This window comes from Rhyacophila brunnea, unplaced genomic scaffold, assembly GCF_057557595.1.
Source record: "Rhyacophila brunnea isolate RB1 unplaced genomic scaffold, BYU_Rbru_1.0 scaffold_13, whole genome shotgun sequence".
In the NCBI taxonomy this organism is placed as follows: domain Eukaryota; kingdom Metazoa; phylum Arthropoda; class Insecta; order Trichoptera; family Rhyacophilidae; genus Rhyacophila; species Rhyacophila brunnea.
In genome coordinates, this window is record NW_028232785.1 from 490 (window position 1) to 144,668 (window position 144,179).

Consider the following 144,179-nt stretch of genomic DNA (forward strand, 5'->3'; position numbering starts at 1 on the left):
GTCCTGGGAGAAGATGCCCAAGACTTAGATTGCTACGCTCAAAGTGAGCTCTGACTGAGTTTACTCTAATGCAAAGTGCCAGGGAGAGAAAAAGCACATGGAAATTACTAAAAAGAAAATGAACCTACTTGTTTATTAAATTAAAGAACGAAGCTAATCATACAGGCAGCAAAATTTATGTGAAGAGATCTTCACGCCCGTAGTAAGACGCCGCAAATTTTTTGAAAGCAAGATAATTGGCCTTAGTAGCAACCAGGTCGGACGGGCCGATGGGTCCAACAGCTGGTTGGACCGACCTGAGCATTTCCTCCCGTTCGGAGCACATACTCAGACACTCCCATAGGATGTGGTTGGCATCCTGTATTTCCCCTCCGCATGGACATTTATTTGACAGCTAAAAATCTGCAAACTACTTGATGAATATTTATAATTTATGCGCCTATTTATCGTCGTAATTACAGAATTTTATGTCTCTACCGCCGGTTTTTAAACATCAAATCGGGAAAATCATAAAAAGTCGGGAATTTTTTCATCTGACAGCTAAAAATCTGTAAACCACCCTATAAAATTCTATAATTCATGCGCTTATTTATCATCGTAAATACAGAATTTTATGTTTCACCGTTGACTTTTAAACATCAAATCTGTAAAATCATAAAAAGTGGTGAATATTTTCATCTGACAGCTAAAATTATATAACACAGCATAAATTTAATAATTTCACAATAATATTTAATATTCATAATAATTAAGTAGGGATTGAATCTTCCGATTTCCCGATCGACGGCCGATGTAAAGCCGCCTAAAGTCAGCTCTGCAGTAAACTTTTTTATTACCCGATTTTGAAATGATTATCGTGATTCGAGGGGGCTTACAAAATATGCGGTCGCAACGCAGACACGTTTTAGACCATTATTACTTGCATATTCCGAAGTTTTCACGCTACTCATTTGTAACGAGAATTTTTAAGTTTGAAAAGTGATACTACACAAGGACGGTATGGTGTACAAGACCCTACCCCGGTATTGACGGACTATTGCAAAAACTCAAATAAATTTCGAAACAATGTGAAATGGGCACTTTTAAAATGATAAATGACACGCTAATTGATTATAATATATAGGCCGTAACGTCAATATAAAGTCGGAAAAGTCAATATTCCAGGCAATTAATTGAAAATCAGAGATATATTGATTTGAAAAATTTCGCGCTCAATAAAATTGTATGTACGTCCACGAACTTCCGTAGTCTGTCTAGGTAATAATAAGATGCTCAAATAAAGCAATTAAAACTTATACCACGTACGCGAATGCCATTTCATAAATTTTTAAAACCTCACAAACACACGTAGTCCGATTAGATAATAAATAGGTGCTTAAATAAAGCAGAAAAATACCAGATGGACTTGGTGATTCTTATGTATCAAGATATTAATACATATTATTCAGATAATATAATACATGTTTATTATGGTAATTGAATTTTTATAACATGTTTATTACAATAATATAATATTTATATATTATAAAATAATTAACATATAATGTAACCAACTAATTTAACATAACAATTTTCACGTATCTACAGCCCAACCTAACCTAAGTTATAGTTGAAATTGCATATAAAAAATCCAAGGTTTGTGAAGTCAGGAGGTACCTACTAGCGTTCATTACAATAAACAACTTCTTTTGTAGTTTATGAATGCCATGCTTGTTTCAGGGAAAAATACTAATTGTGTATTTTTGTTTGAATTGTGACTTTTTGTGTTGTGACCGCTCATTTAAAAATACCTATTCTCTGATATAAGGAGCAAATTCAGTCGGTCCCATCTTCCTTGCAATAACCAAGTTCAACTGTATGTACCAAAGTTGACGACTGCCCGTATTTACATATTTGGAAAATCAGTAATCATTGTGAATTTACATAATTATGTACTGACATTTTGAAGTTTTCGACATTATCTCCCGTTGTTTGTTCCGAGCCTCAGAGTGTCAATTCAAATAATAAAAACAACATTGTAAGTTTCAATAGTTTTTTTATTAATTTACTTTAAACCTAAGTATAACATAATTATCTATATAGGAGGTACATACCTACATCATAATATACATATTTCCATTACATAATCAATATATTAGCTTAAAATTATTTAAAAAAAAAATGAGAATTATAAAATTCAATACTTTGGATATTATGCGATAACCCAAATAAAAAATTGACTTGCCGTTTATTCATCTACTTCTTTTGAATACAATGATGCGTGAAAAAGTTGGAAGATATAAATGTGCAAAATGTGATCGCGCTCGAAATCCAGCCCCCGCTACCGGACAGAATACAACACGGACAACGTTCTCAGAGTGAGAGCGAAACGTTTCACTATTTTTCAGTCAATCGGTAGCGAGCGCAAAAAATGCTCTTATCGTTATGAAATCAGCAATAAATCCTCGCACATGGACGATTGATCAGCCGCAAGCCATTTCCCATTGTAGGTTATATCTTAAAAGCCTGAATAAGTTTTCATACTTTTCATTTTGTTTTTTAGTGTTTTTCTTTCAACAATACAGTACACTCTCAGTAATCCGCCGCTCGATTATCCGACAACTAATATAATCCGCCGTTATTTTTACTAGTTGAAAGCACAAAATCAAGCTCTATAATTCGCCGGTATCCGATTATCAAATTCAGTAGTACAACGCAGATGAGACGGGTTTATTTTGGAAACTTCTCCTTCGTAAAACATACGTTCATCGTGAAGAAAGTAATGTACCAGGGAGGAAAGTGCCCATGGACCGCATCATAATTATGCCATGCTCCAATGCAACCGGGACACACAAACTGAAGCTTTTGGTCATAGGGAAAGCCAGGAATCCTAAGCCATTCAAGAATATCTGCCTCACTGAACAAATGGTTGTGTCAAGTGATTTACTGTTTAACATTTAGTTAATAAATATGTATAATTTAGTAAATACTTGATTTTGATTATAAATAAAACTAATTTGGTAGTAACTTACAAATTTCTCAAAACAACTATTTTTATGAAATACCTGTTTTAATTTTATGTATGCACTATAATCCGCCGCTTTCACTAATTGGACACTTGTCTGGTTTTTGGGGTGGAGGAATACTGAGAGAAGACTGTACTAGATAATATCGCTGATATTATCCAATATTTCCCCGGAGCAAGGCTTCAAGCGCGATGATTAATCCAATATTTCATTATATTACGTTATGCCGAATTCATATATTACTCAGCGCTGCGAAACCCTCGAACAAGAATCTCGAACCGGAACCCTGACATTTTTGAAGGTTCCATTGTTTTAAAAAAAATGATCTGAATTAATTAATAATATATTACCGAGGATAAAGATATCTTGAAAAAAGTCCATAATACATATTCATAATACCTATAACTATAGTGCGAAAATATCTTCTTGGCTACGTGAAAACTGTGAACTAACAAGCTCCTCCCATTTGGTAAACAACAGCGCCCAGAAGCGTAGCCAAGAAGATGTTTTCGCACAGTAGGCATATTATTTTTTTGAAAGAACCAGAAATCGAGCCCTACAGCTGGGGTTCTGATTTTTGATTTGATGAAACCGAATTGGACCCCATTCGATCTTTTCAGCGGAACAGCACCTTTAAAAAAATTGCGCGTTCCGACAGCTCAGATATTCATCGCATAACTTGTGATATTCTAACATTCAATACGATAATATAACAAACTAACACTCCAGTGTTACCAATTCGGAATAAAATATATATTTTAAATCTATAAAAGTTTTGGCAAATAACGTACAGTACACAGTTGTATAAATACTCAACAGTTTATACAAGTAATAATATAACATTATAAAAATTTGATTCATAAAAAATTGCATTTTGTGTGCGTAACAGTGAATAAAACTCTATACATTAATATACAGACACGCATGTGTATTCACATTACACCTGCGTTAAATATCAATAAAACAGTTTACATAGAATCAACGTCGGTTATAGCAGTGGCGAGGGGTGGAGGTAAGCTATTCAAATTCGGCATAAATAGTGCACACTAATCTTTGTCAGTCATACTTATTTATTTTCGTTGAATTAAAAATACATAATATTACACAATAAATGATAATGGTTAGTAAAAATTTTAAATTCATTAAGCCCTGACTAACCAAACTGCAATCGATAAAAAGATATTCTTCTATCTATAATTATACGTGGCATAATTTGAATGATAGATGAATATTTTGAACTATTATCTATTATGGCTTGGATAGGCAGGGTTTAATTGAATTTTAAAAACTATCAAACACTATCTACACATTGCAGTCTTATTTTAATGAAAACAAATACGTTTGAATGACTAAGTTTAGTGTGCACTACTTCTGTCGGATCCTAACAGCCTACCTCCACCATTCACCGCGGGTACGGTTGTACTAAAAAATTGATTCAGGTATCTGATCGCTACATACTATTGTGAATTGGCGGAGTACATAAAAGATTTTAAATGGTGTCGATAGCCATTTTGGGCTACGAACCCATCATCAAAGCGGTAAAACTATCTTAATGATATAATTATAATATGATTTACGATTGGCAAGAATGTGACGTTATGTGAACCTATAAATATAAAAGTATAAAATCAAGATTATAAAGTCTGGCAGCGCAAGACAAATGATGATTCAGAGACAAGCGCCAGGATTGAAATTCAATAATACGTACCGGTACAATCTGACCCGCCGGTTCCCGTCAGTTTATCCCATATTTCTCTATGGGATAAACTTAAGCAGAGTTTGTTATTTTCAATAGCTACATCTGCATTGAAGTTTGTCACGTAAACAAAATGCACATTGAATATTGGTAATATTTGAAGACACTCCGGCTTCAAAGCCTCAGTCCACGGCATTGGGCTTTTATATATCTATTTTCTTAATCTGTTCCGTGTCCAAAACGAATTCCCATTCAGTCAAGAAATTAGATTTTTATAATTATTCACAAATCACTTGACCCTACCGTAAACCTTTAAAACAAACTCATGCGTCTGAAGATGCCGCTGTGGCGTATGCGGTTCGTAATGGTCAGTTAATATAAGACGTCACGTCGGCGGGAGCGGTAGATAAAGTGACAATTGGGTAAAGAAAATACACCAATAAAATAACATTTCCAAAAATAATTTAGAAACATCTCCGAAGCATCTATAATTCTTTGAGTAATATCTCTGTATAATCACATTCTACCTATGCGATGTTTGGAACACCTCCGACGACACAAATATTAGATTTAATTTGCACGAGTCGTGAGTGTACCGATAGCTCATAGAATAACAACACTCACCCGGGGACAGTGAAAGATAAATAAGATATGAGACTCAATTTTTCTGATAAATTTGTTTTCTAAGGTTTTTCAAAATCATGCATTTTAAATAAAATTGTTAAAATTTGAACACAGTTACACTCCACAATACCGAATGTTGCTACTTTTGGTGGAAGAGTAATAGTCAGTGCATTTGCACATGTTTTCGGTCGGCGGAGAATACAAAAATCATGGTCACTTTTTATACGACACAGTTTTTCTACATTGTTCATTTGTTTGCGGGCAGACGTGTGTGGGTCTGCACTAGGCTATATTTGTTAAATTTCAGATGCGGCACTCGTGATAAAGAAAACGGCGCTATCTGGCGTTGCAGACGGAGCACAGTTCGCGCAGATTGGAGCGGACGATGTCGTACGATGCGAAACTCATTCCGACCGCCACGGGCCCCTTCACCCAGTTCATACTGAGCCCCTTGAAGAAGCCCCCTTTCACTCCCTCTTCCCTGCGGACAAAAAGACAACAGACCATTTATTTTAAGCACAAAACTTATGGTAACGTATGGTCAAAATCTAACAAAAAGTGTACATCTTATAATATATCAAAACTCGACGACGGCAAGATGTCAATGTTTTATAACTATCGTCTGATGATGATAAATATTAATTTGAAGTAAAATGTGATGTATTACAACTGGTAGCCTATTAGATACCAAAAGATGTAAATTCCTGCGTGTAGTTTGGGGTAGTTTCTCTTTACCGTCACGCAGTAGACTCATGGGACAAATGGGACATTGAGTTTCTCTTTGGAAAGATGAAACACATTTTATTGTTGTCGTTTAACTTGTAAGAACACAGCCAGATCGCATATCTAAACTCGTCTCGACTACGACACGTCGAATATGTCGATATGATTTTGTCGGTATTTACAAAAGACACATAACCTAATGGACCTCCATCTCCGCACGCTGCCGGAATGCGACATTTTAGTTTAAAAAAAAACAGCTAGTGACAAATTTCCGCGACTTTCGTGCGTCACTCGCTAGGCCGCTACGTGAGAGGATGCGAGATACAACATGGACTTGATTCAATACGGTGTCACAGATGAGACTGGGCTCAGTGTCAAGTCATTTTTAGTATTGGGAGTAGAAAACGGTCTACTTGAAGATGGACACGGTTAATGTATGAATTCCAAAACACCAAAAGTATGATGAAAAACATTTTAAAATATAATAACCTACAGAAACTGATCAATTAAAATGATTCAAAGAAAATGCTTGAATTCATTTCAATAATGACATACCTACATAAATACAATTTACAGGGCGTATTGAAAGAACATTGCAAAAGGGAAAAGAATGTATCGTTACAAACCTATATATCTTTTTGAGTGTCCCTATAATAGTTGTATATGGATATCTCCCGTCTTTGTCTTTCCTTGCGGTCTGCATGCGTCTCCTGAAACGGAAAATGCAAAAAATATATTCATACATTATTGTTCAGTGCATACATCACCGTGCTGCTGTTAGGCTCTAAGGGCCATATTCTAAATCAACACTAAATGCGCAAGATTTAAGGGTAGGAAAGCCATGTCAGAGACGGTAATTAAGAGTTGTGCGACGGATCTGAACTTGAAAGATATCTGTGTCATTACGGTACCCTATCTTTTCGCATTAAAAAAATACATGCCAGCGCGCCACAGATGATAATAACACCTTTATCATTAACGGTGATGCTTTTGAAACTGCGCTTGTGGTTGTGGCAGGGCTTAATGAATTTAAAAATATAAATCACACCACCTGTAAATTGTAGTCTTAGTTCAATGAAAACAAATACGTATATCTGACAAAGTTTAGTGTGCACTATTTATGTCAGATCGGCTGGTAGGCTGTTAAGATCTGCCATAAATAGTGCACACTAAACTTTGTCAGTCATACGTATTTCTTTTCATTTAAATAATACTACAATTTACAGATGGTGTTGGTTAGTTTTTTAAATTCAATTAAACCCTAAACCAAACCATAATAGATAATAGTCAAAAAATATTCGTCTATCTATAAAATATCTAAAATTATGCAATTAAATCATAACATAATGTTGGATATTTTATAGATAGAATTATATTTTTAATCTATGTATTATAGTTTGGTTTATGCAGGGCTTAATGAATTTAAAAAAAATAACCAACAACATGTTTAATATGTATTGTTGTTTTTATTTAATAAAACGCAATTTTTTAGTACTTATTCCACTTTAATTAATATATTAGGACCGGTTTCATCCGCCTCAGTGGGACATTAATATGTATTTCTAATTCAACGGAAACAAATAAGTACTTATTGATAAAAAGGTGTGCACAATTTTGTGGGATCGCCAAAATGTACCAAAACTATTATGATTTGGTTTAGGCAGGGTTTGATTGATTTTTAAAAACTAGCCAATACCATCTGTAAATTATAGTCTTGGTTCAATGAAAACAAATACGTATAACTAACAAAGTTTAGTGTGCACTATTTATGTCAGATCTTAAAAGCCTATCTCCACTCTTCGCCACTGTATATTATAGATAATCAATGAAAGTGTGTCGTCACTGACCTGACAATGTCAAGGGGGTAACTGGACGATTGGCCGAGCATTCCGGCGATGCCTCCGAACAGAAGGTTCACAACGGCCGGCTGCTTTTCACCGTAGTGATCTGAAAAGTGTTTTGAAATCACAATTTTTATAAGGAGAGAAGTCTATATGATAGACACCGATGATGACATGATAAACTGCTCGGTTGACCTGATATCCGACGAGTGGGGCGACAAGTGTCTACAGACAATGATTATGTTTGCTCAATAATAAGAGACGGCCCTCGTAGTCCATTTCGTCCGGTACATGGATTTTAAAAAGAGCCAAAGAAAAGAACTCCCAATAAACATTATTAATAAAAGGAATTTTTGAACTACCTTCAAATTTTAATAAATAAAAATGAAAAAGTGTACACTAAAGAGCGAAATATATTATGGTGCATGTCGCGAACTATCACGTGACGTCAAGTTAGCTGCCGCTACGGGACAAAACTGTGTAATGTCATTTTTCTAGGTGTTTAAAATGTTATCAGACTGACGCTCCCATTCCGTAGCACATTTTGAACCTTTAACCCATCGCGCCACATTATGAAAATCAAAAATCATATTTTGATTTTTTTAAAAGTAGAAATTACTTAATAATATATGTAGCTATCATTTTATGATGTTAGTTATATACAGTCCAATATATTTTTTTAGAAATATTTGATTTATAAAATCTATTTTTATTTAAATTTGTCAAAATAATGATCAGTTCGCTAGGTATAAGGTGTTTGAGACAGTAAAAAACATAAAATGGCCATCCATCTTCTAAATATCTCGAAGAGTATTATATTTAGCTCCGTCATTTTGTATAAAAAAAGGCTAAAAAAACCCTGTTTTTTGTTTCAAACGAATGTTTTTTTCATTCCACTTATACACAAAGTTTACTTAAAATGTAAACACTTAATAGTTACCTATAAATATTTAAAAGATTTATATGAATTGAATGAATAATACATGAGTTATATCAATTTTAGTAATCAGTGTGCCTTTTTAAGTGATCCTGAAAAATTAATTCTATCTGGAATGGGTTAAACAAACATTTTCAGTTGGGAAAATCTACCGAAATCACTAAAACAACAATGAGGACAGCTAACTGCACTGCATTGACACCTGCATGACGTTTTGAACGTTTTTATCATATTCCACATGCCTGCACTTTTCGAATGTCATGTCAAAATCACAATTTTTTGTTTTTAGCGGTTGGCACTATGTATTTTCGATGTCTATTATCTATGGTCTGCAGGTTGGGTTCAGTTAAAAATATTATCTATGGATGTCATACCGCAAGTATTTTAACGTACCTACGCACACGTAGAAACTGTTAAAATTAATTGAAATTAGCATGAATAATTAATAATAATTCAAATTACTAATACATTATAGTTGGCAGTCTTCATCAGTGTCATTCTTCAGTAAATTTACAGAGATGGTGATCGTTCAAAATATTCTTCAAAATGAAGAAACCATAGACTAAATTTGTCGCTGCGACATGCACCTCAATTTGATCACAACTTTACAGGCCTGTCCGTATCACAAACGGACAAACACCAAAGTTTTTATCAAAAGCGGACATAAGTATTTTTGAACCTATTTACAAAATTGATATCTGAGATTTAACTTATTTTATGACATATCATTGTGATTCTTTTTTAAACATTATTCATGTTTTTTTCATGTATATCTGAAATGAAGAATAACCTCTCATGTCCCACTCTGATACTCATGTATAGTCACATTTTTTACGTAGGATGCTGTGAGATGAAAAAGTAATTAATATCTCATGAAACGTTGGCCATGCAGTCACTTTTATTTTATCCATCCATGTTTTTAATTTAACTATATTGTACATCTTTATCGTTTTACGCATATGTCTCTCTCATGTGCCTACGATCCCTCCTATACGATGGGCACCCGAGAGCCTGAGGTATCGCCGATACCGTGTTCAGAATCACGAAAGATGTTCACCAATATTAACAGAATATGAGATAACTTTGGAGGCATAGTTGTTAGTATATTTCAGCATGATTAGTAATAAACAGGGAGGTTAATCGGTAATTCACATTGTACAGAACGGAAATAGATGCCTTTTATACCTACTAATTTTAAAATGTTCATATTGTTTGCGTGGACAATGAAATGATTTAAAAATTTGTCATTGAGCTAACCTCTGTAGGCATGTTTCAGCGAATCGTACGTGAAGAATGACACTCCGGCATATGGTATGACGCCCAGGATCGTCGGCAGGTATCCCCTGTACAGGGCGGATGGACCCTCGCATGACCAGATCTTTGTAAACACCTGCCACAGGCCTCTGAAAAAATAGAACATAATAATTGCAACATGTACATTCTGTTTTTTCACCCTGTCTCATGCTGACATCCCGTAGACCTGATGGTATTCACATAGACACCGAAATCTGGTTGGCTTGTAGAAAAAGCAGACAACATTGCAACTTTCTTGAGACATCCGTGGCACATGTCCAACGGCGTCGCATCTTCAGCTTAGTGGATGGAGATAGGCTGTTAAGATCTGACATAAATAGTGCACACTAAACTTTGTCAGTCAAACGTATTTGTTTTAATTGAACTAAGACTACGATATGTAAATAAATATTTTTTATCTGATATGGTTTAGTTTAGGCAGGGCTTACTGAATTTTAAAAAAACTAACCAACACCGTCTGTAATAATATGTATTCTTAATTCAACGAAAACAAATAAGTATGACTGAAGAGTGTGTAATATTTTTGTTGGATTGCCCATAGCATACATAAACTATTATGGTTTGATTTAGGCAGGGTTTAATTGAATTTTAACAACAAATCAGCACCGTCTGCAGATTGTATTCGCTTCATTGGGAACAAATAAGTATGACTGAAAAGATTACTGTGAACTACTTAAGTCGAATCTTAACAGCTTGCCACTGCCGCACACCACCACCATCATGCATTATATCATCAAGCATTTGTTGATAACCGAGTATAGCCGTAAATTAAAGACATTCTGCTGTTGAATGTTGCTCCAACACTCCCGTTCCGATAGAAAGCTTTCTTTGTGAAATGCCATCTCACGTAATGGTCACCGTCAGGTATTTAAAGCAGTCCACTCTCTCGATGTCTTACCTGCCGTTAATCAGGGGAAAATCTGGATTGGGACAGATACTATTGCACAATACAATGTTGGCTTTTTTCTGTCATATGTATACAAAAAAATTTCAAACTGATTTCAATAGTTTGTATAATGTAATAAGCTACATCTGTTATCCTGTTAGTCTTTCGTGTTTGTGTAGATAATCGGTAATCAATACAATTTTGCTTTGTCAGAAACGAGTACTATATTTACTCTATTTTTTCATAATAAACGTACAGTCGAACTTGGTTATTACGATCACGGAAATAGTGAGATGTCGGATGTAATGAGGAAACATTCATTGACATTTCACTTTTACAACGAGCTACTTCTCGGGTATACCGAGCAAAACTGTTAATGTGTCGATCGTTTAAAAACAACATTTTCGACCCGAAGCAACAAAATCGGACCGGGCAGTTAACTAGACCGATGCCGCCGGGATCGGATTACGTTTAAGTTTACGTCTAAGTACCGAATTGGTGTTTTTGCAGACAACATTGAAAAAAGTATCCACGCATACGGTTGCAACTGCATGTCAAAAATCCAAGCCTTCTGAAGCCAGTAGGTATCTACCAGCGCCAGCGGCTCAATACTTCATTACAATAAACAACTTCTTTTGTAGTTTATGAATGCCATGCTTGTTTTGGGAATTTTTACGATGGTTTACAGATTTTTTATGTTCTATGCTTAAAAAGAATGCGGCGCAAAAAATGTTATATGACGATATAACTAGTAATGCTTATAACGAGAAAATTCAGTCGGTCCCATCTTCCTCGTAATAACCAAGTTCGACTGTAATTATTTTAGCAGCTGCAATAATGTTTCTAAATTCCCCTCCACTATGTTCGGGGCATCACTCGTTTCGCGGTCGATAATCAGCTACATAACACTAAGTATGCGTCCCTTATTCTAGTATAAACAGGCACTGCATATGACTCACTTGTATTCCAGAGACGAAGTGACGGCCAACCTGGCCCTGGCGAGGTCCAAAGGGTAGGTGAGCGACTGAGAAGTGACGCCGGCGAGAGAGCCCGACAGGAAGAGCAGTCCTGGAGATCTGAAGACAGACACAAAAATAGTTACGAACCTACATGGCCTAAGAACTTGTCGATGTAGCCGGAGTGACGTATTGTGGCAGTGGTAGCCATCATTGGCTCTCGGCTAAGTAGCATCTGAAAGGTTAATCCTTGGGTCAGTAGCATAATAGCCCATCTGTGAAGCGATAGACACATGGTAGAATCCCACTCATGTCGAAGATATAGTATTCAGTTGTGAATAAAAACAAATCGATACTATTAAGTGTTCAGTCAGGGAATTCTGAAATAATGGGAACTGAAATACCTAACGGGTAAGGAGCAGCAGGTAACCGATCTCGAGTAAGGAAGAATACGGGATAAACATGTGTCAAGAATACGTCATACTTCGAATACTGACAACTGCTCTTGGTTTATGCATTGACGCACATTTTATATTGGTTTATTACACACACTATTGTACGTGCATAATGCGCATTTCATTTTCGTAGGACACTTCAAAACCCTGCATCAAAATATAGCGTATTGAATATAGCCTATCGGAATTCTATTTCTTGTCTGTTCAGTATTGAATACTAAATATTAGTGAAATATTAGACCCGAGGAGCTGCCGTATTTGCTTTATACCGCAAAGCCAAAAGAAGGCAGAGGGACGACAACGCAGGGCGTGCGGGTTGCACAGTTTGCACGGCTACAGGTGCGGATAAGTTAAGATATTCCGAATGCCACTGGCCTTTTTTGCTATCGGTTGCGTCGATCTGAAAGTTTCATCGACTGATTATCGTAAAACAAACATGACGCACCGACTGGTACTGGCATCGCAGACGCCGAAGACCTGTTTCCATTGCTCGTAGCGCCGTGAACTGAATGGCCGCGTACGGCACGATCCTGGCCATAGTCGCCGAGTTTCCTCGCCACAGGGCTGCCACTCCGTCAGCCTTCACCGTGCCGACTATGAAATTCAGCGCGGCCCTTGCGGAGTATGGAGATTTGCTGGAATGAGAATTCATAAAGGATTTAATTTGGCAGAATTGTCTCTAGATGGAGTTATATTTGACAAATTTGCTCCGAAACCCAACCGATGCCTGGGATGGTGTAAAGTAGATTGGATAATACCTAATTAGAGACAGGTTGACGTGTAAGGCAAGAGAGAATAGAAGGGGAGAGTCGCAAATACGGTTTCCTCTTCATCTTCATTAACAGGAATAAGACCAATTTAATGAATATTATTTTTTTTCGACCATGTACGATCCCAAGAAGATCATAATATTGGCCTCCACAGAGTGGGGTTTGTATTAGCAGACTTTGAGTTTACGAGAAATGGATGTTAACCACTTGCTCAATCTATTAGGTCCATACTCTGACTCCAAACACAAATTGAAAAACAATATGAGTACTTGCCAGATCCAGGATCCGAACCTGGGACCCATGATGCTTAAGCCGCGCGGCCATCATGGGTTAATGACTATACGTAATCTGAAAACACCTACTAGAAAAAATCTTTTTTTTTTTTTTAAATACGACGCCTGACGGGACTTGAATCTGTAATCGCTGGATTCGCGCCAATGTGCATATTAGCTATGGGAAATGCGTCACTTAATGAGGACTCCGACCGAATAGGTTAATTACGGATAGTGATTTGTTCGGACAGATTCGGTCAATTGTGTCTTTTGTAGCTGTAATAAAATGTATAGTACTAGCGCGTACGAATTACGGAATCTCGTCGCCACCCCACACGTTTCTTCCAATACTGCGCGCGCACTCTAGTTCAACGGAACGAAATATTCAGTTCGCCTGGCAGCGTGTCCTTCGCACCCACGTTTCTTCCTATACTGCGCGCGCACTCTCGCGAATCTCGTTCGCACCCGAACGACATAATCCGTTCGCCGGGCAGCGTATCCTTCGCACCCACGTTTCTTCCTATACTGCGCGCGCACTCTCGCGAATCTCGTTCGCACCCGAACGACATAATCCGTTCGCCGGGCAGCGTATCCTTCGCACCCACGTTTCTTCCTATACTGCGCGCACACTCTCGCGAATCTCGTTCGCCCCGAACGACATAATCCGTTCGCCGGGCAGCGTATCCTTCGCACCCACGTTTCTTCTTATACTGCGCGCGCACTCTCGCGAATCTCGTTCGCCCCGAACGACATATTCCGTTCGCCGGGCAGCGTATCCTTCGCACCCACGTTTCTTCCTATACTGCGCGCGCACTCTCGCGAATCTCGTTCGCTCCCGAACGACATAATCCGTTCGCCGGGCAGCGTATCCTTCGCACCCACGTTTCTTCCTATACTGCGCGCGCACTCTCGCGATTCTCGTTCGCCCCGAACGACATATTCCGTTCGCCGGGCAGTGTATCCTTCGCACCCACGTTTCTTCCTATACTGCGCGCGCACTCTCGCGAATCTCGTTCGCCTCGAACGACAAAAGCGCCAGGTGACACGGGACCGATTTGTTCGCTGGCTAAAGATTAGTTTTAAAAGATTCGTTCGTTCGAGAACGACGCATGTCTAGTGCATATGTATATTCAATATATGGAATGTTACATTCTGAAATCTTGAGAACCATTCGTTGAATAAAAGACATGGTTTACTGAGTTAATAGTTATCGATCGATCTAAATTCAATTGCCACGAAAATGGTGGATTTGCGGTCAAGCTCTACATGTCCATGTGGCGGAGAATTACAAAATGCAAGCCACATTCTCTGGGAATGTGCTCCGAGAGGGAAAAAATGCTCTTGCAGGTCCAACCGGCTGTCCGTGCCTTTCTCTCACATGGCACATTGTTAAAGCTCACTTGAGAGCGCGACAGCCTCTGTCAGAGACATTGCCGGGCGTAAACTACTGCTGATGCTTCACACCGAGTCCAAAAATATTGGAAAATAAAAACAACGTCCGCGGCGTTACCTGGTCTGAAAATTGATCTTGGTCCTGTCGAGGGGCGCGATGGTCGTCTTCGCGATGGCTCCCGCCGTGGCCCCCGCTGCCAGACTGGTCATCACCACCTGCGTCTTACTGAGACTTTCGGTTCCGTCGACTCCTGGCGATCGACAAAACAAAAAATTCAACACAAATTAATGACCCTGATGACTTCACACATATTTTAAGTTTAATAGTGGATTTACTGGCGGCAATAGTGCCTATTTTAAACTATCATGACAATAACTGTTTACATGTAAACTGTCTATTTACTGTCTCTCTAATTCATTCTTTAAGGGCGGACGTGCTCAGCGTGGGTCAAAATGGAGCTTTTTTTCTGTTTTCAAAGCATGATCCTGGACCTTAAACGTTGTAGATAATCTATTTATATAATTTTGAAGCCTTATTATCCTTTATATTTATTTTAAACATTTGATGACTGCATAAAGTATTTTTATTACATAAAATAGTATTCTTTTAAACCTCTCGCTCTAATGTTTTAGAATATAGTCATATTTCAGTACATAAATGTGCAGTGGTGTTAAGATTTTTTACATTTATTAATTTTTAAACGCAATTATAAAACCATCAGTATAATTTATGTCGACATTATTATAGTGAAATATTTACGATAAAAAATTATATTGATAATCTCTGTGATCCCAAATTTGACAAGAATTAGGCATTTTATTATTCAAAAAATGGGCAAGATTAACACATTTGAAGATAATTCTAAAGATACTAATTATAAGCTATATCTTTGACCATTCAAGTGTGCTAAACATCCTACGAATAATGATTGCTTTATAATAATTATTGACCTAAGAATAAGGAAGTGTTTTTTTGAAATACACCATTTCTTTTGGCATTCCCCAGTAGTTAAGCTACAACATACGGCCGTAGCCATAAATTGACAAACTATAATTGAAGCAGGGAGTAAAATGATGTTAACGTGCGTGTTTGAACATGTACCTAACCGACTACTAAAACTTATAATTAGTATCTTTAGAATTATCTTCAAATGTGTTAATCTTGCCCATTTTTTGAATAATAAAATGCCTAATTCTTGTCAAATTTGGGATCACAGAGATTATCAATATAATTTTTTATCGTAAATATTTCACTATAATAATGTCGACATAAATTATACTGATGGTTTTATAAATGCGTTTAAAAATTAATAAATGTAAAAAATCTTAACACCACTGCACATTTATGTACTGAAATATGACTATATTCTAAAACATTAGAGCGAGAGGTTTAAAAGAATACTATTTTATGTAATAAAAATACTTTATGCAGTCATCAAATGTTTAAAATAAATATAAAGGATAATAAGGCTTCAAAATTATATAAATAGATTATCTACAACGTTTAAGGAATGTCCAGGATCATGCTTTGAAAATAGAACAAAAGCTGCATTTTGACCTACGCTGAGCATATACCCCCTTAAGAGTGAGCGAGACGCGATGTTGTCATTTTATGGTACTATTTCGTACTATTTGACGCTAGTGAAAATAGGTCAACCTGAAAATTCAATTTTTTGCAGGCTCAGTACGAAAAGATCTTACTGTCACATGAAAATTCAGAAGCTTCCAAATTTTCTTGATTCATGCATGTAATCTTGCCAACTGCAGGATAATACATGTTTACCCATACATTTTCTAACTGCCGACAGTAAATCCATGCACGTAGGTATAAACGGAGTATAAAGCCAAATCCCCAGTGCTGTTAAATATGTCAGGCTCACGTTTCTTGTCGGCTTTATCTATGGCTTCCGTGACGTCTGCGGATTCTCTATGCCTCGCCGATGCGGTCATGACCAGACCTGCGGGGAATCTGGCCTCCGCGTTGGCCGCCATCTTCAACGCTGTCTCACTCGACACTTCGGAACGCTATTTCCAGTGGGGAACTGGAAAAAAAAACAAAGAAAACTTAGATTAAGAGGGTAATATCAGTGGCGAAGGATGGAGGTAGGCTGTTAATAAGTGACACAAATAGTACATAGTACACACAAAATTTTTCAGTCACGTTTATTTGTTTTCATTGAAGTAAGACTACAATGTTTAGATAGTGTTTGTTAGTTTTTAAAATTCAATCAAACCCTGCCTAATCCAAGCCATAGTATCTACATAATAGTCAAAAAATATAAAAAAATATGCAATTAAATCATACATAACTTTGGATATTTTATACATAGAATAATATTTTTATCGATTATAGTTTGGTTTAGGCAGGGCTTAATGAATTTAAAAAAATGAACCAACAGTGTGTGTAGGTACTATCTATTTTTAATCCAACAAAAACAAAAAAGTATGAATGAATAAGTTTGCACAATGAACTTCACTGAGGTGAGTAAGACGGAAGAGCTAGACAAAATTGTAAAGTTATTTAACATAATAGGAGTGAGGACCTGATCGACGGATCCCCTTCTAGAGAGAAAAGGCGATATGACAGCGAGTCGCAGTCAAAGCCTCGGTAAAATCACAAAAAAAAAAAAAAACAACACCATCTATAAATTGTAGTCTTAGTTCAATAAAAACAAAATACGACTGATTGACAAAGTTTTATGTGTACTATTTATGTCGGATCTTAACAGCCTACCTCCACCCTTCCCCTCTGGGTAATATGGACCCTTAATGAAGGTAATCTTATGGGGGGATGTTGTATTGATGTCGTCTTAATGCTTGTTGCACCAGGCGCCCGGTGCAGCGCGTACCCCCGCCAAACTCTTCCCGTACCCCAGGGGGTACGCGTACCACACTTTGGGAAACACTGTGTAGATAAACAGATCTATATGCTCCGTCTGGATCCGATCTTACAGCGTCCGCTAAATTCGCAGACAAAAATACCGGCATCGTCATAAATTGAAAAATTTATCGATCGACATAAATAAACGAGTGGATATTTCGGGTTTGTTTCATTTTTCACCTCGGAATCAAATCCCATTTTTTATGTTTTATATGTTGATCGCATGCCAAGACTTGAACGGATTTTTTCCTAATAATATTTATAAGTTTTTTGCGAAATTCAAGGTTCACATTTTCGAAATAGTCTCGTATTTTCGGTGTCCCATATCCCTCGATGGGTCCATAACTGGCCCAAGACGAAGGCGACATTGTAATCTCCAAATTGTGTTATCATTTCGACTATACTGTGTATGCTGGAGAGAGGCTGTTAAGATCCGCCATAATTAGTGCACATTAAACTTTGTTAGTCACACATTTATTGAACTAAGACTACAATTTACAGATGTTGGTTAGTTTTTTTAAATCAATTAAACCCTGCCTAAGCCAAACCATAATAGTGTTGGTATATTTAGGGCGATACGACAAAATTGTGCACACCTCTTAATTCATACTTATTTGTTTTCGTTGGATTAAGAATACATATTAGGTGCACATATTCTTGGTTATTTTTTTTAAGTTCATTAAGCCCTGCCTAAAACAAACCGCAATTGACAAAAAATATTCTTATATCTATAAAATATCTAAAATGATGCATGTTTTACTGGTATCATTTTAAACTATTATCAAGTGTGGCTTATGGGGATGCTTTCATCCGGCAGTGGATCGATCCAGGCTGACGGTGATTCAAAAAATAGACGGCGCATGTCGGTAACGTCCCCAACCAAAGTGCTGCCCTTAGAAAGCCATCCCTTTTCATTTTTAGAGTCAAATCGTGGCAACAGAATTCTTGAAATATAATCTACTGAGGGTTAGAGCATTTCTACGAAAACCGCGATGTTTACAGGTACACGCAGGTCTGTGACACTGATATTTATGGAGGCCCCCTTATGTTTTTTTTAAACAAAGATATTGGTACTTTCCAACGAAGCAACGAACACTGTAATGATGGCATTCGTTACTTCATTTGCCGCCCCTAAGCAAAACATGGCCTGCCTACCCCGACAGGACGTCACTGGATCATGCTATGATACATAATTCACTTATCTTATTTATATGTGTCACTCGGATAAATGCTCGTAATTATATCTTCAATTCAATTTTTTTAACATATTGTGGACATTACAAATTATAAGTTTAAACCGTTCACAACATGACATGAAACATTATTATAAAGAAGAAAAGTAATAAAAGCGTTAAAAATGAAAATATAAAAAGAGAACATAATATAAACATATAAAAGCAGAGAAAATACAATTATACATCTATAGAAGTTCAAAGAAGTACGCCAAGTTTGCTAAGGAGACCCTATTTTAAGAATTTATAAAATAGCGTCCAGCTAAACTTACCTCACGCAAGTGGAATATATCAACACCCATAGCAATTTAGTTGGACATAGTTATTGCCCTCCCAATTGGCATTACCAGCGGCGGCAGGTTGGTTCTGCACCCTGGGGGAATACACAACTGATGCTCCCTATTTTTAGATACATCTATCTTTCAGGCAAACGGTAAATATAATCTTTCATTAACTATTTTTTTATTCAACGAATAATTCACAAGATTTAAGAATGTAACATTCTAATTATTGAACATACATAATTTTGAACACACTCCTGTGAAAATATATTAAAACCAATAGAAATAATCTTTCTGAAAAAAGTAAGACACCACGCAGGAATCGAACCTGCATCTCTCGGGTATCGCGCCCACACACATAGACCACCATGCTAAAGGAGACATATTGTAACTGGCTATTAATACTCTCTGAAGCGTTTTCCAAATTGAGCTACTATTGGCGATCAGCTACTGTATTTTAAATCAAAGTAGGTATTACTAATCGACGCCACGGATCACTCCAAGATTTTTTTGTAGTAACACTTGAACTATCAAAAAGATACTACTTTTGGGGCATTTGGTAGAGAGTGAAATTGTGAGCTGCGCGCGCACACCGTTACGAAAGTGCGCGACAGTATGAAGTTAGCTGCGAATCAGTCAGCTGTATACAAACGCAAGTTTGATAGTAAAATTGTTCCGTTGCCTAGGCAACGATTTTATTATTATCGGTCGTTTGCAATTCCTTACAAACGATTAAACGTCGGAGTGACAGTAAAATTTTATACAGAATTTCGAATACAGAATACATAGCACGTCACCAAAAATGTCTACGTCTTTGGGGAGCGCACTGACTAGTCAGTATTGGACGTCTCGCTAATGGTGCCTGATAGGCTTGACACGAGGAAAGATTTTTTTTCACAAGGTAGAGGTCTAGTTCAATGGTATATATTATCAGATCAGGCATGTTTATCTTGAAACTTGAAGCAAGCCGCGATCTTCGGTCGGGGCGACATTCGACTCGATGCGGAACGTCTGGGATTCAAACCCGAGTACCGAATATTCGACGCTCGCATTCTTACCGTAGTGCAGCGATTTCCAAACTGGGAGACGCGCCTCCCTAGGGAGCCGCAGACTAGGGCAAAAGGCACGATCAAGATAATGAATTTGGATTGATTAGTACCTACTATTGAAAAGTAAAACAAAATGATAGAATTATCATACGATACTTCACTGAAACAAAAAATTCGGAGTGAAACCATTGTTCAATTTTAGTGGAATCGAAGTGAAGAATAATATAATACTTTATCAAGCAAAGCAATGCAGGTAATGTTGCCATTCGTAACATCGTAATAATATGTTTGCGAAACGGGATTTGCTGAATTATCTGCAATTTGATAAACTTTGTGCTAATAAAAGAAACAAGCACATCAATCGCATTCAAAATGTATATATTATTCTGTCAATTACGATTTTTTTTTAATAAATAATACATTTTTTATCAATTAAAAATGTGTGTGTGTGTTATTGTAATGCATGAGATAAGAGGGGAGGCGCCAAGATGTGTTTTTTTTAAGTGGCGCGTAGTACCTTAAAGTTTGGAAACCACTGCCGTAGTGACTCACGCACAGAACAGATCAATAAATTGAATTCCGATAGGCTACATCCCAATACACTACATTTTGACGCAGGGTTTTGAATGTGTGAGTGTCCTACGAAAATGAACCACACATTATAGACGTGCAATAGTGTGTGTTGCAACCTTCAAATACACGTCAGTGCATCTACCGAGATCAGTTGTCAGAACGAAATACAAGCGTATTCTTGACACGTGTTCAAGTTTATCACATTTCTTCCACACTCGAGATCGGTTGCCCGTTACTCCACACCCGTCAGGTATTTCAGTTCCCATTAATTCTGTGTTCCCCGGTTGTAAATGTACCATAAGGTGCAGCAAGGGGGCTGACAGGGGTCTAGTCTGAGGGCCCGGGTTTAGGGTGGGCCCGGCGTTGCAGGTCGAGCAGTTAATTAAGATAAACACACACCACAAATCCGTGCTAATAGTAAAAAAGTCGGCGCTATTTTGCTTGCAAATTATTAACATTTAAAAATAGGTTGCTAAGCGATGCAACTTGATGTGTAATAATTACTAATTATTGATATTCACGTTTAGAATTGTATAATATAATTGTTGTTAATGTGTTTCCTGACTAATAAAAATAGCTATTTATCCAATATGATTCAGACCGTGATTTGACAATGATTCCCTGGTCTCGAAGAAATGGAACTGGACAATGTGTGGTTTCACACAGTGTGGCACTGCCCACACCGCCAGGATTTCAATGGATTTTATAAAACAAGCCTTCAACGGGCGGGTGATCTCCCTGAGAGGGGATTTCAACTGGCCCCCATGCGATTATTTCCTGTGGTTCAAATCCTTGGTTTTATAACGACCCTGGAAGACCTGCAGAACAACATCCGAGCTGAAATGGCCAATGTACCGGTCGGCATGCTTGAAATAGTGAACCGAAACTGCCGAATTCAGATAGTGGAGGGCGATATTTTCAAGATATTATTTTTAAAATGGTGTAAAACCAATTAATCTCCTGTGTCATGTGACAGGCTGAAAAATAATAATAAAAACAATTAAACGTGTACAGTTTTTTTAATTTCATTTTCAAAAAAGGAAGTTCCCACGCCCCACCCTGTATAATATTATATATTATTATTTTTATAGGAAACGTACTTGACCCTGTAAATGTAAATCTAATCTATTTTCGTGCGAATTCGGCTTACAAAAACGAAAGATACGCGTATATAAGTATCTACCTACATATCTATTTTAATTTTGATTACGGAGAGTTAAAATTAATATTATATCAAGATGCGGTAGATATTACCAATATCTATATAATATGTAGGAACCAGTGGAAAAGATTTTTTACTAAACGATTATATTTACATACATAATTTTGAAAACACTTCTGAGAAAATATATTATAATTTATAACCAATAGAAAAAAATCGGTGTGTCTACTTATGTAGGTACACGCGTTAGAAGTTATACTTCTTTGGCGTAACAAAACAAAAACAAAACTTGTGATAACCTAGATTCTTCGACTAGCTCTTAATTATCTTGTAAAATTACACACTCAAGGAAATGGGCCGCTTATTGGAGCGCCGTTGGTTTATTTCTATACACTTTAACTTACGTATTATATTATTAAATTACATAATTATTTCTCGTTGTTTTTATTTTTAAAGTAACAATGTTTTATTATTATTATTATATACTAGCTGAAGTACCCGGCTTCGCACAGGGTCGCTTCGTGATTATATTTATCTTAGATATTTGAAAAATAATAATAGGTAATTATTTTTTTAATATTAAAATATCTTTGTAATACAATATGGCAATATGAAAATAATTCTAATAGGAGTAAAGGTCAAACATAAGAACACTAAATTAAAATCGAATCCAAAATATGAAAACGTTATTAATGTTATTAATATGTAGTAAAAAAGAATCAAAATTGGATGGAACAAACAAACAACAAACTTTGTATTTTATATAATACTAATTTAGAAACCTTCGCAGGTGTGCGCACAACAACTGACAAAAGTTTCATCGCAATCGGATGAATGGTATAGGAACGCATACGAATAGTAGAAGAAGATGATTTTCTAAATCAGAAATCTTCGTGGGCACGCGCATGACAACTCACCAAAGTTTCATTGAATTCGGATTAATGGTATAGAAACGCATACAAATAGAAGAAGAAGAAGATGGTTGTACTAATTCAAAAACCTTCGCGGGCGTGCGCACAACAACTGGTCAAAATTTCATCACAATCGGATGAATGGCATAAGAACGCATACAAATAGAAGAAGAAAAAGATGATTGTACTAATTCAGAAACCTTTACGGGCAAGGGCACAACACTTGATCAAAATGTCATTGCAATCGGATGAATGGTAAAGGAACGCATACGAATAGAAGTAGAAGATGATTTTCTAATTCAGAAATCTTCGTGAGCATGCGCACGACAACTCACCAAAGTTTCATTGCAATCGGATGAATGGTTTAGGTAGGCATTCGAATAGAAGAAGAAGATGATGGTTGTACTAATTCAGAAACCTTTGCAGGCGTGCGCACGACAACTCACCAAAGTTTCATCGCAATCGGATGAATGGTATAGGAACACATACGAATAGAAAAAGAAGAAGGGAGTTGTACTAATTCAAAAACCTTTGCGGGCTTGCGCACAACAACTGGTCAAAATTTAATCGCAATTAGATGAATGGTATAAGAACGCATACGAATAGAAGAAGATAGAATAGAAGAAAAAGAAGAAGAAAATGGTTGTATCAATTCAGAAACCTTTGCTGGCGTGAACACAACACTTAATCAAATTTTCATTGCAATCGGATGAATGGTATAGGAACCATACGAATAAAAGAAAATATAATGAAGAAGAAGAAGAAGATGATGATTTTTCTAATTCAGAAACCTTCATGGGTGTGCATGCAACCACTTACCAAAATTTCATTGCAATCGGATGAATGGTATAGGAACGCATACGGGACAGACACACAGACAGACAGACAGACAGACATTCATTTTTATATATTAGTATAGCCTATACTCTTCCCGCAAGTGCAAGCAATAAGTTTACAAAGTTTTATTGCAATCGGATGAACGGTATGGCTGCGCATTAAATACGAACAAACAAACACACAAACACACAAATATTAATTTTTATATATTAGATTACTTATATTATTCTCTTCTCTCTTGTGACGGTAATATTATTGTTATAATGTAAATCTCATGTTGTGAACGTCTTGAATTTAGATTTATTATGTCCAAAATGTTTTGTTTTCTTAAATAAATAATTACAAGATAAAATGAACTTTTTATACTTATACGTTTTTAAATTTTCTGTTGAATTATTATGCTCAAACTTGTACTTGATATGAAGTAAATAAAAAACAAACAAACAAACAAATATAGAATACTGAAATGTCATTTTGACGTTTCATTTTGATTTCCATAATAACGCACGTATATATTAATAATTTAGTTGCTAGGACCACCCCCTTATCAACCAATAATAGTGGATTGGATTACGGATTTCTTCCGAAAGAACTTTTCATACAAAACAGAATTAACTGAAATTGAATTCAATTCTGCTTAAAGATGGCTAAAAGTATTAAAAGAATGCATTGGCATCGTGTTCTGATATATTCTAAAAGTTTCAAATGTCTAGCTAGTCGGGAAGTTAGTAAAAATCGATTGCAAGATTTGTACTGGACAAACAACCAGCGGACAAACAAGAATACGAGCCAAGAAAAACGTTGTACTTAATAAATAAATACATCAACCTGCACCTTATTGTACATTTACAACTGACACAGATTTGAGCTGCCTGCTAATGAGGTATAATTATCTTAAAACGAGTTTTTCAATGTAAATATTTTTCAATATTAGTATTGACATACATAATATTATTTTCAATAGTGATGTTTACAACATAGATAACAGCTGTTTAAGTTTAAACCCAGGACCTTCCGTACATTAGTACAACGTTTACTTTCATTATCTACAAAGATTTTTTTAAATACTGTATATTATCATGGTCACTAACCATAATAATATGTAACAGGGGCGAGGGGTGGAGGTAGGCTGTTAAAATTCGACATAAATAGTGCACACTAAACATTATCAGTCAACAATATTTGTTTTCGTTGAACTGAGAATACAATTTTCATATCGAGCTGGTTAGTTTTTAATATTCAACTAAACCCTGCCCAGTGACGTCCCGTGGGGGTAGGCAGATTGAGTGTCGCTTGGGGGCGGCAGTTACTCGAAGGGCGGCAAATCGAGGAGAATCGTTTATAGTAATATAATATAGCTATATATACTTAATAACGAAAATATTTTTCAATCAGCTCACTTGTTGGAAACAAAATGTATTAATTAACCTAAAAGGTTTAATAGGACTGTATTTTTTTTCGGGTTCGCGATGTCTAGTTCACTTCCGTTGCCCTTTGACGCTCTTGGAGACCAGAAAAGACACGAACACGGATGATGAAAAATATTGTATACAAAAATGGGTCGGCATTATGGGGCTGCCCAGTGGCACAGCATTTTGTCTAGGGATGTCACTGACCATGCCCAAACCAAACCATAATAGTTAATGTATGATAGTGGGCGTTCCAGCTTTCGTGGTGGGCGGTAGGGGTTTTAAAAACATTTTCATTATGTTTTCATCAAATTCCCTGTGGCAATTTAAATTTCATACAATATACTATTTGTATCGCTCTGGCATACCTAAGTTTAGTTCATGTTACGTAAGTGTTGCCTGTCTTATATCCAAACATGTGGAAAATGATATTCAGTTTATTGATTATCACTATTATCAGGCTTTAGTGCTGTTAATCATATTATGACCAAAGAAAGAAACCGCCTGAATATTTCCGAAAGATGAGACCTTCGCTTGTTCCTCACAAAAATTGAGCCAGATATCCAGTATTTAGTTTCGCAGCATCAGCCTCAGGAATCTCATTAATAATTTAATTAATTAAATGTGGACACGTGTTCCGAATGCCGCCAAAGAGTGAGACACTTCGCACCCTTGTGGCACAGTCTCAAGGGTTCCGTCGCCGTGGCCGACCCTCCCTCACCCTGCAGCGGTGCCACAAAAGCGACCTACGTGCTGCAGGTCTGACAAGGCGGTAGGCGCAAGAGTCGGTGATGGACCGAGGGAAATGGCGCGAACTTGTGATTGCCCTGTGGCCCAATGCTGGGTCGTGACAGGGTGGAAGAAGAAAAAGATATGTAATGTCATCCGACTTCATGCTTCTATGTATGCAAAGCATAAATAAAAAGATAGATTTAACTACATTAAGTTGTTTTATAAAGATTTTTATTCTACCAAGCTTAGCGAAAGTCTGACAATGCTTTAACTTGCTGTAAGTCTGCTTTATAATCACAATTACTGTGGAACCGGTGAGGCAGTTAGAAAATTTTACTACAAAAACAGAGATACAAAAGTGGGCGGTAGGTATAAAAAGGTTGACTACCGCTGCAGTATAGCATATTGACAAAGGAAATTATTGATAGGAATTATCAATTATTTAGCATGATTTGCTGAAGTCAATATTATGTTGTATAAACAAATTTTATTGTGATTCCTACTAACACACTTATCACGACTGGGTCAGACAGGGGCAACGGTTTCAAACATTTTTTACTGTAGTCCCTCTTATTTCACCAGTTGAAATTAAGCAAAACCGAAAAATATAAAAATACACTATAGTCCTGAAATACCTATATCTAAATTATTTTAAAATTTAGGGTACATCACGCACCCTCTCGCCTCAGCCGATTAAACTGAGAATCTAAATTAATTATTTTTCATCAAATTAAACCAATCTGTTCGCAAACATATTATACAATGGTTTGTAAACTATTGCCGCCACACAAATTTCTATTTAGTCATTTAACTCAACGCACGTCCAACGTGTCCGGAAACTTGTACGTATGCAGTTCGACATATCACACTTCACCGTGAAATGTTGTAAAGGAAATATTTATGACCGTATATTAAAGACGTCCAGCCTCTTTGCGTCGTATAGTACTGACATAAAATTCATGTCTAAATAAAACACGGTTCTTGTCAGTTTACACTTTACAGTTGACAGGAAGCCAGCAGCAAACAAATTTTGAAAATAGCTGATATACTGGATTATTTGTTAGGTTAGGTTAGGTTAGGAATTCTTGAATTCTTGAATTGAAAATTGAATTAATGTTCATATTGAATCTACTAAAATTGGAGACCGTATAGTACATATACTGTCATCTCTTTCCGATAAGAAAACTCACGGCGAACTGTGCCACGGTGAAATGTTTTACGTACAATTTACATGACATAACCCACGTCCACACCTGCGTATTGTTATGAAATCAAAATAAATGTAGTTTGGCAACTTCTTATCGTACAAATTTACGCGCTTTAATAAAAACAACATTCCACGATTCCACGCAGCACTACTTCCGATGAAACAGTAAACTCTTCCCACAAAATATGTACATACTCGCATTTGCACTCACATGTTTTCCATCAACGGAATATAAAAAAAAACATGATAAGTAATTTCTACAAAAATATTTCAAACGTTTTTATACAGCTCTCAAACAGTTTTTTATACAATGTTGATTTACATAAGGACACAGGCACGCGCACAAGGGACCGAACCCCCCTCCCCCCAAAAACTGAAAAAATACAAATTATTTAGGTAAATGGCATACTACTTAGTTGTTCTTCATCTTCGTCAAGACCTCATGATCGTGACCTGGATGATTTGACTGTCAAACGGCCTTCTCAATGAGTTGACCCCCCCCCTCTAGGTATTCTACGACGCGCGAGGCCTCGAAGACCCTGGCACTCATAAATTGGCGCAACTATCCGGGGCATCCAATGTTTACCTACTTTAATATTCCGATGCGGCATGTCTAAAAGACAAGACAACGCGGATGACACAAATGGACACTACGATCTTAACAGTTATGACTGTTAAGTCATGCGCGTTCGGTAACCACTTGTGGATGCGACAACTCGCAATAACACGTAGGTGAACACCCTTAGCTGTTAAGTATACCTGCAGGCCAGGTTTAGACTCAAGCTGTGGAGTGTCGAGGTATGAATAATATACCTCAGTGGCGAAGGGTGGCGATAGGCTATTAAGATTCGCCATAAATAGTGCACATCAAACTTTGTTAGTCATACGTATTTGTTTTAATTGAACTATGACTACAATTTACAGATGTTATTGGTTAGTTTTTAAAAATCAATTAAATCCTGCCAAAACCAAACCATAATAGTTTTGGTATATTATTTAGTGCGATGCAACAAAATTATGCACACTTTTTTATTCATACTTATTTGTTTTCGTTGAATTAATAATAGGTACATAATAGATAAAAAATATTATTTTCTATCTATAAAATATTCAAAGTTATTATCCATTATGTCTTGGTTTTCGCAGGGTTTAATTGAACTTTAAAAACTATCCAACACATTCTATAAATTATTGCAGACATGTTTCAATGAAAACAAATAATACGTATGACTGACAAAGTTTAGTGTGCACTATTTATGGCGGATCTTAACAGCCTACCTCCACCCTTCGCCACTGACATACCTACCTACCTACCTGGAAAACCACCTGCTAGATTTTGTTAACCCTACCTCTCCCGCCGGCTCAAAAATCAATACAAAATAAATGGACTACCCCCCCCCCCCATGTATTCGATTCGGACTAGACATGACCGCTCTGTGGAATTGTTAGAGGACGTGTGTTGGTCCACTACTTCTCAAAGTTTGAGAACCCGTGGACCTGTCAGTATTAAACAAATGTCATTAACATATTATATCGATAATTATATTAGAGGTCAAAAACTCTTCCTAATTATAAAGTCAACATAACTATTTATAGGCAGTTACTGTTGTGGGTACTTATTGTTGATATACCTATGAAGTACTGTAATAGTGAAGTAGCAGATTTAAAAATAAATATCTCAAAGACAAAAGTAATGATATACTGTTTTTCTCATCAATGGCACTCAACAACTACGTCTATCTTAGACAACAAAATGTCAATTGACGGTAGTGTGTATGACGAAATCGCTTGCAGAACCAAACTGGCATGGAGTGCATTCGGGCGCCTGAACAGTATCTTCAAAAGTGACCTCCCATTGTGTCTTAAGCGTAAAGTGTTCAACCAATGTGTGCTACCAAAGCTCACGTATACATGTGAAACATGGACTCTTAGCCAGCTCTCACATCTAAAATCGCCTCGTCTGCACGTAATCTTCGAAACGTAAAGCTATTTGGATGCGGCGATCGGCGAGTCGGTATAGGAATGACCAATTCGTAGGTGTTCGTACAGGTCTACGACTCGCAGTCCGAGAAGTATGCAACTTCGTCGATTGCAACAGCAGATGTTTTTTTCAAACTGAACAGTCGCATTCGACCAATCTGCGGAGCTCCATTTGGCAACGTGTGTTTTGTGAATAACGATGACGTCACATCAACGTATTCGACACGTTGCGGCGGACGAGTTTTGATGTGAGAGCCGGCTTAGTCTAAGACAAATCCAAAAATTACGAATAGCGCAACGTGGCATGGGTAGGTGCATGTTGAGCATAACACGGAAAGATCACAAAAGAAACCAATGCCTGAAGAAGCAGACAAGAGTACACGATGTGATAGAGGTCACTCACAGGATATAGGTACGAACTCATAAAATTCGCTGGATGTACGTGGCAGCGAAGAACTAGGGACCGAGAATAGTGGAGGGAGCCAGGGGAGACCTTCATCCAGCAGTGGGATGATAGTGAAACAATTTATTTAACCATGATAATACTCAGACGCGATTACTTTTCGTGCGCAGGTAATTAGTTATAGGCAAGGCAAATACGATTATTGCTACGGTTACTGTTGTTGACTGTACACAGTAGTCGTAGTTTCTAGTAGAGAGAAAGAATAAAGAATTTCGTCAGTGTCAGCTTTTCCCACCAAAATAAATCAACCTAGAAATTGCGGAACCTGTCCATCAACAATTACCTCACAATGTTACAATCGGTGATGCCCCATGTGGGCAGGCAGGCCATGCGTTGCTTAGGGACGGAAAATTGAGGAAGATGTGTGAATATTATAATTTTTGGGTGAGATTCTGCGAAGGACAGATTTTTTCCAGCGATACTGACAGTCATGGTCCCCACATTCTGAAGCGGGCCCTCGTGCTAGGATCTTAGGCAGGCCCCTTATCTATCGCTAATGTTAATGGCAGCGTTTCCCAAATGGTAATCCGTGGATGCCAAGGGTTCTGCGAGGTAAAATTACGGGTATTCCGTGTATTTTCATCCTTTTATTTGTATTTTTAAATAAATCCACTTAAATTATTTAGCGATAGTCTGCATCATAATATTATTTCAATTCATTTTTTAACATATTGTGGATATTACAGATTATAAGTTTAAGACGTTCACAACATGACATGAAACATTAGGTATTATAAAATAAAAAAAAAATAAAAAGAGAACATAATACCTACCTATAAACATACAAAAGCAGTGAAAATACAATTTACATCTATGGAAGTTCAAAGAAGTACACCGAGTTTGCTAGGGAGACCCTATTTTAAGAATTTACAAAATAGCTTCCGCCTAAACTCACCTCACGCAAGTGGAATATATCATTTTGAAGCACTGATCGCGATACCTCGCCATATTAAATGAATAGCTATTTTTATTAATGAAGAAACACTAAAACTGGTGAATAAATATTTTTCCAAATGGATCCTATCTCCAAAAACATTTTCCTGTGTGCGCGCATGTATATTATGACGAACTGAATACATCTTGTAACTATGACCCTGTCCTTTGAACAAGTAAACAACATTTTCAGGAATTATTGACACGAAATATACCTACCTAAATAACATGAGTACAATAAATTAATTATTTTTCTTACCTAACAAATACGTATGCCAAGAAAAATAGACAGTACTTTGCACATTGACCCATGACACTTGCATTAATATTTTGTATAAATAGTAGGCTAAAATCAAAATGTCATTGGCTAGAATGTTAGTCTCCCGTTCCACGAGTCGCAGGTTCGAATCTCACACTGGATTTACATGTCATATAACCATCAAGATGTGGGTACTAAATCTAATTGAAATACCATCTCTAATTAAATGGTCAATATTGCGAGTCCATGGTTTCAGATTCTACATTAAAAACTACTACACCTGACAACTTTCAAAACTCGTGAGTGACTGGCAAAAATGTAGGTAAGCATGTACTAACCTATAATTCAAATATAATTCGCAAATCTACACGTGTCATTGCTGGTCATCAAGGACGTGACGTCCAAGGACAACGGAAGTAAACTAGACATCGCAAACCCGGTAAAAAATAGTCTTTTTAACCTTTTTAAGTTAATTAAAACGATTTGTTTCCAACCGGTGAGCTGATTTTTTTAATGGAAAGATATTTCCGCCATTACAAAGTTTATGTACCTATTTCTACATATATCCAATGACATTGCATATACCCAATAATTCTACTCGATTTGATGCCCTTCGAATAACTCACTGGTGCTAGAGTTGAATAAATAGCTAACGACCGATCCTCGTTAATCTATACATTAGGTCGTCAATTGATTATAAATGGTACCTACCTATGTAATTTTCTTACAAAAAAAAAATGTATGGAGTTGTTTTTAATTATTCATATTGCAAATATGCTTCTTGAATATTAATTCAACAGTTTAATTTTTTATAGCGACTAGCCATATAAAATGAAATTAAAAAAATATATTTTTTTTAAATCCAAAAAAAGTATTGTAGACTGTTCAGGGAGCAGACGTCATTATTATTCTGTTACCTAATAAAAAAAAACTTAATTTAGGAAGTCATAATTTAAAAAAAGGCAAGGCCACATAATAACTACTAATACATTAACATGTCGTAATCACATCAATTATTATATAAATATACAGTTAAAAACAACGGAGACCTCGCATTCAAATGTCGCAATATAGTTTCAATTATTATTTCATACATAAAACAGAGAAAAATATCATTTTAATGTGTCTTTCGCGTTGATAGATATGACGGCGAGTTGTTTTTCAATCGCTCAATTGAATAATTCTATAAATACGTGCGTAAATTACGTAAACACTCACTCATGATAATAATAATACGCGTATGTATTATAATTATATCCTTGACAGCTATGTATGGAGATTCTAACCTAAAAATTGTACACTGTTTTTCTTTCACCGAAACACTGCCATTTTCGGCACAACACGAGCGGAATTACATCACGACTTTGATGGTCGATCACTTGAGCGCGGTTTGCGATTGTTTTTTGCACGTATCAATTGTTCAAAGCGACATTTGTAAAATATAAATAAACAATCATACGCAAAACCACTACCTAATAACATACCAGTCAAAACAAATGTTTATCGCACACTGATTTAATTTGTGCGTGTGTCAGTGAGCAGAGTTGCCTGCGTATAAAATAATATACCAATTGAATATTATCAATATATAAAATTTAATTTTCATTTTGATAAATCGGCTGTCTTTATTTATGAGTTATAATGCCAAATATTAGCGTAACCCACGTTTCAAAAATACTATTGCGCATAGTCTTGGGTATATTTTTGTGTCGTTTCGTGCTTTTTGATAAAACGCGTCCGTCGGAGGCCAATTTTATTGATATATAAGATCATACAAATAATCAGAAACATCTAACTAGCTACGTAAAAACATATTTTTCAATTGAGAATAACAAATAAAAATTCAATTTATATAACAATTCAGGTAATAAAAATCTGTTTAATAATAATAATTACCGACAAAATGTACTCGATTTTCCTAATATTATGATGATTAGTAATATTATATCCGTATTTTGGGGTAATATTATTTATCTGGCAACATTTTTATTAGAATTCGCACTTTGCGAACCTGGCGGCAAATTTAAAAAACAGATGTTTATTTTTGTCCAACTTTATGGCTACCTAACGATAATTTTATGAATTTTGCCGTTCCGGAAATGGGGGTAAACATTTGCAGCTCTCTTGGATTTATTCTACAATAATAATGGACAATGAATAATAATACCACTAGAAAATAAGCGGAGACATTACAATATTGTTTGTGGCTCACTTCATCTGCATCGATAAAACTTTTATAACAAAAAGGTTTTATAAATATTTCGGAATATTAATATGATTATTATTTTTTCAAACACACGTACCATGGCAACTCCATAAAAATAAATATGTCACATATTATGACGTTTCACCAACAATACTAGCGTTGATACAAAAAATGGAAAGAAACTATAATTAAAACGGCAAAATGTCAGTATGTCTAGATAATTTAATATGCCAAAAGATTTGCAGAACATGCCTGGTCACATTGGATGACATGACATCCACCCTGGAGACCAAATCATTTCACAACTTGTCTTTTAAACACATCATTATGAGCATTGCAAACGTACAGGTTAGTTATTGTGTTTTGTACGTTTATTTGACCATCTATTGAAGCTTTCAGTCTTTATATGCGCTAATTTTGGTGTACCCTTAAATATTTCACCCTGTCGTACGCCGTCCTACCGAATTCCTTGACATTTTAACATAAATTCCGCTTAAGTTTGAGGGATACTATACGTGTTTTTTTATGGTTCTCTATAAATTCAAACGCCGTCCGGTACTATATTGTCACAAAGTATTTTTGCCCCTTGTCTAAATATTATCTGATACAGTGTCGAGTCTTGTATGTCACCACATTCGTTTCAGGAATTAAAACCCAACCATCGCATTTACTTTCTCCGCTACTACATTCCCTGCACCAATAATACCCGTTTACAGGTGCAGGGATTTACTGCTCTCGTTATGTATTATCGTGCAAGTTGTAAGCTTGCATGCATGTATCAAAAATGTTCAGCGGCTCTGAATTTTCTGGAACTTGCATGGCGTACGCCAGTATACTTAACGATAGTGTCCAACCTGCGGAAATAATACGAACTATACACTGCGGAGCATTTTTGACGTTTACCAATTTTCACAACCTGTCAAATAGCTGCTTACAATGACAAGGAGGAGGCGCGATTTATAAAATTTCGAAGAAAATTTCTACCATTGATGAAACAAATTTACGAGAAAAAATTGTTTTTTCATGGAATGTGTTAAGTACAAAGAATTATATTTTTGTAGAAACATTATACAGTCAAACTTAGTTATTACGAGGAAGATGGAACCATCTGAATTTGCTCGTTATAAGCATTACTCGTTATATCATTATATAACATTTTTCGCACCACGTTCTATTTAAGCATAGAACATTAAAAAAATCTGAAATCCATCATAAAAATCCTCGAAACAAGCATGGCATTCATAAACTACAAAATAAGTTGTTTATTGTAATGAACGCTGGTAGGTACCCACAGACTTCAGCTTGGATTTTTTACATGAAATTTCAATGTTATCAGCGAAAATACACTTAACTAGTGTCATAAACGTAATCCGATCCCGGCAGCATCCTGCCCGGTCGGATTTTATTGCTTAGGATCGAAAATGTTGTTTTTAAACGATCGACACATTAACAGTTTTAAGAAAAATTTTGACAATATTTTTGCTTAGTATACTTACGATAGGTAGCTTGTTATAAAAGTGAATAAATATATGGGGAAAATCATAAACTAAAATGTCAACGAATGTTTCCTTATTACATCCGAGATCTCGCTATTTGACCCGTACCATCGAGACTTTGAAAAAATACATTTTTGTATTATTGCATACAGCTGTGATGCGTTAGTCATAGATTGGAGATTTTGAAGTCCGTAATATGTTAGTAATATTTGTATAATTCGCCCTGTGGCAGTTACCGCCCTTCGAGTCAGTAATTAACATACTGAGGTACTTCATATAAATTACATCATAATATTCAATTTAAATAAATATTTTTGAATTTTTACCACCCCCTGAATCCTGCCGCCCTCGTTTTTTGCTCCCCTAACACCTCCGCTCCGTCAAGTCCATATAACTAAATCTTCCCGGTAAAAGATCAATTATGTGATTTCAGATATCGGAGAAGGACGGTCTGACCGGATTTGTATGCGGTAAATGCACGATGGACGCTGAAAGCGCCTATGACTTCAAGATACGATGTGAAACTTCTGATGCTCTTCTGCGGACCAAAGCTGAGGTGAAATTGTACCATGTTTGTAAATTAAGCTACATATATTATCCAATAAGGGTCTGCTTAAATTGGCCAAGCTTACCCGTCGGCTTATAATATCAAGGATCCCAGGTTCAAATCCTAGGTCTAACAAAGACAAATATTGTTTTTCAATTTGTGTTTGGAGTCAGAGTATGGAACTAGGTTAACACATTCACGGACACATGTTAGTGATAATATGATACATATTAAAATTTTCAATCTAGATATACATATTATAGAAATGAGTTAAGTCTTAAGATACGGCACTATCTAATGGAAATAAGTTCGCACCATGACACAAGTAACAGAGACCATATTGTTTTAATCCAAAATACGACTTCTATAAATGTCGTGTCATATTCCGCTCCACAGTACAGGATGTCAATGGACGTCTTGTCATATTACATCTCACAAAATATGACGTTTATAGACGTCTTGTCCGCGAATGTGGAAAGTGGATAACATCCATTTCTCGTAAAAACAAAAATCTGTTAATACAAACCTCCACTCTGTGAAGGCTCGTATGATCTTAAAAAAAAATGCATACTTTAGATGGGGGACTTTACATTGCATACCCGTGTTCGATCCTAAGAGGATCATATGAGTCTCCGCAGAGTGGTGGTTGTATAAACAGCCACATATGTGATCTGATACTTTGGTGTTAATTGAAGATTAAGTATGTGTTTTAACAAAATAGTTTTACGGTTTTCAGAACATGGGGCTCGCGGTGTCTTGGCCGATAGCCAAATTGGAGAAAGAAGAGGAAATTAAGTACTCTGTCGTGAAGGAGGAGATGCTGGACATCAAATACGACCCGTCTACGAGTGCCGTGTTCAAAAATGATCCTTCCAGTGATGGTGCTAATGATTATGACCCAATAGACGATTTATGTCTCGATGAGAGATTAGAAGATGAAGAAGAACAATATTTAAATAAGTCGGCATCTGATAAATCCAAAAGATTAACATCTAAAAAATTAAATAGATCAACATGTAATAAATCCAATAAGGACGAAGATGTCCAACCTCAGTCGACCGCAGATTTTTCAAAATGTGTCAGTAAATACCGGACCGAAAATAAAAAAATGTCAGTATGATTATTTATAGGTTAGGTTACCGCGTTTACTTACAGTGAAACCCCGATTTTATGGTTTTGAAGACTCGCAAAATTTTAATTTTTTAATTGCTTTGGAGCATATTAGGTGTGCAGTGGCAAAGGGTGGAGGTAGGTGTTAAGATCGGCCATAAATAGTGCACACTAAACTTTATCAGTTCTACGTATTTGTTTTCGTTGGGTTAAGAATATATAGCACACATATTCTTGGTGCATTTCTTAAAATTAATCAAGCCCTGCCTAAACCAAATAAATAAAAAATATTATTCTATCTATAACATATCCAAAGTTATGTATGATTTAATTCCATAATTTTAGATATTTTATAGATAAACAAATATTTTTTGACTATGGCTAGAATTAGGCAGGGTTTAATTGAATTTTAAAAACTAACCAACACCATCTATGAATATTAGTCTTATTTGAATGAAAACAAATACGTATGACTCACAAAGTTTAATGTGCACTATTTATGGCGGATCTTAACAGCCTACTGAGATCCCCGGGGTTCCAGCGGCTAGCTCAGGTGTCCATCGAACCCCGGATTCACAAAAAAAAAGATGTTCAAACGGTTGGAGTATAAATAAAACTCGGTCTTTCGTGCTCGTAACGTGGTCTTCTTATATTTTCTTAATTTTTAGTTTTACAAATTATATTTGGAATTTTTACAGTTGTAGTCGTCAGGTCCGTACCTATCGGAAAGGGGACGCTTACTAACATCTTTTCTCTTTTTCTCAAACTTCGCGTACCCACGCCATTCCAGCAAAAAGGACTCTCGTGATTGGCCAAATTTTATCGCGTGATCTTTGATTCGGCGAATCACGAGGACCACCCTGGCGCAGGCGCGTCGAAATTTGGACGTTGCCGACAAGCGCGGCAAAATTTATTATTTTGAATCCTTATATTTAGTCTTAAAATTATCTCTTTCATCCATCATCATTTTTACTTTTTAAATTAAAAAAAAAATACTTACGTGGTTGAGCAAGGAATCAGATTAGATGTTTTATGAAGCCGTTTCTAGAGGTCAGGGTTACGTTTCGACTTGAGCTACTAAATGATTATTTTACACCGGGAGAAGCCCGCCTGTAACAGGGGTGTATCATTCGCCCCATCTGGATTAAAGTCGAAAGGTACGCCCTGATCTCATCGGCCACCCATCCAATTCCTTGTTCATCCGTTAAGTACATGGCATGATAAACAGTTTATAAAAGAATTCAACTACAATCTAACTATTCTAACATAAAACTCTATACTTTAGCTCTATTTTTATTATTTTCTATATTTATTTTGGATTATTATTTTCAGCTCAAAGCAATGCTTTCGCGATACTTTTGAATAGGTCAGAGTTTGATTTAATTTCAGTGTAGTACATTTATTTTGTGTTACTTTGTTTTAATTAGGTTTTCTTGTTATTTTATTCGTTTTTATTAGTCAGCGGAGGGGTCGCGAAGCTGCAGTCTTTGACTCTCGCGCTTTCCAATCTTTCTTTTGTATTCCTAGGGGCTACATTTGTAGACGTTTGGCCCTCGTTCGGAATTATAGTTTCGTGTTATGTTTTTCTTCTTCTGGTGCAATAGGAGCGTACCTCGTTTGGCGTCGTCTGCCTTTGCAACCAGGGCGTGGTAGTGGCGTTACTATTGAGCCAGGCTCGTTCCGAGCAGCGGATATCTTCCTGTGGAAAGTTTTTCCACTGATCTGCTGGTCTCTGGAGTATCACCTCATAGATGGACAGGTACTGTGTCTCCATCTGTTCCTATTACTGCGGGCAAGGCATCGTATAGCGGTACAACGGCCAGGCTCGTTGACGGCGGCACGGCTCTCCCACAGGTAATAGGATGGATGTTTACAATAAGTATCCTTTTCCCTTTCTTTTTTTTTTTATAGATGGTTACACTTCGGAAGTACCTCTTGTTGTTTCACGATATCTTTCAGGCGTCACGTCCCTAGTCTCTCCATGAACCTGCGCGAGAAAGGAGAGTGCGCACTCTCCACACCATCAAGCTTTGGTATCATGAATTTTCGGCTACGCTGCCTTTGGATGCGCTTACTTCGAGAGGTGGCTCCCTTTGTGCTTCCAAATTGTCTTCATCTGTATTTATTCTTTCTCTTTCTTTAGTAATTTATTCGTTCATTAGACTTCCTGTACTTTAAATTTATTCGAGTTTACTTTATTAATTACTCCTACCCCATACATTAAATAGCTACTAATTTTATATAAAATCTTCCCATTGTACTTATGGTACTTACTATCACTTTTAATATTTTACCCTAATACCCATAATTATTTTGCAACATTGTATTGACTGTATAAATCACATTGATATTAAAAATTGAAATATTCCACCCTCTCATTATATTTATTTCTGAATCAGTACACTTAAAACTGTGTAATTAACTTTATTTTTAGTGAAACTTATTTTATTTAAAAAAAATTGTTTCGTTTTACGAGCCCGACATCCTATTCCAAAGGCGCGCCGCGCCGATTTGCGGTGCCTCTCATGTTTTGTTATTATTATTGAAACCCCGTTGAGAAATTTACGGCTTATTGACTCATCTTTTTTTTTTTTTTATCACAGGCATACAATCTCTACTTTCATCCTCTTATACCTAATTTTAACTTATTAAAATTTAACATAACAACTTTCGTCGAGTGATGCCTTATTATTCCCGTTCCGTTTTCGCTGTGTTAAATTTACGATTGGTAATTTGTAAAGAAATAATAGTGACGGTCGTATACTATTTTCTTCGTTTCTCTTTGGATTCAAATTATTAACACGGCGTAACTTTGAAACAGGTTTCGCGCTACTGTAGAATATCCTCTTTCCCGTTTATAAAATTGTTTGCGATTTTCAATGTTAATGTTTTCGAATTCATTCATATTTACTTTATTTGAACGGAAAGAATTGGCGTCACTTTGCGAAGCGTTATTTTTAGAACTAGAATGTACATTTTTCTTACTAACGAACTTAAGATTACAGGGCTCAGAAAGTAGGTCCTTAATTAACTTTTTATCCGTAATTAGAAGAATTTCCGGATATTTACGATTATTATCTTCACTTTTAACTACACTGTTTACACTGAAACTTCCAACAGCAACTCGGCGTTCACCCTTGACTAGAGGGTTGGCGACTGGTCCTGCTTCATCTCCTCGTGGTCGAGCCTGCGCCCGTACAGCTTCTTCGATTCATCTCAGCTTGCGCGCCTTCTCAGCCCTCTTGTGAGGCTCCCTAGCCTCGCGTTTCCTTTTTCTCTCCTCACCGAACATCCCGTGGTCGACTAGGGTACACGACATGTTAGTGATACCCTAGGAAAATCGGCATTTTGCTCGCCGTTTTTCGTCGTGAGTGGGCCGTGGCCTCTACGAGCCCTCCTCGCTGGATACCGTCGATGATGCGTCTGGTCTCCATAGGTGGGATTTGTGCAGCCATTCGTCGTACTGGAGACGCGCTGGTGCTACGGTCTCCAGCACGACGCTAGGCGCGGTCAGCTCCGTATGTGGACTGTCTTCGAACACCAGAGGGCCCTCCCGGTTTGATGTTGGAGACAGCACTTCTTCTTCGATAAGGGTTACGTCGGAGTCCGCTTTTTAGTTAACCATTTCTTGGTTGTTCCGGCTCCTGGATCGTAAACTTTTATTTAGCGTTCGCGGGCGTAAATTTTATTTCGCGGGTTCGGAAGAATCCATGCGATTCTTCGAGCCCCACGTTGGGCGCCATTGAGATCCCCGGGGTTCCAGCGGCTAGCTCAGGTGTCCATCGAACCCCGGATTCACAAAAAAAAAGATGTTCAAACGGTTGGAGTATAAATAAAACTCGGTCTTTCGTGCTCGTAACGTGGTCTTCTTATATTTTCTTAATTTTTAGTTTTACAAATTATATTTGGAATTTTTACAGTTGTAGTCGTCAGGTCCGTACCTATCGGAAAGGGGACGCTTACTAACATCTTTTCTCTTTTTCTCAAACTTCGCGTACCCACGCCATTCCAGCAAAAAGGACTCTCGTGATTGGCCAAATTTTATCGCGTGATCTTTGATTCGGCGAATCACGAGGACCACCCTGGCGCAGGCGCGTCGAAATTTGGACGTTGCCGACAAGCGCGGCAAAATTTATTATTTTGAATCCTTATATTTAGTCTTAAAATTATCTCTTTCATCCATCATCATTTTTACTTTTTAAATTAAAAAAAAAATACTTACGTGGTTGAGCAAGGAATCAGATTAGATGTTTTATGAAGCCGTTTCTAGAGGTCAGGGTTACGTTTCGACTTGAGCTACTAAATGATTATTTTACACCGGGAGAAGCCCGCCTGTAACAGGGGTGTATCACTACCTCCACCCTTCGCCACTGCTATATAGAGAATATAGACACTCTGCAAGGCCTAATCCTCGCGCGAAATAGATATATCCAACCGGTGCGTATCCCCGGCATATGTCGCAGATATCTGCAAGTTCTAGGACGATGAGACTACAGTCCGCTCATGGTCATTATCATTTCAGCTTGTTCAGGGCCATCTTTGAACCGGTCATACCTTACTTAATTTGTGTGATGCCCACGGCAGTGTCACCGTATGTCTTCTGAATTTTCCCAACAGTTCCAAGCATCGACAAGCTTGATGCTACATCACCTCTCAAATCATTCCTTCATTTCAAGTTAAAATCCTACGGCTGACTGCCATTTGACTCTCTTTGCGATTAGAAAAAAATTCACGCATGCGCATGAAGGTACCCCCAACCTTTCCAACAGAGAATACCTCCTCTGCTTCATTTGTTTCTCGCAATTTGACACACGCAGTGGCTGCTATTGTTTATGTTCATTGTGACTATTCACTTAACTGGAGTTATAAACGATTTTGCACACATTTTACAGAATTTTTCAACTAGATATCGCCAAAGTGTTTATCTACTCATTGTGACGGATTGTCTTTACACCCTCAAATTGGCATATAAAGCAGTGGTGTGAAGCTCTCTGTAAATAAACCTGCAATACGAAGTCATTTGTAGCTAACTTAATCAGTATACAAGCGGTGTTTTATGATTCAATTTCATACATGAAGCACCTAGTATCAAAAGCCCCTAAAACGATCTTAGGTATTTCTGAGAAAAATGATAAAAACCTCTTTTCTATTAAATCTGTGAACTTTATGTATTTATTTTTTAATTCGTTACATTTCATAGAGTATTTTGGCTTTCCATTTTAGGGGAATTTGAAAAGCACACCCAACCATTTTAGTAGGTTTTGAAATTTACCCTAATTTTTGATCATACGTATTGACGGTTTTTGGCGTTTTTCAAAGTTCAATCTTTGGCCATTATATTGGTAATTTTAGGGGGATTTGAAACTAGGCGCTTCACATCTAGGCTCCATCGTTTGTTTTTAGTACCGAGTAATTTCCCCAAAGTAAATCATTCATGCCTATTCACAGAACGTATACATGCCACCTCTGCAAAGCGATATTCTGCAGTGCGCATATACACCGGAAACACATGAAGAAAATCCACGAGATAGTATTTGTACCATCGACGGCTGACCCGCTACCGGCTGACAGTGCACAAGACGCGAAATCAGACGACGGCTCTGAATACAAATGCTCGGAATGTGAGTTCGGCACTGAGACATTCACTTTGCTCAAAAGCCATATGATTATTCACACTGGAGATAAACCTATATTCTGCGACGAGTGTGACTACAGGTCAGTTTGTATTTTAGGTTAAAATACTTGTCTTGTGTTTGGTGGGTTGAGTGTTTAAATTACAGTAAGCCGGCTCGCACATTAAAACTCGTCTCGTCTGCAACTTGTCGAATACGTCGATGTGACGTAATCGTTATTGACAAAGCACATGTTATCTTTGGACCTTCGCAAACTGCTGGAATAAAACATTTGGTACAAGTCGGTTATGTGGAATACAGCGGTAAACACATTTTGAAAATAGCCGATATACTGAATTATTTGTTAGGTTAACCTAACCAAACCTAACCTAACCTAAACTAACCCAAACTAACAAATAATCCAGTATATCGGGTATTTTCAAAATGTGTTTGCTGCTGTATTCCACATAACCGACTTGTACCAAACATTTTAGTTTGAAAAAAACATCTGGGGTTACATGCAACTATTTTCACCCGACATGCAGCGCAGGTATAATCGTGAAATGTTGCAGTTGGTCATTCATTTTGGCTTGCCATGTGACGTCATTGTCCTCGCACGGCCTTGTCTATACACAGATAAGAATGTTGCATGTTGCGCTCAGTGTTGATTTATGACTATTATCTCAGTCGAGACGATTTTCAATGTGCGACTTAAAGTTTATTGTTTGGGTAACTTAAAGTCTATGTCTGAGCTAGTCGAAATGCATTGAATCGTCTATTGCATTGGACCAGCGCCTAAGATTCACATTATAAAGACTGATGGTTTTTTCTACGTATCCATGCCCTTATGCGTATACTGCAGTGGCGAAGGGTGGAGATAAGCTGTTAGGATCCAACATAAATAGTGCACACTAAACTGTCAGTCAAACGTATTTGTTTTCATTGAACTAAGAATACAATTTGCAGATAGTGTCGGCTATTTTTTAAAATTCATGCCTATTCCAAGCCATAATAGATAATAGTCAAAAAATATTCGTTTAACTACAAAATATCTAAATTTATGTCATTAAACGATTAAACCGTACATAATTTAAATATTTCATAGATAGAATAACATTTTTTATCGATAATGGTTCAGTTTAGACAAAAAGAACTAACCATCTGTAATATTATGTATTCTTAATTCAATGAAAACAAATAAGGATCGCCCATAGAATACCTAAACTATAAGGCGTCGGCCACATAGGCAGGTGCTTCGCTAGTCCTGAGCTAGATGCTATGCTTGTCTACTAAAAACACTACTGCCACATTGCAGGCTACGTGCTTAGGTACAAATTGATTTGACATTTGGGAACGCTCAAGTCAACAACGATACGTCACTCTCAAAACTAACCAGAAAGCTACTTCTCGCAGAGAATTTATGTTTAAAATTTCGAAAGTCTCAAATTCGAACTTGTTGCATGCGTCATTATTCATAACCTCAAAATATAGTGTTTCACGTTTGACTTCAGTTTGAATCAGTGTTTGACGTTTGTCATACTGAAGAAACATCCGCCATCTTGCAAAATCCATAGACAATGGCTAAATCACAAGGTGACACAATAATAATAACCAACACGTTTGTTCGCCGGGAGACTCATAATCACATAGCGAGGCATGAAGCGTGCAGTGTGGCCATTGCGATAGAATAGTGTGCGTTCGTTCACTAGGATATGTCACCTAGCACGTAGCCAACAAGCAAGCCACCTGTCTATGTGGCAGAAGCCTTATAGTTTGGGTTAGGTAGAGTTTAATTGAATTTTATAACTAACCAGCACCATATGCAAATTGTAGTGTTGATTCAATGAACTAATGAAGTATGACTGCCAAAGTTTAGTGTGCACTATTTATGTTGAATCTTAACAGCCTACCTCCACCCCTCGCCACCGGTATACTGTGACGATGTGATGATAACTGACTAAGGGATTATCTAATAATAGTATGTATAATTTTTTGTCACCTCAGAAACATATTATTATTAGACCATGTCCGATTCTAAAATAAATGGGCCTCCACAGGGTGTAGGTTTGCATTAACAGATTTTTGTTTTTACGAGGAGCCTTGGACTCATGACATTATAAGCCGATGCATAAGCTGCTCGGTTATCATGCTATATACTATTAGATCATAAGGTGTATGCTATCGCAGCCTACAGAGGTCGGGGAAAAAATTCTCAAGAAAAATTTCCGATTTGAAGATGGTTCAAATAAAGATATCAATTGTCGCGGATACAATCATTTAATCATGATGAACTTCCGCTGCATAAATGCATAATGCAATTTGATCTTTTGTAGGTGCGTTGACGTCCGTTCTCTGGTTGAGCATAAACGCAAGCATACCGGGGAGAAGCCGTACGCTTGCCCGAAGTGCACGTACCGATCGGCGTCACGTTCCTCCCTTCGGCTGCACAACGCGACGCATAGCACGGAGAGGCCTTACCCCTGTCAACAGTGTCCGTTCGCCGCCAAGCTGATTACCAGGTGAGGAAGCCATTTTAATTAACGATTAATCCAAAGGAAACGATCTAATATTCAGATAGAGCCGAAATAAATTAACTGCTATAAAAATGTGCGTGCTTGTGACACTCCCTATATAACCTCCATTCTTCGGTTTCCATATACACAAATAAATGCTTTGTTCTCCTTATCTACTGAAGGTTGGCGACCAATCTGTAGTACACTTTTCCTATCCTGGTCCAGTTATATCAGATGCCCAACTCCTTGGACATTAAACCACTTATGGAGGATGCGTAGCCAAAAGAATCTACGCTCCTGCTGCCCTCCACCTTTCCTTACATTATTTCTTGGAGTATATAAATTATAGAGAAGGTTTTTTTCCAACATCTTTGGTTGCAAGTCATTATTTTGCACTCTGATTTATGACCTTACTGGGAGTTGAATCAGCTTTTTCTAATGCGTTGTCTTTGTTAATTTACAGTCTACACCGGCACGTGGCACGACGCCATAAAAAAGAAAAGAACCACGTGTGTCCCATATGCGACAAGCGTTTCTTTAGCATTACCTACTTTAAGGTGCACATGCGTATCCACTCCGGAGAGAAACCTCACATCTGTGACGTCTGCGGGCTTGCTTTCGCGCAGGTTGGTAGCCATTCAAAGTGACAATATCTCTTAGGCCGGCACAAAGATTTAATCTTCTTTTGGTAGCTCATTGTAACAACTCATTGTCAAACTATTCCTCTACTTTGCAAAGAGCCTCCTGCGCAACGGCAATGGGAAATTACACATTTGTTTAAAGCGCATTGAGGTCTTTCACCATCGCAAATAAGAATTAGTCGGCGATAAACAGCCTCGTTAAAGAGTTTATAGAACTTATGAAGGTAGTAACGTTGCCAGATGCCATCCTCGCAGATGAGATCAATTGCAAGAAATCTTTAGTTTCCGGGAATCACTGACAGTTAATGTAAGTTAAGTACTATAGTAATAATTCTACTAGTGGTTTCGAGCAATAGAATATGAAGCATGCAAATATACATTTTACGGTTAATTTACATAGAATATTGCTAATCACAGACACTTGAAAGTAGCGTACAACAGTAACGGATAACTTGCTAATGTGTCAGTTGTCAAATTTAACCAAAAAAGAAATAAACAGTTTTTAATGATGACGTTTACTTGTGTCCGATAAAAGAAAGATTATTTTGACTACTGATTATATGCTTAAACACGAAAGGCTAGCAGTATTAGATACGTTTTATTATATTATTTATGCTGTTGACATCTATTATGTAAACAGACGCCATCTTAATATTATACGGATTTTATTGCCATGTCAATTAAAATAATCTACGAGAAAAAAAACCGTAAGTATCCTGTATTAGCGATGTGTAATTATTCTATTAACCAATGCTAAATAAAACAGTGCAGGGTCGCTGTTTTAACCCTAATCAATGCACCACACTCCATCTTCATTCTTGGCTCCAAATATCTCTCCCGGGATCTTCCATTCGACAATCAGATGACTGTCTTCGTTCTTGAAAATAAAAATGTGTTGAAATCTTGAAATCCTTTTTATTCATATTGAGAATGTTTTTTTCCTCAGAAATCTAACCTGAGATTGCACGCGGACCGAGCGCACGCCCCTGACACGGCGGTTGCGCGCAAGTATGCATGCGACATCTGCCCTTATCGGGCGGCCGCCCTGGACACGCTGCGCAAACACAAACTCAAGCACACGGGACAGAAGCCGGCCGTTTGCAATTTGTGCGACTTCAGGTGTACCACTTCGAGTGCCATGCGGCTACACAAGTGAGTTGCCATACCTGATGTAAACATGTTGCCGTCACGTTCAACTAACTAAAACTTATTACAGTGGAACTTGGTTATTACGAGGAAGATGGGACCGACTGAATTTGCTCGTTATATGAGAGAATAGGTATTTTTAAATGAGCGGTCACATAACACAAAAAGTCGCATTTCAAACAAAAATACACAATTAGAATTTTTCCCCGAAACATGCATGGCATTCATAGCTACAAAAGAAGTTGTTTATTGTAATGAAAGCTGGTAGGTACCTACTTACTTCACAAACCTTGAATTTTTTTCGAACCATATGGGTGGATACTTTTTCAATCTTGTCGGCGAAAACACCAATTAGGTAAGTACGTAATCCGAACCTGGCACATCCTATCCAGTCGGATTTTATTGCTTAGGGTCGAAATGTTTTTAAACCACCATATTTCCATTTATTCACCATATTTTAGCTCGGTATATCTGATAAGGAGCTCGTTATAAAAGTGAATAAATGTATGGAGAAAATCATAAACTAAAATGTCAACGAATGTTTCCTCGTTACATCCGAGATCTCGCTATATCCGTGATCGTAATAACCGAGCTCGACTGTATAATATAAGTATGTACATAAAAAATATTTATTGAGGACGCTCCCAACATGACATTTAGAATGAAAAGAACAGGTAAACCAAGTTAGAAGAATAGGCGAGCCAGATTGAGGTTCTCTTCTGGCATCCAACGTCGCCTCTTCACTCTCAGCGTGCAAGATGCGGCTCGGTTCATTCTTTTGTCTCCTTGTACTCCTGAAGTCATACCACCATACAGCCAGTATCTGCTGCAAACATCACCTGCTACCATAATGCAGCATTGTCACAATGAAAGCGTCGAATAGGCGGCATTTGATTTTAACCAAAATTACAGTTGTGAGTCCCAGACACTCATTTGTATGCTCCGTCTAAGTGGTTCTCATGGTCGTAGAAGAAGAATTGAAGACCTCCTCGTATATCATGCCGCCCTGATAAAATGTAATGATATTTCAGGACGAATTTTGGTCTGACGTCCTTTCCCTTAATTTCAGCTTGATTTTCTCTCTTTGCAGACAGAGGCACATAGGCGACGCACGGTTTGCGTGCGACACCTGCCCGTACAAATGTTACACCAACGACCGACTTCGGGTCCATAAAAGACGGCACACCGGCGAGAGGCCCTTCCCTTGTACTAAATGCGACTTCAGGTGAATACCATCATGGATTATCAGACTACTCTTGTAGTCTATATGTATTGACTTACTTTACTTTGTTACAAATTTTTTGTGACTTGTATGCGGTGTAAATGGAAACTCTGCCACTCTCAGTAGTTATATCAAAATAGGGATCACGCACACTCAAGTGCAGTGTTCTTCAACCTTTTAACACCCGCGACAGGAATATCCAAAATTGAGGCAATGATTACATTTTATGTCTGGACACCAGAGTTACATCAGAAGATCGATCAGCTTTTCTTTCTCACGAGGATCAAGTCTGCATGACTTAATATCTTCCAAAAAGGGATTATTAATCCAGAGAGGTCCATTTTAACGCGGATCTTAATTTTCAGGGAAATGTTTATTAAAGTTTTCAGCTAACGCTTTTAAATGTTGAATATGACTTTCTGGTTAATATCAGCAGCATTCAAAAATTCTCCCAACATTTCATCTAGTGCTAATTCCCTGAATCGTGTAGCGATATAGTCGGTTGATAGCATGGTAAAAGCTTTCGCGGACCGGTAATAAATTCTTGTGGACCACCGGTTGCACTGCTCTAGTGCACGCCAATCAAGGTCTTGGAAAGTTGTTCCTGGACACTTCCCGCACAACTTTGAAGGGCAACTAACGTTCACTACGCCACGGTATACGTCTGCATAAGGGGGACGTGGCGGGTGGTGGAGGGAAAAGCAAGTATCGATTTATCCTTATTCAATTGGGACGGCAATAACTGTTTTCAATCCACAGAACGATAAATAAGATAGAAATGCGAAGCCCGGTCGCCATAGATCAAGACTCAGATCCAAATGAAGCCAGATTTGTTTTATGACTAAAGGCCACTTAATATTCTGAAATATTAGCAATATCGAATGCGACTTATGTTTACGTGACAAACTTTAAAGTATTATGATACAGGTATAAAATAACATAATAGAGTTTAACCAATATTTCTCCACATTCGAGAGTTGTAACTTCTTACAGCCACACTCGGAAGGTAACCCTAATTACTTTATATATATCTGTCTTGATTAACACATGAGAGAAAATATATGTAAATGTGTAGGGGAGAGTGAGTCGGGGAGAAGACGTGTTAATTAATAGGGTAAAGTGAAAGAAAAGATATTTATATACATAAACGTAAATTCTAAATTTGAAAAATAAACACGGGAATAAAGGAATCATTTATTTTAATAGGGTCGTGAAAAAACAAACAAATGATACGATACTCTCATATTACTATTTTGACAGATGACTAAGAATGTTGACTGGTGGCACTGTCACCTGGTAATTTTTTCTAGTTATTATATCATCATCATCAGCCTGAATCTATCCACTGCTGGATGAAGGTCTCTTCAAGCTGCTTCCACTTCTCTCGGTCCTGTGCGTTGCGTTGCCACGTACTTTCGCAGAACTTTGTCATTTCATCGATCCGGCGGCCTCTAGGTCTACCTTGCGGACATTTTGTACTTCTTGGATACCACTGGATGACTAGATTTGTCCAACGATTGTCTCTTCTTTGAGCTATGTGTCCAACCCATCTCCGTTGGCTTTAAATGGAATTATTATATAATATTATGTAATATTTATGTTGACCGGTGTTTCGGGGTATAAACCCATCAACAGAAAAATGCTATGATAATTAATATAATAAACTGAACACTCACAACTCACAAAAGTCAAATCAGAGAGAGTGGATTATGCTAAATAAATCTGCTCCATGCCTTGTGCGCAACTGTGGCATAGTTCCATTTTGTTTTTTTTTTAATCTATTTTTATGAAAGTTGTCAATGATTTGTTCTGTTTGCCGATCTAGATTTTCTACAAAAGCAGGTTTATGCAAACACATGGTGTCGCATGACAACGAGCAGGCGTTCGCTTGCCCAAACTGCCCGTACACTTCCAACTACAAGAGGAACCTCGTCAAGCACCAGAAGAGTCGGTGCGAGAAGACGAGGAAATATGGGTAAGCCCTTTTTGTTCTATTTCGAAGTGTACCTCTTTTCATAATATACTTTGAATCACTTTTGAGGACGTGATCCCTGTACTCAGGCGTCGTCTTGAGCGATCCTGCAATTCTTCAGTCATTGTTAATTCAGTCGTTATGGGTATGCTGTGGAATTCTGACATAAATAGTACACACTAAACTTTGTCAGTCATAATATCTGTGTCAACTAAGTATAAATGCAGATAGTTTTTAAAATTTGATGAACCCTGCCTAAACCAAACCATAATAGATTAAAAAATATTCTTCTCTCTGTAAAATATCTAAAATTATGTATGGTTTAATGGCATAATTTTCCAATTGAATTTTAAAAACTAACCAATACCGTCTGCAATTTGTATTCTTAGTTCAATGAAAACAATTAAAAGTTTCATGTGCACTATTCATGTCGGATCTCCACAGCCTACCTCCACCCTTCGCCGCTGATGTCTCTCGATGCAGTGATCCCTATTTTCTCCAGGCTGACCGGACCTAATATACCCTCACCATTGGCGAAAGGTGCCTGTTGATGCTAGGTAAGTTGCTGTAGGTAACTGAAATTAAGTCCTAGGGCAGCAATATTTTCAGAATATTATATTTCACCTTTATATAAATTTTACTGTCTCAATTGTTGTGCTTTTTAACCGAGAGACCATTGGCATCAAATCTGGCGCGTGTTTAATTGTGCAATTAATGTATGTACACAAAAATTACATTGCTGTAAAAAAAATCTAATTTCACAAAGTTAAAACCGTACACGTCAGATCAACATATTATAATTTCATACATTTCCTTTCACACACATAGTTAACACGTTAGGTTAAAATACCTACAGCCTCATTTCGAATGCATCAATTATTGCCCTCCGCTCTCCCACCGTCAGAATCCATGACACTAATGTTTGTCATGGCAATTGAAATTCTTCAATCCTTACATATAGTGGTAAGCCGTGTCATTGCATTTTTTGCAATCAATGTGCGCCTTCGTATTTCTGCTTCGCATCCGCCTTTTTCACTAATGATCGAGCCCAGATATATAAACTCGTCCACTGTTTCTAGATTTTGGAGTATACTTGTGTATACCGCTGGTGGAAGGTCCGCTGATCGATAACCGACCCCGACATGAGAATAATATATTTTCTGATCAATATCGTATTTTTTACAGTGGTACGAAGATGAAAGCAGGCAGAAAGAGCACCACCACAGTCAAAATGTCCGAGAATCCGACAGACAACAAAGACCGCACGGTGGACAGCATCTCGGAAGATAATTGATTAGTTTACAGTATTCTGTTGTAAAAATATTTCTTTTTGTTGTCGTGGCAGTTGGTATACAGTGTTACCATTCAATTGAAACTCGATAAATAAGGTGACGGTTAACAATTAGTGTTTAGTGACTAGTGATATTATACACAGCTTCAAATACCTGCGGGTACTCATCATGGGAGATGGCATTTTGCGAAGAGAGCTGGCTATCCGAATCGGAAATGCTGAAGGGACATTCAACTTGATGCGGAGTGTCTGGGACTGACAAGTGCACTCAGTTAAAACCAAATGCCGTACATTCGACGTTTGCATTATGACGTTGCTGCATTATGGTAGTGAGTCATGTCACCTTACGAAGGCTCTGAGTAACCGTATACTGAGCATCGAGAGCAGATGTTTGCGGCGGATACTGGGTATTCGACGGTATGACTTTAGGGGTAACGAGGATTTTAGAGAATGGACCGAGCAGTCTCTCATCACACTGAGAGTGAAGAGATGATATTGGGCCCCCGGCTTGGCTGCGGATACAAAATTGTGCAATTTACATAAAAATAATTACTTCCTTGCTATAAACAGGCTAGATTAGCGTGAGGTTCGATTGATTTGGCAAAAAACTAGACGTACGAAAGTGCGAGAAAGCGATGTCGTAACCGAATTGAATTCGTACATTCAAATGGCAGTGATCATTGCACTGAACTCCATTAAAAAATGCATGTATCTAGCTGCATGCAATAATCACAATATGCTGCCCTGCCTGCACCGGAAAACACCGCATCTGTGCATCTTTAAGGATAAATTGTTCCACTATATGTGTTCGAGGTTCGAATCGTCGGTCTGGCAAATACACATATTGTTTGTCATCTATGTTTGGAATCAAAGTATGGACTTCGTAGATTGAGCAAATGGCTAACATCCATTTCTCATAAAAACCAAAATCTGTTAATATAAACCTCCGATCTATGATCTTCTTCGATCGGACATGATTAAAAAATAAATAAAAATAGGTTAGATCAGGGTACTTTCTTTCGAGGCAGTTATTCAATTTGACAAGTTCATTTATCTAACCAAAAAAGAATAGTTTTTTTGTACAAAATTTACTGCTCACATGACTTTATGATCTGCACACACCAGTAGCGAAGGGTGGAGGTAGGCTCTTAAGATCTGACATAAATAGTGCACACTAAACTTTGTCAGTCATACGTATTAAGTAATTTTCATTGAACTAAGAATACAAATTGCAGGTGGCTTGGTTAGTTTTTAAAATTCAATTAATAGATAATAGTCTACAATTATTTGTCTATCTATAAAATATCTATTATGGTTTGGTTTAGGCAGGGCTTGATGAATCTTAAAAAACTAATCATCACCATCTGTAATAATATTATGTATTCTTAATTCAACGAAAACAAATAAGTATGACTGAAAAGGTGTGCACTATTTTTGTCATATCCCCCAAAATATACTAAAACTATTATGGTTTCATTTTTAAAAACTAACCAGCACCATCTGCAATAAAATTTGTATTCTTAGTTAAATGAAAACAAATCAGAATGACTGACAAAGTTTAGTATGCAATATTTATGTCAGATCTTAACAGCCTACCTCCACCCCTCGCCACTGGCACACAGAATAGAAAGATTAGAGGGAACATTGGTTATCGGTTTATGAAATAGTTTCCTTATGTTTTGAATTTTATTATTTATATATATTATTTTTTTTTTTTTTTTAATAAAGTAACAATATACTGGTGTTGTATTCTGTTTGTTTTCAATACTATATGTCTACCCTTTGAATAGCATCGATGAAGGCTGTCTGTTGGAGGGAGATACACGATTCACACCTCGAAAATAACAGTATTGTGCACCAGTCTTTGAGTCGACGAGTAGATCGCTGTGTTAAAATTTTTTTGATAGTTGTCTGTTCTTTTCTATGCCTCGCCTCGCGCTCTACCTACGGCAGTATTTGACAGGCCGTAGATTTTTCACTACACGTTGAATGTTGAATGTTGAACGAAGCTCTTACCACAATCACTGTAATACCGATAATTACCGACTGTAACAGATGTCACTGTGTTTCATTTTTTAGATTATGCAAATCAATCGACAGTGGCTAGAGATGTTTGTCGATCACAGCCTCATAGAGTGAGATAACTCGTTGAAGGTATAGAACCGGTTCAGTAAAACTGAATCAAAAATAAATAAAAAGGTATTTTCAGACAATTTGAAATAACGGGGACGACATTCTAAATCTGATTAAGGGCGACACTACTTTATGTAGATACAAAATGTATCTAATATGTTCTGGAAAATTGTACAATACGATACACTATCTCTGACGTATAGAAATGCTTGTAACTTTTCATGTTAAAGCTATTACATGTATAAATCCCTTTTTACGCTATGCGCTATAGGAAGCGGTATAACTTCTAACATAATATGGTAAATTAAAATCAGTCATAAAATGTCTTTTCAAATTCTCTATAATTCTCTACGGTAATAGGTTCTATTCATTACGAATACACACTCGGACAGTACTCACATCTTAGATAACCAGTGATATACATCTATCATACAATATACAGACCCCTCGAGGGCGGTGAAAGGTTTTGCAACTTGTGAATGAAGCATCACACAATCGATAATAAGACATGACGTTCCAAGGTCAGATTTTGTCCCTTAATTAACACAAGAACAAGAAAATGCACTTGTAAACATGTATTATCGTGCGAGTTGCAAAAAGCTCAGCAGCTACTGAATTTCCGGTTCTAAAATAATTATGAAATTCTCAGGGTTCGGTTCCAATTTAATTACCAGGTCTGGTTGCTAACGATAGTACCAACAATGAACAAATGCCTACGTGCCTAGATGTTTCGGGTTAGGTTAGGTCAGGTCGGTTGTGCTCACCTACCCTGCCACCATTTTAATACATTAAGCTTATAATAGAAAAAATTCATCAAATATTTAGGTAAGTAAATCAATTATTATTGGATCTAAAACATTGATATTTTTAATGTATTTTCCTTTCAACATTTGAATAAAAGCTTTACTGAACAGAAAGTCAACTGATTTCAATGTCTTCGTGAAAAGTGGATACGGTGAAAACAATAAAAACATAGAAGTTAAATATTAACAAAAAGAATATAGGTAGGTAGGTAGGTACATAATTTGAGAATACCTCAGATATAATTATAGCTGCTAGAAAAATCTTTTTTGAAAAAAATACGACAGCAGACGGGACTTGAACCTGTAACCACTGGATTCGCACCAATGTGCTTTACCAATTAATCTACGGGCATCCTACTTTCGGTAATTGTGCCGCAGAGGTGGCCATGAGATTTTACAAGTTTCTTTTTACCGAAACAATTTATTCCATGTAGACAATTATAATAAATACCTTTTTCTAGCGCTATCGGCTTTTCGATCCAATAATCGTTAATTGAAAATTTCAAATTTTCATACATTTTGAAGCACAAAATAAGATTATATGAGGTAATATTAGGTTGGGTTTGGTTTAGCGCAGCTAACCGTTCTGCCAATTTTGGCAACTGACGTTAAACTGACAAGACTTGTCATACAGTCAGTTAAAGACAATATACCCCATCTTTTCCATGCGCACGGTGTGAATCTGTACCTAGATCCGATACCTCCGTCTGTACCTAGATCATGGCCCCCACATCCCGAAGCGAGTCCCTAGGTTAGGATCTTTGGCGGGCCCCCTACTTATAGGTAAGGTTAAAGGCAATGTGACGATCTACAGTTGCATATTCCAAATGGTGTTCGAGGTAAAATTAAGGGTATTTTTAGCGATTTTTTTGTATTTTTAATACACCCACTTTTATGTTGATATGCACAATTATGGACATGTCAAATATCGACAATAATCAAAAATTGTAAGTATGGCAAAACCACATATTATTTAATGTGAACAGGCTTGAAGTGAAACAACGCCGCAGGTGACATTTTTTTACTATTATTGCATGTTTGTGATGTGTGTTTATCTCACTTGGCTGGCCGATCTCTCAGGCCCCCAGGCTAGAGGCCTGTCAGCCTCCCTCTTGTGGAAGCCATGACCTATCTAGATACGTCTTGACATCATAAACATCAGTGGAGATTGATCATCACTTGCCTTTCAATATGAAGTAGATTCTTTAATAATTATTTTAGTTTTACTTATTTTACTTCTACTTAGTAGAAGATCGTTAAATGTGTTGCAGTGTATAAAACCTTGCCAAATGGTCGCGGAACACCTATCCAGGTTCCGCGGAACATAGTTCGGGAAACCCTGCTTTAAATTGTTATGGCTTATTAATAAAAAGGTTTCTGTGAAAAAGTAGGGAAAAGTTTGATTATTCTTTTTTTTACACATACGTTTATGGCAACACCGAGTAAATAAACAAGATCTGAAGATGTCACATATTATTCTGACGTTTCGTCAACAATTCTCGAATTAGTGCAAACAATGGAAAGAAATTTTCAATAAAACGACAAAATGTCCGCATATTTTAATAAAATAACATCACACAAGACGTGTAGAACATGTCTGTTCATGTCGGATGATATTATATCGACACTGGAAACCAAATCGTACCATAATTTGCCCTTTAAAGATGTCATCATGAGCATTACAAATATACAGGTCCGTTGTCATTGATTTGTTTTATGTTTTTTACGTTTAGTTTAATTGTTTCTGCAATTTTATTGTATCTTAAGCCTTAGGTTAGGTTTTTGCGTCTATTTAAACGTGAGAACCCTTTGAAAACGACCTTGAAATATACAACAAATAAGCCGACACTCTGTTGCGCCTCGGAATCCTGGACGTTAACACTGGAAACGAGCGGTCTGTCTTCGATAGTGTTTCTCACAGATATAGTATTCATTGGAAGACATAATGCTAAACTCAACGATTGTACGTTTTATGTAAGACACTTGAAACGCCTTGGAGTAACCACAGAGAACCACATTATGTCTAAACTGAATAACAATCAAATTAGACGGTGATTATAGAAAATCGATATTTTTCTCCGCCATTTTGGGATTTAGGAGCTCTTGGGTAAATTTTGTGACAGATTGTGATCTTAAAAATTACCCTTAGTGTATGGCCTGAGTGGACAGCGTTCGGCGAGGCGTCGAGCGGCATGCACAATTCAACCGTATAACCGTGTGTGAAAATGTTCGTAGACAATGTCTTTTTTTGGTTATACGTTTGAGTTGCGCATGCCGCTCCACGCCCCACCGAACGCTGTACACTAAGAATTTGCCTACTCATCAAACCAAACTTCACACTTTTATACAAAAGTTCACGAATATAGTCAATCAATGCTTTTAATGGGTAATCCGTTTTGAAGTCTAGTAGCTATCCAACCATTATCTATGTCAGTGGTCGGCAACCCAAATGTTTTGGCGTGCCTCAAAACAGGTAATTCAAAATACTGGACACTCAGCGTGCCACTGAAATAAAACTAGTAAATCTATTGTAAGACAATTTTATTTGACTATAATAATACACGCTACATAAAAATGTCTAAGAGATAATCGTTCCTTATGTTTTGTATCGTAACATAACACTTGAAGTACGTGCTACAATTGTTTCTAAACACAAACAACACGTTACTCTTTCTCCTTGTCTAACGAAACCATTAATTTATTTTATAATCCTCTTGAAATAGTCGAATTTGTTTTGGGTTTTAAATTTTTACAGATTCCAACCAGACATATATTTTTACTTATTCACACAATTTTGGTTGCCGCCGAACACACTCATACAGTCCAATGGTGGTATGTACTGTACATACACACAAAAATATGCACCAGTTGCAAGTGACTGGCAGTGACTGCAGCACCGCTTGGCTGGAATGAGCTGAGAAATTTTGCTATATTCCCATCTCTTTCTTTCTTGTCGCCCATCTCACTCGCGCCGCGATCTGAGCCGCGCACTAGGTAGCCGGCTGCAGCAACCACAATAAACCAATGATATTTGGCTGCCTAGTGCGTTCGCTTGAATACATTTTAATACAAATACGAAGATCACGTTGGCTGCCGCAATCATCAGCTCGTGAAACGTCGACCAGTGTATCATCACATAATATTACGGTACAGTTTTTAAAGTACCGAAAATTTTAATAAATCATCATTTTCGAGGCGTGCCACCTAGCGGTACCCGTGGCATAGGTTGCCAGGCGCTGATCTATGTGATGATGTATTTACCAGACTCTTTTCACTGTTGCAGATATCAGAAAAAGACGGTCTGACCGCATTCGTGTGTGATAAGTGCGTCGTGGATGCGGAAGGGGCCTATGACTTCAAGATACGCTGCGAGGCTTCTGACACTGCGCTCCGGACGAAGGCCGAGGTGAAATTAGCAGAAGATTTTAATTTATTTTTCAAAACCAATGCCGGGGTGAGATTGTACCGGTTCATGATTTTTTTTTTGTAGGTCAAATAAACATAAATCATACCTGTCGAATAACATTACTGCCAGTGGTATATTTGAGAAAATAAGCATTGTCAAAAATCCTTCATTATCGCTACGTAAGAATTCAGCCCAAATATGTAATATCTCACATTATTATTAAATTAATTGTTTTATTTTCTTTTTACCACTACAACAGACCATGAGGCCCAATGAAAATAGTGTAGAGTAGAAGTGGTAGTAGTATCACACTGAAACAATCACAGAAACACCCAGGTTTTGAGAAGGTTAGATAGTTAAGTGTATTGTGATTATTTCAACCTGCAGCGATTGTTCCAAGTCGTGATTGCATCCATGATAAATGAAATGGTGGCGCTTTTAGCAGCGGACTGTAATTTGAGGATGTTGGTTGATGGATTACAGATCTAGGGGGGGGGAGTTTAACCAGGATGCCAGACACTGACCTTTTTGTAAAACAAACGGTTCGGAATGTCATTCGGATTGGGATGTATGATGATGACAAGTTCAGGATGGATGATAAACGCGACGTTCGCTCAAACCGTATCAGATTTAGCGCAATGAAGGTCGAACGTATGGATTTTGAGTCACTCTGCAGTTAACGACGGCTAAGCTATTACAAGCCCACACACGACCGCTTTCTTGATGTCACTCAAGCTAACTGAATGGTATTCGCAATCACGGTCGTCTCATGACCAGTAATTGCTGGTTGCATGGTCTTGTAACAATAATAAATAAGAATGTGAGGTAGGTGGGGAAATAAGGAATGACGGCCACCATATTTGACCCAATTATGATATATTCCATCCATCTTCAAATTGCAGAAGTTTCTCGCGAATGATTTCGTAGGCGGGTTAACTTCATTCTTGCCGTCACGGACACAGAAAATTTAACAGTTTTTTGAGGATAGCATTTATTCGTATACATGTTACCGTCAAATAGTATAATATAGAAACTGTATTAATTACATTGTGATTACAATGAAACATAAATGAAATATATCAACGTGTTCTTTCACCTTTTCGACAATGTTGCTTTTCTTTTAAACTGACAATATTTTGATTGGGCGTAAAAAATAAATAAATGTAATAATTGCGTATGACATCACCTCGATCAGTCATGACGTCAATAAGTAGAACATACGCATGTGCATCCATCTGGAATTCATTTCAACGATGACACATGTTGAATTAATGGTGTTCAAATAGATTTGATTTTTAATTTTTAATTTTGATACGTTATTTCAATTTAATTTTGAATATTTCAGATGTAAATTGCAGGAAATAATAATGTAAAACTGGTAATTAAATGTATTGAAATGAAAAGGGTCTGCTGTACATTTCACCATCATCAGCCTGAATCTATCATTGCTGGATGAAAGCCTCTCCAAGCTGATTCCACTTTCCCTCGGTCCTGTGCGTTGCATTGTCACGTACTTCCGCAGAACTTTATTATTTAATCGATCCAGTGGCCTCTAGGTCTACCTTGCGGAGGTTTTGCACCTCTTGGATACCACTGGATGACTAAATTTGTCCAACTATTGTCCCTTCTTCGAGCTATGTGTCCAGCCCATTTCTATTTGAGGTTTTTTGCGAACTCTATTACATCCCAAGCCCTTGTCTGTCTCCTTATCCACTCATTCCTCTTTTTGTCCTTTCGCATTATACCCAGCATGCACCTCTCCATACCATGTTGTGCTACTCTAAGTTTCTGGATCTCTTTTTTACTTAGGGTCCATGTTTCTCACGCATAAATCATTATGGAAAGCACACACTGGTTGAACAGTGCGCTTTAGGCACAGTGGGAGGTGACTTTTGAAGACATTATTCAAGCTTCTTATGATTCCATACAATTTTTTTAATAAAGGTCTTTTTAGGTGGGGTACTTTTTGTTCATCTTAATTTCAAGATGGAGCATATTTTTTTGTTCGTTATCTCGTATGATGATTGATTGAGACCGCTATGATAATATTTGCTTCAACAGAAATTATGTGCTTTTTCCAGACCATCACATTGGATGTTCCCATCGTAGCGAGGGAAGAAGAAGAAGAAAAAAAAGAAGGGTACGGAAACAAAGAGTGCGACGTTAAGCAAGAGATGCCGGACATTAAAATTGATCCCTACATGAGTGATGAGTATCAAAATAACACCAGCGACGACGATGATGATGCAGACTATACCCCATTAGACGAGCTTAAACCGGAAGACGAAGAAGATGAACTGCTTGATATTAAACCTGATAGAAGTTTGTCATCCAGAAGGTCTATCAGTTCGGCATCGAAAAGGTCTATCGGCTTAGCGTCCAGAAGGTCTATCGGTTTGGTATCTAAAAGATCTATCAGCTTGGCATCCAAAAGGTCCATCGGTTCAGCATCTAAAAGGTCCATTGGTTTGGCATCCAGAAAGACCATCAGTTCGGTATCTAAAAATACTATCATATGTGAAACTGTGAAAGATGAAAAAGTCGCGGTGGAATCGAGTACAGATTTGACAAAGAGCCGGAAAAAAATGTGAGTATTTTTTGGTTATATTACTTATATTAATTTTACCACTGTCACTCTCGATGTAAATGTGTGCTACTAGTGCTCATGTGTGCAAGCAAAATATGGACTCATAATTCATATGTGAAAAATACGAGTTCATGAGATCACTCGTGTGAAAAAAATGTGTATACTTGCAGAAAATAAAAAAATGTTCTATCACGCACGTATCAGGTTGGTCGTGTGGCATGATACGTGTGAGGCAGTGGCGAAGGGTGGAGGTAGGCTGTTAAGATCTGACATAAATAATGTATACTAAACTTTGACAGTCAAACCTATTTGTCTTCATTAAACTATGACTGCAATATGTAGATTTGAAAAAATATTCGTTTAACTATATAAAATATCTAATATAATGCCATTAAATCATATTCATATCGATAATGGTTTGGTTGGCAGGGCTTAATGAATTTAAAAAAAAAATTCAGAAACAGGCACTCAAAGATTTTGTGTGACAAAAGAAAATAACATTTTTTTATTGTACTTTTTTGTTTTTAAAGATATAAGGGTGAAACTTTCAACATAAAATATACTTTGTGATATTATCTTTTTATTATTTTGTACAAATAACTAAAAAAAATAGTATCTTAGAAGTCATGTGTGTTATATCTCTTGTAGTCAAAAGAGTTTTGTGGCTTAAATCCATTGACCACTGCATCTTTGATGATTTTAAAATGCTTTTGTGTACTCATTTTCGCCAAGTTTGTGGCTTGGCTCCCTTGACATCTACGGCGACGATATGTATTCTTAATTCAACGAAAACAAATAAGTATGACTAATTAAGTTTAGTGTTCACTATTCATGTTGTATCTTAACAGCCTACCTTCACCTTTCGCCACTGGTGTGAACCACTGTTTTAATCTAATCATCTGTGTTAATGTGGTTCTGACACATTTTGGCACGCTATTCGTTTTTGGCTCAAAATGAGCTACATTTGTCTGTTAACATTTTAAATACCGAGTAAAACAACTGCAACCATTCTGCCCGTTACGCAGCTTACCATGAGCTCATGTGATGTGATGGTATCTATTTCTAGCATATCTGATTGGGTAACTTCCATGCCATCTGTCCAATCAACCTTTACCCTATATTAAGTAATTTTTAAATATTCACAGAGCACACGTTTGCCAATTCTGCAACGCAATATTCCGCAGCGGGCTGGTCCACCGCAAGCACGTTAAACGGGTGCACGGAATGGAGTATGTCTTGCCAAAGGCTGGCGCGCCACCGGCCGACGGCATGCAAGACACAGACGGAGACATCGAGGGAGAGACTTTCAGCGGTTACAAATGCGGGGAGTGCGAATTCACTACCGAGACGTTTGGCGTATTCAAGAAACACGCCTTGCTTCACACGGGAAACAAACCCATATCCTGCGATGAATGTAACTACAGGTGAAATAATTTTAAGGTTATGTTGCAATGTATCTCTTTATTAAACCATTCAAATGGGACACCTTAGTAACGTATGTATTAAAAAAATATTATTGCCAGTCGGGACATGAACCTGGCTTCATCAGATTCCGGCCAGTGTGCTTTACCAGCGCAGTCATCTGCACCATACCTAATCGCAATGAAATTAACCAATAACTATGCCTCTGAGGTTGTCATTGATACCAGTAGTAAAAAATGCTAAGTTCAAAAATAGTTACGTATAAACCCAACATTTGAAGTGAGGTTGTATTATATTTCGACAATTGTTTCAAAAATAGTGTACATATAAATATTTATTATTTTATTCCAATGTTGATGGTCCGCAAAACATTTTTTGATTTTTTTGTGGTCTGCGAATGTAAAAAGGTTAAGAAACATTGATCTAGAATACAAAAGATGATCGCCAATGTTAATCAATTTTGATGAGACCTCAGACAAATAGTGCAGCTGGCTAAATTGGTAAAGCACATTGGCCGGAATCCAATGAATGTGAGTTTAACTGTCACTCGCAGTTTGATGAAAACATAAGTATGATTGACGAAGTTTAATGTGCACTATTTATGACAGATCTCCACAGCCTACCTCCACGCTTCGTCACTGGAGGAGATTGAGGTGTTTCTTACAAATTAGACCGCAACACTTGCCTTTCACAATCACTAAGAAATACGATATTTCCGAAGTTTTGGTCTCTTTTGGCTGTTCACTACACTTATCGTTACTGTACCACGGTAAGTGGTGGTACTATGTCTCGGTTTAAACCGTAGGCATTCACATCTTCTCTTTCTTTCACTCCTGCGGCAGGCCATGAGTGTACGAATACGAAAACTGTGATACGACGAGGTTACGTGGGCTCCCTCATGGTTAATTTGAAAAAAACTTTCACATAACCCGGCTAAGGAAATAAAACTTGGAATGGTTAATGCTGCCTCTACAAAATCTCATTCAAATACATCCCAGATTGACGTGCTGGATGTGTTTGATATAATATCATTATCACAAATGGCCCAACAACCCAGGGCGAGTCCTAGCCTCCTCCAAGGATTTCCTCCATCCTAGACGAGTGTCCTCCAGGTGTCTATGCCGGCCACTCTAGCATCTCCGTCACACTATCCAACCACCGGAGTCTGAACTGCCAACCCTCTGACTCTGACTCTTCTTCGTCCATATATCCTATGTAGCACCTTCCTATTGAGTTCAAGCTCATCGGCCTCGGTGAGAGTCCAATACGCCATGCAGTAGGTCAGTGTTGGTCGGATCAGCGTCTTGTATATCTTTTTTTTGTTCGACGGGATGTGACATTTTAGCTGATTTTGAAGATCAAAGTAGCACCCGTTGTAAACAAAATTATCGAGTCGTTGATTCGGAGATCTGGGGAGTATTTACTCGGTTGATCAGAATGGGCTTATACTTTGTTTTTGTCTCGTTGATTTACAAGCCCATGTTTTTGCAAAAGCTTCCAGAGCAGTGAAAACTGATATAATATAAATGTGGTAAGTTTTTCTTCAAGATCTTATTTATACTAATGCAATACCGCTTGCTTATAGGTGCGTGGACATCGGCTATCTCGTGAAACACAAAAAGAAACACACCGGAGAGAGGCCGTACGCATGCGAAAAGTGCAGCTACCGAGCGGCCAAGCCCTACTCCTTAAAGACACACATGGCGACGCATAGTGAAGAAAAGCCGTACGCATGCCAGCAGTGCCCCTTCACCTGCAAAGTGTCCAGCGGGTGAGAATGCGGTTATTCAATTTTAAAGTAACACTGCCCCAAAGAATTTGAACAAGGACAACTATACGCCATTTGTATTCATTTACTAAATAAATAAAGCATGGTTATGTTGGTAAAATGCATAGCTATATTAACATCTCAATGTTGGTATTTCCTATTTCTTAACTTAAGCAATGGCTGTCACTTTTTGATATTCATTGTTGGCCAGTTGCTGCGTTTATGCTCTCTATGCCCCGCCCCGCACAGGCGTAACCCCATCAGCTTGTTTCTACTTTTCCTACGGCAGAAGGATCGACAGGTGTGCGGGAGTTAAACTCTGTGACCGCTGGTTTTATATCTTTCTTATTCGCGTGCAGTTATAGACGATTTAATTCAATTTTTCAACTCAATAATAATTTTTTTAATTTTTAAATTTTAAAATAATTTTTAGATATTCATCGTGATAGATTGTCTTTTCATAAGCCCTGCAAATTGACAAATAAATCTTATATTAACTGCTTATATGCCTTCAGCGAGTTATCTCGCCCGACTTTAAGCCCAAATTACTAGCCACTGTCAAATGATTTGCATATTCTAAAAAAATAAACACACAGTGACATCTGTTTGAATAATTATGAAATACTAAGCCACAAATTATTGATAATACAGCGATTGTAGTAAGAGCTTCGCTCTACATTCAACATGTGTCGTTAAAAATCTGCGGCCTGTCAGATACTGCCATAGTAATAACGTGAGGCTATAGAAAAGGTTAAAAGTTGTTTTCTTATGAACCTGAAATGCAAGGGTAACCTAATCATTGAACCAGGGGTTTCTTTTTTTATTTAGATCCCATCTATATAGAAGGTTTTGTTCAACATCTTTGATTGATAACCTGCCGCCATGTGAATGATGTATGAATCCGTCCGTTTGCAGGTTGATACACCACGTAGCGCGTTGCCACGAGGGACGGAAGAACCACGTGTGTTTGACGTGCGACAAACGCTTCTTCACCATGACACACCTCAAAGAGCACCAGACCGTCCATTCCGGAGAGAGACCTTACATCTGCGAGAAATGCGGCATCGCCTATGCTCAGGTTGATAACCATTCATAACGATATGGTTTTATTTTGCCGGTGACTTTGCTGTCAATTAAAATTGTATTTTTGTTTGTCGGCAGAAATGGAGTCTGACGCAGCACGTGGCGTCGATGCACGCCCCCGAAGGCGAGATCGTGCCGTCCCGGCGGAAGTTTGCGTGTAAACTCTGTGATTACACCGCCAAGGCAAACAAAACGCTCCGGATCCACATGTACAAACACACCGGGGAAAAGCCAGCTGTCTGCGACCTTTGCGACTTTAAAAGCACTTCTGATAATGCCCTAAAGCTACACAAGTGAGTGGAATCGCCTTAAGGCAATATTCGCGACAATTTTAATATGACTGGCAATAAAAAATAAGTTTTACGACTCATTGGGCAACTAGACACAATATCAAGATTATGTTACAACACTAAAAAACCGTATTAAATTAGTCATAATGTCAAAACTATTCCATACAGATCACTTACCACTTGGAGGAGATGGCCATTTTGGCGTTATGTATATAGAGCACTGCATGGTGGGTGCATATTTTTCATCACGCATGCTTGTCGTATCGTCGCAAAGTATAGACCACTTCTCAAGTGGTAATAGATAAATTACGCATTAATGCAGAGCGTTGAAGCAGAGCTTGGAGCAGGAGCACGGAGCAGTGGAACAATGGAGTTTTACCCGAAGTAACGAAAATTTGTAGTGGTCCATTGCTCCAGATCTTTTTTTTTATAATTATTAAATTTTCATCATAAAATCAAATGAAAATATTGTATTTTACACTTTGCAACACTGGAATTATTTGAAATACGGCAACACTGCCGAGTGATAAATAAACTCACTTTTTTGATGCTTTGGAGACACCACATTATTAATTTCGCGGATGTTTTTTTTAATAGAATTAATAATGAAAATGACGAATAATGAACCATTTTTTAAAACTACTCATTTTTTTAATTTTTTAACAATTGTATTCATATAATATCTATTAAAAAAACTTTTTACCCGGTGCGGAGCAACTCAAAAAAGGGTCCGCTCCATCCCTCTGCATGAATATTTCCAAGTAGGGTTGTAAATATAATACCATTTTAAAGCTTTTAGGTTACCGTTTCATTTTTATTTTAGACATTTAAAATATTTTTGAAGAGTGATAGATTTTATAGTAAGAACTGAGCTCTGATAAAGACTTTTTTTTTATTAATTTTTGAAATTCCACACCGATGACATCGTATTCTTGGCTTCTTGTTATTTGCCATGGGCAGAATGTGTTCTGGCAAATGATCTGTTGAAGTCCTAGGCAACAACCTCAGAATCTTACACATTCTAACCGAACCTGACTTACGTATGAACCGTTAAATAAGTCTCCCTTAACGTTTGTTTAATGCTGTTTGTATTTTCAGGCAGAGACATGCTGGTGACGCACGGTTCACGTGCGATTCCTGCCCGTATAAATGCTACTCCAATGACCGGCTGAAGGCGCACAAGAGATGCCATACCGGAGAAAAGCCGTTCGTCTGTCCCAAGTGTGATTTCAGGTGAATATCTTCGCCGATTCGTACGACTTCCGGAGTTATGCTCGATTCCATATGTAGTGATACCCCCTCCGTTTTTTGCATTCAGTACTACACTACTATTGAAAATTGGCCTGGTTGTAGATAGCATACGAGTTTTGTGTTTTTTTGTAGTTTTCTATCGGTTTTTGTATATTAAACTAAGGTAGGTATAAGGTAGCTAGTACCTAGGTCTGAGACCTGCGTATGGTACGTTATTATGTTCTCTCAATTCTTTTCTATGGTATGGAAGTATGGACGCTAAACCAAGAGATGTCACGGAGACTTTCGAGATGCTGTTGTATAGACGCATCCTCAAAATTCCTTTAACCCGGCCGGCGCCGATGTCACACACCTTGTACAAATCGGCCAAATTCGCAATGCGCATGTGTATAAATCGATGCCACCGCGTCCATATTTATCATATGGGACTGATTTTTTCACGTAAATTTGGCCTGATTTGTCCTTCTCCTGCCACCTATGACATATTTTAAAAGCATTGGTTCTAAATATAAAATAATCACCAAAGTTTCGAACCAATTCGTACGGCCAAGTTTTGCCGGTCGACAGAAATCAGTTTGAACTGTGCGCCGCGGCTGCGCAGTATACGACAGACTTTCAACCGAGCGGGCCATTGCGCGGGATTGTATTTATCGCATACAAGTTGAATATTTACCGCAATCGTTGATAAATACTTTTTTTGCTGTCTGGTGTACTTATCACATTAAAACTGGCATGATTAACTATTGAACGTATGATTTTATTTTACCGCGATTTTTAAAATACTTTTTGTACTGTCTACCGTGTCCCATTTTAGTGAATGTGAAAATTAATACTGATATCAATAACTATTGTGTGTGAGTTTAATGGTTTCTGTGATTTGGCGTTCCCTAATACTGTAGTTAAACATTTTAAAAACATTTCATAGTTTTATAGTGCGTAAATATGGAGGAAGAAAATGTGCGTACTAATGAGGAATTGGACTCAGATTATGATATGTCGGAAGAGGAATTGGAACAGCATGAGACTGATCATGACGTCGACGATACGGACTCTGACGAGCCAATTGAATTTTTGCGGTTGTGGAGAACTGGCCCGTATATTCCAATAGTTCACGAATTCAATGATTGTCGATCTGGCGTGACATCGAACGACTTGAACGAATCCTCTCCCGAATGTCTTTTCTTTGAACATTTTTTGAATAAAAATATAATGTCGGAAATAGTGAACCAAACGAATACATTTTTTAACCATTCGTACAGTGCGGGAGACCTTGGACCGAAATCGCGATCACACAATTGGACAGACACGTCAGTGCCGGAGTTGTATACATTTTTTGCCGTATCAATGCTGATGACTCGAAATAAGCACACGTCGATAGAGGAACATTGGAGTACCGATCCTTACCTGCATGCAGACATTTTTGGGAAAATAATGGCTAGAAATCGATACCAACTTATTTTACAAATGCTTCATTTTTCTGATCCTAGTGTGACCGCCTCAAATGATAGACTAGCTAAAATTAGATTACTGTTAGAACACACAAGAACAATTTTTAGGGAAACGATGATACCGTATCAGAATCTTTGCATAGATGAGAGCATAATCGTGTTTAAGGGTAGATTAATTTTTAAACAATTCATTCCTTCCAAAAGACATCGATTTGGAATAAAAATGTTTGTGATGTGTGACGTAATGACAGGATATATTATTGACTTTATAATTTATTGTGGGGAAGGGACTGACATACAAGACAATGAAAATCTCGGTATTTCCGGTGCGGTAGGGACAACGCTAATGAAAGACTACATCGGGAAAGGTCACACCTTATGGTGTGATAACTGGTATTCGAGTCCGGCGCTTTTTAAATACCTTCACTCTCACAAAACGAATGCTTGCGGTACTGTGAGAAAAAATCGTAAAGATATGCCAGAGTTCAGCAAACTGAAAAAGGGAGATACCGAGTCTAAGTACAATAGTCCACTTTTGGCTCTGAAATGGCACGATAGGAGGGATGTTCACATGCTATCCACCCTCCACGATGCATCATTTGGACCAACGGGAAAAGTGAACTATAGAACTGGCGAAAACATCGAAAAACCAAAATGTGTTATAGATTATAACAAAAATATGGGTACGGTAGATAAGTCCGACATGATGCTTAGCAACTTGTCGTGTATGAGAAAGTCGATCAAGTGGTATAAAAAGGTCGCATTCCACATGATCGACTTATATTTATTAAATGCTTTTTATTTATATAAATTTATTAAATGTGACAAAAAAACATTGGGCGATTTTCAACTCTGTGTAATAAAACAATTAGTGAACAAATATTGTGTGAGAATTTCAAATGCACCCCTGCCCAAGCCGACAGCGTCAACTAGCGATAATCCCGTACGATTATTGCCCAAAAGTGCAACGGGACATTTGCCAGAATACATTTTACCGACACAAAATACCGATAAGCCTAGAAGGAGATGTTTCGTATGCGGGAATTCTAAAAAAAATCCGAAAAAAACAAAACTCTCTCGCTATATGTGCCCAACGTGTGATGTTGCGTTATGTCTGTCACCTTGCTTTAAAATATATCACACGTCAAAAGAATTTTAAAATAGGTTTATTATTGTATTTGTTTTTTTTTTAATATGTGAGTTCGTGTTAATTTATCAATAATATTCAATAAGTTAAGTGTTTGTGTAGTTTAAATATATTAAAAGGGTCCCCTTTATATTTGTTTACGACTCAACCCGAAGACATTAATATGTGATTTATCGATATGCACTTGAAAATTAGTAACACTTCAATTCGTGGGAACGTAATGCACAAGTGTCGAAATAGTACACACCGCGCAGAGCTCTAACTATTGGCTACAAAATGGCGTCTTACGGTGAGTTCTTTCAAATTTGGATAGCATTCGTTTGTTCGAGTGTTTCTGATATTATAACTGATTTATTACGGTTTTTTAGTGTGTCGAAATTATTTTAATGGTTTTGGGTTCTCGACTGGAGCTGTGACATATTTTTTATTGCTTTTTTTAGTATAGAACAAAGACGATAATGAAATTCATGCGTAGTTATGGTGCGTCATACGATTTTTGAGGCAGGTGCCGGGTTAACTGACCGGGTGACAAATGTTGAAGTTCTCAATCGAAAGGACCGAGAAGTTCTGCGTAGCATCAAAACAAGGATACTACAGTCCCTCGGCCATTTATTGAGAGGACAAAAGTACAGCATTCCCCAACTAGTCATTCAAGGAAAGATCAATGGTAAGCGTAGCAGAGGACGGCGCCGCATTTCGTGGTTTAAAAACCTCCGTGATTGGTATATGAGTGCAGCTCCACTGAACTGTTCCGGGTAGCAGATGACAAATCTAAGATCGTCTTGATGGTGGCCGACCTCCGCTAAGAGATGGTACAATAAGAAGAAGAATCAAATAATTCCTTAATTACTAACTGACGTCACAGATTACTCCATTATTTAGTTTTTGTAACGTTCTTAAACTTGCTAATAATTTAATAAACTATTTCTTTTATTCAACGAATAAGACACAAGATTTGAGAATGTGACATTTTATATATTAAACATACATAATTTGAAAACATGTCATGCATATACCCACTCGTGTCCAGAAACTTGTACGTATGCAGTTTGCCGTATCACACTTCACTGTGAAATGTTGTATCGGAAATATATGGCCGTATATTAATCCTTACAGCACTGACGGTACAGCTGTTGTGCCGTCATTAGATGGCCATTAGATATAATTAGCATGTTATTTAAATGTGGTAAATAGTAATTAAATACTCCGCAGTGAAGACGTTAAAGACCGTCCAACCTCTTTGGGTCGTATAGTAGGTACTGACATAAAATTCATGTCTAAATAAAACACGGTTCTTGTCGGCTTACACTTTACAGGAAGCCAGCAGCAAACAAATTTTGAAAATAGCCGAATACCTACTGGATTATTTGTTAGGTTAGGTTTTCATTCTTGAATTCATGAATTTTGTCAAAATCAGCTATGAAAATTGATTAACGTTCATATTGAATCTAATAAAATTGGAGACCGTATAGTATACAGCCATCTCTTTCCGATAGAAAGCTCACGGTGAACTATGCCGCGGTGAAATGTTTTACGTACAATTTACATGTAAGCTTACCCACTAGAAAAAATCGATAGCCAACATTATAACACAATTTGATAAGCATTTCAACTACTAGTTAAAATCGTCGTAAGTAAGCAGGATGCCCGTGGCTTAATTGGAAATGCACACTGGCGCGAATCCAGTGGTTACAGGTTCAAGTCCCGTTGGGTATCAAATAATGTATATTCATACTAAGTCCGTATGTCGTACTTATGGTGTTTGACATGATACTCTGGAGATTAATTCGATCCACCGCCAAAGTTCTTTTCTTCCAGCTCTTTTTGAATTTTGATATCTTCACATAATGTGCTAACTGCTTGCGTTTGTCAATCCAGGGCGTCAACGAGCGGCGGACTGCACAAACATTCGAAGATGCACACAAACGAGCAGGCGTACGCTTGCCCGAACTGCCCGTACACGGCCAATTACAAGTACAACCTCACCAAACACCAGAGGGAACGGTGCGGGAAGACCAGGAAATACAATGCGTGAGTCTGTTTGTGTTGTTTTTGTGTTCATACTCGTTGTGACACGGCGGCGGCAAAGGATGGCGGTAGGCTGTTAATATAATATTCATCATTCAGATCATATTATGATCTTAAGATCTGACATGAATAATGCACACTAAACCTAGTCAGTCAAAATTATGCCATTAAATCATACCTACCTAATTTTAGATATTTTATTGATAGAAGATTATTTTTTTAACTATTATGGTTTGGTCTAGGCAGGGCTCGATGAATTTAAAAAAACTAACCAACACCATCTGTAATATTATGTATTCTTATTTCAACGAAAACAATTTAAAAAGTGTGCACTATTTTTATCTAGTCACCCATAGCATACTTTTAATCTATTAAATTCGAACTGCATTCTATTTAAAATTTTTGTAAAGAAGAAAATTTGAGGGAGAGTTGAAAATGTCCCTCTGAGGCGGACGAAACCGGTCCAAATTTAATTATTAAAGTGGAATAAGTACTACAAAAATTTGCGTTTTATTAAATCAAACAACAATGACTGATAAAGTTTAGTGTGTACTATTTATGTCAGATCTTAACTGCCTACCTCCACCCCCGACACGGTATATGCTTGAAACGGAGTTGTTTTGACAATCGCTGCCCATTTAAAAACTGGCTGTACAGTAAAACCCTGATTAAGTGAAACAATCACAAACACTCAGTTTTTGAGAAAATCACAAATATATTGTGACCTCACCGGGAATCAAACGGAACTCCCGTATGAAAGGCCACCACCTTATGCATTGCGCCACGAGACATTGATGCGGTGACTAAAACAACAGCCCTCATCTATAACGATGACACGTTTATGATAGTTTGATTGTCTAAGTTTGATTTAATTTTATCTGAAATCGTATCGAAACCCATCAATTCAAGGAGCATAGATTCATCATGTTTAAGTTTAATTTTATTATTATCTATCTGAAATTTTAATCAATCGTATTGGACTTCCGTATATTAATCATTATTGTATTTTCGTTTACAGTGCCAGTAGGAGACTCAAAGCCAGGGCGAGGGCGGCCATGTTGTGTTACGCGCACGATGAGGAGTCGAAGCCTGCGATAGACGATGTAGTCGGAGAATCTTCGGCAAATTAAAATTTACCATACATCATTTGCACGTTGGGCATTACTGTCGATACTATGCTACTTCCGGTATATACAATCAGGCGACTTGACTGGGAGTCAGCACGCAATGATACAATGACAATTTGTATGTTTATCATCATCGCTTTGGATTTCGAAATATTCCATTTATGTGAGAGCGAGTTTGAATTGTATAAATACTTAATGTATTGTATCGATGGGTCATTCGATATCATTCCATCACTGTTTCCAAATATCGTCGATTCGTAATCATTCGATGACAATTTGTATGTGTGTCGTCATCACTTTGGATTTCTAAATATTCCACTTACGTGAGAGTGAGTCTACTTACGTGAGAGTGAGTAAAAGTGACCCTCTGTTTCTTGAGCATCGTGCTCAACTAATGTGTACCATTGCTAATGTGTGCGTATGGAACATGGACCCTTAATGTTAGATTGTATAGTAATTCCAAAACCTATGAGTAAAAATGCGGAAATAATACAAAAGAAACCTATGTACCGCTTTTGGTGGTACGACTTTGTCAGTAACAAGGAGATAATAAAATGGGCCACATATGCTACGTTTGACTCGAAAGAGTCTCAACTTCATCTGCCGTTGTGATAGAGGTCACTAAGCAGATGAAATGGCAATGAGCTCGACATGTTGCTTGGCGAGTGGACAAATGCCGTCATACAGTGGTACCTGAGGGGATCTAAAACCCAGAAGGTGGCAGTGAAGAACTAGGGAGCGAGCTAGGGGTGGCTTTCATTCAACAGTGGATTGACCCTGGGTGATGATTATGATGATAATATTAAGTTGATACTTAAGAAGCTGAGGATTGATTAAATACAAGTGCACAACATAGTGACAAAGTGGACAGAATCATTATCGTTGAGTTATGTGATTGTCTGATGAATTTTACTGTTTACTACATTCTGTAAATGATCCATTGTTACTACTCCAAGAAGAATTATTTTTGAGTGCATTACGTGCCCCTCGAGTACCACCGTATGATGCCATTTGTCCGGTGGTTGTCCAGTCGCTGAACATAATAGTTAATTATTTTTACGATATAGTAGGCATACAACAAAGATGATCATTATTTTTATTTCTGCATTATTTCGACGCAAAGATATTTCATTTGTGATGGGCTATAACATATCTGAATTAAATATTATGGATCTTCATAGAGCGGAAGTTTGTATTGACAAATTTTTGTTTTTACGAGAAATGGACGTTAGCCACTTGTTCAACCTATTTGGTCCATACTTTGACTTGAAACACAATATGTGCATTCGCCACCCCCAGGATTCAAACCTGGGATCCACATTGTTATAAACCGATGCGTTAGCCGCTCGGCCAACGTGGGCGGATTTTTAAAATATTTTATAAATACACGCAAATTGACTTTCGATATGCTCATAGGAACTACATCATGAAAGAGTAAAAAGATGTATGTACACATTCATTTGTAAATATAAATAAAAACATACCTTATTATTTACAGAAATATATCAATCGTTTGAAAGAATCATATTTTGTTTAATTTATAAGATGTTTGTTATGAAAAATAGTATATCTAAAATCTGTGATTTTTTCTGTTTCACTTATATTGTAATATATTGTCAATTTATAATTATTGTTATTTTTAAAAAATAATTTTTAATGTGTTATTTTTTGTGTAAATAAAGTCATATAAAAACAAAGGTGTTGTTTTGTTTTCTGTTGCATATTTTTACAGTATAACGAAAGGTTAGTTATTTAGTTAGTTAGTTATTCCAGTAGACAGGTGTGGGTTTGAATTCCGCAAATGACAAATTCTATCAGTGGCGAGTGGCGGAGGTAGGATGTTAAGATTCGACTGAAATAATACATACTAAAATTTGTCAGTCATACTTATTTGTTTTCATTAAACTAAGAATGCCATTTGCAAATGGAACTGATTAGTTTTTAAAATTCAATTAAACCCTGCCTAAGCCGAACCATAATAGTTTATATGCTATGGTCGATCTGACAAAAATAGCGCACACTTTTCTGTCATACTTACTTGTTTTCGTTGAATTAAGAACACATAATATTACAGATGGTGCTTAGTTTTTTAAAATTCATTAAGCCCTGCCTCAACCAAACCGTAATCGATAGAAAATATTCTTCTATGTATAAAATATCTAAAATTATGTATGGTTTATAGATAAACGAATATTTTTTGACTACCATGTACTATGGCTAGGATTCGGCAGAGTTTAATTAATTGAATTTTAAAAACTGACAAACACTATCTACACATTGCAGTCATACTTCAATGAAAACAAATGTTTGACTGACAAATAGTATACCACTATTTATTTTGAACCTACCTCCACCCTTCGCTACTGAATTCTATGTCCTACTTATGGGCCAATCGGAGACAATGATATTTTTGGAGAAAATAGAATGTTGAGCTATATGGTCTGTAGAAAGATTGCAGCGTAATTCAATCAATCGAGATTGGGAGACCGCGCTGACTAAGTAGTGTAGATCTTAAGCCACATTTATTCCAAGCGAGCGAATGTTTGTTTTTCCCCCACCCCAGCGAAATTCTTATGCTCGCTCAACAAAAAGCGTTTACGTCAAGAGAATTTCGCTGAAGTGGAGGAAGAACAAACGTTCGCTCGCTTGGAATAAATGCGGCTTTATGAACCGATAAAGAGGAAGAGATAAATTATTTCTTTTTATTCAACAAAAAATTTACGAGATTTAAGTATGTAAGTTTCTTTATTGAACATACATTACATGAAAACACTTCAGAAGCAGACAGGACAAGACTAGTAATTATTAATAAATCCACCACTAAAGTTTGAAGAGATCCTGACGTCGGTTAGAAATCAAGACAATTACCTATTATTGATTCAAGTTGAAAAAGCAGGTCGCCAATATTAATGAAAAATTTAATAAACGTTTCAGCGCATCTATTCTATACACAAGATTGTTATCGGCCGCTATTAGCGGTTATCAAGGGTAGTTTATCATGTTTGTATTGAGGTATTATTATTATTTCCATAAGTTAGCCGTCTAAGTAGTCAAAATTGTCTATCTCGCTCTAAAAGTTAGTACAGCCAAGAGGTATTGTTAAAACATAGCACTTATTGTAACAATTACAACTATCTCATACAAATTATAATACTTCAATACAAAAATATGAAAATTACCCTCGATAGCCGCTGGATAGTAGTCTTGTGTATAGAATAGATGCGCAGCACCTGATTATTGGTTAATTTCCTCGTATTGCAGGTGGCTAAATTGATAAAACATGTTGGTCAGAATCTGATGGACGTTTCTGAGGTGTTTCATATTTTGTTGATAAGTTGCCAACCCTTCGGTGACAATAACTAATGTTGACAATATAAAGATGTTTTTAAACGATCAGTTTTGCTATCCAATCAGTCTCCGTTTCTGTCGAGCTGTCGGTTAAACTGACGTGTAAATGCATAACGGAAGCGGCCGACAGAAAACAAAACGGAGACAAGACAGGATAGATTATCATAAGAGTTATCGTATCCATTTTTAGAGTTGCCAGTTAAATTGACGTGTAAATTAGTATGTTGCCATATTCTAATTTGGATTGAAATATTATAATTTCTTTAAATATAGATACTGCATTAAACCAACCAATATGTTTATAAAGTAATTATAAAAATAATATTCATTCTTAGTGGATAAAAAATATGTACCGCCGATTCCGAACAGACCTTGCAATGAAACCTCGACTGAACGTCTAAATACACCGCTGCAAAACTACACAGGCTAAAACGGACACCTCGACTGAACGGACAACAGAACTGACGTTTAAAAGGACCTTAAGTAAACCAAAAAATATATATTGTTCGAAATCTTTTCTTAATTTGATGTCCCTAAGTAACCTATGATCGGCGTCAACATTATCTGCTGGGGAAGTCACCGACGGTACGGTAAGTACAGAGCCAAAATTACAGACGAATCGACGGTTACCTGTATGCAGTTACATATGTAACCGGCTTTAGGTAGTGGAAGGAACTCCTAGGAGACTGAGGAGTGGGTGGTTACACCGATGATGAAGGAATGAAAAAACTGACTATTATAACATTATGAATTTTATTTATATTTCAATTTTACTTTACATAATAATATTATATAAACATAAAAACTCCAACTTTTCCGTTCAAAACGCAATAACTTTACACATAACATAAGCTTGCGTTTTACGCACACATTTCAAATGCAATATCGAATTTGAGACATGTAGTGTGACTTTCATTTTGTGGCCAGCACATCACAACGCTGTATGAAACAGTGGCGAAGGGTGGATGTAGGCTGTGGGGATACAACATAATTTTTTTTCCGACCATATCCGATCCTAATAGGATCTAGGAACAAATTTTGTTTTTTACGAGAAATAGATGTCAGCCACTTGCTCAACCTATTAGGTCCATACCCTGACTCACACACAAATTCAAAAACAATATGTGTACTTGCCAGACCCATGATTCGAACCTGAGACCCACGGCGTGATAGTCCAACGCTTAAACTGCGCGGGCACCGTGGATGCATAAATAGTGCACACTTAACTTTGTCAGACATACTTATTTATTTTCATTGAGATTATATTGGTTAGTCTTAAAAAATTATGAAACCCTCCTTAAAACAAGCCCTTTCTTTTGACCATGTCCGATCCTAATAGGATCATATGGGCCTCCACAGGGTGGAGGTTTTTATTAAGAGATTTTTATTTTTACGAAGAATGGATGTTAGCCGCCACTCACTCAACCTATTAGGTCCATATTCTTGACTCCAAACACAAATTGAAAAAGAATATGTGTATTTGCCAAACCAAAGATTCGAACCTGAGGCACATGACATTAAAAGCCGACACGCTCTAGATTCTAGAGCAATCCTGCACTAATCTTGTTGAAACATGCAGCAAGTTATGTATGTAAACTCGATAAATAATTCACAGTGCGATCTGATTATTTTTACTGATTGACTTTGTTCATTCCTCCGAGGTCTCCTTTTATATCACTGTCTACAGCAGGTTTGTAGTCTACATTGTCTGCGGCCAAATTAAAAATGGCCGCCTTATCTCTGGCGCTGCCGTCTCCTGCAGGTTTCGTATTGGCAACACTGTAAAAGACATAAAAAAAACACTGTAGGTATATTTCGGTGATTCAAACTTATAGTAGGCGATGGAAGACTGAAGGCCCACCAGTCTGCTCAAAAGGGGTAAAGAATACAAGTGGTGTATACAGGTTTTTCACCTGCAAGAACCACTGCATGTGTTTCAGTCATGAAACTTTATGCAATTTATGTTTTTTAAAATGGTCAAAAAATCTACATGGACAAAAACATCACTTTTAAATGGCTTTCCACTAGCATGTGTCGTTTTATTTGTTTTTAAGTAGAGATATATGTTCTGTAAATCATTATACAGATGAAAACTCATGGAAAAAACAAATATCAGAGCTGAAGAATCTAATGCACCTCTCGTAGTCCAACATGTAAAGCACTGAATTATCATCCGAGGACTCAGGTGAGGTCACAATACATTTATGTCATTGTTTTACTACACTACTGTCATTGGGCTTCATAGCCTGATGGAGTGCTAAAAATAATATAGGTATATATTGGTTTCATAAAAGCGCCACCTCATTATTCCTGCCAGCGGTCTTGTGGGATCTCCGACTTTCGTAGACGAGATGGCACCAAGAGGTGTTCTTCTTGCAGTGTTCCAGAGATTATCACCTATGAGAAAAGATGAAGGATTGACTGGTTGCCTTACGTGATGTGTTTTCCCATTTTGCCGCAGAGCTTCTGTTGATGCTTGACAAGATTCGACTTGTAGTTGGCACGGTAGGGACATCTCTTGCAAGCGTACGCCTGCTCATTCTTGTGTGACGCCATGTGGTTGCGCAAACTGCAGCTCGTCTTGGCCCTGTTTGACAAACGGAGGATTAACGGGATCCAAGATCACAGATAACCGAGTTGAATACTGTGACAACTTTAAATATATGGAGGTGCGCATCACAGGAGATGGCTCTTGGATGGATGGGTAAGGAGCAATGGAGCATCGATAATTGTTTATTCTCCCAAGATGTAGAACCAATCTACCATTGGTAATGCCAATTGGGAGAGCAATAACTCTGTTCAACCAAATCGCTTTGGATGTTGATATATCAGTGCCGAAGGGTAGAGGTAGGCTGTTAATATCCGACATATATAGTGCACGCTGATCTTTGTCAGTCATACATATTTGTTTTATTTGAACTAAGCTACAATGTGTATAATAGTGTTTGTTAGTTTTTAAAATTCAACTAAACCCTGCCTAATCCAAGCCATAGTAGATAAAAGTAAAAAAATATTTGTTTGTCTATAAAATATCTAAACATATGCCATTAAACCATACATAATTTAGATATTTTATAGACAGAAGAATATTTTTTATTGATTATGGTTTGGTTTAGGCAGGGCTAAATGAATTTTAAAAAACTAACCAGCACCATCCGCAAATTGCATTATTAGATCAATGAATACAAATAAGTATGATTGACAAAGTTTAGTGTGCACTATTTATGTTGAATTTTAACAGCCTACCTCCACCCCTCGCTACCGTGATATATTCCACTTGTGTGAGGATGAGTATAGGTGGGCATTGTTTTATAAATTCTTAAAATAGGGTACTTAGCTCATTCTGTTTACTTCCATGTAGGTATCTACTTTATAAATTTTGTATTTACTCTTTATACTGTTTCTCTAATACTGCATCTATTTCGTTGTTTTTAAATGTCGTGCTGTGAACGTCTTAAATTTATAATTTGTAAAGTTCACAATAATATGTAAAAATAAATTTGAATTTGGGGTGGCACAATATTCCACTCATTGCGGAATGTCTGGGACTCACTACTGTACTCAGTTAAAGCCTATTCGATGTTTGCATTCTCATGGTGTTGTTTAGTTCAGTCTTTTTGTACTTAGAGCACACTTGAGTGAGTGGTGACCTCAGTCTTGGGTAACTGCTCCTGAGATATTCCCAGTCATAAAAAAATATGATTCACACCGGTTGTGCCACACTACAATGATGGTGCTGCTTTACGGTAGCGATCATGGCGTCTTACGAAAACTCAGATAATCATATACTGAGCTTCGAGAATAAAGACTTGCCGCGGATACTGGGCATGTGTATGAATTTAGTAATAACACGGAGATAAGAATTCTGAAAGTGAATAAGCGATGATGAACCTGGCTTGGCCGCCTGCTGCGGATGCCTTAACTCATTTCGCGACTGGCGCGTTTGCATTAGTTGGCCATTAGATATATACATAATTAACATGATATTTAAATGTGGTAATTAAATATTGATTAACAGGTCAGCAGTTGTGTTAGCCTATTCACTGTGGACCTTTTAATTAATATTTAATTACCACATTTAAATAACATGATAATTATATCTAATGGCCACCTGATGGGCAGTTCTTCATGCTAACCGGATTCTGGCGTCCCGGATGACCGGTAAATACCATCCACAGAGTGTATACAGCAGATCTATGAGATGCTGGCATGACCTGAAGAGACGCAAGAATACTGTATAGAGGTAGGGATTCTTGGAGGCGCTGTATGGCATCCATATGCGCCATCTTTCCTGATGTGCAGTATACACCTCTAAGTATCTAAGTATAAAGAATCTTTAGATCGGGAGTGTCGACAGCTACAGTACATATTATTAAAGTGCATTTAGACCAAGTGACCGAATGTTCATTCTTCCCCCACTCCTTGCCACAAAGCGTTTACATCGATAGAATTTAGCTGGAGTGGAGGAAGAACGAACATTCGCTTGCTTGGTCTAAGTCAGGTCTTAGGTTGCTAAAAATCCACGATTGTATTTTTTTTACCTGTAATCACATTTAGTACAAGGATACGGTCTTTCGCCAGTGTGCCGTCGTTTATGTGCCTTCAGCCGACCCAGTGTGTAGCATCGGTACGGGCACGTATCGCACGCGTGCCTTGCATCACCCACGTGTCTTTGCCTGCAAGAAAAATAACATTAACCACGCGTGAGTTACCATAATACAATTAAGTGAACATAACGGAACCCCTTAAATATTATACTGTATCACACGGAATAGATTTTTGAAGTGACACTTTTTTACGCGTATTCCTATGATTTTCGAAAAAAAAAATCAATAAATTTTAATAAACCATTTTTTTTATTCAACGAATAAGACACAAGATTTCAGAATGTAACATTCTATAATATTGAATATACATAGTAAACATCTCACACACTATAAAAATTCATTTTGTAGAAAAAAAATACGATACCCGACGGGACTTGAACCTGTATCTGCTGAATTCGCGCAAGTATGCTTTTCCAATTAAGCTACGGGCATCTTGGATAATTATGACTATTTTAAATAGTAGTTGTTGCATGAAATGCTTATCGAATTGCATTATAATGTTGGCTATCGGTTTTAATATATTAAATTAAGGTAAATTAAGTCCCGTCGGCTATCGTATTTTTTTCTAGTGTTTATATGCATGAGATGTTTTCAAATTACGTATATTCAATAAATTTTTAATGAAACTATTAGTTTGTGTTAGTATTAAGGCTATACTTCAGTTGAGGCATGGTCTAAAAAGATCGTGGCTAGGCGATGCGCGGATTGTGCAAATGATGCGTGCCGAACGAAATATATTTTGTCATAGAAATCCAACATGCATCCATTTAATGTTATGTTTATTGTTATATTACTAATAATAATAGTATATTCATTGACATGTTTTCTTTTTTAAGTACATACGTAAAGTTTTTAGTCATCTTTACACTATTTAAGAATATTTTCATCTGACACCATGACAAAACAAATCGACTTGCGGACACCTCGACGGTCGGTCTCCGATTGTCGACTAGTGAGAAATTTCATCGCACCTACTGTTGAAAATTATTTGCCGTTTCACTGAAGTACGCTCTTAACAGATGCCAAAAAAAACTATTATATTATTATTCAAAAAATTCCAAACACATTAAAATACACAATTCTACATGGCAGAGAATAGATAGAACAAAATTTTCACTTCTGTCGCATGCGTTTACCTTACACACTCATTTTGCCTAGCTCCCAAAATACATACCTACTTAAAGAATCAAAAAATTTCACCAAATTGTTGATCAACCAAATCACTTTGAAATATCAATACATTCCACTTACGTGAGATCGTCTCAATGAAAGAAGATTTATGAATCTAATTAAATTGTGCAATTTATAGAGGCTGACCGATATGTAATTATTGTAATCAAGAAAATTGCTTGAAAATATTGATATATTCCACTTACATGAGAGCGAGAGAATTGAAAGTTGTGTTATGAATTTAACTGACTTGTGTAATTTTAGTGGGTCGACTGATATCCAATTGTAATCAACCGAATCGTTTGAAATAACAATATATATTCCACTTAAGTGCGGCGAGTTCAATGAAAGCGGTGTTATAAATTCAACTGACTTGTGTAGTTTGAGTGCGCTGATGGATATACACTTGTAGTCACACAAATCGCAGACGGCCGGCTTTTCTCCTGAGTGCTTGAGCGTGTGATTCCGGAGAGTGTAGAGCGTGTTGGCGCGGTAACTGCACTGGTCGCACGCGAACTTGCGCCGTGTCGACGTGTCCCCGTCTGGCGCATGCATCAGTGACGAGTGCTTCTCCAGGTTGGATTTCTGAAAAGAGACAACAGAGAAGTTAGTTGGTAGAGCAGAGGTGTGAACCTTGGACTTGCAGAACACGCAGCGAGTGTTCTAGCCTCTGATTCATGGTGACAAATAGTGGTCAGTTAGTACAGACTGAAAAAAATAATTTGCCGCACCATTTATGAAAATAAAAACCATTTTCTTTTATTCAACGACTAATTCTCAAGATTTGGGAATGTAACATTCTTCATTGAACATAATAATTGTTTTCAATAAAGAATATTACATTCTTTTGGAAATCCCTTAGAAACATACCTACCTGTTGGAAATAATCTTCAAACCACAAAAGTTGTTTGGCAATTAGAGAAACGCTTCAGTCACATTACTATTAGTTAATTTCGTCATTATTAGGTGGGGCGCAAGTGGCTAAATTGGTAAAGCACATTAGCTGGAATCCGATTAATGCGGATTCGAGTCCCAACAGGCAACATATTTTTATAAATAAGTATGTTTCTGAATAATTAACGTTTTTATAAAATGATTGTATGTAGGTTACACCTTTTGAAAGTAAACCCTGCTCCAAGAGATATAGCGTGAACAAACCTGTGAGAAAGCGGTGCCGCATTTGTCGCAGACGTGGGGTTTCTCCCCCGAGTGCACTCGCTGGTGAATCCTCATGTGGGAGACGCTGAAGAATCGCTTTCCGCAGGTGGGACACGCGTGATCTTTCCGCCTCTCGTGTCGCCGCGCCACGTGCTGTATCAGACTGCCAAATTGTGCCGGTAACAATTAAACACAATAAGTCAATAAACAATGTGTATTTCAAATTACCACTAGTCATATTATTCCATAAAGCGAAAAGTGTGTCTGTCAGCTTGAATCAATTTTATACGATTCTTTTATACAAAGCCTGCAATTATTTTTGGATATTTAAATTGTTATGGGTTGGAGCATTGCCCACTGAAGAAGGAAGCCGATACATTACACGACTGGTCCTACTTTTCGCCCCTCCCGTTGTTTATGGATGACCTGTCATTATCTATAGTGCTCATACTGACGCGTCTGTCGTGTTCACTTGTCGGAGTATTCTTAGTTTCAGATTTCTTTCAGATTATTTTAACGTATCTTGGAGACCTTGGAGTTTATCTGATTTAGTGGTTCTGTGTTATTAATAATTTGAAGTGACGGTCAAAGTAAGTAAACTTCTTCTGTGTATAATAATATCATAATACACTAGGACGTTTGTCAATGTGACAGTCGATTCTAAACGACAATAACTAATAACTTATTTATACTCTTCAGTCATTATAGAATACCAAGCTCTGCTTGCAAGTACGTTTTCAATAAATAGTATAGCGGTGGACCACTCATTGCTTGCGCAAAAAGTTATGCTCAGGCTTTATTAATCTAAAGATGGCGGTGGTTGGAGATATTAAAAGATACCTATTAATTAAATTAATCTTGTCCATTTATTTTCCACTTTATAACATATTAATCACATAACACTTACTCGTATACTAACATAAAGTTTGAATATTACAATATGTGTTACTGGTTAGAAGTCCAACGGATATTTCTGGATAGGTACTAGGCAGGAATAATATCGATGATGGTAGAAGCCAAAATTAAACAAGATTGAACACGAGAAATTATTAAAACAATGAATGATTGTTTCCAGCCAGAATCGAAGCTAGCAATAACGTTGACTCACTTAAAGTTACGTAATTTAATCAAAATATATAAAAATGGCGTCCCAACCTACTGGACAGCTTGCAGGTGAAGGGGCACAGCTGGCAGGAGTAGGGCTTAGCTGCGCTGTGTGTTGCCATGTGCGTTTTCAGAGAATAAGGCGTGGTCCCTCGGTACACGCACTTGTCGCACGCGTACGGCCGGTCTCCGCTGTGCTTCCTCTTGTGCTTCACCAAGGATCCGACGTCCACACATCTGGCAAAGAGAAAAATACACTTCTTTGTTCAACTTCGAACGGGAACAGTTTAAATTTGAATTTAAATATTTACACAATGTCAATTAAATTATGAAGAGATGGTGTTGATGGTGTTTTTTTTTGGATGTACACACCCTACCTCTACCTTTCGCCACTAATCGTAATAGTAGCCATAATAGATAAAAAAATATTCTTCTGCATTATATATACTGCAGTACATAATTTTAGATGGTTTACTATGGTTTGATTTAGGCAGGGTTTAATTGAATTATTAAAACCTAACAAACAATAACTACACATTGTAGTGTTAGTTCAATGAAAATAAATACGTTTGACTAACAATGTTTAGTGTGCACTACTTATGTCGGATCATAACAGCCTACCTTCACCCTTCGCCACTGGAGCATGCTCATTAAAAAAGACGTAAATAATATGCCATGCAACTAATTTACACTGTTGCGCGCGCGATTGGTGGATCTTTCCGCTGCATGGATTTGAGTTGCGTAGAGTAACCAAAGTAATAACTACTCGCAGCGCAATACATTCAACTCGCGGTGGGTACGTGGAATAAAGCAGCAGAGGTCTATTTTTTGCTTCAATATCATTCATTTATGCTATGTCGTTTTTTCAACAACTTTGTTATAACTTAATACACAAACTCACCTGTAATTACATTCATCACAGAATATGGGCTTGTCCCCAGTGTGAAGAAGGGTATGCCTCTTTAGTAAACTGAATGTCTCGGTCTTGAATTCGCACTCCGGACACTTGTATTCGGAGTCGCCGTCTTGTTTCGCATCGCCGTCCGCATCTGGCGCGTGATCGGTCAGTGATTCGTCAGCCGTCGGCAGGACGAAAACCATCCCGTGGACCCTCTTCAGGTGCTTCCGCTGTATATGGGCACTGCGGAATATCGCCTTGCAGAATTGGCACGTGTACGTTCTGTAAATACGCATGATCAATTAACTCAATGGAAAATTATTTGATAGAAATGAAAGATACATAATTTGGGACAACCTCAGAATTATAATTTGCTTCAAGATGTAAATACTGGTACATAGTTAATTTCGTTGTAATTAAGTAGGTCAAACATGGCTCAATTGGTAAAGCGCATATAGACGAATCCACTGGATGCGGGATCATCCCGCTAGGCGTAGCATTATGGAGGTATTTTCAAGTTATGTATGCTCAATCAATCAATGAGAAATGAGATCAATCTCAGGAAATAAAAACTAGCATTGAGATCGCAAGGAGTGCCTTTCTCATAATGAGACGCCTCCTTAGCAATCGAGACCTTAACCTAAGTCTGAGACCGCGTATGGTACGTTGTTATGTTCTCTCAATTCTTTTCTGTGGTATGGAAGTATGGACGCTAAACCAAGAGATGCCACGGAGACTTGAAGCTTTCGAGATGTGGCTGTATAGATGCATCCTCAAAATTCCTTGGACTGACCGGGTGACAAATGTTGAAGTTCTCAATCGAATGGAAAGGACTGAGAAGTTCTGCGTAGTATCAAAACCAGGAAACTACAGTACCTCGGCCACATTATGAGAGGACAAAAGTACAGTATTCCCATACTTGTCATTCAAGGAAAGATCAATGGTAAGCGTAGCAGAGGACGGCGCCGCATTTCATGGGTTAAAAACCTCCATGATTGGTACGAGTGTAGCTCCACTGAACTGTTCCGGGTAGCAGACGACAAATCTAAGATCGTCTTGATGGTGGCCGATCTTCGCTAGGGGATGGCACAATATGAAGAAGTATGCTCAATAAGGAATGTTACATTTTCAAATCTCGTGAATTATGCGTTGATTTAAAACATAGGTTCTTAAAATACTCACTGTTTTTTACCGTCAGCCTTATAGATTTCTTCGTTGTCTATCGACGAATCCACTTTCAATTTCAAACGGACTTTCTTATTTTTGACCTTCACCCCTCTCTCCTTGTCGGGCCTGTCTTTCTTCTTCTTTTTTTTAGAAATCGAACCGACAGACTTATTAGAAGATGAACTATTATATTTTTTACTACGGGAACTAATGGATTTTCTAGTACGCGAACTAACAGATTTTTTAGTTCGAGAACTATTATTAGTAAAATAGTATAGTTCGCTGTCTTCGAGTTCCAGACTCTCTTTGAGGCATATTGAGTCTATGGGATCGTAGTCATCATCGTCATCATTCTGGAAGTCGTCACTTATATAGGGGTCGAGTTTGATGTCTACTTCTTCCTTCACTTCGAAGACTTCGTACTGTTTCGTTTCTTCTTCTGCTTTGGGCGGTGCCGCAGCCATGCTCTGAAAATAGTAAATAAAGCTAATAAAAGAGATTTTTGTAATTATTTACTACAGTGGTCGCAATTATATCGATAGGAGGAAGCGGACTGTATGAAATGGGGTGCATTTGGTAATGGGGTGTACTGGGAAAGGAAGACGTAACGGGTAGTCGATGATCAGGTACTGAGCTTGACGAAGAACTCTTCTACCTATAGATAGTGATCATACGCCCAGAATATAAGTATATACTAAGAGATTGTCGAGTTTTTTTTACGTTTAGTAGTATGTGCGATGTTGCTTTGTGAACGTTCTGTATAAGTATGTCTGAATTGCACAGATCTACCTCAAGCGCCTAGTAAATTACTGCCCACGATAATGTAGGGATGGAGCGGGGAAGGATATCACCCAATTGGTTCAAATACTGGGTTATTGATTAGATTGCAAGTCATTTTTCGTTGCAGACTTATTTGTAGATATAGATTCACAAGTGTGCTCTCCACTCCATAAAAGAAGTAGAATATTTTAAGCGCCCATACTCGTAAACCAAATTCTTACCACATCCCACTTATGGAAGTAGCCTAGCTGAGAATCTCCATCTATTTAGGTTTTTGCTGCCCTCTACATTTCCCTATGTTATGAGCTGGAGTAAATCATGCACTTATTAGTAGTTATAAGTCTCATGGATTATCTTAAAACAAATGCTAGACGACTATAACACCAGGACAAGGAAATCACCTCAGCTTTTGTCCGGAGTACAACATCCGAAGCTTCGCAGCGTATTTTGAAGTCGTAGGCGCCTTCTGCATCTATAATGCACTTGCCGCAGACGAGCAGAGTCAGACCGTCTTTCTCCGATATCTGGAAACATTAAAATAACTCAAATACGTTATAGTCATAGATGAGGGTACGTTTTCACTAGTTAATGAAAAACAACCCAAAACCAAACACAATCTACATATTTTTGGGTTACATTAGGTTGTGTTAATAAACAGGACATGAATAAACAGAACGGTGACAAAATAGAACACGAAGAGACAGAACAGTGACAAAACAGAACAGCCAGTAGAAATATTTAAACATTCATTTTTGTCATATCGATTAATTAAATACTTATAAAAGAAATACAGTAGGCGCTCGGTAATGCGGCGTTCACCAATCCGGCACGTCCAATAGTCCGGCATTCTGCAACTCAGCTCTCCTGCTCTATAATCCGGCAGGTTTCACATTAAACTGCTGGATTACAGAGCGGAGAGCCGTTCGCTCAGCAGTTCGATGCCTGTTCTTGACAGATTATTTATCATTTCCTATAGAAATCCGATAATCCGGCATAGATGAAAAAATATGGGTGCCGGATTACAGAGCGCCTACTGTATATACACATATTAAATATATATAATCACTGCATGTTGGCCATTCGGCGTAAAAACCTCAATATGATTTTGATAATCATGCACAACTCCACAGAATTATTATTAAACTCATCATTTCGTTGTACCTAGTCACCCACGCATTTTGAACATATTAGATTGATTAAGACGAGATATACCTAGAGCTTGTCGACAACACTGAGTAGAGTCCCGTTTAATTGAGGCTTTCCAGCAATTAGAAATGCAAAACATCATATACAGTCGAACTTGGTGATTATGAGAAAGATGGGACCGACTGAATTTGCTCGTTATAAGCATTACTCGTTATATCAGAGAATAGGTATTTTTAAATGAGCGGTCACATAACACAAAAAGTTGCAATTCAAACAAAAATACACAATTAGTATTTTTCCCCGAAACAAGCATGACATTCATGAACTACAAAAGAAGTTGTTTATTGTAATGGACGCTGGTAGGTACCTACTGACTTCAGCTTGGATTTTTTACATGAAATTTCAACCATATGCGTGGATACTTTTTCAATGATGTCGGCTTAGATTAAAGAAAAGATGTCGGCGAAAACACCAATTAGGTACTTAGACACTTGACTAGTGTCATAAACGTAATCAGATCCCAGCGGCTTCGGTCTACGGTTGGATTTTATTGCTTAGGGTCGAAAATGTTTTAAACGATCGACACATTAACAGTTTTAAGAAAAATTTTGCTCGGTATATCCGATAAGTAGCTCGTTATAAAAGTGAATAAATGTATGGAGAAAATCATAAACTGAAATGTCAACGAATGTTTCCTCATTACATCTGAGATCTCGCTATTTCCGTGATCGTAATAACTGAGTTCGACTGTATTGAAAACTTGTATTATTAAAAATCTATACAACATAATATATAGAGATACGACAATTTCATTATTAAAAATGTTATACTTTTCCTGAAATGTCGTAGTTCTGTTTATTGGTGTTTTGTTTTGTCAGCGTTCTGTTTCTTCGTGTTCTATTTTGTCACCATTCTGTTTCTTCGTGTTTTGTTTATTCATGGAACCAACTTAATAATATAATTGATACCATAATTATAACCAATCAATTAATATAGCTTATAGATTGAAAATTTAATAACATATATTTTTTCTTTTTTCTTATCGTATTTTAACTTGTAAATTGAATTTAAATTGAACCAAATATGTCACCCAACTTTACCTTAATATCCTAGCAATAAGATAAATGAATAAATAATACAATTAAACTTAAATAAATAAGAAATAACTTAATAATAGCCGACCTGTACGTTTGTGACAGTCATAATGATATCTTTAATAGCGACGTTTTGACTCGTTTTTGTTTCTAAAATCGATGTCATGCCGTCCGAAACGACGAGGCATGTTCTGCAGGTCTTTTGGTTTATTGATTCATCCAAATATTCCGACATTTTAAGGTTTTATTGAATTTATCCCAATAATTTTGTGCAATATTTGTGTGTTGTTGATTGAAACGTCAGAAATTAGTCTATGGTCAGAAACAGAGACCTTCGATATAATTGCCATATGTATAAAAGTGTTATAAAATTTTCGAGTAAAAATATAATCAATAAATAAACCTCTTTATTTAACAACAATTAGTGTTTATAGATAGATGTATATTTTGATGAAATAATTGTTCGCAGAGTAAAGCTAGGCTGGAGTCCTTTTGGCCGCCTGAATAATGTCTTCAAAAGTGACCTTCCACTGTGCCTAAAGCGCAAAGTGTTCAACTAGTGTGTGCTTCCCGTAATCACATATGCGTGTGAAACATGGACCCTAAGTAAAAGAGAGATCCAGAAACTTAGAGTAGCACAATACGGTATGGAGGTGTGCAAGCTGGGCATAACGCGAAATGACAAAAAGAGGAATGAGTGGATAAGGAAGCAGACAAGAGTTTGCGATGTAATAGAGTTAATTAAAAGCCTCAAATGGAATGGAAGCTCGAAGACGAGACAATCGTTGGACAAATTTAGTCATCCAGTGGTATCCGAGAGGTACAAAACGTCCGCAAGGTAGACCTAGAGGCCGCTGGATCGATGAAATGATAAAGTTCTGCGGAAGTACGTGGCAGCGCAACGCACAGGACCTAGAGAGGTGGAAGCAGCTTGAAGAGGCCTTCATCCAGCAGTGGATAGATTCAAGCTGATGATGGTGATGATGATTATATAACAGCAGCAATAATTCGTTTTAATAAAATCGTAGACATACAAATAATATGTAATAATATTATAAAAGATAAGTACCTTACTTTACCTTATTACGGCCTAGTATTTAGGGCATACGGTAAGCTAAGGTTTCACCACTTCCCTTGGTCCATCGCTACATCTCGCGCCTACCGTCATGTACCATTACCTACGGATTTATTCCCCATAACCAGACACGTTGAGTCTGTAATTAAGGGTTGGTCTCCCTTCTTTCGACATTCTAGGTATTTCTGGATTGGATTGATGCAACCATGTGATGCATCCAATATTTGCTTTAATATTCTGACGCAGCATGTCTCAAAGACATAACAGCGTGGACAACACAAACAGACACTAAACATTCTAATATAAGAAGCGATTGCAGGACCAATAAGGTAGATTGACGTGTGTTGCGCGGTGTAGAGAGTGAAAGTGCTTGCGACTGGTCCCCCTGGATCTCCAGGCTAATATCTTTGGCGCCCCCCCCCCCTCTACCTATCGCTAAAGATAAAAGAAGTGTGACGCTCTACAGTAGCGTTTTTCAAATAGTGTATGCGGTAAAATTAATGTGTATATTTAGTGTTTTTTTGTATATTTTAATACATTTATTTGAATTATGGAGTTGTCGAGTATCGAAACACAATTAAAAATAGTATTGTCAACCACATAATTTTAAATGATAACATTATTGAAGAAAAATAGCGCCGCAAGCGACTTTTTTTTACTATTAGAGAGAGTTTGTGATGTGTGTTTATATCACTTATCTGGTCGACTCGCCACGCGGGCCCTTCCAGCGGGTCTATTCTATACTAATTATTGACCGCTTAAGTGATAAAATGATAACTACGACGGCTAGCTAGGGTAGGTTTGTATCAAAGTGTTTGCACTTATTGTAACAATTACAATAAGATGGTTGTAATTGTTGCAATAGGTGCTATATTTTAACAGCACCTCTCTTCTTCTTCTTCTTCTTTTGTCATATCCGCTCCTTAGCTGGAGCATATGGACACCACGCGGCGCCTCCAAGAATCCCTGTCACTCGCCAGTCTTCTTGCTTCGTTCCAGGTCAAACCAGCATCCCGTAGCTCCGCCGTATACACTCTGTAGATTGTATTTAGCGGCCTTCCAGAACGCCGGAATCCGGTCGGCTTGAAGAACAGGCAAGCCAGGTTGAAGTTCTCTTCTGGCATCCGCAGCATGTGGCCGAGCCAGGTCCAACGTCGCCTCTTCACTTTCAGCGTGATGAGAGGCTGCTTGGTGCGTTCTCTTATCTCCTCGTTGCTCCTAAAGTCACACCCAGTATTCGTCGCAAACATCTGTTTTCGAAGCCCAGTATACGGCTGCTCAGAGCCTTCGTAAGGTACCATGATTCGCTACCGTAAAGCAGCACCGTCAGAATGCAAGCGTCGAATAGGCGGCATTTGGTTTTGACCGAGTACAATCGTGAGTCCCAGATATTCCGCATCGAGTTGAATGTTGCTCCAGCTATTCCCATTCGGATAGCGATCTCTTTCTGCAAAATGCCATCTCCCGTGATGTATACCCCCAGGTACTTGAAGCTGTCGACGCTCTCGATGTTTTGTCCGTCGCTAATCAAAGGGAAATCTGGATCAGGACAGGTGCTATTACACAAGACATTGGTTTTCTTCGCGTTGATTTTCAAACCAAAGCGAGAGGAGTTGTTATGCAACCTGTCGATTGTCTCTTGAATGCCCTCGATTGAGTTGTCGAATAGGACAGCGTCATCGGCGTATTCCAGGTCGCATAGCTTCACCGAGGGGGTAACAGGTATGCCTCGGTCGGGTGGTATTGACTTCCGTAGTATGAAGTCAAAGAGAATACTAGAAGCACCTCTCTTGGCTGTGATAAAATTTAGAGCGAGATAGACAGTTTTGACTGTTTAGAGTGAGTTTAGACGTCTAACTTATTGTTACAATTATAATACCTACATACAATATGAATAAATACTACTTTAGCGGTCGATAGTCGCCTTGTGTATAGAATAGACCCGCTGAGCCCGGGCCCCCAGGCTAGAGCCCTGTCAGCCCCCCCTTGTGGGGGGCCATGGTCGTCATCATCAACTTAATAAAATGGTCAACACATAAAATGCAATTATTCTTGTATTTTTATATTATTAAATTTAATGCAGGTAACAATAATATTAATAACATAACTAATTTATCAGCCAGGTTAGTTCTCTGAGTAATTAAGAATCACTGACCTATGTCACCATGACTTCTTCACAATCACAACAACCCGGGTTAGTTCTGGTCGACCGTCAAGTCTTTGCAGGTCTCACTGCAAATCTCGACATTCGTAGCCATCGCGGCCTTGATTCCGTTATCGTTCAGTTTCGTCAGGACATTATTGGTATCCTCAGCGGATCCCATGATGTGCAAGCAGTTGCCCTCCGAGCATAAAAATCCGTTGCTCTGTTGGATATTCAATACATTGTTGTCTTTTCCGGTCATCAGGTATCCCATGAAAGGCTTCTTGTCGTTCATTCCGATACATGCCCCATTGAAACATGCCAAATTATCAACAGCTGTGTGTTTTCCTTCTGGGAGTGTTTTCGAGTTTTGCAATAATCCTTTATTAAGATTGATGAATCCTGCGTCATTGGCGGCTAACTCGACACATGCGTCGTTCAGGCAGAGCGACCCTTCGTTTCCTTCGACGTACTGGTTGTAGTTCATGAGCAAATTTTTATCATCTGCCTTGTGTTTTGTGCTTTTTCCGTTGACTGATATAACTGTAACAACAAACGAAAAGAACATAATTATTATTAGTCACACGGAAATGTTCTAACTGGGCGTCTTACGTGGGCGAAGTCGGCGAAGCGTTGAGCGGCGCGCGCAACTCAAACGTATAACCGTGTGTGAACATGTTCGTAGACAAAGTCTATTTTTAGTTATACGTTTGAGTTGCGCGGGCCGCTCAACGCGCCGCCGAACGCGCTTACCTAAGACGAGCCGTAAATCTCATTTGATTGGTATACAGGTTAATTATCCTTATAATCTTAATACTATCGACCGAATGTACTTGATGGAATTTGAATTTAAATTCTAATAGATTTAAGTTTTAATATCGAGTCGTTTGAGTCGTTTTTTTGTGACCCGGGTTTCGCCTTTCGGCATCTTCAGGCGCTGTGTACACTCACCAAAAGGCAAATACATACTGACAACGAATACTATTTACTCTAACTTATATATAACAAATGAATACAATAAAGTAGGTAAAAAGTCTAATCACCTAGGTACCAATTAAGTCAAGGATCACAATAAAAAATATAACAAACAAAATATTATGAATAGTAAAATTGAAGTGTTTGTAAAAAATCCCAAACCTTATCAATAATAGGAATAATCTCAAGAGGTGTAAAATCGTCCATTCTGGGAACAATGGCAACGCAATGGTTATATAAGTTAGAGGAGTGTCATAAGCATAGTGAACCAAGTCCATTCTAGTTATTTTTGGGTAAGCTAGGTTTAAACATAATATTTGAGTATTTCTAAATCTGTAAGGGTGTGATTGCAATTCTGAAGTGTTGTGAAGTGTGTGTGAAGTGAATACTGCAAATATTCAAATTATTCAAAATATTATGTTTTTGTACTTAATCCTTTACTTAGTAGGTATCTAGGTAATAAGGTTTTTACCCTTTCTTCGTGTATTAACTTATAATCTTTTTTTATTGTATTAATAAATAATAATAGTACAAAACTTAAATCAATTAGAATTTAAATTCAAACTCCATCAAGTACCTTCGGTCGATAGTATTGATGATGATGGTATATAATAGGCTCAACAATAGGTAATTTTCAAAACGCTTTCGATATAAAACAGTCCAGCTCCAAAAGAAGCAATAGTGGGAAAATAAATGTAGATATAATGCAATATTATGTACTGATTTTATATTGATTTATTTACCCTTGTACGCCACTGTAATGAAAGATAAATACTCTCGCAGCAGGGTGCAGTTTCAAAAAAAAGGGGTTTATGAATCCCCTTGAAAACCGTGTTTTCTCTTGGACAGCATCGTCGAAATATTGACGCATTTGACACGCATTTAAAACGCAATCGGCTCGCAAACAAAACGCAAACGTCGTTTGGCGGATGAATCCGAAACTTCGCTTTGCCGTGTGCGCGCAGCCTAAGTTATTGTGTAAGGGAAATCATACCCTTACAGAATAAGAAATATTCAAAAATTATGTTTGAACCTAGCTTACTCAAAAATAACCAGAACGAACTTGGTTCACTCTGCTTGTGAACCACTCAGTTAATAGTCGGTATTCGTTGTCAGTAAAAACGAATCAAATGGAATAGTACAAAACTTAAATCCATTACAGTTTAATTACCTTTGGTTTATTATGTCCTAAGTACTACCTAATGATTTTCAGACAATTTGATTAGCGCTCGAAATGGAAAAATTTACGAACCGGAGCGCTCGACAGTTTACTGAAGATTTTTACATAGTAAAGTTATCAAAGTTTATGTGTTTTTTTTTCATAAAAATAAGTGTGTTAGATTTTCTATTATATGGCATATCCTGCTCAGACGGTCAAAATATTTATTCCACGAGACGGAGGGATAATTTTACCGATTTCACGAACAGGAACGGTGCTCCGGTGCGTTCTGGTTCATTTCGAGCCCTGATTTATTTGAAACTACAAATGAAACGGGTTGCATGTTAAGTCTGCTTACGGCCCGTTTTACACGGGACACCGGTGTCGCGCTCGTATATAATAATGAGGCCAGTGTATTCGAATAAAAGGGCCTTTGTATTATGTTTATGAACGCCCCGAGCTAATGAGTCAAAGCGTGTCCGGTACACTTTTCCGTCGGCCGCTACATTCTCAAGCCGCCGATACACTTGTTTTTATGACCGCAGCCAGTTTTATGTTGTAATTTATATCGCGAAATTATGCGTTCACTCATTAGCTCTTGGCGTTCATAAACATAATACAAAGGCCCTTTCATTCGAATACAAAGGCCTCATAATTATCGTCTGAAACGGGGGTAAGGGCGACACTGCCTAGGGACGGCACCGCACATCGTATTTTCGTTGAGCGGTCGCGTGCTCGAAAAACTGACGCGCGCGTGTTTATTTAGTGTAATTTAAACTTACAAGCCAGTCCAAAGAAGGCAAACAGGAATATCGATTTGAAAAAAGCCATTTTTTTAATAAATATTTTCAATAAAACTGCGTAGAATTCAATACGCTGGTGTCGACCGTGGCATGTTTATATAGCCTGCGAAAATTGCGTCATTTTTTGATCTCATTGCATTACCTACACAATGCGGAAATAATTTCAAATAAACAATTTTTATTGTGATTTGATTTGATTTGATTAGATATTTATATTTGTTTTCCATTTTTTTTAATTGAATTCAACAATAATAACGACGACACAGAATATTAATACATTTTTATTAGCCACGGACCTCGGCTGCCACGTGATTTCTGAACAACAGAAAGTCCATAGAAGGCGGAGTGGCGAGGGTGTGGATTTTTCGGGGGCCTTACGTGACCAAACGTTACCAAAATACCTAAAATGCATCTAGTATGATTTTTTGTTTTCCCAGTTATGTGGTTCTGTGACTTGGACGGTGGAAGGTACAAGTAATTTTTGAAATGTGGTACTGACGCGCGCATACGGCTCCGGACCGCCCCCTGTACAAACAAAATAATCAAAATATTTAAGTGAATTCAATGTTATTTGTTCGTCGTCTTCGTCAGGACCCCGAGCCGGAAGATTTGGCTGCCGAACAGCATTCTCAATGGGTTTGCCCCATTCCTCTCGGCATTCTACGACACGCAAAACCTGTTTTAGTGGAAGACCTATTATGGGTCTGGGGCATATTATAATATAACGAGAAGACAGCGCGGATGACACAAACGAACACTAACAACAATATCTAATTATTACCGCGAGGTTACGTGTAATCGATAACCACTAGTGGATATGACGGTTACATGTAAATTGTACGTAAAACATTTCAACAGCCGCTTCCATTCTGATGGTGCTACCTTACGGTATCGATCCATGACACATTAGCAAGGCTCAGGGCAACAACATACCTACTATATTATTATAATCATATGGTAATAGTAACAAATAACTACAAGATGAAAAGAACTTTTCATATGCCACGTTTTTAAATTTTCTGTTGAATCATAATAAACTTGACAATTCTATGTACTTATTAATAATTTAGTACAAATAAGGCAATTGTCAACAAATCATTTTTTTGCTATTTTCCAACAAACAAACAAATATAGAATACAGAAATGTCATTTTGATTTCCATAGTAACGCACGTATATATTAATAATTTAGTTGCTAGGACTACCCCCTTAGCAACCAATAATAGTGGATTGGATTACGGATTTCTTCCGAAATAACTTTTCATACAAAACAGAATTAACTGAAAATGAATTCAATTCTACTTAAAGATGGCTAAAAGTATTAAAAGAATGCAATGGCATCGTGTTCTGATATATTCTAAAAATTTCAAATGTCTAGCTAGTCGGGAAGTTATTTAAAAATTGATTGCAAGATTTGTACTGGATAAACAATCGCCAGACAAACAAGAATACGAGCTAAGAAAAACGTGGTAAAATAAGTACTTACCTAAAACATTTTGTTCAAAAAGACAAAGTCATTAGTAAACAAAATCACTGAACTAGGTAGTCATATAATTGATAGGTCACACTCAGCAGCAGCGAAGAGTGGAAGCAGGCTGTGGAAATTCGAAAAAATAGGTTGCACTAAATTGGGCAAGACCCCACAGAGCGGGGTAACCTTATGAGAACCTTTTTTTGTATTAGGTACTTATAAATATTTAAAAAAAAAAATACGAAAATTCTAAATTCATTAATACAGTGCTCGAAATGGAAAAGTTTACGAACCGGAGCGCTCGACAGTTTTCTGAAGAACAATACATAGTTATCATAGTTAGAAGACATAGTTATTAAATTTTCTGTGTATTTCATAAAAATAAGTGTGTTAGATTTTCTACTATATGGCCTATCTAGCTCAGACGGTCAAATTATTTTTTCCACGAGACGGAGCGATAATTTTACCGATTTCACGAACAGGAACGGCGCTCCGGTGCGCTCCGGTCCATTTCGAGCCCTGCATTAATATATATAATAATTATTATAGTTTGTCTAAGTTAGATATTGGTGCATACAAGTTTGATACGGTCGACAGTTTCATATAGGTACCTTGGATCTCTTGTAACTCGACATAATGATATTACAGAAGAAATCAACAAGAGAATCAAGTATGCGAATAAATGCGACATTTTAAGTCCCGCATACTATCTCGTCGAACTAAAAGCACTCTTTACAAGACACTTGTAAAGCCAGTGCTCACCTGCGCATCGGAAACCTGGACATTAACTCTGCGAAATGAACGAGCCCTGAACATCTTTGAAAGAAAAATTCTCCGCCGTATATATGGACCGATCAGGGATGGCACCAATTGGAGGAGAAGATATAATGCTGAGCTCTACGGGCTGTACGACGATTGCAGCGCAGTTCAATCAATTAAGATTCGGAGACTGCGATGGCTAGGTCAAGTGCACCGTATGAATGACAATGAACCGGCAAAGAGAGTGATGTCCAGCAATCCAATAGGACGTAGAAGAAGAGGGAGGCCAAAGATTCGCTGGTTAGATGGAGCTGCCAGTGACTGCCGTATTCTGGGGGTACCAAATTGGAAAGCGGCCGCACTGGATAGGGACAGGTGGAGGGAGCTGTTGGAGGAGGCCAGGACCCACACCGGGTTGTCGCGCCCCTGATGATGATGATTATAGTTTGTCTAAACTTGCATTAAGGGTGACTCGGATCAACCATTCTACTATTTGAAGTATCACAAACTTCTCTTACACAGTTCTTAAATATCACAATACGTCGATATTATAATCTAATTAAGATTTCATCCAATTTCGGTCAAAATAGTTTGAAATTTGTTTCATCCACCACAATAAAAGTCGCCCTTGGCGCAAGTTTATTGAGTAGGAACTTACATAAGTACCTACATTTAAAAATATAACCACTTGCGCGAGACTACATAATATTTTTTGTAATTTGTGGCCAATTTATTATATTCAGAATATACATTTGAAAACATAATGTATACACACTAGATAGCATACTGGCACGAATCTAGTAGACACAGGTTCAAGTCCCGTCGGGTGTCGTATTTTTTTCTTTTATAGTGTGTATATACATGTGATGTTTTCAAATTATGTATATTCAATACCTATATAAAATGTTACATTCTGAAATCTTGTGTCTTATTCGTTGAATAAAATAATTTTTTCCCTTCATTCCGACCATGTCCGATCCAAATAAAATCATATGGGCCCCCATAGAGTGGAGGTTTGTATTAACAGATTATGTTTTTACGAGAAATGGATGTCAGCCACATGCTCAACCTATTAGGTCCAAACTCTTAGTCATACGCAAATTGAAAAACAATATGTGTACTTGCGAAACCCAGGATTCGAACCTGAGACCCACGGCGTGAAAGTCCAACGCTTAAGCCGCGCGGCCACCGTGGGTGTAATAAGAATACGACCTAATAAATATGTTGTAAAATAATGACAAGTTTTACCATTTAAATATACGAGTTTCTAAATAAAACTACTTCAAAAGATAAACACACAATAATTGGGGCTGGCTTTTTGCAAAATGGTGATGCCAATGGTGACTGCCGCCCGGTTGCTAGACCAAAATAGCCCCCCCCCCAAATAGAAACATTTTTTAGTCGGACAAAAAAATGAAATACTTAATTATTTTATCGTCATCAAATTATTCACAAAAATAATGACATGTTTTACCTTTTAAATATACGATATTCTAAACTGAATAAAAACCACTTCAAACGATCGAAATACATCGATGGGGTACGGAAGCGCAATTTATAATATAAATATTTATATAAAATTGCGCCACATTCGACTTTTTTACTATCTAGGTATGAAAGGAATTCATGAGATAGATTGTTTTTTTTTAATACAATGTAGCTTTATGCTTCGATTCATTTTCTCGAGCGTCCTTTGTCCTACAAATGATTATATTTTTGTATTAAGACGATACACCAGTGAATCGGCAAATAATTTTTAACTATAGGCGCGACGAAATTTTGGACTCGCTGGCATTCGGAGAGAGAACGTCGAGCTGGGAACACATCAATTTGTTTCGTGATGGCGACGGGGGTATTAATTCTTAAATCGTGTAAAGATGACTAAAAACGTTAACCATTTATTTGAAAAAGAAAACATGTGAATGAATATATTATTATTGTTACTAATATAACAATAAACATAACATTAAATGGACGCTTAATCCGCTGGGCCATCGTGGGTGTAAAAGAAATAGTTTATTAAAATTATAATATTCAGATCGCACTGGGAATGAGATTATTACCCGATACAGTTGTCAACATATTATATAATTCACATATTGTAGGATCAATTAAAACTTAGTGTCGAAAACACTAACGGAAATCTAACGCCAGTTCAATTCATTTATGTCACGTTTATCTTAGTTTACCTTTTATCAAGATTTCTTACATAATAATGTTATAGAAATGATTTAGAATTTTATGAATTCAGAATAATTTGAAGTTTCACTACTGCGTAATCTATATCCTAAACTAGGAGTACCTATTTAAAGTTTTAAAACCGCTGTGAATAATTATTGAATCACGTCTCGAGATTATGAGTGCTTAGATAATGGCCCCTGCAATGCCCGTGCAAATGCAGCAATGCAGTAAAATTCAATATATTTCTGCAGAAAATTGACCATAATTCTCCGATAAAAAAAATGTGCTTACAAGAATTAAAATCAATATACTATACACCTGTGACACCTGTGGCGAAGGGTGGTGGTAGGCTGTACATAGTGCACACTAAACTTTTTCAGTAATACAATACATATTTATTTTAATTGAAATATCTGATGCATTGAAATATGCAATTTAATCATAATATATGACTGGATATTTTATAGATAGAATGATATTTTTTGTCTATTATATGTTAGTTTAGGCAGGGCTTAATGAATTTGAAAAAATTAACCATCGATATGTTGTGTAATATGTATTTTTAATCCAACGAAAACAAATAAATTTGAATGAAAAAGTGTGTATCGCCCAAAGTAATACTAAAATTACTATGATTTCGTTTAGGCATTGATTTTTAAAAACTAGCCAACACCATCTGTAAATTGTAGTCTTAGTTCAATCAAAACAACTACATATGACTAACAAAGTTTAATGTGCACGATTTATGGCGGATCTTAACAGCCTACCTCCACTATGCCATATAATGAGCTCGTCGCACTATGATTTATCGCAAAAAAAATAATGTTTTTATTCATAGACTATTTTTTTATTCACTCCACTGTCAATATTCTTCTTCTAATGCCAACGGTGAATAGGTTACAGAGTGCCCCTCCAAGGGCCATGTCACACAGCACAGAGAATTCGCGTAAACTGTTCCACTGCAGTTTCCATCAATTTGCACCGAGTGACTTGGCTCTTCTTCTTATCGTGGAATCTCATTCGGTGGAGCTGGATTCGGACATCGTCTTCTGCTCCGTTTACCATTGATCCTTCATAGGATAACAAGTTTACGGGGGGCCTGGGGTCCACGCCCCCTCAGTGTCGTCCTTAGACAAAATGTCGCCCCTAGGCAGCGCAAAAATGCGCCCCATTTTTTTATACAGTATTTTTCATCATCCGTCTGACTAAAATATCTAAGAAATGTGTTGTATAGATACATTACAGATAATATACTACTAAATCTGCTTCAATAAACACTGTTGCGGATCCACGGTTTTCAGATACATTTAAATATACACCTGACAACTTTCAAAACTCGCGAGTGACTGGCAAAAATATTTGGATAAATTTGAAAGGCAAGTAGTAAGTAAAGTTAGTAAGTGAGGACAACAGAAGTAAACTAGACATCGCGAGAGAGTAACTGCTGCCCCCAAGCGATGCTCAATCTGCCTACCCCCACGGGACGTCACTGTGCCCCCTCCCCCTTTTAGCATAACTTACATCACCATCCTCGCTCCTAAAAGGATCATATATGAGCCTCCGCAGAGTGGAGTTTAGATAACAGATTCTTCTTTTTACGCGAAATGAATATTAACCACTTATCTACTTGCTCAGATACTTAGGTTTATACCTACTCTGGGTCAAGACACTGATTGAAAATACACATGTATTTTCTCAAAATACGAACCTGGGGCCCATGACTATATAAAAATAATGATACCTACCTAAATAATACGGACATTGAAATATTATGTGAAGAGATCTTCACGTCCGCAGTAAGGCGCCGCAATTTTGTTAAAAGCTTAGACTTGAGCATCTCTTCCCTCTTAGTCTTGGAGCACATTCTCGGACATTCCCAGAGGATTTGGCTTGCATCCCGTCGTTCTCCGCCACATAGACAATATGTTGGTCGGGTGACAAGTGAATCCACCATTTCAAGTCAAAAACTGAATGGTGTAGTGGTCAGGAGTCATCTTGGTTATCTCCAATCGCCAGTGTGATAAAAAATAGATAGGTACTCCACCACATCCTGAAGCGGGCTCCTAGGCCAGAGTGTTTGGCGGGCCCCCTACCTATCTCTAAGGTTAAGGGAAGTGTGATGTTCTCAAATGGTATTCCGCGGAACCCCATAGTTCCACGAGGTATTTATAGAGTATTGTTAGTGTTTTTTTTTGTATTTTGAAATAAATTCACCTGAATTATTGAGTGGTCAGCACTTTAGTACTGATTGCGACTCCTTTTTGTAGTAGTTAAGTGACATATTGTGACCCTGACCCTTTGAAATATTGGATAAACAGCCATTCGTACTAGTCAGGAAATACATTAAAAATAATTATAAAATAATATTCTACACGTGAATATCAATCATTATATCACATTCAGTTGCATAGGATAGCAACAGATTTTTAAATATTTTAATAACTTAACTTTTTTACTATTAGAGCAAATTTGTGGTGTGTGTTTACCTAACTTAACTGGTCGACCTGCAACATGCCCCCCACATACTGAAGCGGGCCCCTAGGCTAGGATGTTTGCCCCCCCCCCCTACCTATCGCTACGGGTAAAGATAGTGTGACGCGATGCAGTAGTGTTTTCCAAAATGGTGTACGCGGTAAAATTAAGGTGTATTTTTAGCGATTTTTGTATTATTAACATGTGCATCTATATCCATTCGAATTGTGGAGTTATCGAGTATCGGCACGCAGTTAAAAATTGCATCGTACATCCAAATATAATTATAACATTGAAGTAAATAGCGCCGCAGGCGATTTTTTTACTATTAGAACAAAGTTGTGATCTGTGTTTATCTCATTTATCTGGTCGGCTCGCCACACCGGGCCCTTCCTGAGTCCGGGCCCCCGGGCTAGAGCCCTGTCAGCCCCCCCCCTTCTTGTGAGGGCCATGACCTGCAACGCCGGGTTACTTTTAAGCCCGGGCCTCCAAGCTAGACCCCTGTCAGCCCCCTTGTGGGGGCCATGGAACTAGCAATTGATTGCTTTTATTAAAAATACATTAATCATTATGATAAATTATTACAGTGTTTTCATTATAAAACAGAGTATGTTTTTATAAAATTGGTAGGTAATTAAATACACAGTGGTTATTAATTTATAAATGTATTTATTCACCACAATCACAGTATTTCATATTGTATAACCTACTAGTCTTAATTGTCTTCGTTAGATAGGAGACTCGTAGCACAATTGCTTAATACACAGATTGACGCGACACCAATGGTTATACGGGCTCAAACCCGTCGAGTTTCTTATTTTTTTCAAATAATTTTTTTTCTAGTGGGTATATATTTGAGGAGTTTTCAAGTTATGTACCTATGTTCAATATATTATGGAATGTTACATTCTCAAAATCTTGTGGATTATTCATTTTGAATAAAAGACACGGTTTATTAATAACAATATAAGTAATATAAAATTATTTGTGATTAGGTATTATGTTATAAAGAAAGTGGATAATAAATGGACAATATTTTAATTAATATCTTTTAATATCTGCAACCCTTAATACATAATATGGGGGGTCTAGGACAATTTGGCGCCGGGACAACTGGACGCCACGCAATTCGAAAATAAATAGACATTAGGTACTTTAAAAAAATGTATTTGATATTATTATTTATATTTAAATTATGATTTAATAGTTGGTAGAGAATTTAAATATGCACACGTAAACAATGATTTAATCTTGTATATGTTTAAGTTCCAACGAAAAAAGAGTTTTTTTATTTTTATAAAAAGCCTTAGGCATGGTAATTCTCAATCCGCAATAAAAAAATCATTATGTTAAGAGTAAAATGAATTAAAACTACTAAGTAGTAGATATAAACTGATTAAAATTCCTCGTCTACGTTCTGTTTACGTGTCTACGACACTGCGGCGTCCAATTGTCCTGGCGTCCAGTTGTCCCATTCCCCATATAGGTATCATAATTTAATCAAGGTCACCACTTAATACATTAGGAAGATCTTTACATTTTCCGTCGGCACAAATCGAGATTGTCTCTGCGTATTTGACACTGATTCCATGTGTGTTCATATTGTTGAGGACGACATCGGTATCTTCAACTTCGCCAAGCAAATGAATGCACGCTCCTTCCAGGCAGATAAATCCATTGTTGTCTTTGACAGCCAATAACTTTGTATTATCTTGTTTTATGTTATTTTTTTTGGGCTCCGTGATGTCATGGGTAGCGGACATGAAACCTATGTAAGGTTCGTAGTTTTTGTGGCCAACGCAGGCGCCATTAAAGCAGGCCATAGCATCCTTGGCGTCGTGTTTTCCGAGTTTTTCATTCCCGGCGACGTTGCTGAGGTGTTTTCCTTGATTGAGCTCGACGAAGCCGTTTTGGTTACCAGCCAAACCCATGCAGGCGTCGTCCAGGCAGATCTCTCCCTGGTCCTTGCCGCCCAAAAGGGTCTGGACATTCTGGTTCAAATCATCCATGCCCACTCCTTTTTTTAATTCTCCTGACACGACTGGAAAGAAGAACAATACATTATGAGGCGCATATTTTCATTTTTTTAAAACCATGTCCGATCCTAAGAAAATCATATTCAAATTCTTTTTTTTTTTTTTTAACATACCGTGAACATTAGAAATTATAAATTAAAGACGTTCACAACATGACATTTAAAAACAAAGAAACAGTGTAAAGAAGAAATAAATATATGCAGTATCACAAAAACAGTATGAAAAGTAAAGTAAAAAGTATAAAAATTATAAAAAAATATATAAATTATAAAGCACGGAAGCACACCGAATGAGTTAAGCAGACGCAATTTTAAGAATTTATAAAACAACGTCCACCTATACTCATCCTCACGTAGGTGGAATAATATATCAACATCCGAAGCGATTTGGTTGAATAGAGTTATTGCCCTCCCAATTGGCATCACCAATGGCAGGTTAGTTCTGCTCCTCGGGAGAACAAACAACTGATGCTCCTGATTTCTAAGATAGTTATCAGGGACACACAAGTCAATACTACCAACAATGGCAGAGTTCTCATTTATACCACGTATAAGTCGAAAAAAATACGTGGCCAAATATTGATATCTTCTAGCATTTAAACTACTTAGGAGTATGTAAGCATACCTAAGAAAAAGCCAGTTGGATAAAGCCACGGATAGTATCCATAAAACCTCAAATAAAGTAGTCTCAAAAATTTCTTTTGAACTCGCTCCACCATAAGGTCATATTTCAACTGATGCGAAGCCCAAACAATCGACCGACTCTCAAGCTGGCTTCTAACTAACTCTTCTAACATCTGAAAAGACCCGGGAAGTGTGTAATATAACGTAAGTACATATTTTGGACTGTTTGAGACTTTCACGGTTGTTATTTTAACGTAACATATCTTTTAATAATGGCCTCTGCAACAATTCCGAAACGTCGAGGAAAGAAGAAAGAAGTACACGCGGTGGAAAACCATGAATCTATTGCGTCATATCATGGGCCTCCACAGAGTTTTTTTGTTTTTACAAGAAATTGATGTTAGCCACTTGCTCAATATATTAATTGGTCCATACTCAAACATAAATTAAAAAACAGTATGTGTATTTGCCAGACTCAGGATACGAATCGACATTATAAGTCAAATACCTACCAAGGGACGACAAACGTATCTGTTTTTTTTTCAGATGTGTCCTGCAGGCTTCAGATGAGACAACTAAGACCAACATACTAGGTAAGCTAGTTCCTGACCGGCCATGGTGACTTCGCAGCCAAGCTGCATGGTTTTCGTTTGATAGGACATGTGCCGGAATGCACATGCGGGTACGACCATCAAGACGCTGAACACGTCCTCTGGGACTGCCCGTTGATGGGATCTGACCTAGCCGAGCTGTTTGTCAGGGTCCGTCCAACCACGGGCCCGATTGGCCACGCCGATTTGATTTCAACCAAGGCCATATGGAGGACGGAATAATTCCGATACCTCCTTAAATTCATCACTTTCAATTCCTGACTCCTCCGAGAAAGATAAAATGATGGCAGAGCAAGTCAAGATTCTTTTTATTTTCCAAAACTCTTTCTTTAAGCATGGTTGCTACATCAGTCCGTGCAGCATCGCTTCGGGACAAAGAAGTGTGGCACTAAAATCTCTTCATTCTGACAAGTTTATAGCGTCATGGAAGGCGGCCGTGCACAAACCGCGGCTTCATATTCACGGCGGGTGGAGATGGGGTAACTCAAATTATCATTGATAATAATTAATTCATCCGCGTCTTACAAAAGTATAACGCTTTCGTAGATGCTGGCTTCTCTCTGATGACACATAAAAAATCTTTTGGGGGTCCATTTTGAAAAATAATCCATAATATTTTTAAGGGTTTTTAGGGCGGCCAGAAGGGGCGGGGTTAACAAAATCTAGTAGATGCCTCTTGCTTTTCCCTCCACCACCCGCCATATCTTCACACCAGCTATGCAGGCGTAACCGTGACGTAACGAACGTTAGGCGCTCTTCAATTATATCCAATCATCATAGACGAGCCTGCAAGTATTAAATTTAAAAACCATCATTGCAAAAAGAAAAACAATTTTTCATACTTACAATAGCAGCCAGCTGCAGCCATCAAAAAGAATATTTTGAAGAACTCCATTTTAAATATTTGTCGCGTTTTTAGATATGGCAGAAAGCTCTAAACAAATATCACGTTTAAAATTGTTTATATAGTTTGCACGTAGGAGTGTGTCAAATCATATAATTATTATTGAAAAATAATCGACTTAGTTTATCTTTAGCTTAGCGTTTCTCAAACATTGTGCACACTTAAGAGTGAGCCCCCGCCACTAGCTGATGACTTGACACCAGGGAGTACAGAATTAGAATAGTTCATACACCAATACACTACATTTTGATGCAGGGTTTTGAATGTGAGAGTGTCCTACGAAAATGAACCACACATTATATACCTACGTGTAATTGTGTGTGTTGCAACCTTCAAATACACCAATATTGAATGAGTGTCAGTGCATAAAACGAGAGCAGTATTCAGAACGAAGGAATGCCGTATTCTTTACACGTGTTTAAGTTTATCCCATATTCTTCCACACTCGAGATCGGTTGCCTGTTTCTCCACACCCGTTAGGTATTTCAGTTACCATTAATTCTGTGGAGTAACAGGCAACCGGTCTCAAGTGTGGAAGAAGATGGAATAAACTACTTAACCCATTGCAGACAGAATTATTTTTTTCAGGATCACTTAAAAAGGCACACTGATTACTAAAATTGATATCACTCATGTATTATTCATTCAATTCATATAAATCTTTTAAATATTTATAGGTTTTGAATTTTTCTATTAAGTATTTACATTTTAAGTAAACTTTGTGTATAAGTGGAATGAAAAAAACATGTCAAATATAGCTTTATGGGTTTAGCCTTAAGTAAATATTAGAAGGAAGATACGAGTATACTAAAACTGTAGCTAAATATAATACTCTTCAAGAAATTTAGAAGATGGAGGGCCATTTTATGTTTATTACTGTCTCAAACACCTCATACCTAGCGAACTGATCATTATTTTGACAAATTTAAATAAAAATAGATTTTATAAATCAAATATTTCTTAAAAAATATATTGGACTGTGTATAACTAACATCATAAAATGATAGCTACATCTATTATTAAGTAATTTCAACTTTAAAAAAAATCAAAATATGATTAAAATTGTTTGATTTTTCACATTTTTCAAAATTTAATGTGTTTCATTTTCGTAGAACACTCACACTTTCAAAACCATGCTTCAAAATATAGTGTATAGTCAGTAGGGGTATAGCCTATCTGAATTAAATTTAGTTGTGCTTGAAACTCTTTTTGGAAGTTATCACCCTGGATGATTGTCGTCAACTATATTATATTAATATTAAATTGGGACAGTTAATATTGACAAATAAATATAATCTTTTATCGTTAACTTCAAGAGTACCCATTGGTTTTTTTAAGTATTCGATGCATGGCAGAGCTTTCTCAAACCCCGCATTATTCGTGAAAAATTAATTAATTTAATAATCAATGTTCATTTAATGTTCTCATGGAATAGTTTATTGAAAATATATTATTATCAATATCATTATTCATGGCACTACAACCTACAACACTTGACGGGTCTTGGTATCCCTCACAAACTTCCTTCGTTATGGACGATCCAGCGCCAACACTCTCCAGTTGCTTTGACCGAACATTCTTAAATCTCATCTGACGCAATCCAACCATCTCAAGTTTGGCTGTCTAGGTCTTATCTTTCCCTTTGGTGTTGCGTACATAGCACGCCTTGCTGGCAGTGGCAAAGGGTGGAGGTAGGCTGTTAAGATCCGCCATAAATATTGCATAGGTACTAAACTTTGTCACACGTATTTGTATTCGTATCCGGAAATTTGTACGTAAACAGTTCACCGCAGGACACTTATTCGTGCGCCGCAGTACGTGAAACATATTATTAAGTTCGTGTAACATTAATTTAATCAAATGACAAATTCTTAGTTGAACATTTCACCGTGGAGTATATTTGTATGTATGCTACAATATGTGGCGAATTTTATGAGATGTCTTTACTAGGTTAGGTTAGGTTAGGTTAGGGTTAATCTAATTGGAACAGTACTATTTGCAAACTATCGCCGCATTTTGTAAGATACGTACAAATGTTTTCCACGGTGAAATGTTCAACGAAGAACTCGTCATTTGATAAAATGTTGTATGAACTCATGTTTCACATACTGCGGCGCACGAATAAGTGTTCCACGATGAATTGCATACGTACAACTTACATGTAACCATTTGTATTCATTGAAATGAGACTACAATAAATTTACACATGGTGTTGGTTAGTTTTTAAAGTTCAATATAACCCTGCGAAAACCAAGCCATGCGTCCATTTATAGAATATCTAAAATTATGCAATTAAATCATACATAACTTTGGATATTTTATAGATAGAATAATATTTTATATATATCATAGTTTGGTTTAGATATAGGCAGTGCCAAACCAATAATATGTGTAATATGCATTTTTAATCCAACAAAAACAAATAAGTATGAATGAAAAAGTGTGCGCAATTGCCAAAATACACCAAAACTATGATGGCTTGGTTTAAGCAGGGTTTAATTGATTTTTAAAAACTAACCAATACCACCAATATCACTCGTAACACTATGGTCTTCATGATACCTCGTCACAGAACAGGTGTGATGTTTCATGATGCTGTGTATCGTGCGATTAACTTATTTGATGGCACCATTAAGGTTGACTTGTTTTTTTATTAACTATGTCATGTTTGTGGACGTCTTAAATAGGTTAGATTTATAATTGTATTTATCATTTTATTCTAATATAAAAGCATATACTATCTTTTCTACTTTCTTGTTATACTGGTTATTATTTTGTAATTGAGTCATTTTTATAATTTTGTATTAATTATGTATTATGGCGCATTGGCCAATCGCTGTAATGCCGTAATACTCTTTCTAAATAAATAAATAAATTGCAGTCTTAGTTCAATAAAAAAATAATATGTATGATTAACACAGTTTAATGTGCACTATTTATGGCGTATTTTAACAGCCTACCTGCACCCTTCGCCATTGCTTGCTGGTATATCCTCCGGCACTATATACACGTAACCGGTTCAGCACAGTATCTGCATTTTCATGTGATCTTTTCGCCCCTATAAAGTGTGAAGGTACGGCTCCTTATAAACAGGCATAAAACTCTCCTGCATCCAGTATTAATGTATGGATCAGAATGCTGGGCATTGAGCAAACAGAATGAGAGAAATATGGATATCTTTGAGAGGAGAGTTTTTAGAACAATCTTTGTGGTTATTCACGAAGATGGCATTTTGAGGTCAAGGTATAATGAGGAGCTTTACACACTTTATTGAAAATATAATATTGAAAAATTCTAGAAACTTATTTATTAGAATAGGTTACACCGGATAGGATTCGATCTTACATCCTTCTGTCTGTGTGTGTTCTTAGCCTTTAAGCTACCGATCTGTCCAGTAATCATACGAATTAATCATAACAAATGAGATGTGTCAAATGGCAACCAGTTTTGTAATTAATCATGGTAATTATGGTATTGTTAACATGATTAGGTATATTTAACCTGTAGTGTGACAGTAATTAAATTTAACTCATGTAATTCGTGGGCAGTAGAAGAAATTGCAATCTGCGCAATTTTTCGATTAAGCTGTTATACAATAACCACTTTATGAAACTATTAGGTCCATGCTCTGTGTCCAAACACACATTGAAAAAAAACAACACGTGAATTAGCCTGACCCACGACTTTATAAACTGACATGTTACCGCACAGCCATCGCAGGCAAACTTTGCCTGCCTTCAAATCTTCAATATGGATGTGGGAAATTTTAAGAATTGTTGCATTAACAATATATCACTGGCGAAGGGTGGAGGTAGGCTGTGGAGTTCCGTCAAAAATTAATAGTACACACTAACTTTGTCAGTCATTCTTATTTGTTTTCACATGACTATCCCCAGGCATGGCAATTAGTCTCCTGGAAAAATGTGCTTTGTCGATTTTAATACCGACGTGTATTGAAATTTAAAAAACGCGATATATGTAAAAAAAAGTTTATAAAACACTGCTTGAGACTTATAAATTATGAATTAATAATTGAAATACATAATGCAATAAATCGAATTATTATTGTTGACATATAGGCGCGCACACAAGGAGGCGGTTTACGGGCTCGGACTTTATTTAGGTAAAAAGAATAATAGTTCTTAGTCTTCATCTTCGGTTGGGAAATGTGCTCCAGATGTCACCAGAGAGTGACACTCCGTACCCTTGTGGCACAACCTCGAGGCCGGTCCTGCCTCACCCGATCTACGCTCTGCAGGTCTCGCGTGGCGGGAGACGCTAGAGTTGGTGTTAGACCGAGGAAAGTGGCGTGACCTTGTGTCTGCACTATGTCAACATGCCGGGGCGATGTACGATGACAGGGTGATGTAAGTCTTTGACAGGACCTCATGGCTAATAATCGTTTTAATGAGTTGGGTCCACTCCTCTCGGCCCGTTGCCACTGGAAGACAGGTAGTATTCATACATTTAAGGAACTATCTGAGGCATCCAATGTTTGCTTTAATATTTCATTGCAGCGTTTTTGAAAAACAAATAACGCGGACGACACAATCGGACACCAACGATCCTAATAATAATACCCTTAAGCCACGCGTATTCGATAACCACTTATGGATGCGACAAATCGCATTAAGTCGTAAGTGAACACCCTTAGTTATACCTACCCGCAGGCCAGGAGTTTTTTTGACCATGTCCGATCTAATAAGATCATATGGGCGTCCACAGAGTGGAGGTTTGTATTAACAGTTTACTTTGTACGAAAAATGGATGTTAGCCACTTGCCCAACCTATTAGGTACATACTCTGACTCATACATAAATTGAAAAACAATATGTGTATTTGCCAGACCCAGGATTCGAACCGGGAACTCACGACGTTATAAATAGGTCGACGCTTGTGACGCGGTGTTTATAACCAGTCTTAAAGTGCTGAAAGTCTGGGTATGGGGAATACACATGAAAAGGTTGGAAGGTCCGCGATTAAAGTATCAAGAAGAAAAGTAATATGCGGGGTAAATGTGGATTTCAGTGGCAAATGATGCCAATTTCCCGTCGCCTCTTCAAAATGGACTCCGTTAACAATTTTTATGTGTGCGCGCCTGATTAGAGCATTTCCACGAAACCTAATCTCAAAAAGTGGTGGTAATAGGTCCGTAGAAGTAGCACTGATAAGTTTGGAGGCACCTTTGCAAAATTATGTCCATGCAATAAACCACCATAATAGTTAATGTGTTGTCAGGATTTTTATCCTTCGATTATTTTTTAGACTTTATACGTACTTTATAATAAAACGACAGCATCATTTGCTTCATGGAAAATCGCCTCTGCTTTCAAAAGTTGTAATATTTGTATTCGTCCCTTCATTCGCCGCCCTTTGTAGTGTGTCGCATCTATGCGTTACCTGACTATCCCCACGGGACGTCACTGAGTCTGCACTTTGCCAAAATATCTACCCTCATATTATCAGTGGTGAGGGGTGGAGGTAGGATATTAAGATCCGACATAAATTAATAGTGCACATTAATCTTTGTCATTCATACTTATTTGTTTTCATTGAACTAAGAATACAAATTACAGGTGATGCTGGTTAGTTTTTAAAATACAATTAAACCCTACCTAAACCAAACCATTATAGTTACGGTATTTAAACCATTATAGTTAGCTACGGACGATCTGACAAATGGTGGACACTTTTTCAGACATACTTATTTGTTTTGTTGAATTAAGAATATAAATTACAGGTGGTGTTGGTTAGTTTTTTTTAATTCATTAAGCCCTGCCCAAACCAAACCGTAATAGATAAAAAAATATTCTTATATCTATAAAATATCCACTTGCGGTCTAGCACCCGTCGCGAGCAGTCGCCTTTCCGTGCGCTCCGACTCCAGCTGAGATCTTCCTACAATCGAGACCTTCAATACATCGCAGTACCAGCCGACCTAGCAAATTCTACCTACTTTGCTACATCCTGCCGACCAGCAAAAATACCTACTTTTTGCCGCAACCTGCCGACCTAGCAAATTACCTATTTGCATACCGCCGCAAGTGACCTGCCCAGACGATACATACCTACCGCACTATGGAGCGAATCACCATAGAAATTACCAGACTCGCCGCATTCCGACCTACCAAACTTCGGGACCTCATGACGCTGCACTTACTACTCCTGACGGCATATCAGGAGCAGGCCGAGTCAGCGCTTCCCGCCGACCCTCCCGCCCGCCCTCCTACCTGGAGGAAGAACTTCAACCATACAAACCCGCCACGACGACCGACACCGCAAACTTGGACTAGGAGCACGAAACACCACCACACCACATCACACCACAACAGCGCGCCGATCAAGGAGGCACACCCAGCCACTCACTCAGGACACGATATCGACCAAATATCGGTCGTTATCAGGGGCTTCCCGATCGGCACGCACACGGAGGACATTACCAACGATCTTCTTCGAAGAGGCCTCCCGATCATCAGCGTCCAGGGGATGACGCGGGGCAGGAGCCGGCATCCAATGCCCCTTGTCCTGGTCAAACTCCTGGACAACGACAGAGGGAGGATGATTCACTCACTAAAACACGCACTTCACCGCAACATCACCATAGAAACACCGAGGAAGAGTATTATCATCACACACCGCCCCCCAAACCAAGGCATCATGTCGACGACAATTCAGACGCAAACCGAAGTTATCACAGACATATCGAAACTTCACAAGGAGACCTCCACGGAAATGGAAGTGAACTCCGCCGTTGCTGAACGCCCCCATTCACCAATCGGAGTTCACAATCCACAAGAAGTGCACTCCATCGCCAGCCCGACACCGGAAACAGTTCTTCCTGAGTCTCCACACTCAGAACCGGACAAAACTCCTGACCCTGAAACCGATTCCGAATCAGAACCCGAGATCGATCCAGCTACAGAAAAAATCATGATGAATTTCGCAGGGGAAATGCTGAAAATTATGAAACCAAGCCTCCTGGACCCAAACAAAAAACCAAACAAAGAAACCACCCTTATGTTTGAAGAACTCGAGAAGAGCTACAACTTCTACATGCTCAACAACTCACCTGATCAGCCCGACGATCCGCAGGAGACAAGCTTATCCTACAAAGAGGATAAAGACAAACTTGCCCAAAGTTTCAGGGAATCAAAATCCGAAACTGCGCAAGAACGAGAGATCCGAGCAAGAACCGAAGACCTGCTACAACACAAAACCGATCAGTCCGAAAAAGACCTAAGATCCTTCATCTCACTCACAGAAAAAATCAAGGACGGACTAGACTGCGAAAATTCCTACGCAGACCAGAGAGTAGACCTCTTCCTAGACGATTACCAAGATGCTCTGAAATACCGCCTAAGTGAACTAGGCAAGAACCCAGCCAGACCAGAAGACCAGCTGCTCGATCAGAGTGTCAACGCCCACTTACAAGAACAACTTGATGAACCTCAGGAGACCAACAGCCCAGATCCTACATCACCGGTACCCGACCAACCAAAAAATAAAAACAAGAATAAAAAGAAAAAGACGCCAAAACGCGACAAAGAAGAAGAGTACCGCCGAGGGACCAACCAACGCGCCTACTTCTTAAATAAAAAATAAGCCCCCCCGATCCACGCCAGAACCATGACCCAGCCCACCCCTGCCAAACTGCCAAGAAGCAGAGCTCCGAGCGGCGATACTCGGTGCTCTTCCAGGCTATGGCAGACGACCGGAAGCCACGAAAATTGACCAGAAAAGGAAACATGCGAAGAAATCGACGGACGCCTGCGTAAAGTTTGCTTTACTATTAAACTCATCCAGACCAATTCATCGAGATCTCCAACCCGGCCTCGCTCGGTCGCGAAGCCACCGAGGCCGGGTCTCACCACCAACAATCAAGCTTCCGCCCAGATAGGCACTTGATACAACGGGAGTAGACGCTAAAAACCGTCCTGGCATCCCTGTTTGAAAAGCTCATACCCTAAGTAAGTAAGTATAAAATATCTAAAATTACGTATGATTTCATAGCATTTAGTATTATTTATTATGGCTCGGTTTACGTAGGGTTTAATTGAATTTTAAAAACTAACCGATTTCTTCTTTCTTCTTTTGCCATATCCGCCCCTTAACTGGAGCATATGGACACCACGCGACGCCTCCGAGAATCCCTGTCGCTCGCCAGTCTTCTTGCTAGAGGTGAGTTGGAAATACTGTCACAAGTTTGTGTACTTAAGTTTCGGATGAAACTACCCATACTAAGTATTTGTTGCCCAATAAACTTTTTTCAAGAAACTTGAAACGTATTAGATGTTCGAATTCGAACGCATTCGATAATATATGCGCCGTGACTCGCTATTCAGCGCTATTGATATTAAATGCGCGCGAGCGAGATATCATGATACACGTAGGTCTAGCCGTGATATTATACTCAACTGTCATTGTTCTCCCTTTCTCCTCTGTTGTAAAGTTGGTATAGTGAAGGACAGAAATGGTCACGTGTTCGTTTTATAGGATACTTTTGAGTTCGCCTTAGGGTTTTAGGTTTAAGAGTTTTTGGTTTTAGTTGAGTATGAAACTTTATCGAGTCCAGGAGTTCGACGCATGGTATGAGATCTCGCCGACCGCTAGCTAGTTCGTAGTCTTGCCACGTATGAAATCATCGCTTCGGCGTCGCGACTCGCGTATGTTTAGTATGCGACGGGTTTTAATTTTAGTTTTAGTTGAGTAAGACATTTACATCGAATTGACGTCAGTCGCAAGCCGGAATAACGGAGTTCTGATAACGCTAACTGACTACGCGTTTATCTGGTTTCGTCACGTCAAGTTTCTCGATTTTTTAGTGTTATAATTGTAATTTGTAAACATAAACTGAATTCAAATTATATGCGTGATTGTATAAATGGATAACTACTGAAACATGAGTGACTAGCGCCACAGTTCCAGCTGTACCTGTCTCGAAAATGGGACATTTCAAAAAGCCGACGTTTTTTTAACGATTCTATTAAAGCTGATATTTCAAATACTAGTAAGTATTTTGGAACAAGTTTAGATACCAAGTATTTTTTTATACTGGTAGTAAGTATACTTAGTCTTCAAAATCGACCAGTTTTCCCACCTCTACTTCTTGCTTCGTTCCAGGTCAAACCAGCATCCCGTAGCTCCGCCGTATACACTCTGTAGATTGTATTTAGCGGCCTTCCAGGACGCCGGAATCCAGTCGGCTTGAAGAACAGGCAAGCCAGGTTGAAATTCTCTTCTGGCATCCGCAGCACGTGGCCGAGCCAGGTCCAACGTCGCCTTGTCACTTTCAGCGTGATGAGAGGCTGCTTGGTGCGTTCTCTTATCTCCTCGTTGCTCCTAAAGTCATACCCCACCGCACACCCAGTATTCGTCGCAAACATCTGTTTTCGAAGCTCAGTATACGGTTGCTCTGAGCCTTCGTAAGGTGCCATGATTCGCTACCGTAAAGCAGCACCGTCAAAATGCTAGCGTCGAATAGGCCACATTTGGTTTTTTCACATTAACCAATTTAATCTGCAATTTATATTGTATTAGTTCAGTGGTCAGCCAAATATCAACAGAACCACGATTGAGATTCTTTTGAGAGCCAAATTTCTTAAACTTACTATAAGGTAGGTACACTGTTGACGTGATATCATTCTTAATAATGATCTTATTTAGTGATAAAAATTAAATTGTAAGTAAGGTATCCATAAAATTAAATCATGACAGTGACTGACAAACACGACTTCACAATTTACTCTTGATAAGGTTCATGCTTGAAAAAGATTGTTCGTATGAATATGTCGAACCGGAAAGGGAAAAAACAGCAAACGCTAGTTTTTTCAACTGATCACATGAGTCAGGAATACTATACCAGGTATTAAAAATCATCATGTCTTCCTTCTCCAGGTCTTTCAAAGCAGACTACCAAACTTGTGCTGTGAAACATGTTCACTTGTTTTTCTCCAATATGTCCACATAATCACAGAGATGTTCAAATTTAGAGCTCCATAATTCTTTATCGATAAGCTTTATCTGTAATAGAGTTGATAATCTTAATCACCAATTCCATAACTTTGAAAATGTAGATTATTGGCAATAATCGTACAAGTTCTTCTTTAGGACCTGTAGGTGGATGAAATAAATCGTACACAACGTGAAACGTGTGCTCTATCATTTATGTCACAAGATTCGTTAACTGCTATTTATAAAGCTGAAACCAATTTAAGATCTTTGACTTGCTGGTTGGCTATATTACACTACATTTTGACTGTTCTATCTTTCACTCTTTTGGCCAATACTTGGTCATTTGTGGCCGAGCCACACCCAAGGGGCCAAAGAGCCACGTGTGGCTCGCGAGCCGCGGTTTGCCGACCACTGTATTAGTTCAATGAAAACAAATATGTCTGACTGACAAAGTTTAGTGGGCACTATTTAATATGTCGGATCTTAACAGCCTACCTCCACCCTTCATCACTGCTTCATATTATAATACGCACTGACATTTTAAATTAAATTAAACAAAACTCAGTCTTGATACCTTTTATATGATTTTCTTATCTGTGAATATTACAAAAAGAATAATAAAAAGTAGGTTTGATTTGATTCTGATGACAGAATTCTTTGCGCGTGGTCTACGGGTACACAACAATTTACAGAGCTATTAAAATTAGACCAGCGGCTCTTAAACTGTGACTTTAAATTCAATTGACTACAATATAATTACGACATTGAAGTTTTAATCACTTTGGATGTTAAGCATCATTTTAACTGGAAATATCCAGGGGCAGTTACCCAAGACTGTATGACTGACTGAAGAAACTTATATGTATTCAGTTCGCCGTATCACACTTCACCGTGAAATGTTGTATCGGAAATATATGTTCGTATATCAGAGACCGTCCAACCTCTTTGGGTCGTATAGTATTGAGATAAAATTCATGTCTAAATAAAACACGGTTCTTTTCAGTTTACAGGAAGCCAGCGGCAAACAATTTTTGAAAATAGCCGATATACCTACTGGATTATTTGTTAGGTTAGGTTATGCTTTCATTATTTAGTTCATGAATTATCCAAAATCACCAAAATTGGCTATTAAAATTTAATTATAATATTCATAATTGAATCTAATAAAATTGGAGACCGTCAGCGGTGGCTAAACCATGGTGCATTGGATGATTACAAGTGGCGCATTGCATCTTTGCGCCTACTTGTTCTATTCCATAACTGGTTCCATCTTCATATTTTCAACACCTGAGTGCTTTCAGTTCAAGTCATACAGCCTTCTTACTCACCAGTTCCACTCATTTTTTGACAGTGTACAATTGTAGGATGTGAACAGTGTGTGTGGGTGTATGAGAGAGAAACAAGGTCGCGAATAACTTATTCAAATTTGAAGAATTTTCTGCTGCTCTCAATAACAAATTTAACACCAAACATTGAAATACTAGCGAAATCCAAACGCTCAAAAGCTCTCAGTGCTCCATCCCTAGTGACGTCCCGTGGGGGTATGCAAATTGAGCGTCGCTTGGGGGCGGCAGTCACCCAAAGGGCGGCAAATCGAGGAGAATCATTAGGTTTACATAGAAAGCTACCTAAACTTAGTAATGACGGAAATGTCATTCCATTAAAAAAACAGCTCACTGGTTGGAAACAAAATATATTAATTAGGTAGGTACTATAAAAGTTTTAAAAGGACTTTATTTTTTCTCGGGTTCGCGATGTCTAGTTTACTTCCGTTGTCCTTGGACGTCACGTTCTTGGTGAACAGTAATGATGCATGCATACTTAATTTAAAATTTATCCAAATATGTTTGCCAGTCACTCACGAGTTTTGGAAGTTGTCAGGTGCATTTTTAAATGTACCTTTCAGAAATCGTATACTCGCAATATTGTCTATTGAAGCAGAAACGGTATTTAAATAAGATTTAGTTGTATACATATATTTTGTTAGTAATGTATCCATACAGCACTTTTCTTAGATAATAGAGTCATCATGAAAGGATGATAAAAAGTAGATATTGTATAAGAAAATGTTCCGACATTTTGGCACTGCCTAAGGGCGGCATTTTGTCTAGAGACGTCACTGTCCATTCCACTCAGAGCTCTCTCTCTCTCTCATCACATCCAACAATTGTGGTCCAGAGTTATCTTCACCAAACAAAACTCTACGGCAGCTGTAGCACCATCAGCGGGGTCCACGACACCGATCACCCTCTCGTCCAAGAGATCATTTCAGACTATTGTAGATTTGTGCTCCAATAAACGTGTGTTTTTTGCACTGGCATAAATTAATTAAATTAATTTTGTGATTGAGATATTCCTTTTCCTCTCCTAAGCGAAGCAGATCCTACCCCTATCCCTATTTTTCAAATCCAACCGTGAACGTAGGAAGGTAGAAAAGGTGTTTGAATTGTATGGCGCATCTGAACTAAAAAAAGGTTGGCAACCCCTGCGGCGTATAGTATACGGTCATCTGTTTCCGATAGAAAGCTCACGCCGAACTGTGCTACGGTGAAATTTTGTACGTACAATTTACATGTATCTATTACATGGCAGGCTAGGATCTTTGGCGGCCCCCCTTACCTATCGCTAAGGTTAAAGGCAGTGTTACGATCTACAGTTGCATATTCCAAATGATGTTCGAGGTAAAATTAAGGCTATTTTTAGCGATTTTGTTGTATTTTTAATACACCCACTTTTATGTTGTTATGAACTTCAAAGATTGCATAGCACAACCACATATCATTAATTAATGTCAGTAGAAGTGTAACAGCGCCGCAGGCGATAAATTTTTACTGTTAGTGCAATTTTGTGATGTGTGTTTATCTCACTTGGTTGGTCGATTTGCCACGCCAGGCCCCCTTTAAGCCCGGGCCCCCAGGTTAGAACCCTGTCAGCCCCCTCCTTGTGGGGGTCATGATCTGTTTAGCTTATGATAAAATGAGTAGGTATATAATATAATAAATAATACTTATCGATATTTTACATAACATTTGAGTTTACATAGGGGGGCGGCATTCTATGCTATGTCTGCCTTAGGGTGGCACTTTTCCGGTTGTCGCTGATGCCATCAGTGACGTCCCTAGACAAAATGCCGCCCCATTTTTATACAGTATTTTTTTATCATCCTTACATGACCCCAATATTTATGAAATGTGTTGTATGGATACATTACTAACAAAATATATACCACTAAATCCAATATGTATGTCATCTCTACTTCAATAAACAAAATTGCGAGTCCACGGTTTCAGATAGGTACATTTACAAATACACCTGACAAGTGACAACTATCAAAACACGGGAGCTAGGTAAGTAGATACCTATGTAGGTGCCTATCTATAATTCAAAATATAATTCGCAAATCTGCACGTGTCATTGCTGGTCATCAAGGACGTGACGTCCAAGGACAACAGAAGTAATCTAGACATCGCGAAACCGACGAAAACAGTACAGTCCTGTAAAACCTTTTATGTTAATTCTTAATTTCCAAACCAGTGAGCTGATTTTTTGAATCGAAGAATATTTTCGTTATTAGGTACTAAGTTTAGGTACCTATTTCTATATAATATACCTAATGATTATCCTCAATTTGCCGCCCTTCAAGTGACTGCCGCCCCCAAACGACGCTCAATCTGCCTACCCCCACGGGACGTCACTGGATGCCATGTATGTAGTACCTAATTGTACCCAAAGCCCCCCCCCCCCCCCGTTATGTGCGTACCTTGTTAGACTCCTATGACGCCCTCCAAAAAGCTTTGATTCTCTAGATAGGTTTAGAAAAGGGTTCTCAGTAAATTTTAAAAGGACTTAGGAATAAGGAATGTATTATATTATAATAATAAATAATATATTATAATAATACGTACAATCATTATATTCGTGGGTAGGTATGGTGGTACATTAAATTCGATTTACGAGAAGAATTAATTCTTTTAAAAATAAACTTTTCCCTAATGGCCGCTTTTAATATTTCAACAATCAAACATTTGCCGTTAAATTGGGTACAATAAAAGTGTGAATTTAATACTCACCACACGGTGATTAAAAAGTCAATATAGGTACTTATAACAACGATAAATATAATTATGACCTTTCAGGTAAAATATAAATTTAATATTGAAATTTTCCTATCTCTATTATGTGATAATAGAGCAAATTAAGTCATAATAAAAAAAATAATAGCACAGATTTTCAATACGCCATAATACGAGTACATCAAATTATATACAGTGTTGCCTTACAGTATATATAGTGTTCCCGGCAAGCGAAGGATATCTCATCTTAATCAATACAATATGTCCAAAATGATTGGGTGACTAGGTACAATGAAATAATGACCTCACCTAACCTAACCTAACCTAACCTAATGTAGGCCTCCGAATCCTCAGCTAGCTCGATGCCAGGAGTGGAGGTACATTCAATATGGAAGAGCAGGCAGTCACAATATTATAGTCCAAATAAAAAATGTTCACTGGATTAAAGTCAGTTTATTAATTTCCACAACCACCAAAATGTTATAAAAGTTCGATTTATTAAAGTTCGAAAACCACAAAATATTATAAAAAAAGTCAAATTATTATATAGTAGTAATTATTAAAATTATCACACTTATTATTTATAATTAAATTATTTATTATTATTATTATGTAGACGAGTTCGCACGAGTCCCGGGGCACATAAGCAAAAGGTTGGGAACCGGGTCCAAAAAAAACTTTAGATACTCAAGCCGTTTGTTTACAAACACACGACCTCAACTGTCAGAGTGACAGTTAGGTATTCCGCGACGGTAGGTATCACGCCCTTTCCAAATAGACGTGTCCAAGAGGTATTTGAGACCAAGCGGGTGGCTCAAAGGGGGTGGCGATTCTGCCCAGCAGAATTCACAACGCGCGACTTGAAACTTTGTATGAGATTTAACAAGAAAATCACGCCTCAAGAGTATCGCAGGGACAGACTCTGAAGACGCTAGCAGACTGGATATCGAGATTAAAAATCCGCCCTTTTTATCTAATTAGGGCTGTTCGTAGTTCTTTGTCCAACGTTTGATGGTCGTAAAATTTGCATAACGGTTTCCTTATGATAATTGCCAGAAAACGGTCTGTAACTATTCTCACAATAAAACCACGTACAAAACATTGGTACTCAGCGTTAGGCGCCGTGTACCGCCTCGATTTTCTCGGGCCAAAATTTACTTGCCTTGCGTATTCCGTGCACTTGTTGTACAGAGAGTGTGTACTCTATGAAGCAGCTATATCTTGTTTTTGACTCAGCCACGCGAAAAATGCACGTACAAAGAAGTATTTGGCATTGACGGATTTGTATTTTAATTTCCCGTCGATACAGTATACCCTCCGTATGGTGACGTTCTTCATGGCTGAGGGAGAGCCGTTTACAAGGTCGGCCGTACTGCAGGCCCTAGAGGCGCGACAGTACCTCTTACCCAGAAACAAGAATGCTCACGAGTTAGCCTGGAGGGTATGGCCCCATATCCCAGTAGTCAAATTGGCATATTTGCGGCACCAGGCCTACAATAGCGCATACCAATCCTTCGGCTTACTCCCGCCGGAGGGTCAGCTTTGAGGCCCTCTGACGGCCTGAATATTTCCCGGACGTTGGTCTCAGAATATACAACATGTAGGTTATAAACCTCTCTACTGAATAAAAACATAATATTTATGATTACTAACTGGGAACGTTGATCTATCTGAATTTATATTTGTGCCCGTCGTGTAAACTTTTCTACGTGCCTAATTATTTTCGATCGGTGTCGCCACAGGCACGTACTTACGTCTAGTTGACGGATGTTATTCCGTCAACCACACATCTAGGCATTAATAATTGCTTAGTACATACTCATACTCCATCAATCAAGGATTTCCCGCACTTTATTCTGGTACGTGGTCTCCTTGATCGACCGAAATCATCGATCCGATTTCCCGCCGCGCGTGAGCGTGACGCTGTCATACACGCGAGCGAGAGGGACTCTGTCTCTACAGAGGGGGTATTTCGTGATCGCGAAATCGGTTCCAACACACACGACAGAGACGCCATCGTATGCCACAGCAGGAAAGCTGCCCGAATACCGATTTGAAAACGTCGTTCGCAGAACAGCCGTGGTTTGTCGATCGGTTATCAAATGAATTTGATCACGCGGGAATCGCGATTAAAATCGGCTCGATGATTGCCTATGTGTTGCTACGCTTTGTGATTGTACAAAAATGCGCAAATGGGAGCCTTCGCAACAGGCTATGAGCATAATATGTTTGCAATTATCACACCATGTACGCGCGACATGTAGCGACATCGATTTACCTATTATTAACATTAATTATACCTTAATTACCTTAATCCCTTAACTACTACATACTACTATCGCCCATCCATATGTCCCCCTTTATTATTTCGTTAACCCATTGCATGTTTACATTAAATTTACCTATTATATTACAATTTACATTACACATTACAATTACAAATCAAATCTTATCTTACATTTAATCTAACTTAATTAACCCTTTATCCAAATATGCGTTTAATCTAAATGTAATCCTATTACCTTTTACCTTATATTTACATGGTCTGCGACCGACTTATTCCTCCACAGTTCACCCTGAGAAGTGGTGGGACCTGCCAGAGCAAACTGCGGGACTACTACATATATGAAATATTGTTATGCTTTGTCGAGGGTCGTGATTATTCCACCGGTGGCACATTGACTACTAGGGTCAGACCGAGCGGCTGGGAGGCACTACTCCTTATGGGAGCGCCCCCCACAGCGGCGGAAAATTCAGTGCGCGACACTAACCTAAATAGATTCCACAAAAATTAATGTTTCATTTTCCTCCTGGCTGTTCTGTTTTGTCACTATTCTGTTTTGTCATTTTCTGTTTTTTAAAGCCGTGAACTAATAAGCCCACCTGTTTTTAACCGCACTTCGACTGCAACGACTTCCGGTCATCGACGAGTTGTCCACGTGTTAAAACTGAGAACTAACAAGCCCCTCCTATTTAGTTAATCGTACTTCGACTGCAACGACTTCCGGTTATTGCCTATTTCTTCTTACCGGACAGTACCTACCTATTTATCAAATTTTATGTGTATTTTATGAAAAATAGCAGGTGTGTTAGATTTTTTGTTATATGGATTATCTACCTTAAACGATCAAATTAGTTTTTCCATAAGACGGAGCAATAATTTTGGGAATTTTATGAACCGGAACGGCTCTCCAGTTCATTTCGAGCCTTGAATGAATCGTATTATTAACATACTTAAGACTATACTTCAGCTGAGGCATGGTCTAAAAAGATCGTGACTAGGCGATGCGCGGATTGTGCAAATGACGCGGGCCGAAATATAATTTGTCATAAAAATTCAACATGCGTCATTTTAATGTTATGTATATTATTATATTCGTAATAATAATAGTATATTCATTGACCCACGGTGGCCGCGCGGCTTAAGCGTTGTACTATCACGCCGTGGGTCTCAGGTTCGAATCCTGGGTCTGGCAAGTACACATATTGTTTTTCAATTTGTGTGTCAGGGTATGGACCTAATAGGTTGAGCAAAAGTGGCTGGCATTTCTCGTAAAAAACAAAATCTGTCAATACAAACCTCCACTCTGTGGAGGCCCATATGATCCTATCAGGATCGGTCATGGTCGAAAACAAAAAAAAATCATTGATATGTTTTCTTTTTCAAGTACATGCGGAACGTTTTTTTTTTTTTTTTTTTTTTTTTTTTTTTTTTTTTTTTTTTTCGACCATGTCCGATCCTGATAGGATCATATGGGCCTCCACAGAGTGGAGGTTTGTATTGACAGATTTTGTTTTTTACGAGAAATGGATGTCAGCCACTTGCTCAACCTATTAGGTCCATACCCTGACACACACAAATTGAAAAACAATTTTTGTACTTGCCAGACCCAGGATTCGAACCTGGGACCCACGGCTTTGTAGTCCAACGCTTATTCCAACGTCATCTTTAAACGATTTAAGAATATATTCCTCAGGCGCCATCACAAAACAAATTGACGACTATCGCTCTCCGACTGGCAACGCGGCCGAAATTACGTCCCACACACTGTTGAAAATTATTTGCCGTTTCACTTATGTACGCTCTTAAAAGTGCAAGTGTTAATAATTATTTGCAAACACCCAGTTAAAGAATTTAAAAAAATTAAACGGCATATCGGAATAAAAATTCGATTCCGAAGAAAAATTATGATTAAAAAAATGCGATAAAACTTAATATATATGTTATACATTACGACCGTTTTCTCAATTCATATATATATGTAAACATATTACACAATATTCAGTTATCGATTGATATCCGTACAGTGAAAGTTCACTGTATTGTAATTATTATAATATAGTATAAATAAATAATTAAATTTGATAAAATAACTACAGTAAAATGGAAAAAATGTTGTTTGTCTTCCTGATAGTGGCGGTTTCCTATATTCATCGAGGTAAGATACATTTTCTATCAATGTATTCAAATTGTTTGAGGCTTTCACGGTTGTTTTTTATCGTAGTAGATTTTTGGGTTTTCAAAGTGTGTCCTTCTTCCTTATTTACTCGATGTTTTGGGCTCGTTGCAGAGGCCATTATCATGACATTATCATTGACAATGACCTCTGCAACGAGCCCGAAACGTCGAGTAAATAAGGAAGAAGGACACACTTTGAAAACCCAAAAATTTACTACGGAATTCAAATTAATTGTTATAGTAATTAGCAGGGCTATTTTGTCATGTAGTGGAACGGCGTTCCGGCACCTTTTTCACGGTATTTTTAATGTTCCAAAATAAATTAGACGAAACAATGTTCGTGCTTACATAGTAGATACAAGGTAATTTTCATTTTTCACATTCAATTTTTAAGACATATCCTGAAAAACTATCGCGTTTTATTTATTATTGTGCATTGAATTCTATTACCATTTTTACAAGTGAATGTGAACGCGAATTTTCGCAAATGAATCTAATTATTACCCCAATTGTAATTAGTAAACCAATTAGTAAATATAAATATAATTAGTAAATAATAAAACTAATTAGTATGATAAGTACCTCTGGTAATTAGTAAAAAAACAATGTAGGTATGCATCACCGTGTTTGTAAGTGATTTAATACGGCACGTGCATCGTATATTGTCTTCTTTCTCATCGCTACATCCCAGAGTAGAATATGACCTCTGCTACTGACTTCTATCCCTCCTTGTCATCTTTCTCCAGTTTCCTTGGTCTCCTGTACCCACCTGGTCAGGAAATTTTAACTCCTGTCATGTGGCATTCTCTCAATGTCGCCATTTGCAATTTTTGCACATTACAGAATTAAGTTACATATTATAAACCAGATCTCACATTTAAACTAATCTCTACTGCAATACAATACGTCAAATATTTCGATGTATTTTATTAGTATTCACACAACACAATATGTACCTAATTCAATGTACATCCGCACACCGCTCGAATGCGACATTTTAGTTTGACAGCTGGTGTCACAAGCAACAAATTTCACCCGACGTGTGTGAAGAAATATGCAACATTGCGCTCAGTTTTGATTTATGACTATATCCCAGACGATTTTAAATGTGCGACTGGGCTAAGTATGCAGTTCACTATGAGCAGTCTTATCGGAAATCGATGGCCGTATAGCATTGAGATCAAAATTACGCATTCTTCGTGGAACTTTTCACTAGTACCTTCTTGCTAATATATTTGTATTCTGGGTCAGAACTGTTTCCTCCAGTCAAGCCTATCAGGAACCATTAGCGAGGGGTGCAAGACTAGTAAATACGCTCCCTAAAGATATTATACTTTGCATTTTGTTTCTGAAACTTTACTTTATTGTATAAAATTGTTTTTATATTTTTAACTTAATTTGGAGAGCCCTTATGAGCAGGCATTAAAAGGCCAATAGTTAAAATTTGTCGCAATTAAGCATGGCAGTCGTAGCATAGTGGTAATGCACAGGGCGCGATACCTAAGAGACGCAGGTTTAATTCCTGGCGTATGTCTTACTTTTTTCGAAAAAGATTTTTTCTATTGGCTATATTTTCTCATGAGTGTTTTCAGAATTATGTATGTTCAATTTATTCCATAATTTCATCAAAGTCAAAGCATTTTATTGAGATGTTTATCGTATTTTAACTGGTTTCAAATAGTTAATTTTCACTTTAATGTGCAATATTAAGTCTCAATTCTGCCGCACGTGGAGGTCACACAGGGCCGGGCTAGATAAGCCTAATTGGTAATGGCCCCGCTGCAGTGACGAAGGGTGGAGGTAGGCTATTAAGATCCGCCATAAATAATGCACACTAAACTTTGTCAGTCATTGAAATAATACTACAAATTACAGATAGTGTTGGTTAGTTTTTAAAATTTAATGAAACCCTGCGAAAAGCCAGCCATAATTAATAGATAATAGTCAAAAAATACTCATCTATCTATAAAATATCTAAAATTATGCAATTAAATCATAAATAACTTGGAATATTTTATAGCTAGAATAATATTTTTATCAATTATATTTTGATTTAGGAAGGGCTTAATGAATTTAAAAAAATCAACAATATATTATGTCATTTATATGTTATGCATTCTTAATACAGTGAAAATAAATAATTATGAATGAAAGAGTGTGCATAATTTTGTAGTATCGCGCAAAATATACCAAAACTACTATGGTTTGGTTTTGGCAGGGTTTAATAATTGATATTTAAAAACTAACCAATACCATCTGTAAATTGTAGTCTTAGGCATAAAGCCCATTGACGCAGCGAGTGCGGCGCTCGCGCAAAATTTCTACAAGTGGCGCGTAAATCATCAAAAATACAACGTAATCAAATACGCCAGCGCCCACTGGACTTGACGATGCCTTGCGCCCCGCTTGCCGCATGAGTCACCGTTTTTCGCTTCTCGGCGATACGATTTAATGAAAATACAAAGAAGTCTATTCATTGAACACGGCTACCAAAATTACGCTGCTCGAGGCGTCGTCGATCGACGGGCGAAAAGCAATTATTTAATAACAGAGAACCCATTGTTTTATTTTATCCGTGTCATTATATTTCGCTGGTTGAATAATGTCGTCGTAAATATTTATTACAAGCCCCGAAATAATATAATATTTTTATTGCTTTGTTATGAGAGACGCTGTAAAAATAATTGTTTTGTGCTGCTTGGGCCACTTATTACATAGGTGAAGGGTAATGCGCGGCGAGAGACGTGTGATTATGGTTATGAATAAACACTTAATACGCCGACTTCGCCCGCTCGACGCGTTCTATGGGCACCATCGCTTAGTTCAATAAAAACATATACGTATGACTAACATAGTTTAATGTGCACTATTTATGGTGGATCTTAACAGCCTGTCTCCACCCTTCGCTACTGGGCTCCGGAACCTAAAAATTATATTGACGAAACCCGTGTAATTAGTAAACCCACCCAAGTTTTTTTTGATTCACGACGTCCTTTATGAATAGTGATTTTTCCAAGGTGCTCTAAACCTAAGTCAATCCGTGTTTTTACATTAAATTTACTGATGGTCTTTGGGCCTTGTATTTCAATTACTGTTACGTGAATAAATACCTACTTAAATTACTTCTGAGAATTGAATCATCGGTCATCATATGACATGAGTGTTTCACAATCATAGTGAACCGAGTCCATTCCGGTTATTTTTGAGTAAGCTAGGTTCAAACATAATATTTGAGTATTTCTTATTCTGTAAGGGTATATTTTCCCTTACATAATATCTTAAATGGACTCAAAATAACACTTCAATCTCCACCATATACTATTACTATTATATTATTTTCAAAAATATACTGTTATATAGTATACGTCATGCGATCCGGATAAATCAGTAATAAATCAAACAATGAACAATGGTAATTAATGAATGTATTAATACATTCACTGCTGAGCTATTAATTACCCCAATTCGATAACATGATAATGACCTCTAATGGCCTTGGGCCAGGCGCGGTGTGCGCACTCAACGAGTTAATGTTGAAGAATAGTTTTGAATCTTTTATCAGACTTCATTGCAATATTTTGCATCTGGTAGAATTGTAATCATACCCTTACAGAATTAGAAATACCTACTCAAGTATTATGTTTGAAACAAGCTTACTCAAAAATAACCAGAATGCTCCTCATGAGCTTTGAATTGACACATTTTATTGTTATTTTGCAGGTGTCACAGCTCCGGTGACCCTCGATGACCTGATTACCGCGGATGCCATCGGATACACTAAAGGCGTAGACCAAATCACCTTATGTAAAGGTACACAATGTGAGACAATCACAAATCTGGCCCAAAACGTCGACAAAGAAGTGATTAAAATACTTCAGAACAATGCCGTGACGACCGGAGGTGACGATCAAGGCAACACCAAGATCGGGGGTGGTGGAAATGGTAAAAATGGCAAAGGTCAAAATAATCAGAATGCTAAAGGAAACGACGGTCAGAGCAATGCCAATGGTGAGCACGTCAATGACAATGGTAAAGGACAGAATGGCGAAAAAAATAATGGTGGCAAAAATAACGATTCTAATAACAATAATAATAATAACGGCTTAAATGGTGAGAATAATGAAAATAATGCCAATCAAAATGGTAAAGGACAGAATAGCAAAACAAATAATGGTGGCAAAAATAACAATTCTAATAACAATAATAATAACGGCCTAAATGGTGAGAATAATGAAAATAATGCCAATCAGAATGGTAAAGGACATAATGGCAAAACAAATAATGGTGGCAAAAATAACGATTCTGATAACAATAATAATAATAATAATAACGGCTTAAATGGTGAGAATAATGGCAATAATGCCAATCAGAATGGTAAAGGACAGAATGGCAAAACAAATAATGGTGGCAAAAATGACGATTCTAATAATAATAACGGTTTAAACGGTGGAAATAATGAAAATAATTCCAATCAAAATGGTAAAGGACAGAATGGCCAAACAAATAATGGTGGCAAAAATAACGATTCTACTAATAATAATAATAACGGTGGAAATAATGAAAATAATGCCAATCAGAATGGTAAAGGACAGAATGGCCAAACAAATAATGGTGGCGAAAATAACGATTCTAATAAAAATAATAAAAACAACGGATTAAACGGAGGAAATGGTAAAGGTGAGAATGACCAAAATAATGGAAATAATGATCTCAGCAATGGTGGCAAATACAACACTGATGATAATAAGAACCATGGTGTGAATAATGGCAACGATGGAAAACATAACATAAACAAGAGAAATGCCGGCGAAAATGATTCAAATGCTGGAAATGGAGAAAATGATGACACCGACAGTAATGGTAAAGGACAGAATGGCCAAAATAATGGAAATCTCAGCAATGGTGGCAAACACAACACTGATAATAACAAGCATAATAGCAACGATGGAAAACATAACATAAACAAGGGAAATGCCGGCGAAAATGGCAAAAAGGATTCAAATGGTGGAAATGGAGAAAATGACGCCACCAAAAATAATAACGGAAATACTAATAATGACAAAGGAGCCGTTAACAATAACGGAAACAACAGCGATAATAATAATAACAATAATAATAGCAAAGCGAATGTAAATAATGATGCCAATAACAATGAAAATGGCAAATCCAACGACAATGGACTAAATCAAAATGACAATGGTAAAAATAACAATGACGCCGCAAATAATAATAATAATAACAAAAACGACGACAATGTCAACGACAATAATAACAATGGTCAACATAATAATAATAATAATAATAATAATAACGACATCATTGGAGTAAATTATTCCAATCACAATGGTGGAAATAATGGAAATGGTGTCGCCGACAATAATAAAGAAAACGACGGAAACGATAATGCCAAAAACAATGAAAATAATAACAATAGCCACAATGGGGGGAAAGGTGTATCCTGCAATAATAATAATAAGAATGGTAACAACAACAACGGAAACAATAATCACAACGGTGGATTAAATCACAATAACAACCATAATAATAATAATAACAATTTAAATCATAACAATGGCAAAAATAACCATAATCATAACAACCACAACAATAACCATAATCATAACAACAATAACAATAATGGAAATCATAACAATGGCCAAAATAACAACAATTATAAAAATAATAAAAATGGTAAAAATAATAACAATGGTAAAAATAATAACAATGGTCAAAATAATAACAATGGTCAACATAATAACGGCAATAACAACAATGGCATCTGCAATAATAATAACAACAACAATGGAAATAACTTGAATAATAATAATAACAACAATCAGAATAACAATAATGAAAACAAAAATAATAACAATGATAATGGAAATAATGACGCCAATAACAATAACAATGCCAATGGAAATGATTTAAATAACAATAATAATAACAACAACGAAAATAACCTGAATAACAATAATGATGCCAATAATAATAACAACAACGAAAATAACATGAATACTAATAATGACTACGGCAATGAAGACGTCTTCGCGAATGGCAGCGGAAAAGACCTCGATGACAGCAATGCCAACAAACACGTTCACGGGAAACACGGAAAGAAACCAAAGAAGACTAGCAAGAAGGGCAAAGGAAAGAAAATCCTAAAAACCGTCAACTACGACAACAACGATAACAATAATGATAATAATAATAATTAGGGCTTAAGGGGTTTTTTAAATTTTAATAATAGGTACTATTATAATTAAGCAAATAATGTTTTTTTTATATATTATAATTTTAAAAGTGATTATCTTATTATCATAGGTGTCGTTGTGTTGTTTTTAAAACAACATTATGTATGTATGTACAACTTATTTTTTTATTACTTCTAAAATATTGCCTCCTCTTATGCGGGGATTGACCAAATAATGTCCAAATTGTGATTTATTACGATCTCCTATTCGTGGAAAAATGAAAAGTAATATCTTCGACACACGGTGGCTGCGCGGCTTAAGCGTCGGCCTATAACGTCGTGAGTCCCAGGTTCGAATCCTGGGTCCGGCAAGTACATGTATTGATTTTCAATTTGTGTATGAGTCAGAGTATGGACCTAATAGGTTGAGCAAGTGGCTGACATCCATTTCTCGTATAAACAAAATCTGTTAATACAAACTTCCACTCTGTGGAGGTCCATATTATTATGATCCTATTAGGATCGGACATGGTCTAAAGAAAAATATTTTTCTTTAAAGTTTATACGAAACTTATCGGAGACATTTAAAAAAAATATATTATTTATGATTCGATGTCATACCCGTTTACACTTGCATGGATGTACTGTTGACAGTAAGAAAATATATGGGGTAACATATATTATTATCCTGCAGTTGGCAAGATTTCATGCATGAATCAAAAAAGTTTGGACGCTTCTGAATTTTCATGCGACGGTAGGATTTTTTCGATCTGCGCCTGCGAACCTGCCGGCATAAAAACGAACTACGAACGAATTTTCAGGTTGACCGATTTTCATTACCTGTCAAATAGTACGAAAGGGTACCATAAAATGACAACATCGCGTCTCACTCACTCTTAAAGAATGAATTATTGGAGAGACGGTCAGCACTTTTACGTGTAAACAGTAAAGTTATTGTCACGATAGTTTAAAATACGCACTATTGCCGCCAGTAAACCCATGCACGCGTACAGGCGCTATTATCCTCAATTTTCATCGGCGGCGTCGGGGGAGACTGTTAAGAGTGCCATGGATGGCAAGGTACAAGAGTTATGGTTTTTAGCAACATATCCCGCATTAACGACAGCTGTTATGGTGAAGTCAGAGAACACAGTAGGATCGGACGAATGGATCAATATTATAAGAGTACGTACCACAAGAATTTCTCTCAAGCTTCGGAGCACAGTAAGACGTAGTGCAAGAAGAAATTGTAAAGTTTATTATCATTGTAATATTTATAAAGGAAAACGGCTTAGACTTTAGTTTAAAAGTATTATTTGTAAAATTATTTAATACTACCTAATTAATGAGTTAATTAATAATTATAATCTTATATTGTTTATAAATTATTCAACCAATAATATATGTATTAAAAATAATATTATATTGTTTCTCTATATTATGTGTACAGTGACGTCCCTGGGTAAAGTGCCGCCCCCACACAGTCAATGATTACCAATGTAAATTCTTTCAAATTGAATAAATTTATTGTAAATCAGAACTATCTACATATCCATTAAAATTGAAAATGATCAGTAGTCGTCAGCGCCGCAGGCAAAAATTATCGACTTCGCAGAATATATTCTAAAAAATGTTGTTTTATTCACATAAATTCCTTAATTTGCCACCCATAAGCAACGTAAGGCTTGCTTGCCCCTACGAGACGTCACTGAATGTGTAGAGTAATAAAATATTATTAAAACGAGCTTTGTTTACATTTATTATTTTGTTTTCATAACCCATAATATCTAGGTAGTTTTTTTACCGTGTCCAATCCTAATAAGATGATATTTATATGGACCTTCCACCCCTCTCTTCTGTGATCCTCCACGTATTCTTTTGAACTAAAGGGCGGTTTGTTAGTTAAAAACCTGACACCGCGAGCTCTATACGTATAATTATTAAAATGTAAGACAATAATAAATGACGTCAAAAAAGAAAATCTGCTATTACAGCTAGGTACCTACCTACCTATACTCAATAATTATTATCCACTATATTTAAAATCAATCAATCTCCATAAACCATCGCGCAGATTTCCATCAGCAAAGGAGTCCAACAAGGTGATTCAATGTCACCTAAACTATTTACAGTTACCCTTGAAGACTTATTCAGGCAACTTGACTGGAATGACAAAGGGATCCCCATAAATGGAGAATACCTGAGTCATCTGCTGTTTGCCGATGACATAGTTATTTTCTCGCAAAACTCAGAAGACCTCCAAAGAAGAATGCAGGAACTCGCTGAAGTAAACAACAATGTAGGTTTGAAAATAAATGTAACAAAGACGAAAGTCATCTTCAACTGCTTTGCGGACCAAAAAGAGATCCGTGAAAAACTACATCTATCTGGGACAACAAGTGTCTATAAATGGATGTATATTTGATGAAATTGTTTGCAGAGCAAAGCTAGGCTGGAGTGCTTTTGGCCGCCTGAATAATGTCTTCAAAAGTGACCTTCCACTGTGCCTAAAGCGCAAAGTGTTTAACCAGTGTGTGCTTCCCGTGATCACATATGCATGTGAAACATGGACCCCAAGTAAAAGAGAGATCCAGAAACTTAGAGTAGCGCAACGTGGCATGGAGGGGTGCATGTTAAGCATAACGCGAAAGGACAAAAAGAGGAATGAGTGGATAAGGAAGCTGACAAGGGTTTGCGATGTAATAGAGTTCGTTAAAAGCCTCAAATGGGGATGGGCTGGAACATAGCTCGGAGAAGAGACAATCGTTGGACAAAATTTTGTCATCCTGTGGTACCCAAGAGGTGAAAAACGTCCGCAAGGTAGACCTAGAGGCCGCTGGATCAATGAAATGATAAAGTTCTGCGGAAGTACGTGGCAACGCAACGCACAGGACCGAGAGAAGTGGAAGCAGCTTGAAAAGACCTTCATCCAGCAGTGGATAGATTCAGGCTGATGATGATTTAAAAACGTTGCTTGATTCTGATTTTTGAATAATTTATGACAAATAATTTTATTATTGTAACTATGTAATATGATATTATAGAATATGTGGCATTTCGTAATATGTTTACATTATGACGTATACGGCAAGATTTTCCCTCGGTGGCCGCGCGGCTTATGCGTTGGACTATAACGCCGTGGGTCCCAGGATCGAATCCTGGGTCTGGCAAGTCCACATATTATTGTTTTTCAATTTGTGTGAGTCAGGGTATGGACCTAATAGGTTGAGCAAGTGGCTGACATCCATTTCTCGTAAAAAAACAATATCTGTTAATACAGATCTCTACTCTGTGGAGGCCATAATAATATGATCCTATTACGATCGGACATGGTCGAAAGAAAAGAAGAAATTTTTTTTTTTATTGTAATCTGTAGAAATGTCTCATTAAAACGTAACAATGTCAATTAATATTTTAAACATAAAATAATAATTGTATTTATTTTTTAAGATTTAATTATTAATAAAATTTGAATCAAACGCACATTTTGTTTTCATACTATTTTTTCACCACTGGCAACTTTAATAAATATTTTTGTTTAAATGTCAATATTGTCAATGTGCCATTCCTGCCGTGTCATATTTCTATTTTCTGATTCGATATCTCCAGAATACTACTGAATATTAAGAATTAAACAGTTTTACACATTAAAAATGGATCCGAAAACACTCGACGAAGAGTTGGTATTCAAAGAACGTCTTAGGTATCTTATATTATGACGTATTTATTAAAATATCTTTGTTTGTTTTTTTATTTAACGCTTTTCACGTGCCTGTTTTTATGCATTGTTTGTGGTTTTATCGTATCGCAAACAAGCATTTTCCCATAAAAAACTGTTTAATATTATTGTTGAATGTTTATTACATGAATTTAATCTTAATTTACATGTTTATTGGGCAATCAAAAGTGTTTTAGACCCATATAATATAACTGGGTATGTTTTTTCTTCTCTGTCGGTACCTCCAAGAAACCATGTTTCGCCAACCTTGTTTTGTCTTCTCATTTAATGCTAGAATTCCTTGGTTACATGTAAATTGTACGTAAAACATTTCACCGTGAGCTTTCTTATCGGAAAGAGATACGGTCTCCAATTTTATTAGATTCAATACGAACATTAATTCAATTTTCATAGCTGATTTTGACAAACTTCATGAATTCAAGAATGAAAACCTAACCTAACCCAAAATCCAGTATATCGGCTATTTTCAAAATTTATTGGGTCTTTTTACTGGTTCTCCGCCACCGGCCGCTGTCATCTGTCAGTGAGCGCAGTGTTGCCAACCGAACTATAATTATAGTACATTTTGATTCGCGTACTATTCGAAAAGTTACATTTTCGTCCGCGTACTATTAAAAAAGTATAGTACGTCAAAAATACCACAATTAAAAAATGCTATTTTTTTATAGTACTTATTCCACTTTAATTAATATATTAGGACCGGTTTCGTCCGCCTCAGTGGGACATTTTCAACAATTGTGCGAATATTCCCCATTGCTTATTTCATTGCTTTTAAAAGTTATCTAGGTAATATTGCGATGTTTAAAGTTCCGTAAAATGTTCGTACTTCAATCACAGCAAATCGTAATAACGTTAAGCGAGGGACGGTGTATAATATAAATAATATAAGATCTCAGTGTGCGATTTTAGTCAATGGACGTGGTTTTGCGTTGTAAGTATACCTACTCTAAAAAACTAACGTGACAGTTAATGACGGCGGCCGGTGTTAGCATTTTTCGGTCGTAAGAGGTGTTATAATTAAGCAGGGCATCGGAATTTCTCGAATTCTCCGTTATGTTTGTGACAAACAAAAAACTTTCATTTTCTCTACACGTCCTATAATTTTTGCCGAAATACTAAAATGGCTTGGACCGCGTACTATAATTCAATGACAAAAAGATAGCTAAAATTAAAAATGGCGACTGACAGATTACGATGACGGAGAACCAGTAAAAAGCACCAATTTATTTGCTGCTTGTAGACCGACAAGAACCATGTTTTATTTAGGCATGAATTTTATGTCAGTCCTATGCGTCCCGAAGAGGTTGGACGGTCTTTAATATACGGCTATATATTTCCGTTACAACATTTCACAGTGAAGTGTGATACGGCGAATTGAATTCGTACAAGTTTCCGGATACAGAATTCCTTAGCTTCGTCGTATACACTCCGTGGATGGTATTTAGCAGGCTAGGATTAGATTGTTTTAAGGCATCCGTAGCATTGTGTCAACATCCCATCATTACCTTTGTGAGAAAACCTACAGGAGGCGGCGTGGTATGGCTTCCATCAAAATCAGATACTCCCGTATTGCCCATAGAAACGATGCAGTGAAATGTTTGCGGCGATGCATTGTGGACATGGTCGCGATAAGCGAAATTTCGCAATCTCTTGTTTGGCCTCTCTACGTTTACATATTGTGCAAAATTTGCGATTACTTCAAGTCAAGTAATGCAGTCAAGTAATTGCAGCCACCTTTTACAGCACTCACTCGCTCGTAATCTTCGTCGTTCCCTTCTAACAACTCCATACATTGATAATGAATAGAAAGGGCCTTTTCAATGGTTTTAACACATAACTTTCGCACGGGAACAGGTTCGGAGACTTCATTTTCTAGGGAATATGGCAGTCCATTTCCTGCAGCTTTTCATTAGTTAAGGGTACGCCGTGTGATTTTAACAAAGTCAGAATATCATCTACACCAACACCTTCGATGCCTCCGGATATGGCTATAAGACTAAACTCTTCGATGATATTTTGAATATCATTTTCATAATTGCAGTGAACTTCAACAATTTCACCGAACAACCTTTTCCAAACACCCTTCATATACGATTGGGTGATTTCATTCCACGCTTCGTCGATGTTTCCGATAGCTTTCTTAATATTAAATTGTTTCCACCAAACCCGCATGGCATCTCTATCACCTCCATCAGTTTCTTTGAATGAGTTGAGAGAAGTAGAGTTAGATGATCCTTGGATGCTTTAAATCCAGAAGCATTCTTATGGAAAAAAAACTTACGTGTTGGCGTTCGTTTCCAATAGAGTCCCGTTGCAAATAAAACTCCCTCCTCCATCCATCGGAGCAACCGCCAAATCTCGACTTCTCTTCTCTCCTTCTGACGACCTCTTCATCCATCACACCATGACTCCCACAACGGTGACCCCCACAAAGTTTTACACCAATCTAATACCTGTATGTCTAATCATTCCAGAAAATTCTGCCAACAGAGGGTCGTGCTGAAATCCGATTATGAAAACATAGTGAACCGTTGGATTAAAGACAATAAAAGCAATGTCAATCACACCCTGAGATACACCAAAAAGGATTACTTTGGTAAGTTATTTCTTCTTTATTATTCATGGTCTATGTCTGCTCTTCGATCGGAGCGTATGGACTAGAGGTGAGTAGGAAATACTGTCACCAGTTTGTGTACTCAAGTATCGGATGAAACTACCCACACTCTGTACGTGTGGCCCAATAAACTTGTTCCAAAAAACATGGCGAGTCGCTGGCTAGTTGGTAGACTTTCAATACTATTGATATTAAATGCGCGCGAGCGAGATAGCACTTGAATACAATTATATTTTAATTTATTAGTCTATGCATGTGAATGACATCATCTTAGGTATGAACAATAGGTCATAAATTTTCTGTAGCAGCATATTCCCTCAGAAATGTGGTTTGTTCATTTTATGTTCAAAAATATTATAACAACAATCACTCATAAATTGTATAAAATGTGTGTAAAATTTTTTAATAAATGGGACATTTCGTAAAGCCATACTTAGTGTATTTTTGGCGTATGAGGGTCAATGTGCAACGGTAGGTACTTGTTCGTCATACTTATAGCGGCGGCGAAGGGTGGAGGTAGGCTGGTAAGATCCGCCATAAATAGTGCACATTAAACTTTTTTGGTCACACGTATTTGTTTTTATTGAACAAAGACTACAATTATTCACAAATGCTGTTAGTTAGTTTTTTAAAAACAATAAAACACTGCCCTCCCCTGCCCCACAAACCATAATAGTTTTGGTATACTTTGGGCGATACGACAAAATTGTGCACACTTTTTCATTCATACTTATTTTGTTTTCGTTGGATTAATAATACATATTACACATATTGTTGTTTCATTTTTTTTATATTCATTTAGCTCTGCCTAAACCAAACTATAATAGATAAAAAATATTATTCTATCTATAAAATATCCAAAGTTATGTATGATTTAATTGCATAATTTTAGATATTTTATAGATAGATGAGTTTTTTTGACTAATGTATATTATGGCTTGGTTTTCGTAGGGCTTAATTGAATTTTAAAAACTAACCAATATGGTCTGTAAATTGTAGTCTTATGACTGGTAAAGTTTAGTGTGCACTATTTATGGCGGATCTTAACAGCCTACCTCCACCCTTCGCTACTGCCGTCCCCCGGTGCGACACTCGCTCACAATGCACCAACGCTACAACTGAGATCTACATGCTGCAGGACTGACGTAAGAATCAGGGTAAAGTACAATGGTACTTTATATTACATAACATTGAAGGTAGGCTGTTAAGATCCAGTACACACTAAACTTTTTCAGTCACATTTATTTATTTTCATTTAACTAAGAATACAAATTGTAGATGGTAATGGTTAGTTTTTAAAAATCAATTAAACCCTGCCTGAACCAAACCATTATAGTAGAGGTACGCTGTGGAGATCTGATAAAAAAAAATCGGTGTGTGTACTTATGTACGCGCGCTAGAAGTTATACTTATTATTATACAGTTTTAAGAAAGTTTTTGACGATTTTTAGCTCGGTATATGTGATAAGTAGCTCTTTATAAAAGTGAATAAATGTATGGAGAAAATCATTAAGTAAAATGTCAACGAATGTTTCCTCGTTACATCCGAGTTCTCGCTATATCTGTGATCGTAATAACCGAGTTTGACTGTACGTATATATGACAAAGTTTAGTGTGCACTATTTATGTAGAATCGCCACAGCCTACTTTCACCCTTCGCTACTGACACTCAATTATTTGACAATGCAGATGCAAGTTGACGAGATTGATTGCTTTGATTTTGAATTTGACGGCCGTCAACGCTCTCATTTCATTTCAATTGTTGGGCAAAATGTGTATTTCTGTGTGCCGTATCAGTGAAAGATAAAATAATTATTTATTTCTGTCTCTTTTTACAGATGAAGATTCGTCTGAGATATATAAGAGTGGAAATATGACATTGCTCACGGAAATGCATCCCGGCCAAAGAGATTTTTCTGATCTTGTCCGAGGAATGTCTCCTATCGTCGTGGAGGGTCTGGAGCACCTAAAAGGGGTCTACGGAGAGACCTCAGATCAGATGCATGACAGATTAGGCACGACAGTTTTTAAAATAGGACAGAAAAAAAAGTCATACGATCGTTCTTTCTACGATAATATAGTCAGCGGAAAGAACAGAATTATCTATGATATCGATAAAAGAATTGATGATGATGATGATGGTGTATGTGATAATAACGATAAAATTAGTGACAGAAACGCTATCAAGACAAACGACTCGACTATCAACTGTAAACTTAATGTAAATGCTAACAGAATCATTGATGAATATGGTAAAATAAAAGATGGAAGTGTCGAGAATCGTTTGTCACCTGAAATTGATGAGATTAAAGCTGATAGCGACGGTAAAATGAGCGATAGAAATGGTATTGACGACAAAGGCGCCGAGTGCAGGGTATCGAATGAGACAGCGAAGACATCTGACGATGGAAAAGGTAAATCTGCTGTTTTTTTCCGTATTATTTTACATTTTCACTTTGATTTATGCGCTACTGAAATGTTTTCAATTTGAATTTGACACGTTCAAAAACTATTTAATAATTTCAAAGATATGCCAATTTAAAATCGATATTTTGAGATATCCAGGGTTCAGTGACTAGCTCAGGTGTTGATAGAACTTCGGAAACACAAAAATATAAGAAAAGAAATTAAATAAAAAGTCTTTCTTGTTCGTACGTGGTCTTATATTTTCATGGTTAGTTTTACAAAAGTTTATTTTCGGGTTTTTACAGAGTAACAGTGATTCAGGTCTGTTCGCTTTGACCAAAAGACGCTCACTGCTCTTCATGGGGTTCTTCTACCACTCCTCAACCCAAGCCAGCTTTTGAAGGGACTCCCGTGATTGGCCAAATCCGATCGGATGATCTTTTGACTTGGCGAATCACGAGGTGGACCTTAGTGCCGGCGCGTAACGAGTTCAACGTTTGCGCAATGCGCGGCAAAATTATAATATTTGAATTTGCTTCATTCCTTCATTTAAACCTTATAACTAAACATTTTATTTCTTATAGCTAGTACATATTTTTATATAAAACAAATTTATTATATTGTTAAACTATGGGTTGCATACATTATCTTTCATACTTTAATATTACCTTAACGTTTGCTTTTCATCTTCGTCCGGCATGTTACTTCCATATACCGGACGAAGGACTTTACCCAAGAATAAAACATTTACGTAATTGAGCAGGGAATCAGATCAGGTATTTTATTCAATTGTTTATAGAGATCAGGGTAACGGTTCGGCCCGCTTTTATTTAATATTTATAAACACCAAGAATAACAGGTATGTGTCAATTTCCTTACAGACTGTAAAGAATGTTTCACGATATCACGGTTGACGTTTCACAAAATGGTGTTTTCTTAAGAATCCTAACCCTTTAATTCAAATCATGACCCCCACATCCTCAAGCGGGCCTCCCAACCTATTGTTAAGGTTCAGGGCAGTGTTCTCCAAATAATGGTATTTTGTGGAACTCCACGGTTCCGTGTAAAATAAAAGGTATTCTGTTCCTTTGAGTGATTTTTGGTATTTTTAAATAAATCCACTTGAATTGACGGCACTTAGCATTATTTACATTATATGTAACAAATATTACCCCTTCCACTCGCAAGAGAGAAGAGAATATAATTTATAATAATAATAATAAAAAAGAAACATAATTAAGTACTATTTTATACAGAAAAATAAAATTTCGAATACAGAATACATAGCACGTCACCAAAATGTCTACGTCTTTTGGGAGCGCATTGACTAGTTTTAGACCCGTTGCTAATGGTGCCTGATGGGCTTGACTCGAGGAAACAGTTTTGACCAAGAATAAATCATGGCTGCGACCACTCAGGTAATTGACAGGCGCATGTAAATTCAAATTCTTTAGGACACATAAACCCCCACGGTGGCCGCGCGGCATAAGTGTTGGACTATAAAGCCGTGGGTCCCAGGTTCGAATCCTGGGTCTGGCAAGTACACAATATTGTTTTTCAATTTGTGTGTGTCAGGGTATGGACCTAATAGGTTGAGCAAGTGGCTGACATCCATTTCTCGTAAAAAAACAAAATCTGTCAATACAAACCTCCACTCTGTGGAGGCCCATATGATCCTATCAGGATCGGACATGGTCGGAAAAAAAAAAAAAAAAAAAAATGAATCGAAAGTTTCAATGATCGGTTTGAATAAATCTATTGCTAGATGAAGGCCTTTCCTAGCAAATATTTCTATCGGTTCTATGAATTGCATTGTTATATTGAATAGTCAGCCATTGCCAGCTGGCTCCGTTGGTGTTAGTATAAATCATCGACACAGGTCTGACAGTTCCTTCTGTAAGCGTTTCAAATTTACAACGTTTTGGGATATCGAAAGTTCTGAGCTTGTCCCCACCCAGACTTAGCGAAGGACAATAATTATGTAGTTATACATCAAAATAAGTGTAAATGTGGTTGTCAATGTAATGTAATTTAAGATAGTGATCTTTGCAGATGAAAAGCCGTTACATGGCAGCAATGTTTGGATTCACTACGCTCTGTACTTGGAGGGCGCCACCGTCCCGTTGGACTCGTCTCAGAATGCAGCCAGTTTAAAGAATTTGAAGACTCGGGGGAATTCTGTTGTAAGTTCATTTCAGACTCGCAATTACATTATATTACAGTGGAACTTGGTTATTGCGAGGAAGACGGGACCGACTGAATTGGCTCGTTATAAGCATTACAGGTATATCGTTATATAACATTTTTCGCGCCACATTCTATTTAAGTATAGAACATAAAAAATCTGAAAACCATCGTAAAAATCCCCGAAACAAGCATGGCATTCATAAACTACAAAAGAAGTTGTATATTGTAATGAAGTGCTGAGGCGCCGGAGCTGGTAGGTAGGTACCTACTGACTTCAAAAAGCTTGGATTTTTTAAATGCAATTTCAACCATATGTGGCGATACTTTTTCAATGTTGTCGGCGAAAACACCAATTAGGTACACTTAAATTTTTGCTTAGGGTCGAAAATGTTGTTTTTAAACGATCGACACATTAACAGTTTTGCTCGGTATACCCGAGAAGTAGCTCGTTATAAAAATGAATAAATGTATGGAGAAAATCATAAACTAAAATGTCAACGAATGTTTCCTCATTGCATCTAAGATCTCGCTATTTCCGTGATCGTAATAACCGAGTTTGACTATTATTAATAGCACTCTTTCATCTGAAGCATCCGATTGCTGTGAATGCCCTTTTCGGTAGGTTCACTAAATATCAGTGACGCAGGGTGGAGGTAGGCTGTTAAGATTTGACATAAATAGTGCACATTAAACTTTGTCAGTCATACGTATTTGTCTTTATTGAACTAATACTACAATTACTTACAGATGGAGTTGGTCAATTTAAAAAAAAAAATTAAAACCTGCCTAAACCAAACCATAATAGTTTTGGTATGCTTTGGGCGATCCGACAAAGTTGTGCACACCTTTTCATTCATACTCATTTGTTTTCGTTGAATTAAGAATACAGTAAAACCTCGTTAATACGAATTCCACGGGACCGATTATTGAAATATGAAATGTATGGCGGAAAAATATAAAAATTTTGAATAAAAACATAATTTTTGATTTTATGGTATTTACACTATTTATGGTAGATATTAACAGCCTACCTCCACCCTTTGCTACTGTCACTTAATACGAATAGATTAAACAAAGAATGTCTCCCATTGCAAATGTACGTCTTCTTTTGCTCGTGACCCTGTGCTATTTTCAATAACTTTGTTGATTTTGTGATATCACTGTTTTTACAACACCGAGATCCGAGGTATATGATACTGAACTCCAATAGTAATTACAATATGTCGGTTGTAGAAAATCAAAGCCGACTGCAGTGCCTTGATCCCTGGCTTGGTCGTCGCCGTAAGATGGCTGCCAATCGGTTCGCGGGGTCGCTTCATCTTACCATCGAGCTGCATGTTTGGCACAACCGGATGCTCCCAACTGGGCGTCAAGCCTGGAGCATCGATTCTACTACTATTACATTCCGTACGGCACTTGGACGCAAACGCCATTAACAGGTAACTATTCGATAAACTGTACATACTTACACTTCCGTGAGGTGAATTGTAATTTTATAAAAACTTTGCGCAATTCGCGCTGAAATTTGAATCGATACCGATAAGGTTATCAATCTTAAAGTAAAGTCTTTACTGACCCTTTTTTAAAGAGGCACCTAGCGGAAAAATACGAAGCTTGCAATTTGAGACATTTTTTGATAATTTACAATTCCAACTGTATTAATGAATAAATATGTATAATAACATTAAAAAGAAAAATATTTTTTATTTTAAGAAAAAATGTAATAAAATGTGAATTTGTTGAATCGGACCGCACCCTAAGAAAATTATTTTTTATTTTAAGTCAAAGATAAACTTACAATTGTAAAAAATGTGAATTTGTTGAATCGGACCGCACCCTATTATTACATATATTTTATGGTCATATTTATTATTAAAATTTAGTTTATTAAGCTTTCTAAGTAAATAAAAAGGATTTCAAGTTATACACATTTATATTTTTTATAAAAATCGATGTTTTTTTAAAATAGATATAAAAAATATTAAAACTATGAATTAGTCAAAAATCTCTTAGGTGATGCTTAGAAAGCTTAATAAACTAAATTTTAATAATAAATATGACCATAAAATATATGTAATAATAGGGTGCGGTCCGATTCAACAAATTCACATTTTTTACAATTGTAAGTTTATCTTTGACTTAAAATAAAAAATAATTTTCTTTTTAATGTTTTCAGATATATATTAATTAATTAATACAGTTGAAATTGTAAATTATCAAAAAAAAATCTCAAATTGCAAGCTTCGTATTTTTCCGCTAGGTGCCTCTTTAAAAACGGCTCAGTAAAGGCTTCACCTTAACTGCCCATCAATGGCGGAGGGAGGAGGTAAGGTGTTATATATAATTCAACAAATAGTGCACACTAAACTTTGTCAGTCATACTTATTTGTTTTCATTGAACTAATAATACAATTTGATGGTCATGGTTATTTGGTAATGAAAACAAATACAATAAAACCTCGTTAGTATGAACACTGATAATTCGAAATTCGTCGTAATTCAAAATTTTCACGAAAAAAAAGTCCCTTGAACATTATTTTCATAGAAAACCACACCTTTAATTCGAAATGATTTCAGAGTCCTGGCATATAAAAATATTAAATAAACCGTAATAAAGTACACTATTTCATGAGCCAGTCATTGAAAAAAATTTTAAAACATCAAAAATTACTTATTTTATGAAGGTAATAAAAATAATCCTGACATTTTATGACCCATTGACAACACACAGCCGCATGTCAGAGGCACAACTGCACTCCACTCAAAGGAAAAACAATAACTCACATGTTTCAGGCTGTAGGTATTATTTTTCTATAATTCTAGCTACTTGGTAACTTCAATTTGTAGATTAACGACACATGGTATTTGCACTGATTTTAATTTGAAAGAATTGTATCAGAAATTTAGTTGGCACATGTACCATCAGAAACGAAATTAATGAAAATATTTCGTAATTTGAATTTTTTTTCGATTTTTGGTCCCATGAATTCGTATTAACGAGGTTTTACTGTAGGTATGACTGACAAAGTTTAGTGTGGACTATTTATGTCGAATCTCAACAGCCTACCTCCACCATTCGTCACTGATCTATCATGGCCCCCATAAAAGGGGGGCTGACAGATCTCTAGCCTGGGGGCCCTGGCTTAGGGGGCCCGGCATGGTGGCTTGACCAGTATAGTGAGATAAAAATTCACCACAAATTTGCTCCAATGGCAAAATATTCACCTGCGGCTCACAGACAGTATTTTGTTTTATAATTATTTTTAGTGCGTTTCCTGACTAATAAAAATGACTATCCAAAATGGCGAATGGTCGCATGTAACTTGGGGGTCGCGATCAGTGCTTCATAATACGGTGCCAAGACGGGAGTGCTAACAGCTCAATAATTCAAGTGGATTTATTTAGAAATACAAAAAATACACGGAATACCCTTAAGTTTATCTCACGGAATACCATTTGGAGAACACTAATGTAGAATACACTATTCTTAACCTTAGCGATAGGTTGGGAGGCCCGGCAAACATTGTGGCCTGTGGGCCCGCTTTAGGATGTGGGGGTCATGTGATCTATACCCTATCCCAAACCGAAACAATCCTGGATTAAGAGCCACCTCTTCAAGCCTTCACGAAGTGAACTGTAAAATATGTGGACATTACCTACACCAAGGTTTCCCAAACTTTGCAAACCCGGAAATTTTAACGGAACACTTAGTTTCTTTTGTAGGTTATTTATTAGCGCAGTTAACCATTCTGCCAATTTTGGCAACTGTCGTTAAACCGATAAGACTTGTCAGCCGGCCAGTTAAAAACAATATACCCCATCTTTTTCATGTGCACGGTGTGAGAAAA

At 37.4% G+C, this 144,179-nt stretch overlaps 5 protein-coding genes across 5 annotated transcripts in view; 3 read left to right on the top strand and 2 right to left on the bottom strand.

Moving 5' to 3' along the window:
• Positions 1-2,559: 2,559 nt before the first annotated feature.
• Positions 2,560-32,292, bottom strand: LOC147076049 (mitochondrial coenzyme A transporter SLC25A42-like). Its single transcript, XM_085941540.1, is given in 10 exon segments — positions 2,560-5,806; positions 6,675-6,758; positions 7,896-7,995; positions 10,084-10,229; positions 11,986-12,102; positions 12,883-12,932; positions 12,934-13,072; positions 14,990-15,122; positions 16,752-16,913; positions 31,999-32,292. Coding segments are annotated over 9 exon segments (1,026 nt in total). The 5' UTR covers positions 16,864-16,913; positions 31,999-32,292; the 3' UTR covers positions 2,560-5,661.
• An 820-nt stretch (positions 32,293-33,112) lies between these two features.
• On the top strand, positions 33,113-51,619 carry LOC147076050 (uncharacterized). Its single transcript, XM_085941542.1, has 10 exons — positions 33,113-33,334; positions 34,916-35,038; positions 35,766-36,139; positions 41,588-41,854; positions 44,085-44,270; positions 44,728-44,890; positions 45,852-46,057; positions 47,142-47,276; positions 49,099-49,248; positions 50,431-51,619. The coding sequence occupies exons 1-10, from the start codon at positions 33,188-33,190 to the stop codon at positions 50,537-50,539; spliced, it is 1,860 nt and encodes a 619-aa protein (XP_085797668.1). The 5' UTR covers positions 33,113-33,187; the 3' UTR covers positions 50,540-51,619.
• Positions 51,620-54,909: 3,290 nt separating this feature from the next.
• Positions 54,910-72,545, top strand: LOC147076051 (uncharacterized). Its single transcript, XM_085941543.1, has 10 exons — positions 54,910-55,165; positions 56,756-56,878; positions 58,960-59,465; positions 60,611-60,889; positions 62,473-62,658; positions 63,571-63,733; positions 63,817-64,031; positions 65,127-65,261; positions 69,753-69,905; positions 70,921-72,545. Exons 1-10 carry the CDS (start codon positions 55,019-55,021, stop codon positions 71,030-71,032), a joined length of 2,019 nt encoding a protein of 672 aa, XP_085797669.1. The 5' UTR covers positions 54,910-55,018; the 3' UTR covers positions 71,033-72,545.
• A 2,566-nt stretch (positions 72,546-75,111) lies between these two features.
• On the bottom strand, positions 75,112-87,810 carry LOC147076052 (uncharacterized). The gene is made up of 10 exons (XM_085941536.1): positions 87,590-87,810; positions 85,663-85,785; positions 84,497-84,948; positions 83,318-83,596; positions 82,468-82,653; positions 81,313-81,475; positions 80,528-80,739; positions 78,919-79,053; positions 76,812-76,964; positions 75,112-76,156 (listed from the first exon to the last, which is right to left on the bottom strand). The coding sequence occupies exons 1-10, from the start codon at positions 87,734-87,736 to the stop codon at positions 76,009-76,011; spliced, it is 1,998 nt and encodes a 665-aa protein (XP_085797662.1). The 5' UTR covers positions 87,737-87,810; the 3' UTR covers positions 75,112-76,008.
• A 45,122-nt stretch (positions 87,811-132,932) lies between these two features.
• LOC147076053 (uncharacterized) overlaps positions 132,933-144,179 on the top strand; it is a 12,741-nt gene continuing 1,494 nt past the window's right edge. Inside the window, exons 1-5 of the mRNA XM_085941537.1 lie at positions 132,933-133,088; positions 135,599-135,720; positions 137,577-138,152; positions 140,197-140,327; positions 141,565-141,770. Coding sequence (XP_085797663.1) covers positions 133,039-133,088; positions 135,599-135,720; positions 137,577-138,152; positions 140,197-140,327; positions 141,565-141,770 — 1,085 coding nt within the window. The 5' untranslated portion in view covers positions 132,933-133,038. The remainder of the gene's footprint in view (positions 133,089-135,598; positions 135,721-137,576; positions 138,153-140,196; positions 140,328-141,564; positions 141,771-144,179) is intronic.

Coding starts and splice junctions, on each gene's coding strand:
- LOC147076050 (XM_085941542.1), top strand. CDS start 33,188: ATGTCAGTATGTCTAGATAATTTAATATGCCAAAAGATTTGCAGAACA. Junction 35,039..35,765: donor TTCTGCGGACCAAAGCTGAG/GTGAAATTGTAC, acceptor TACGGTTTTCAG/AACATGGGGCTCGCGGTGTC. Junction 36,140..41,587: donor CGGACCGAAAATAAAAAAAT/GTCAGTATGATT, acceptor GCCTATTCACAG/AACGTATACATGCCACCTCT.
- LOC147076051 (XM_085941543.1), top strand. CDS start 55,019: ATGTCCGCATATTTTAATAAAATAACATCACACAAGACGTGTAGAACA. Junction 55,166..56,755: donor TGAGCATTACAAATATACAG/GTCCGTTGTCAT, acceptor TCACTGTTGCAG/ATATCAGAAAAAGACGGTCT. Junction 56,879..58,959: donor CGCTCCGGACGAAGGCCGAG/GTGAAATTAGCA, acceptor TGCTTTTTCCAG/ACCATCACATTGGATGTTCC.
- LOC147076052 (XM_085941536.1), bottom strand. CDS start 87,736: ATGTCGGAATATTTGGATGAATCAATAAACCAAAAGACCTGCAGAACA. Junction 81,476..82,467: donor ACCTGCAAGCTGTCCAGTAG/GTTGGGACGCCA, acceptor ACAATTTGGCAG/TCTGATACAGCACGTGGCGC. Junction 76,157..76,811: donor AAAATGGGAAAACACATCAC/GTAAGGCAACCA, acceptor TGTCTTTTACAG/TGTTGCCAATACGAAACCTG.